The 122,641-nt window shown below is 51.7% G+C and overlaps 1 protein-coding gene across 1 annotated transcript; it reads left to right on the top strand.

Annotated features, from left to right (window-relative positions):
* The first annotated feature begins 10,619 nt into the window (after positions 1–10,619).
* On the top strand, positions 10,620–114,081 carry IGF2R (insulin like growth factor 2 receptor). Its single transcript, XM_047102862.1, has 48 exons — positions 10,620–10,771; positions 31,477–31,616; positions 41,527–41,648; positions 43,574–43,672; positions 47,922–48,054; positions 51,223–51,352; positions 53,037–53,142; positions 55,715–55,877; positions 56,053–56,227; positions 57,058–57,161; positions 62,634–62,798; positions 65,464–65,604; positions 66,831–66,971; positions 68,327–68,464; positions 69,592–69,739; positions 70,252–70,429; positions 71,076–71,191; positions 71,678–71,846; positions 73,073–73,252; positions 75,972–76,073; positions 77,364–77,465; positions 79,543–79,738; positions 81,093–81,263; positions 81,803–81,946; positions 82,030–82,205; positions 82,489–82,576; positions 83,055–83,270; positions 84,120–84,250; positions 84,502–84,599; positions 87,042–87,178; positions 88,000–88,190; positions 89,679–89,805; positions 90,822–90,941; positions 91,264–91,520; positions 91,864–92,082; positions 94,085–94,234; positions 96,601–96,762; positions 97,985–98,192; positions 98,533–98,679; positions 99,688–99,922; positions 100,670–100,806; positions 103,852–103,966; positions 104,925–105,071; positions 105,720–105,907; positions 107,553–107,739; positions 110,190–110,342; positions 111,482–111,551; positions 112,228–114,081. The coding sequence occupies exons 1-48, from the start codon at positions 10,620–10,622 to the stop codon at positions 112,642–112,644; spliced, it is 7,491 nt and encodes a 2,496-aa protein (XP_046958818.1). The 3' UTR covers positions 112,645–114,081.
* Positions 114,082–122,641: the final 8,560 nt, after the last annotated feature.

The raw sequence follows: 122,641 nt of genomic DNA, 5'->3' as shown, positions 1-122,641 counted from the left end.
GCGGAGCTTGTATTCTGGGAGGATTTCCTCTTTTTCAACAGATGGCACCACCAAATACCCCGTCATCCTACAGAACCTGGGGAGTTGTCCTAACCCTCTCTTCCAACCTCCACAAGGAGCCCCCAAATCTGATGAGTACTTCCTGCTGCCCTCTGTCCCCACAGTGGCTGCCTCACCCGAATGGTCATTATTGTCTCCTGGTGGGTCAGTTTCCTAGGCCTCCACAGCAGACTACCACAAGGACTTGGGTGGCTTAGAGCAAATGAAGTTTTTTGTCTCCCAGTTCTGGGGGTTAGAAGTCCCAGATCAAGGTAGTGGCAGGGGTGTGCTCCCTCTGAAGGCTCTAGGCCTCTCTTCCATCCTCTGGCGGTCCCTTGGCCCATGACAGCATAACTCCAATCTTTCACATGGCATTCTCCCTGTGTGCAGGTCTGCCTCCCTTTGATTCTTCCAGGTTGAGTTGGACTTAGAGGAAACTCTGTCTCCTTTTGTTTCCTGCAGGTAAGTACCTACCTACTTATTCCCCTGAGTAGGAAAATTGTTCACTTGTTCTGTTTCTTAAACCTGTGAGTCCCTTGATGCAGGAACTGTGCCTCCTTTGGTCCTCTAGTGCTGAGTATCGTATCAATTATAAGTAGTCAATACAAAAATAAGTATTCAATACAAAAATACTTGAAACACAAGTATTAAGTATGTGTTTGTTGAATTCGCTTTACTGTCTTGTCTTACGATTATGCCTCTTGTAGAGAGTGAGAAGACAATGATGGTAGTCCAAAGGGTCCCCCATTCCTGCTTCTAGTTTTGTGAGAGAATGCACTCATATGGAGTCTTGCTAATATGGATCTAATGGCTTGTATATATTCATAAGCTCCTAACTCTCCTTGTAGGGGAACATTACAAACTAAAGGAATGAGAGCCAGATAATGGTTTGTTTAAAAGGGCGCTGTCTATTTTCCCATCTTTTCACTTCCATGAGGCTGTCTTGCTTCCTAGCAGGGAACCTAAGGAATAGATATCTCTAATCTAAGGGCTTGACTCTTGAGCCACCAATCTAAAAGTGTCATCTTTGCGGGAGTTTCCCAGAACACAGCCACCACCATTCATTTTCATCTGAGCTTCTTGTAACTGAACTCCACACCGCTCTCAACTGGAATTTCACAGGAAATTTTCTTCCCTCTTGGTTCCTGTGAATCCCCTCTGTTCTCTTTCTACACCTCTGTTCCTTTTCTGGCATGTTCTCTCTTCCCCATAAATATGGTGCTCCCCAAGGATGGCAAGTAGCTCTTTCCAAAGATGCCCACTGCTTGATATTTATCTCATTCCATTTTCCCTTCTTGTGGTGTGATTGATGCTCTCCCACTGAGAACTGGGGTCTAGGATCCCTCCCCTTGAAACTGCACAGGGGCTGTTGACTGCCCTGATCAATGGCGCATGCCCAAACCACTTTTAAATGACTCCCAAGTGGAGTCCACCTCTCTCCCTCTTCTCTCCCTTTCTTTCTCTCTGCTTGACTTGGAGCCAAGCCACCATATTTGAAAGCGCTCAGGCTACATGTGGAGGCCACACACAGGCATTCCAGCTAAAGTCTCCGTTGACAGCCAGCACCCCCCCTCAGACATGGGGATGAATGAGTGTTCAGATGACTTCAGCCTGAACCCTTGAAGCTTCCAGTTGAGGGCCAGAAGTCCTGGACCAGAAAGGAGCCATCCCTACTGGGCTTGGTCTGAATTCCTGACCCACAGAAAGTTGTGAGAATTAATAATGATTGTTATTTTAAGTCACTACATTGGAGGGTAATTTATCACATTTCAATAGATCTCTAATATGCCAAGAATCTCTTTTCTTTTTTGTTCTTTCCATGGGTGATTTCATTCACTTGGCTGATGTCCAGTTATCTCTCCTACCACCAATTCTCATGTCTTTGTAAGTGTCTCCCCCCCATGATTTCTTCCAGTTCCAGCTTCTTCTCCATGTTCAGTGTTGTACTTTCAGCTGCCTGCTGGGCACCTTTCTCTCTCTGGGTATTCCTCAGACTCGCTCTTGCACAGAAAGACACTTCGCATCTTTCTTCTCAAGTTCATGTCTCTTCTGTTCCCTCTTTCTGTTCTTGGAAGCACCAGCCTTCCCATCTAGAAACTTTAATCATCAGTGATGTCTTCTTCCTTGTCTGTCCTACCCAACCAGTTGCTAAGTGTTGCATTGGGTCTGTTGGTATGTTTTGGCTACAAGTAATACAAAAGCCAACTGAACATGGTATAGCAATCTGGGCCCAACCAGAAGACAGAAACAGGGATGTTTAATATAGAAAATTATTAGCTATGACAAGAGAGCAACTACAAGGTATGAAGAAAGTCTATAGAGTACACTAGGGCTGAGGGAGAGGACCCAAGGAAGGGCAGCCTTGAGAGGGGTTCAGATCTCATCAGAGAGGGGAGGATTCAGGTCATTGAAGAGTAGAGAAGTTCTCTGGGTTGGCCAGGCTGGTGCTGATCTGCAGCTGCAATAGGTCTCCCTTTGAAATGTGGTGGGGAGGGTAGCACATGATCAGCAACCAGTGGCATGGATGTTCTGGAAAGGATGGGAGAAGCTTGTCCCCTCGCCCAGTGCCGCTCCAGAGTTCATTCTACTCAGAAACCTTAACATTGTGCTTGCTTGCTTTCTTTCTTTCTTTCTTTCTTTCTTTCTTTCTTTCTTTCTCTTTCTCCTTTTTTAATTTCCTTTTTTAATTTTTAAAATTTACATCCAAATTAGTTAGCATCTAGTGCAACAATGATTTCAGGAGTAGATTCCTTAGTGCCCCTACCCATTTAGCCCATCCCCCTCCCACAACCCCTCCAGCAACCCTCAGTTTGTTCTCCATATTTATGAGTCTCTTCTGTTTTGTCCCCCTCCCTGTTTTTATATTATTTTTGTTTCCCTTCCCTCATGTTCACCTGTTTTGTCTCTTAAAGTCCTCATATGAATGAAGTCATATGATTTTTGTCTTTCTCTAATTTCACTTAGCATAATACCCTCCAGTTCCATCCACGTAGTTACAAATGGCAAGATTTCATTCTTTTTGATTGCTGAGTAATACTCCATTGTATATATATACCACACCTTCTTTATCCATTCGTCCATCAGTGGACCTTTGGGCTCTTTCCATACTTTGGCTGTTGTCCATAGAGCTGCTATAAACATGGGGGTGCATGTGCCCCTTAGAAACAGCACACCTGTATCCCTTGGATAAATGCCTAGTAGTGCAATTGCTGGGTCGTAGGGTAGTTCTATTTTTAGTTTTTTGAGGAACCTCTGGACTGTTTTCCAGAGTGGCTGCACCAGCTTGCATTTCCACATGCTCACTTTAAAAGGAACTTCTTTAAAAAAATTCTTTTATCACAGAACATATATTAGAGAGTGCATTTGGAGCTGAGAGGCAATAAATTATTAACTAACACACATGGCTTGAGCAAATTTATTTATTGTGTCACAAAGTAAATGATGAGATACTGGCCAGTTCCAGGGTTTCCTTGAAGTGGTCAATAATGTCATCAAAGCCCCTGATGTTTTCCATCTTTCTCCCGCTGTGTTGGCCATATATTCCCTCCAGGTAAAGCTACAGGTGCCTTATACAGAAAGTACTCCATCCACCAAAAAAAGGGGGTGGTGAATTTCCTCCTTTGCTTCATTTTTTATTGGGGAGGAAAACATCTTGCAGAAGGTTCTAGGAGACTTCTCACCAATCTCCATTGTCAGGATTGGATCTTAGGCTCTCCCTCTGGTGGTAAGAATGGCTGGGATGCATGGTATTTAGCTTCAGTGGAAGGTGGGCTTTGCCAGCAGGGAAGGGAATGCCTACAGGAAGACAGCAACTTTACCTGCCTCACACCTCCTTCCCCACTCTCCCTTCCCCTGGATAGTCTTAAGGAACCTAGGTGCCCTGATTAGTGACAAGTCCTGAGTTCTACTTTTGGCCAGGTGTTAACCAGTTCTTGCCAAAGGACAAAAGGGTTCCTGCTGTCCCTTTCGTCACCTTAATTTTGATGCTTTTATTGAAGTCAGTAAAACCAGATGGATTTCTTGAAGAGTTAAATGTGAACCTCTCTCTCTCAGGCTCCAAATATCTCACTGAGGAGGCAGTTTCTGAGTTAAAATCGTGGACTTTTGTACCAGATCATACAACTCACATTGAAGTTCTGTCTCTTACTAATTGCATGACCTTGGGCAAGGTATTTAATTTTTTATGCCTGAATTCCTCATATTTTTTTTTTAGTTTTTTTTTTGATGTTTATTTTTGAGGCAGAGAGAGAGAGAGAGAGAGAGAATTTGAAGCAGGCTCCAGGCTCCGAGCTGTCAGCACAGAGCCCGACACGGGGCTCGAACTCACCAACCACGAGATCATGACCTGAGCCGAAGTCGGACGCTCAACTGACTGAGGCACCCAGGCACCCCATTGGGAAGGATCATATATTTTTTTTAATTAAAAAAAATTTTTTTTTTCAACGTTTATTTATTTTTGGGACAGAGAGACAGAGCATGAACGGGGGAGGGGCAGAGAGAGAGGGAGACACAGAATCGGAAACAGGCTCCAGGCCCTGAGCCATCAGCCCAGAGCCCGACGCGGGGCTCGAACTCACGGACCGCGAGATCGTGACCTGGCTGAAGTCGGACGCTTAACCAACTGCGCCACCCAGGCGCCCCATAACGTTTATTTATTTTTGAGACAGAGAGAGACAGAGCATGAAGGGGGGAGGGGCAGAGAGAGAAGGAGACACAGAATTGGAAGCAGGCTCCAGGCTCTGAGCCATCAGCCCAGAGCCTGACGCGGGGCTCGAACTCACGGACCGCAAGATCGTGACCTGAGCTGAAGTCGGATGCTTAACCGACTGTGCCACCCAGGCGCCCCAGAATTATATTTTATAAGGCCAGGGTCTAGCACAATCCTTGGCCAAAGTAGTTTCTCTCTATTCCCATGTGGTTTTCGCTCAAGCAAAAGGTCTTGCTCATTATACAGCTTCTGTCTTTTTCCACCTGTGCCTTGTTCTTGCTCTCCTCTGTCTGCAATGCCCTTTCTCTATGTCCACTCTCCGGGCCGCCCCTACCACCCGCCGCCACCAACTTCCTTCCAGGCTCACCTCAGAAGCAATCGCTTCCCTGATGGGACCTCTTTCCCAACTTATGCTTGAAAAATGTCAAGCTTCCAGAAAAACTGAAAAAATAGTACAGAGCACTGATACCCCCTTCATCTACGTGCAGCAACTGTTAATATGTTGGACATCTCGTCTCTATCTATATACATAGATCTTTTCCTTTTGGAGCCATGTGAAAGTTGCTGACATCATGAGACTCTAGCACGTAGTTTAGCATGCATGTGTTCAGCATGTGTCACGTAAGAACAAGGACATTCTTCTACAAAATGACAATATCATTATCTCACCCCCCAAAATTTAGCATTGATTCCTTAATACTATTTACCATACAATTTTTTTTCTGGGAAAACAGATTACTTTGTTTATTGTTGTAGGGATCAGGAAACACCCAATAGAAATGACAACGTAAATTGAGGATCTCGTAGTACAATTTTGCCCTTTCCTGGGTATTCAGAAAAGTTTCTGGAATTTTGTTGCATGCTTCTGCCTGAGTTTCAGAGAGACCTCTGAGCACCATCAGTTTGATAACCTGTGGTTTATGTTCCAAAGGGGCCCCCACTGGCTTTACCTGCAGCTACTACTCTTTGAGACACCAAGCAGGGAAACCCACAGCAGTAGCATGTTTTCCCATGGTCTGTCAGCTGAACTTGTGTTTCCAAAGCCAGGCCAAGTGTCAGGTGCAAGAAGATTGAGGCTTCATGATGGTGTCGTGTTTGGAACACCTGGATTCCAAGCCTGAATCTGTCCTGTTAGTTGCAAGGTGTATGTGTGTTCTAAGACTGCTGTGACAAACAAAACCTCAACGGAGTATATTTTTAAAGATGTCATTGGCTTTAGTCAATGATTCAGGAATTGCGTAGCATCTCTTCTAGCAGACAGAAAGGAGTTCTGAGTACAAGATGGAAGACTTTTATAGACAGAAGGGAGGAGGGGGAGTTATACTAGCAAAGAGGGAGTTACCTAGAGGGAAGTCATACTGGCAACAAGTAGGTTGGTGGTGTCAGTCAAGGTCACTTTCCTTCGGGAGACGGGAGACGGCAGGGGTCTCTCAAGCAGAGTACCTCACTCGGCAGGGGTCTCTCAAGCAGAGTACCTCACTCGTGTTGACCTGGTGATTCCTGACTGACTGGTTTAAGATTCCATTTCTGGGAGAGGCTCAGATTGTAATTAAGTCTCAGTTTGGTGGCATGGAGCTCAGCCCAAGTGATTCCATTGTTTTTAACACAAAGTACCGCAAAATGAAACAACAGAAATGCGTTGTCTTATAGTTCTGCAGGCTAGAAGCCCAAAATCAAGGCGTCAGCAGGGCCGTGCTCTCTCTGAAGGTTCTAGGGGAGAATGTGTTCCTTGTCTTTCTCCCAGCTTCTGGTGGTGCCACCAATTCCTGGTGTCGTTTGTTGTAGATGCTTCACTCCTCCATTTTTATGTGACCTTCTTCCCCTCTGCGTGTCTCCATGTCTCTACTCTGCTTCTGTTTCTTTCTTTCTTTTTCTTTTCTTTCTTTCTTTCCTTCCTTCCTTCCTTCCTTCCTTCCTTCCTTCCTTCCTTCCTTCCTTCCTTCTTTCGCTCTCCCTTTTCTTTCTTTCTTTCTTTCTTTCTTTCTTTCTTTCTTTCTTTCTTTTTCTTAGATTTTTGGGAGAATGCAAGCAGGGGAGGAGCAGAGAGAGGGGGACAGAGGTAGCGAACCAGGCTCTGCTGACAGGCTGGCAGCAGCGAGCCCGATGCGGGGCTTGAACTCAGGAACTGCGGTATCATGACCTGAGCTGAAGTTGGACCCTCAACTGACTGAGTCACCCTGGTGCCCCTCTACTCCACTTCTTATAAGGCTGCCAGTCTTAATGGATTGAGCCCACCCTACTCCGTTCTGATCTAAGGTCAACTAACTACATCTGCAAGGACTCTATTTTTAAATAAGGTCACATTCTGGAGTAATGGGGCTTAGGACTTCAACATATTTTTTCAGGGGACATAATTCAACTCATAACATGGGGTCTTGAGCTAACACCTTGGAGTTTCCATTTTCTCAAAGGTTTGCTGCTTAAACGAAATACAGGAGAATTATGCTCTATCCATTTGACTTTAGAGTTTCTAATATAAAATTTACGTTCAAGCTTTGCCAATTATCCTCAAGTGTCCCTTATGCTTTCCTTTTTTGGGGTCCAGTCTCCAATTAAGGGTCATGTATTGCATTTTGTTGTCTTGCCTCTTATTCTCCTTTAATTCAGCACAGTGGTTCTCAAACCTTCATGTGTATGAGAATCTCCTGGAGAGCAATTATCTGGGGGCCCATCAGCAAAGATTTTGAGTCAGTAGGTCAGAGTGGGGCCCATGAATTGGCATTTCTAACAAGCGGGAAGGTGATGTCCAAACTGCTGGTCCAAGGACCACACTTTTGTGAACCATTGATGTAGAATGGATATTGGAAAACTTTTCCATAGGGGGCCAGTTGGTAGAATAGGCTTTGTGGGCTCTGTTGCAACTGCTCGATGCTATTGTAGGCAAGAACAGCCATAAACAGTATATAAACAAATGGGTATGGCTATATTCCAATAAAACTTTGTTTACGGAAGAGATCTCTGGACAGATTTGGCCCTCGGCTGTCATTCATAATCCTGATCTGGAATAGTAGTATGACTTTTTTGGAGGGGGTTGTCTTTCAGAGCTTTGACATTTTTTAATTGTCTAGTTCAATTTTCTTACAGAATGTTCCACAATCTGGAGTCAATTGTTGTATTTTGATTAGATTTAAATTAAACATCTTAAGGGGCGCCTGGGTGGCTCAGTCGGTTAGGGGTCCAATTCTTGGTTTCGGCTCAGGTCATGATCTTGCGGTTTTGTGAGTTTGAGCCCTGTGTCAGGCTCTGTGCTGGCAGCACGGAGCCTGCTTGGGATTCTCTCTCTCTGCCCCTCCCCTACTCGCACTGTCTCTCTCTGTCTCAAAATAAATAAATAAACTTAAAACAAATTAAACACCTTGATAAGAATATCAAATAAGTGATATTGTTTACTATCAGGGCAAATTATGGAAGAGCTTGAAATGGACCAAAAATAATATTGAGCAACTTCAATGGAAGGCTAGGCATCATCTAAAGCACCCTGCTGGACTTATCTGATTCTATAAGGGGTTTTGTGCCTTTCATTGTCATTGAGCTATTTCACAACTTGGAAGATTGTAGAATACCGATGGTAATATCTATGATTCTTGTCTTTTTTTTTTTTAATTTTTTTTCAACGTTTTTATTTTATTTTTGGGACAGAGAGAGACAGAGCATGAATGGGGGAGGGGCAGAGAGAGAGGGAGACACAGAATCGGAAACAGGCTCCAGGCTCTGAGCCATCAGCCCAGAGCCCGACGCGGGGCTCGAACTCCCGGACCGCGAGATCGTGACCTGGCTGAAGTCGGGCGCTTAACCGACTGCGCCACCCAGGCGCCCCTGATTCTTGTCTTTAGAAATGCACATTGTGTCCATTGAATGTGCAACTGGTTTTTGCCTTATGGACATTGAACAATCCTCCACCCATTGGGCAAATTAACTTCAGCATTTCTGACAGCCTATCTATGCGTTGGACTCTCTTTGGATTCTCCTTTGAGCCACGCTATTAGTAACACGCTATTAGTTCTCATGTTAATTAATGATTTAAATAATATCTCTGACACATGTTCATTTTATATCTGCATCTGAGTGATAATTATACTGTCTTTTAAATACCACCCTTTAGCAGTATTTTTCATCGCATCACTTTAGGACACAGAAAATGTTAGTTTCTCCAAATGTTGGTGACACTCATTTCAATCACTCGATTAAGGTGGTTCTATCAGATCTTTCCACTGTAAAGATAAGCTTTCCTTTTATTAGGGAAATACACTTTGAGGGTGATATTTTGAGACAAAGTGAATATTCCAGTTGTAATAATTTTTCACCTGATGGTTTTAGTATCCCCTGAAGATCTTTGCCTGTATTGATTATAACACTGGACTTGCAAAATATGAGCCCTTTCTAGATGCCCACAGTTGGATATCTGAGCTCTCCCAGATATCCACTGGAGCGTTGAGCCACTGCAACACTTTCCTTTCTTGGGTTATATCACTCTTCCAATAGTATGGTGACTAAATCACAGATTCTGGCACTCTCTGACCTGGCTCAAACCCAGGCCTTTTCTTACTAGCTGCATGACTGGCAGTTATTTAATCTCTCTCTGCCTCAGTCTCCTCATCTGTAAAATGGGTGCAATAAAAGTACCTTAAAAATAGGATTTCGTTGGGATTAATGAGCTAAGTCAAAACACCAAAATGCTACTTCACACATAGTTACCCGCTTAATAAATGTTAGCTGTTATTGGGTCATGATTATTTGTATGTGTTTGAATCCCAGCGTTGCCACTTACCCAAAAGTGTTTTTGGATAAGTTACTTAACATCTTTATGCGTCTATTCCTCATGTACAACAAGGTGCCAATGTCACAATTTCCAGATTCATGCTTAAGTACTAGCTAGCAGTGTTTGGCATGGAGTAAGCATTAAAGGAAAGACGAACGTCACCACTGTGGTTAGTCTGTAGCTTTTATTTTAAAGCTCTAAGAGAAGGTCAGTTTTTTTAAGTTCAAATCTTCAGATTTCTTATTTTCACTGTGCACAGCTCAGAGCCATTCACAGTATGGGTTCAACAGATTACTTGAATAGAGGAATTAATAAAGTCTTGTTAAGTGGCACTCGCTTCAGTTACACTTTTGCGTCCTTCATATTCTTCGGGCCCATATTTGTGCTGCCTTCCTTAATGTAGGAAGCCCATGCTGGGGCAAAACATTGCCGGGGAAGGTCGTGTAACTCGCTCTGCCGGACAAACGCTGGAACCCCACGCAGGGCTCCGCGATCTGGCTCCGCAGAGCGGAAAAGTGCGTTTCCACTCAAGGATCCGAAGCAACGCTGCCGAGCGATGGCATTTACGGCTGGGCACGAAAAGTCTGAGCCCTCTTACTTTCCCCTCCCCGGCCGTCGGTGGAGGTTGGGGTGCGGTAACTCCAAGTTGGGGAGCCCGCACAACGCGACCCAGAGTGTGCGCAGGGAGTTAAGCGAGGCCCGGGTCACCGGTCCCCGCCGCCACCGGGACGCAGGCCCAAGCCACGCACCTGCGCCCCGCGCCCCGCCGCGCCGCTTCCTGCCCCGCGCGTGCCGCGCTCACGTGACCGGGCCTGGGCGGAGCCGGGGCGGGCGGGGATCACCTGAACAAGGGAGTCATGTGAGCGGGGCGGGGGAGGGGGCGGTGCCGGGCGCGGTCACGTGACGCGGTTCCGGGGCCGCCGCCGCCGCCGCCGAGCCCAGCCGAGCCGAGCCGTGCGCCCCTCGGGCTCCCGCTCCGCTCCCGCTCGTCTCGCGCCTCTCTCCGTCTCCACCTCAGTCTCCGCCCTGGCGGCGCGACCATGTCCCGGGCGCGGCCCCCGGCAGCCGCGCGCCGCTAGCCCCGCGCTCGCCGCGCAGCCAGGGCCGGGCGCGATGGGGGCCGCCGCCGGCCGGAGCGCCCACCTGGGGCCCGCGCCCGCCGGCTGCCCGCTGCTCTCCCTGCTCCTGCTGCAGCTGCTGCTGCTGCTCGTCTTGGCCCCGGGAGCCGCGCGGGCCCAGGGCGCCGAGTTCCCCGAGCTGTGCAGGTGGGTGGCCCGCCCGGGCGCAGGCTTCGCTCGAGGTGCCCGGGGCGCGCAGCGGGGCTGGTGTGTGTGTGGGGGGGGGAGGGCTGGGGCGCTCTGCGGACGGGCTGGGCTCCCCGAGTCTCCTTTAGCCCGGGTTTGGGTTCCCTCGTCCCCGAGGGAAAGTTGCCCGCATAGTGGCGAAGGATGAGAGACCGAGGGGTCGCGCGGGCGGGGGGCGCAGGGTACTCGCCGTCCTGGCACTGGCCCAGGGTGGGGGGGGGGGGCCGCTGTCTCGCCACTTGTGGCTGTCACTAAGTCCGGGCGGCTTTGTGTGCGAGCAGCCGGCCGCCCCGACTCAACCGGGTGACACGCTGCGGGCGCCCTCCGCCCAGCGCCTGCCCTCTCACAGCGGTGCGCCTGCGAAAGTTGGAGGACGCAGGAACTACAGCTTTGCTTTGTTCCCGCTGCACGTTTTTCTCAAAGTTCCACCAGCGGGACTTTGGAGAGGCCCCTTAGTGTGGAAGGACACCCACACGAATGGCCTTACTGGGATGGGAGGGGTTGGTTTCATTTGCTGATTGATTTCCTGCTTGTAGGTTTTCCATGTTCTCTTTAAAGTAGCTTTTCTGCAGAAGGTGGCTTTTTTTTTTTTTTTTTTTGATCGAGGGAATGGAGGGTGGTCATCCTGTATTGGCTTTCAAGACTTTACCCTTCACTTCTCCGAGCCTAACTTCCTGTCTAGTTGCTCACATGATGTCATTGTCTCTAGGGTGGATTATTCTAGTGGAGTCTTTTGCTCTGGGAATCATGATTGTATAATCACTAGACCCGTCGAGGGCTGTTAGTGCCCTGTGCTGGTTAGGACAGGAGTCCTGGGGGTGGGGAGCTGCCCCTTAGGAGGATTTTCTGACCAACCTTTTCTGAGCTGTTTAGGATGACAGAAAATCCAGCTTTTATTGATTTTTTAAACTTTGGTAAAAAGGATGAAGAGCTCAGAAAGACCAGCAAACAGTGGAAGAGCTCCCAGTGGCACTAGGAGTTTCCTTCTCAGAATGAGTTGAACCTGCTTTGAACTGAACTTTGAGTTTGTGGTGTGGTTTATGGGATTCTGGTTTTTCCCCTATGTCAGAGATGGTCTCATTCGTACCTCTGAGGTTAGAGCTTGTTCTAAGGAGAGTGAGGCTGAGCTCACAACAGGAATTCTGTGCAAGGGCCATGTTCTTTATTTCTCTTCCCTTTTTTTTTTTTTGTGGGAGGGGGGTACAGTCGGATGGAGGGTTCAGTGCACATTCATTTTTAGGCAGGCTGCCTCCTCACATACATATTACACCGTAATGAGCATGGTGCATGGTACACACAAAAGGGGGGCAGCTTCTGCAAGGTCAGGCTACAGCTTGCGTTTAAAGAAGGTTTTGGAATAATGGCTGCTGTGAGCAGCCCTCTCCATAGGAAATTAACTCAGCTGGGCTAGTGGTATTGAAGTCTTGGACTTGTTAGCAAATTGGGATTTATCTTATTAAGAGCTAAGGTTAAAGTTGGCTTCAAGTGCAGACCCATACATAGTGGCTGAGGCAAGGGGCCCTTAGTTTCGCATTACGTTAGTCCTCACAGCCTCATCTGCGAGTGGAACATGGCCTCTGGGTCCAGTAGGCAATGGCCTTTGTATCTTTAACTTAGCAAATGCTAGAGAGTGCTCTTGGGTGATGTGCGCTGTTAGTGTGATAAATGTGTCCTCTGCAGTCTCAGAATGCCTTTAAAGTTGGCGTGTTTACTTTTTCTGCCAGAGTTCTGTAGGACAGCAAATCTCCCAGTTAATTCAGGGGTGTGCTTGCACACATTTCTTTTCCCTGTTACTGCTCTGTGGTTTTGCGTTGAGACTTCTCCAGAGCCCTGCATAATCTCAGCTTTAAACTCCATATTCTGCCAAATGAAAACGTTCCTATTTGTTCCTGTTTTAAATGAATATCTTGGCTTAAATGCTTGTTACAACTTTTGGGGGTGTGTGTGTGTGTGTGTGTAAAAAATCTGTGTATTTTTATGAGGTAACACTGGCTAAAAGTTCCTTGACTCTAGCATATATATGAAGAGTACGAATGGGAGCTGATAATTTGTTTTTAATGTCTTTATTTTTGAGAGGGAGAGTGCTAGCAGGGGAGGGGCAGAGAGAGGACAGAGGATCTGAAGCGGGCTCTGTGCTGGCAGCAGAGAGCCCAACGCGGGGCTCCAATCCACAGGCTTTGAGATCATGACCTGAGCTGAAGTCGGACGCTTAACCGACTGAGCCACCCGGGTGCCCCAGAGCTGATGATTTTTTTAATCCAGTATGAAAAGTTCTGCTAAGTATCGCCAAAGCAGAGTGTGTTCAGCTGCCTTTTTATTCCATCTCTGGGTGTCCATTGGCTGAAATGTGAATAACCCACCCAGATCTCCAGTAGGGAGTATGAAAACTAGACCGCTCCAAGTATTACTCTTTGCGTAGCTTGGTCAAGTGATAGCAGACCCTAGGTAGACGTCCCCAGTAGACTCAAGGATTACATTCCAAGTATTTGTAAATTGCTTGTTCGCAACACAGAACACAGTTTTCCATTGGAAATTGTCTTGTTCGCGGTGGCTTGGTGCCTAGGGCAGTCCCCAGACACCCGCCATCCATGCCACAGGTGGGGAGTGCCCAGACACTGTACAGCTTTAACTAGAGCCCTGCAGTAAATTCTCATCATCTCGAAATAATAGAGTTGGATCCTGGGAAGCAACTTCTGTGAAGCCCAGCTCTCTAGAACCAGAGAAGGCACTTTTCATCTGCAGTCCCTTAGAACCAACACGAGGGAGGTCGAGTCTGCTTCAGGGCTGCCTGCAGGTCACCTGGTGAGGCCCCCGGGGTGAGGGCAGAGCTTGGGGCCAGCCGCGGCCCTGCTCTCTCCTGGGGTAAGGCGGTGGCAGGGGTCCCGTCCCTGGTGCAGTTAGTTACCGGGAGGGATGCCGGCAACACAGAGAGCTATTTCAGCAGGATCTTTAACTGCATCTGTGCACCTGGGGGACAGAACTGGTCTCTGTGAGTTGTGCACTGGAAAGCAGGGACAAAAAAGGCGATGTTCCCGAAGTGTGTCTGGCTCTACGCAGTGCTCAATGTGCTTCTCGTTAGAGCAAGTCAGTCGTGTGTTTTCTAAGACTCGAGAGCATTGCCGTGCCGGGTGAGTCCTGTGCTGTGGAAGAAGTTGGTGATTTTTAGTCACTCAGCTGTTTTTTTGGGAGGCAGTGTGCTAGCAGAAAGAAGGCATTTCCCGAGGCCGGTGTGAGTGGCTGTGGGTCTGGCCATGTACAAAGGTCCTGAGGAAGGAGGAGTGTTAATGCCGGTGAGGAATGTTTGGAGGTCAGTAGGGCTGGAACAGTGAGAACAAGGGGGGGTAGGGCAGAAGCCAGGCCTTGCAGAGTCGCCAGAAGTCACCCATAGTGACCAAAATGCTCTCTGCTCGTCAGTAGCTTTACTCATCGCTGTGGGATTTACACTTTGTAAAATGCCGTCTTGCATCGTAGGTAGTAGGTGAGTTTCCTGTTTGTTTAGGTGTTAACATCCTTAGTAAGTGAGGTCTTAATAGTTTGTACTAGTTATAAAATAATGCATTGGGTTGCATGATTTAAGTAAAATACTTTATAATTTATTCAGAACAAGCTTCCTCCCAGTTGTTTGGGTACAAATGCTGGAAAGTTTTTATTATATCAAGAACAAGAGAATAACGAGGCCAGCCGGGAGTTGGGGTTGGTTTAGTTGCTGTCTCTAAGGAGATTTTTTTTTTCCTGCGATTTTTCTGAAGGAACAATGCTTATATGCTTAATTTGGGCCACATGTTAAACCTGGACCACATGCATTTGTGTGTGTACATTTCTTGCAACAATAAGTGTGGGGAGAAGCCCAAGATGGTTAAATTATGGGTACATTAGACCTCATGCATTGATTCTTAGAGCAGCGTCCTGACAGATCCCCAGGAAATGAATTCCTGATTGGATTTCCCACCTTTTATCAGTGTTTCATAGAAAAGTTTTAAAAGGTGGGGCTGAGAAAAATGATTCAGATGTTCTCATCTGTATTTTGATCTTGGCGTGTAAAACTGTATTGAGCTGGGCAGATGATTCAGTAGGGTATCAGAACTGGGACTTTGCGGCAGAAAGTACCTCATTACTTTGCTGGTTACTTCTTTTTTTGTTTTCTTCCTTTTTGCTGTCCGAGCCACAGAGGTCTATCTCTTGGTAATGCCCCCACTGGCCAGTGATGGTGTATGCGAAGGTGGAATACCTGTGGCCCCTTTGTGCCTTCCTCATAGCTGACTCATGACCAGTGAGGGACAGAGGCCTGGACTTATGCTGATTGTGTCTCCTCATGTTTGATCCTTGCAAGGTGACGCAGGATTCAGTTATCTTCCAGTAATTTCTTAAGCAGAGGGAAAATTAGGAGGAGCCAGAGCCGGAATGGAGGCACCACAAATGGCGCGGCGCATTGGAATCCTAGAAGTTTGTGCTGGCCGCGACTGCTCTCCCTAGGGAGGCAGCAACCATGCACACCCTTCTCTCCTTATTCTTGTTAATTTTAAATAGTGTAATCTTAGTTTTGATTTTTCTCTTTGGTTTAGGAAAAAATCTAGGTGTTAACCAGTTTTTGGCTAGTATGAATACAGCTGTTGAGTATTTGCAAACGAGTCCGTGTGGACTTGTGCATTCATTTTTCTCTTGAGTAGATACACAGGCGTGGAATTGTTCAACGTATGGTGTTTCACTCTGAGAGCTGTCAAGCTGTATTCAGAAGTGAGTGTCCATTTTGCATTCCCACAAGCCACGTGTGAGAGTTCCAGTTCAGTGTCCTGGTCAACACTTGATCTTACCAGTTTTAGTTTTAGTCATTCTAGTGGGTTTGCAGTGTATCTCAGTGTGGTTTTAATTTCCGTGTCCCCGATTCATGGTGTCGGATATCTTTCCTCGTATTTATTGGAATGTCTAATGATGTTGAACATCTTCCATGTGTTTATTGACCATTTGGACGGTCTTCAGCAATGTCTCTTTATTAAAACCAGTCTTTTGTCACCACCCTCCCCCCTGACAAAGTTTTGTGTGTGTGGGTGGGTGGGGGGGCAGTGGTCATCTTAATGAGTTTTAAGAGCTCTTTATGTATTCTGAGTACAAGTCCTTAGGTATGTGTACTGTGTACTATGAATATTTTTTCCAGTCTTTGGCTTACCTTTTCATTTTCTTAATGTATACTTTGTCAACAGATATTTTTTCATTTTGATGAACTTCAATTTATCTTTTTTGTTTGCTAATTTATTTTTATTTATTTTTTAATTCTATTTTTTATTTTTTTAAATTTACATCCAAATTAGTTAGCATATAGTGCAACAATGATTTCAGGAGTAGATTCCTTAGTGCCCCTTACCCATTTAGCCCATCCCCCCTTTTCACAACGCCTCCCGTAACCCTCAGTTTGTTCTCCATATTTATGAGTCTCTTCTGTTTTGTTCCCCTCCCTGTTTTTATATTATTTTTGTTTCCCTTCCCTTATGTTCATCTGTTTTGTCTCTTAAAGTCCTCATGAGTGAAGTCATATGATATTTGTCTTTCTCTGACTGACTAATTTCACTTAGCATAATACCCTCCAGTTCCATCCATGTAGTTGCAAATGGCAAGATTTCATTCTTTTTGATTGCTGAGTAATACTCCATTGTGTGTGTGGTGTGTGTGTGTGTGTGTGTGTGTGTGGTGTGTGTGTGTGTGTGTGTGTGTGTGTGTGTGTGTGTGTGTATCCATTCATCCATCGATGGACCTTTGGGCTCTTTCCATACTTTGGCTATTGTTGATAGTGCTGCTATAAGCATGGGGGTGCATGTGCCCCTTCGAAACAGCACACCTGTATCCCTTGGATAAATGCCTAGTAGTGCAGTTGCTGGGTTGTAGGGTAGTTCTATTTTTAGTTTTTCGAGGCACCTCCAGACTCGTTTCCAGAGCGGCTGCACCAGCTTGCATTCCCATTTTCTTTTTTTTTTTTTTTTAATGGTTTGTGTTTTTTGTTTTTTGTTTTTTTTTGCAGCTTAAGAAATCTTTACTTGCCCTAAAGTTTCGCAACCTTAACTGTATTGATGTTTAGGCTGGGTAATTCTCTGTCATGGGGGCTCTTGTACATTATAGGATGTTACATAGCATCCCTGACCTCTACTCGCTAGATGCCAGGAGGGACCCCTCTCCCTCCCCCGCCCTCCCAGTTATGACAGACAACATGTCTTCAGACATTTTAAATGGCTGCTGGTGGCCAAATTACTTCCAGTTGAGAACCATTGGTCTACCCAAAGGTCAAACAGATTTTCTCTTATGGTTGTCTGGAAGTTTTATAGTTTTAACTTCTATGTTTAGCCCTAGGATCAGTTTTTTTTTGGGGGGGGGTTAATTTTTATGTATGATGTGAGGAGAAGGTGAACGTTTATTTCTTCCATGAATACATCTAGTTCTGTTTGCTAGTATTTTATATAGGATGCTTATAGCTGTGTTTTAGTGAGATTGGACTGTAATTTTCTTTGCCATGCTGTTCTTGGCTGAGTTTAGCATCGAGAGCATGTTTGCTTTGTGGAAAGAGCTAGCAAGCTTTTAGTATTTTATATGTTGTGGAGCAGTTTTGTGTAAGATGGGCATGTTCTCTTAAATTTTGGTAGAACTCACCAGTAAAGCTCTCTGGGTCTGGTGTCTTTGAGGAGGTAGAGTACAGTGGGGCAGGAGTTTTGATTATGGTTTCAGTTTTATCCTCTTTATTTAGCTAGTTAGATTTGCAACTTTTTCTTGAGCCAGTTGAACGAAACTCCATATTTTCTAGGAAGTTGTCATGTTAATTTCACATTCGTATATAAAAACGTAGCATGCTACCTCCTAGTTTTGACAATAACCCTTTGTATCTCTAGGTAAGTTAAAAAATATTCTGATTTTAATTGTGCACTTTTTTCTTCATACTTACTAAAGATTTGTTTACCCTTTTCAGTCTTTAAAAGAACTACCGTTTTACATTCACCGTCTCTCTCACCATTTATTTTCAATTTTATTAATTTCTGCTCTCTATTGGTAATTTCATTGAAAAGCTTAGATCTTTTATTTTAAATCATTTTATGTAACATGAGATGAATTTAAAGCTATATGTTTCTTTGTTCTGAGGACTGTACCACTCAGAGGTTTGTTACATAGTTTTTTTTATCCTTAAATTTTAAATATTTTCTTTCAGGACGCAAAAGTTTAACTATTTCAACTTCCTGGACCCACTAATTTTTTAGAATCTTTTTTCCCCTAGGTAAATGGCTCCTTCCCCCTTCCCGCCCTGCCTCCCCCTTCCCCTCCCTGTCCCCCCCCTCCCTTCCCCTCCCTGTCCCCCCCTCCCTTCCCGTCCCCCCCTCCCTTCCCCACTGTGGCTAGTAAAGGTGGTGGAATTTAGTGACATTTCCCCTGTGGCCTAGCACCTAGTCAAGTTGGGAGTGTTTTATGTGTTTGGAACAACTCTTCTCCCTTTGGGTCAAAGTTTCTTTTATTGTGCTGTTCAGCTTTTCTTTCTTGTAACTTACTCTTTGTCTTGTTCCACTGGTCTTTTATACTTTGTATCTGGCTACTGCTATGAACAGAGTTCCAGAAGAATGTCTTGCTTCCTGTCTCCCAGTTTAGCCAATCTGTTGCTCATAGGTTCTTAAACTTTTTAATTTTTTTTTTTTCAACGTTTATTTATTTTTGGGACAGAGAGAGACAGAGCATGAACGGGGGAGGGTCACAGAGAGAGGGAGACACAGAATCGGAAACAGGCTCCAGGCTCTGAGCCATCAGCCCAGAGCCTGACGCGGGGCTCGAACTCCCGGACCGCGAGATCGTGACCTGGCTGAAGTCGGACGCTTAACCGACTGCGCCACCCAGGCGCCCCTTAAACTTTTTAATTTTTTAATTCTTCATTTTAACAAGGTCTCCAGTTGATATGTATCCAGAGCTGCCTGTGACCCCACCTGTCTTCACGGCCGCGCAGCTTTCATCATTTCTGGGAAGATGGGTTGGAAAGTTCTGTTCTCCTTGCTCTGTCACTTCTCCTTCCTTGGGCCCTGGGTCTTCTGCTGGAGTCTGCCCTCTCGTTTTCATGGCGGTGCCCTTCTGATGACTGGTGATTCTTGACTGTGGTCTTTGCAGTACGTCTCCTTTGGGACATTTGTTGCTTGTCCTAGTGCAGCTGTGCAGGGCAGGGCTGGCAGCAGTTGTTGGATCTTGGCTCTGAGTGGTTTGGGGGAGCTTGGGGGATGGGCAGGGCGGGCCTCTGGCTGCTGTATCTTCCTGTCTGCTCTTCAAATCTCGGGAATTTCTGCCTTCCCAGGTATCCCCCCCCCCCCCCCCAGCCTGAGCCTGCCAGGAGATAGCTGATAAACCCTGTGTTCACTGCAGTTGGCCAAGCGCAGTGTGTTCTCCTAGGAGCTGGATTACCGAGTTGGCTGTGGCAGATCTCTTTTCTCTGGTTCTCAGTTTCCTTTGCAAGAGAGGGCCTTTCGTTCTGGAAGTGGCCATCCTGGTTTGGAAATTGGACTCCTCTCTTTACTAGTTATAAGGTCTCAGGCCAGTCACTGATCCTTACAGACCTTGATTTCCTTTTGTGCCAAATCAGGGTGCTGGACAAGTTTTCGGGGCTGGTTTGAGAATTAGAGAATTTCAGCGCCTGCCCCCTCCTCAGTGTTCAGAAACGGTGGCGGCGGTGATTACGTTTTGTCTGTTTAACGTTGCATTGTCTCCATGATGTTTTTAGCCTCTTACTCTGCACCCCCCCCTCACCCCCCCCCCCCCCCACCCGCCCCGGGTTCTCCGTTAGTGCCGTGGGGTTTCTGCCTCAACCAGAGAGCATCTCTTCTGTAGCCGATTTCTACAGTGGCGCTCCACTGAAGAGTCCTTTTGAGAAAGAAATGTTTCCATCCTTTGAAGAAGTTGAAAAATCATCAGACTGTGTGATTCTCGGGGTCCATTTTGCATCCAGAATTCTGTGGTTGTGAAGTATGCATCCTTCGGGATTCCTTCAGTTGTGAGTTGGGGAAAAGCCCAACTCACATTCCCTCGGACAAGGAGAAGCTTGATGATAGGAGGTGTGGGCTTTGGGCCGATGCAGATGCCATATGGCCTGCGGGCCCGGGTCCTCCCCTGCCGTTTCCTTGGCTGGTCTGCCTTCCCCGGGGGCGGCTGCAGCCGTGCAGAACCGGCCTCCCTGGCCATCTCCTGGAGGGGTGAGAGGCCCAGCTGACTCCCGCCCGCCCGGGGGGGGGGGGTGTCAGTGGTCAGGAGCGGCTGGTCCTCACCCCTTCCCCGGCTCCCCCTGCAGGGGGAGTGGGCCCTGGGTCCCAGGCTGTGTGCTGTAGGTGGGGGCGGGGAGCCGGACGGCGGGCCGGGGTGGGGGAGGTGAGAGCACTTCCTGAAGTCCACTGTGCTGTACAGCTGGAAAAACGGCCGCTGCTGGTGGCTGGGTCCTTGAGGTGCCCCGAGCCGTGTGTCATCTGCCTATTTTCGTCCTTGTGTTAGTGGGTGCGGGGGGCCACGGTGGCGGAAATGCCAGTCGCTCTCCTTCCTGCGAGCACAGAACCTGCCCTTCAGATCAGCCAGAGATCTTTGGTGGGATTTTCCTGTTCACTTTTGTGTGCTTTTAGATCCCCTGGGGCAGCTGTGCCCTCGAGTAGACAGAGGGAGGGAGGGCGGCCTGCTTGGGCGGAGGGAGCAGATTCTTCTGAGTATTTCGGCTCACGGCGAGCGAGGGGACCTGTGGAAATTAGAGAGGCTGTGACCGTATCAACCTTAGTTTTGGTGCAGGGTATGGACGGAGAGATTACGAAATGTGGGAGCGGTGACAAGTGGCCTTTGAGATGTGGTTGCCGGTGAGCGGCCTGGGAGGAAGGTTGAGGAGGTGTCTTTTCAATCGGAGCCTTCGTGCTTGGGTGCCGTAAATACTCTCCACACACACGTGCGTGTGTGGTACTAACCTGTTCGTGTGGAGAGCCCACTGAGGCGTAGACGGGCCCGGCGGATTTGGACCGGGTGTAAATTTCATTTGTTGGCGTCAGACGTCAGCTTCGCTCTGAAACCAGCTCTGCCTTGTACACTGATGCCTTGTCCTGGAAACAGTCTGCCCCCCAAGACTTCCTGCTCTTCGCCCCCTGTCTGAAAACAGAAAACCAAACCACCAGAATGGAAGTCCTGAAGAAGTGAGTTCCTACGAGTGACAAGGGTGCGTCTCCACTGAGTCACCCTCGCGGTTCCTCTGACCCTCCTCCACCTGCCGCCTGCCCTGCCGCAGATGTTTACTCACCGCAGGCACAGTGGGAAGCCAGCGTGGCTTCTCTTTTCTGTCTTCTAGAGTTGGCCCTTTGGTTGTCACTTTGGTTGACACTGGGGGAGGGACGAGCCGCGGGTGGGGCCGTTTCCAAGAGGCTGTGCAAGCGGAGAGCACGGAGGAAGTGCCTTTAGCGGGGGACCCTGTGTCGGGTGCTCTGGAGGGGAGCACGGCTGACGTGGCTAGGGCGTGGTAGAGGGGCCATTGGGGCCGGAGCAGCATGAGTGCCGGAGGGAGCAGGAGAGGACTGGAAGGAAGAAGTAGCTGGGGACCGGGTCCCATAGGCCCTTGTAGTGAGGGATGGGGGGCGGGGGTGGGGGCCCTGGGAGGATTTTGAGCCCGGGAGTGATGTAGGGGATGGCCAAAAGGGGGAAGCCGGGATTTTTGATAGACCAGGTTAGAAGTTATAGCAGGTCGGATGGGGGTTGTAGCAAAGGGTGTAGTGAGAAGTGGTGGGAGTTGGATATTTTGAAGGTTGGGCTGATGATGGCTTCGGGATGCGAGGAGAGAGAGAGAGAGGTTCGGTCTGTGCAGTTGGAAGTTGTGTTGCGGGGAAGACGGGGTGTTCGGCTTGGCCGTGTCGCTGTGGGGATGCCCCCTGGCATCCAGGGTGGAGCTCAAGTGGACCCCCGAGCTGTGCCTTCGGGGTGAGGGCAGCCCCTCGGGCTGGGGCTGTCTGTTTGGGGGCCGCTGCGTATCAGGAGCACTGCATCGGGAGCACTGGAGTGAGTACTTAGGCAGTGGTGGAGACAGAGTCTGAGATGCAGATGCTGGGGGACCTGCTGGGGAGGCTGACGAAGAGATGCCAGGGGCCTGGGACGGGAACCAAGAGAGCGCGGTGTCCCCGAAGGCCAGGGAAGACCGGGCTGGAGGGAGGAAGTGGTCAGGCGTGTCAGGTGGGAGCACCGACTGCCACAAAGGCGGAAATGTGACCGTTGGCTTTGGCAGCACAGAGAGAGGTCTTTGGTGGTGACGATGGAGGTGTTGGTGAAAGCCCGGTTGGCCTTGAGGGAATGTGAGAGCACAGGACACGGGGACAGTAGGTCTGGAGTTTGCTGTAAAGGGATCAGAGCGGTGGCTGGTGGCTGCTCTGGCTTGTGGGATCAAGGGAGAGTGTCGTAAAAAGTGGGGTGTAGTGGTGCCTGGGTGGCTCAGTCGGTCAAGTGTCTGACTTCTGCTCAGGTCATGATGTCACGGTGTGTGGGTTTGAGCCCCGCATCGGGCTCCCTGCTGTCAGCTCAGAGCCTGGAGCCTGCTTCGGATTCCGTGTCTCTCTTTCTCTCTCTCTGCCCCTCCCTGACTCATGCTCTGTCTCTCTCTGTCTCTCAAAAATAAATAAACATAAAAATTTTTTTTAAAAAAGTGGGGTGTAGCACAGTAGGTTTGTACGCTGAAGGGAGTGGTCCAGCACGGAGAGGAAGGTTGGTGACCCAGGGTGAAGGGAGAGAAGGAAGGAGAAGTCAGAGGAAGCAAAACTCGGGGTGCTGTCCCCAAGTAGGGGACGAGTCTGGTGGCCGGGGTGCCGTGAAGCATGGGCCTTAGTGAGGTGAGGGAAGGCACAATGTGTGAGGACCGTGCAGGTAAGCCATCAAGGTAGACTTGATGGAAACATGGGAGTTTCTATCTTAACTTCCACAGCGAACTAAGAAGCACGATCTCTGCTGAGGGTAGCAGTTAAGCAAACAGCGGCCTTTTCTCTTCAGGTCACATTTACGTTGGTGACGCTTTTACTGTGGCCCTGTGGCGGAGGTGGCCTGTGCTCCGAGGCCGGACAGGCCTCTTTGGAGGCTGGCTCAGCCACTTCCTGAGCTGGTGACAGGAGGCAAGGTCATGGACCTCAAAGGGCCATCATGCTCTGTCTGCAGGGGGCACAGCACGGACAGGGGGCCTGGACGGATTGGGTGAAGTTGAGTGATGGTGTTTGCAGACCGGTCAGCAGAAGTGTGGGCCACAGACTTGCCCTTGTTCTTCTAAGAGCTCGTAAGGCCGAGATGAGCTAGCGTTGACCTACTTAAGTGATCTCACGGAGGCGATGCCCACCCCGGCACTGACTGAGCGCCCTGTGTGTGTGTGGTTCCTTTTCCCGGTCGGGTGTTAGGTCCTGCTGAGCTGTGTGTGCCAGTCTGACGTTGGAGCCCGGCATCTTCAAAGCAGAGCCTTTTCTCCCGTGTGAACCTCGCCGGCCTAGTGAAGAATGAGCGCCCGACAGTGGCCTCACTGCCGTCCCGCAGCTGAGTTGACTGCCCGGCACCCAGGAGGGCAGACCGTCCCTGTGGTTGGGGCTCGGAAGGAATGGCACGGGGTCTGGGAGGGTTTTCTGGGACACCGGTGACAGCTTCCCAGGGGGCGGAACATTCGGGTTTGAATTCTATGCCATGCACTCGCTGGTGGGTTGACTTTAAAAGCAGTCAAATTCAGATATCTGTATGATGAGGGAGGTTTAGCCCATAATCCAAGCCTCCTTTATGCATGGGAGCAACAAAGTATTCGAGCATCCAGGTGATTACTCTGATTTTTAAAGAAGTCCTCACAGAGCAGGGTTGAGGGTTGAAATACAGGCCCGCGTCCTGCTACCATATGGAGTGGACCTGAGCAAAAAGGCCACAGGCGCAGCAGAGGAAAGACCGGCCGTCCTTTCTGGTAGCTTCGTGTTGCGAAGGGGCCCCTGCCGGTTTATTGAGAATCCCACACCTTGCACTGCCCGGGAACCTCGTTAGGAAGACTGTGTCCCGTCCTGTCCTTTGCCCCTGCTGCTCTGCCAGAGTTTCAGATGCATCAGGCTTCTGTTCTGGTGGCAGCTGGTGGCTCCGTGGCCTTAGCGTGAGTAGGCCCAAAGTGGCTGTCCTGTCCTGAGAGATCCTGGGAGGCAGCAGAGGGGTGTGTGTGTGTGTGTGTGTGTGTGTGCGCACGCGCGCCCGCGCCTTAAGGCCCCCACCCCCACCCCCCAGTCTCTGTCTTCAGCTCTGCCAGCTCTGTGGAGATGGCCCAAGACCAGGGCCTGCCCCTCTCACTTCCTGGCCAGTGTTACGTGACATTCCTTTAGGAGGGCTCCAAGCCAAAGTACCTTTTTTTGTAAACTCCATTTTTAAAGCTGCCCGAAGCCTTCTATTGACCAGATGAAAGCCTTAAATCTTAGTCTCTCAAAAGTTGTACGTTCCTAGTCATGATTTTCCTCACGGTGACTTTGTGTGGCAGCTGAGTTTTGCAGATGAGGAAGTTGGGGCTTCAGAGATCAAGCATGTCCCACACAGCTGGGCAGGGTGGGGCGGGAGTCGGAGCCAGGTCTGTGGGCTCTCTCCACTCGCCCTGGCACCTTTCCGAGTGCAGCTCACCTCCCTCCCTATTTCACATGACCTCTGTTAGTCACTCGTGGCGCTGTTTTAAAGCTCTGCCCCCCCCCCCGCCCCCCCCCCCCCCGGCCCATCCCGTGGCGCCTTAGGCTCTGGTGCCGTCTCGGAGCCTTGCTTCCAGCCGGGTGCCTCTCTAGCCAGCTGGCTTCTCGCTCCCAGACCCTGCGGAACTACCTGGGAAAACCAAAAGCTGACGTCTGGCACTTTCTTGCCTTTTTTTTTTTTTTTTGGTGCAGGCCTCATATCTTTATCCACAGCTTTGTGGGTTTGTTAGAATAGGAAGTGAAGTACTTCCTATATAAGCTTTTGCCATGCTGTGTCAAACTCATGTGTCCCCTGGCCTTCAGACCGGGGTGCAGATTTATCGTGCCAAATCAGATTCTTCTCCCTTGGTGTCAGCCGCGGAGAGCTGTCGACAACAGTGGTTACAGCAAGCTCTTGTCCTTCTCCTGCAAATGTCCATTTTGGAAACCCTGCCTCTTTCCGCGCCCTCCTTTTCCCCTGCATCCTCCCCTCCCCCTTCTTAAATTTAGGAGACCGTTCCAGATTTTTGAAGGTTAGCGAGCTGGATATACGAGCTGAGAAACTATCTGGTAATGATAAGGGGCAGAAGTGAGCCAAACGATTTCCGGAATATTCTGCAAGAGGACTTGGATGCAGGCCAAAAGTAGGAAAATCTTTTTTTGATGTTCAGGTTGGAAAGACTTTCCCCCTCGTCCCCCAAATTTTAGATCTGCTGCTCACTCTAGATTCAGAGAAACATTCCTCAAGCCAGTTATTGTGTGCTGTGAATTTAGAACGTATATTACTGAGCTTTGTTGTTCTTTTTTAAAAAAGAAACCAAATTGTAGATTTGCACATGCTTATTAATTTTATTACTGATTCCATCATACCTGTATACTGCTTTTTATACCAATAATTAATTGTAGGCCAGTAGTAAAAAGTTTAATGGCTACATGACCATTACCATAACCCTGACTCATAGAGCGTGAGGGAACGAAGGTATATTTCAGGAGTGTGGCTGTGTGGCACCACGTGTGAAGAGTTGGTGAGGGTTCATGGACCTTTTTGTGTTGGAGGGAAGGAACTCAGTTTCCTGAGATTTTTTTGTTTTCTTTAAGACGTTGGGCATAGCCTACATTTTATTTATTTATTAAAAAATTTTTTTAATGTTTGTTTATTTTTGAAAGAGAGGGAGACAGAGTGTGAACAGGGGAGGGGCAGAGAGAGAGAGGAAAACACGGAATCCGAAACAGGCTCCAGGCTCCGAGCTGTCAGCACAGAGCCCGACGCGGGGCTCGAACTCACGGACCGTGAGAGATTATGACCCGAGCCAAATTCGGACAGTTTACCGATTGAGCCACCCAGGCGCCACATATCCTACATTTCGTAACTGAATTTTATGTACTTGATTTTAAAATGTTAGTTGTTTTAACGTAAGGACCCCAAATTCCGTTTTGCAAGATACCACGGTTTTGCAGGTATTCAGAGATGACAGATGTGAAAACTTACTTGTCCCAGTAAGATGCCAAGTTCAAATAGTTTAAGCCTACTGTCCAGGTGTACCTCTGTGGCTTTTCCTTTTGAATTTTCTTTCTTCTGGACAGACCTCAGTCAGTGGAGATGCTTCTGCGTTTCTTCATGAAGCTTTCTGAGCTCCAGGCGATTGTGTTTGGCCAGCTGGATTTGCTTCTTCGTCGCTGCCCCTAGATTGGTTTATTCTTGACCAGGACGGGCCCTGCGTGTGGCATCTGCTGGAGCGTTATTGGGAAAGTGGAAATGCCTTCCTGCTTCTGGCTTGGTTGACAGTATGCTACTTGTGTGCCTCCTTCTCACTGGTAATCTGCCAACACCTTTCAGGATATTATGAAATTCAAACCAAATGAGATTAAAATGGAGCCTCTGTCCACCGAACAGACACATGGCCTGACTGTGGTCGCCCAGGACACTTTCAGCAGGGGCGGTGGGATTGCAGTCAGGGGCAGCAGTTTTGAGCTTTCTTTAAGGGAAGGGCTTGGCCTGTGTGCTCGGTTTTTATGGTGAAATTGTCCATGTTCGCGGCACATTTCAGGAGCAGGATCCACTTTTTTTTTTTTTATTTTTTTTTAAAAAAAATTTTTTTTCAACGTTTATTTTTTTATTTTTGGGACAGAGAGAGACAGAGCATGAACGGGGGAGGGGCAGAGAGAGAGGGAGACACAGAATCGGAAACAGGCTCCAGGCTCTGAGCCATCAGCCCAGAGCCCGACGCGGGGCTCGAACTCACGGACCGCGAGATCGTGACCTGGCTGAAGTCGGACGCTTAACCGACTGCGCCACCCAGGCGCCCCCAGGATCCACTTTAAAATCAGAGCTGTCCGAAGCCATTTGCCTTGTGTGTGACTTCTGCCCCCTCCGCCATTCCCTGCTGGATACGAAGGAGCGATTGTAGGATATTTCCGAGTTCCTGGTGACACCGTGAGACTCTTGGTTGGGGTTTCAAAGGGCAGCTCTCCGCTGAGCCAAGTACATGTTTTAAAGGAGAGTGAGTGTGACATGCGTCTCCTTCTCAGTGGCGTCCTCACCCAGCTTGGATACGCAGGGGGGCGAGGGCAGCTGTGGGTAGGGGGCTCAGGGATCGATGCTCTTTCTTCAGGAACCACCGGGTGAGTGAGGAAAGAGGTTGCAGAAGGCACCTTTGGGGTTCGCCAGTTCAGACTGTGCAGAAGAGCAGCGGAAGCGGGCGGGGGTCGAGAGCAGAAGTGCAAACCCTGGGGGGAGCTCGAGTTCGGCAAGTGCACGGTCTGTGGGCCACTGCGGCTGGGGCAGCCTGGGTCTTCCACGGGCTCACTGTGGCTTCGCTCAGTCTGGGAGCCCACGCAGTACGGACGGAATGTGTCGTTTTGGAGGCATTTATTGCGACAGGACTTCAACTAAAGTTTTGTGGACTATTTGGTCAGTTTCAGTGTTGTAATTGAAACTATTTTCTGCAAAGTTAAAAACGCTTTTGAAAACTGAAACGAAATGAAGCAGTTCGCTGGAGTGGTTAAGCACTTGCCCTCGGAGCTCAGGTAGACCAGGCACATTTCATGGCTCTGTGGCTTTGGGCAGGGGACTTGGTCTTGCGAGCCTTGGGATCTTTGGCTCCCAGGCCAGGGTGCTCGGGACCGTGGGAGGACGGTGGCTTTGCTGGGAGAGGCGTGCAGAGCCACCGCCCTGGTCCCCCACGGCTTTGTTCCCGGCGGCCCTGGGCCTGCTCGTCATCGTTCTGGGAGGGGAGGCCGTGACCACCCTGAGGAGCCATGCGGCTGGGGACACCTACGAAGAGCCAGCGTTGCATGGTGGGCACTGCCAGTCGTGCTGGCGTCACAGCTGTGGATCGAGAGGACTTGCTGTGCCTACGTGCGTATCTAGAGTCGTTAGGTTTGCATGGAAATGAATTCGGATTTTTGGAGAGTGGGAGGGGGACGTCGGCTGACTACGTTTCACGCTCTGGGAAGTGAGGTAGAACGGCAAGGGTCTTGCTTTTGCTAACTTTTCAAAGCCAAGGTTCTCGCGCAGAAGACGTGTCCAGAAGAGCAGTTCTCACTGGGAATCGGCTGCGTCCTCTCCTCTGAGGATGTTGGCCGAATGTCGCAAGGCTGGGACAGCGGGCAGGGCTGCTGGTGCTGTTTCCCATTGACCAACTGCTTCCTTGGGCCTTTGTGGTTCTCCCTTGTTACACCTCCTTGTGTCCCGTCCTTTCCCTCGGGGTGGGGGGTGGGAGTGGTGTATAGGGTAGAAGCCACAGTGACCTGGAAGATTTGATGCAGATTGGGGTGTTAGAGATTCAAGGAGACGCCCACAGGCTTTCAGACCTGTCTCGTTGCGGGAGATGTTTGTATAGCAGACGTATTCAAGATGTGCGTGCAAGTGTATGTGTGTGTGTAGACTGCATTTCCGCTCAGCTTGCAAATATTTTCTTCCAGACGCTTGGTAGTGTAGATTAGAAACATGCCGTGGCCATTCCGTCATTTTTAAGTGGCGTGGCCAAGGAGTCTTCGAACCTGGGTGTTTCAGGTTGGGTTTGTGAGTGTCATTGAAGGTGCCAGCCTGGAGGGGCTGCCCTGTGGTAGGTGGCTCTGGCAACCCCCAGAAAGAAGCCAGCGCCCAAGAACTTTCATAAGGTCCTCATTGCCCCTCACTCCCATAGCCACTTACCATTTTGATAAATCTTGACAGAGCAAATAGGAAATGCAAATGGAGAAAAGAAATAAAATTGGACAGAGCAACAATTTTCTTGCTAGGGACACTGATTTCCAGATAATCAAGACAATCTTCCCCATTTTGCCTTTTTCCCCCCATCTCTTTTCTGCTCCCTAAACACACTTTTTACAACTACCTTATTTAAATATCACCTCTGCGAAACCAGCAGCGGAATTCTGTTTTTAAGAAAAGCGTAGCATTTTAGGCGCTGTGTGGATTGCTTTAGAGTTGATTCCTACTAGTTGATTCATTCTAAAATGATACCTTTATGTACCTCGCTCGTATACTCAGGATTGTGAAACACTTTCATGATACCACTATTAAGGTTTTAGATTTGATGTGTTAGTATCCCAGAAAAACATGGCCGTTGCTCTTGAATAAGAGATTAGCATTTTTAAAAAATTAACTGTAATTAATAGAAAAGTTTTGCTAACACTCTGCAAAATAAAAACACTAGCTTAAAATTTTAAGGAAAGATCCATAGTGTCTTTGAGTGGCCTTCCTTTGTTTCAAGTACTAGATCAAAACGACATTGTTTACTCTGCAAAGCAAAGCCCCGGTGTAGCCAGCCTCCCCATGTCCTTGACCTTACCTGCTGCTTGCTCTGCTTACCCGTCTCCCTCCAGCCTCATTGCCCTCTTTCCTTTTCTGTCGCGGTGCTAAATTCATTCCCTCCTCGGGGCCTAGCAGTGGTCCATCTGCCGGAATATTCTTCCCACCATATCTTCCCCTGAGTTGCTCCTTTTTGTTGTTCGGGTCCCAGGGAAAACACCATCTCAAGACTTTCCAGGCTCAAGTACGCCCTTGGTCATTTCCTATCCCACGCTGGTTTGTTTTGTCATTGCACTTGGCATACCAGTGTGTGAAATGGCTTACCTGTTCATTTTATTTTTGTTTACTGTGTATTTGTTTACCCGTTTATGTTCTGTCCTCCCCTGGAGGGCAGGGGGCTTTTGGTCTCTGATCATCGCTGCACCCCTCAGTGCCTCTGCAGTGAGTACTTAAGAAATATTTGTGAAGCAAATGAATAAAGAAAGGCTAGTGAAGGTCAAAGGAAACAGGCCTTTATTGATGACGTTCTCATGCCTGGTCATACTTGGGTTATTTTCTCTTGTCTTTAGCCCTCATGACTTTAGGAGATAACTCTAAGGGGTTAGTGATAAAGACGCTGAGTTCAAAATTGGTGGATGCCAGAGGGAAGGGGGTGCCTGGGGGCGTAGATAACTTGGGTGGAGGAGAGAGGGAGGAAAAGGTTTCCAGTTACGGAATGAACAAGGCACGGGGATAAAAGGCACAGCACAGGGAATAAAGTCCACGGTATTGTAACAGGTTGTATGGTGGCCGATGGTAACTTCACTTGTGAGCACAGCCTGAGGAAGAGAGAGAATGAATTACCATGTTGCACTCTTGAAACTAATTAACATTGTGTGTCAACTAAGCTTGAAAACATAAAAATACAAAATAAAAACAAGAAGCTTAGTTCAATGGTAACTGCTTCTGAGCCTGGCCTTACCTCCCGCCCGCCCGGCCTGTTTTTCAGGTTTCCAGTAGCTGGCTGTCAGAACCTCTAGGGGAGCACTCTGGGGTGTTCCTGTCCCTTTGCTTCTTGGCACGGAAATTTTGGTCAGTCCCCACACCTAGGTTCGGGAGAATGCTTGGTTCCTTGCCTGCCACCACCCCGCTCTTGGGGCTCGTCTGTTACTGGACAGGGCTGCTGGAGGTGGGGGGAGGGGGGAGAGGGGGCCCACATCCCTGCAGGGGAGGGCCATGTTGCCTGCTGGGTTGTGGAGTCTTTGTCCTGAGGCCCGGCGAAGGGGGCTCTGGGAAGTGCATCGCCACTTCTGTGAGCGAGTGCCTTCTGTCATCAAGGTGCTGCTTTGGGGAGATCAGCTCTGGCTACATCTCAGTGGTCTCAGGGTTCAGCGACCTCCAGGTGTCCCCCACCCCCACCCCCACCCCAACAACTCCTAAGCCTTCTCTCCAGCGACTGTTGAATTAATACAGTATCTTTGCATTTTGTAAGGAACTTTTTCGTTGCTTTCCTCATTTCCTGTCTTTAGCCTTGCTGAGGAAATGACCCCTGTTTTACAAAAACGACAAAACATTCTCCCCAGGAAGAGTAGAGAATGGAGAATAATTGCTTTGACAGAACGGACAAGCCATCATTTTGTCCCACGTATGCAGATTGACTCCTTAACAAGTACTCGGTGTTTACTTGGCAGAGGTTTGAACGGAGAGTGTTTTAATGCCTGTGAAATGCTTGATGTAGTGGGTCCAGCTTAAGTAAAGTTTGTCTGATTTTGAAGCCAATAGTTGATTCATTGCACCACTTTGTCTTGTCCCTTTGGATGTGAACTGTAGCCGTAAAAGGTAAAACCCGAGACTGTCTTTCATGCCATCGCTAGTGTTTATATAGAATAACCAAAGTTTAAACCAATTCTTTGGCTCTTCAGCATTCCAGTGCTGATTGGAAAGGTTGCGATCTTATATTCAACACGATTCTGGGGCAGTTACTTATGTGAGTTGATACTGTTTAATGGTAGAGTTTTAAGTATTTTGACGATGGTCAGTCTTGTGGCAGCTTCAGGGCGGACTGAACCAGCGCGAGGTGGTATTTAGTGGTTTCTGCCCTGGCTTCTGTTCAACTTAACATAGTTTGACTTTAGTATTTTTTGGCTAACGAACGTGTGTCTTTTAGGTTGTGGCAGTCTTAAGTCAATGTGGCTTGCATGTGAAGCCAGGGAGAAGCTTAATTATTGGCAGATCAGTGACAGTGACAAATTGTTTTTCTTCCTTTCTAGTTATACGTGGGAAGCTGTTGATACCAAAAATAACATGCTTTATAAGATCAGCATCTGTGGAAATCTGGATATTGCCCAGTGTGGGCAAGCAAGTGCTGTTTGTATGTTCGACTCCAAGACAAGCAGCTATCACTCTGTGGGTAAGTAGAAAGTTCTCCTTACTTTACTGGTTGTGTGGGATCCCAGTTTTGCAAAAATGGCTGTGTACATAGAGCTGTCTACACGTATGCTTATATGTGCTTATAGACATTTTTTATCTTTTATAATAAAGTGGTAACAATTTTAGATGTCCAGTGTGAGATCAGATTAGCTTACTTCCATCTAGTGGATACTGTTGGCCAATCATGAAGAATTGTGCACATTTGTATCTATTGATACAGAAGGATGTTTCTTATATGGCTCTGCCTTCTTATGTTTTTCTTAAACCCCATCTTTACTTTCTCCCTGCTTCACACTTACTTCTTCCAGCTGGTGCCCAGCCCCTGACCCGCTTCTACCCTTCAGGTTGTCCGTATTCACATGGGACAAGAGGTGGTCACCAATTTTCAGCTTATATTAAAAATTAAATAGTCCTGAGAACCACCAATCCAAGAGAAAGGAGTGCAGACTTTTCTTTCCCAGGACTCATTTCATTTCCCCAAATGCCCTCCTTTGGGGTTAGGATCCCTTTCTTACTGGTGAGGATGAGGGGCCCAAGGTGGCCAACAGCAGCCGCCCTACCAAGTTACATGGAACAGCAAAGGGTGGGGGGGAGGGGTGGGGGGGGGGTGGGGAGGCTTAAAGGAAGAGACGCAGGGCAGAGCTAAACATGGCAGCCCTTTCTCTTGGTTGGTCCACGGATGTCCGTAGTGACCTCCGACCAACACAGTTTGAACAGTGCAATGTGACCGTGAAGGACCATCATGAAACGAAGGCCTGCATGTGACTGGGGACAGGGTGGTAGCTGGGAGAGGGCACTCAGGTGTTTGCGGTTGGGAGGGTCAGCTTGCCGTGGTAGCTCTGTCTGTCATTTTTAATGAAAACGCCTAAACACAGTTAAAAGGGCTTTTTAGAAAGTAATGTTTAGAGTGATAAGAGTAAGGTCTGTGAGGTCTGCTGGTAGAGGCAGCTTCTCTTAGTTTCCTTCTCTTCCGACGGGGACACTGTCTAGATTGAAAACACTGGTAAGAGGGGATTGAGGCTCAGGACAGAGGTCTGAGAAAGCGCCATGTTATTCTGAAGTCGTGGGTTGGACAAATTGTATTTTCTCATAGATTTAAAAACTTGCAAACGATATGGCCAACTTCCTGCTGTTCCGTTTTGATGCTTCATGAAGGGGGGCACTAGTGGGCCTGTTGGTCAGTGTTACTCAGGTTTCCAGAAAAAGGAAAGGTAGTTTTCCTCTTGACTTCACTATAATATTTGACTACAGTGTTTCCGACTGATGAAATACAGTGCAGTGGATGGATATTGGATACAGACAAGTAAATCGCTAGAGGTATGATTTGTGAAGTTAGGTTGGCTGGACAGAATTTGACAGTGACCAAGTTGAGTTGGCTTTGAAAACCAGGCGGGAGAGTCGATCTTTTCTGAGATGTTGGTAGTGGATCCATCATAGATTCTGTGTGACAGTAATGGGGGAGGTGATCTGATAAAATGCATTTTTAGGAAGCTGGGCCCAATGGAATAGGAGAGGTTGGTTAAAGGGGAGAAGCCAGACGTAACTAGATGAATTGAAAGCCAAGTTACAGGTTGATTAAGATACAAACTAGTAGTTTCTGGTCTCATTCTACTCCCAGACACACACGACAGATACTTTCCCCTGAACTTCACACTCCCAGAGGGAGAGGACATATACTGGATAATGGAGACTTTCAGCATCACCCTGTCCTTCACCTCAAGAAAGCAAACTAGTAAAAGCGGGTGCAAATGACTTTCACACTAGCACAGAAATAATCTTGAGTCAGATCTAGTTCTGCTAATTTGTATTATATAATAGAAATAACCGACTGTGTTATTATAAATTTGGTTTTGGGGCACCTGGGTGGCTCAGTCAGTTGAGTGTCCGACTTCTCAAGTCATGATCTCATGGTTCATGGGTTCAAGCCCCACGTTGCGCTCTTTGCTGACAGCTCAGAGCCTGGAGCCTGCTTCCGATTCTCTGTCTCCTTTTTTCTCTCTGGCCCTCCCCCACTCACACTCTGTCTCTCTCAAAAATAAATATGAAAAAAATTTTTAAAAAATTTGGTTTCATAACTAAATAATAACTAAATTTGTTATGCGCTTATGTGGCAGGCATTATGTTTTTAAGTAAAATATCTTCTTTAGCTTATTCAGCAACTTTTTGAAGTAGGCGACTCCATTTCCCTGATTTTATAAATGAAGAAACTGAAGCACAAAATAGATACAAGAGCTTGTCAGAGGTTGCATGATTATGGACGTGAATGCTGACAGGCAAGCTCCAGAGCCCGTGTCCTTATTTGAGGCCGTGTTGCTTTGTGAGTTATAGGGTCACATCGGACAGTTCGAGAGGTAATATGCGGAACCACGGTGGGAAGTCTGAACTCCCGGCTCTGAGAGGGCAGCTGAGAAACTAACTCCCAATGAACTTGTTAGAAAGGGAAAAAAAACGTGACTTCTGAAAACAGCTACAAAAACTGGAGCTCCCAATAGGTAGGAGAACAGAAAAGCTAGGAAAGCAATAGATCAAAATATATATGAGAAGTTAATGTATAACCAAAAGTTTGGGTGTAATTTAGCAATTTATCTGTTAGGAAACAGCTTTAGACCTCTCCTTCGTACCCTATAACAGAAATTACAGATCAGTTAAAATTAAAATAAAATGATTAGAACATCGGGAAGAAATGTAGCAAAATAGATATATAATCTAGGGGTGGTAGAAGCTTCTCTTAATAAATGATTAGAAAAACACACAGCCTGGGGGCACCTGGGTGGCTCAGTCACCGAGGTGACTCTTGGTGTCCTGTCCGACTCTTGGTATTGGCTCAGGTCATGATTTCACAGTTTGTGAGATCAAGCCCCATGTCAGGCTCTGCGCTGACAGTGCAGAGCCTGCTTGGGATTCTCTCTCTCCCTTTCTCTGCCCCTCCCTGCCTCAAAATAAGTAAATAAACTTAAAAAAAGGTCGGGGCGGGGGCGGGGTGCAGGCGAACGACCAAGAACCCAAGGAAAAATGGCAGTCTGAAGACTGGCGGTTTACAATAGAAGAAATCCAAGATGCTCAGTACAACTTCATTCATAAGCCAGGTATAAATGCAAATCAAAGCAATAATGAAATCTCATTTTTCTTCTACCAAATGTGCAGAAGTTTAAACGGGAAGATGGTGGTTCTGTAACCCTTTGGGAAGGTAATCATCGATGTGCGTTAGTGCCCACAAAGGCCGTTTCTGTTCTTAGAAACGGATAGTAAGACCTCAACTTTGGTTTAAACAACACTACATCAGTTTTGATTTAAAAAATCTTGAATTAGTTCTTTCTTAGGCAAACGGTACTGCTACGTATATAAATCTAGCAGAGTTCAGCAGCCATTTTTAGGGGACCCGTGAACAACATTTGGTTCTGTTTACGACCTAGTTGAACCACCTTCACCACAATTTAAAACGACGTATACGTTTCACCTATTTGATTTCCTTTTAAAGTACTTCAGATGTCTGATCTGAAAGTTAGAACTTAGACAGTAACAATAATTATAAATTTAATAGTTGAAACTTCTCATAAGCCTGAAATTCTCTTAGAATTTCTAAGTTCTAGTACTGTGTCACCCGTCTCAATCAGTTGCAACTCAGTTGTAACCTGTGGGTTGGAGTCATAACATTGAACATTGCAAGTAGGTAGAAATACTATGCTCACATTCCTCCTGACATCCCAAATGTTAATTCTTTGGCCTTAATTGAGTTAATCTTTCTGAGGGCTAAAAAACTATGTATATCTACTTCAGGAAACCTGTTAGCACATGTAGCTGAAGTAACATACCCACCAGGGAAGGGTGGTAATTGCGGTTACTTACCGTCAAAGCCTCGGATTCTGACCGGCTTCTTGCTGGTGACCTGGGTAGGACACAGTGAATCCGGTTGTAGTTGCCGCATCAAGTGACTTCCTTTACTCTCAGGAGGCTGGCCCCTGACTTCAGATGCTAGTTGGATGGTTTGATTCTTGTGCGCACTGGGGGAAATCTATGACAGTCATTCAGGTTGATCGCTGCACTGAATTTTGCATCTCTGACTCCTAAGATGTGAAAATCTCTTTTCCTCTTAAGCCCTGTATTCTTTCCTTTTTTAAAAAAACATATAATTCTACTGGATATTTAAGATGATATCTGGGAGAGTTTTAGATAGAACTCCTGTTTCTGTCTTACGGCCTCTCCTGAGAGTCTGGCAATAATATCTGTTAGACTTCAAAACCCAGATTCCCATAACCTACTTTTGTAAATCTTAACCAGTAGAGGAATTAGTACTGTATACAGATTTTTTGTACAAGTTTTTTTTTTTTTTTTTTTTTTTGTAGCATTGTTAACTGTGGCAAATGTGCTGGCCCACCCTAACTATATGGGGATAGTTGAACAAGTTGTATATTTTATTCTGATTTACTTGGTTAAGTCACATCTGAAAAGATATATGTATAAATTATATTTTGAAACAGCCAACACTTAATATTCATTTATTTATTTGTAACAAATACTTGAATGACTCAGTCACTAAAACAGACAAAAATCCCTTTTTTTGTGGAGCTTACATACTAGTAGTTGAGTGGGAGACAAACACAAACACTGGCTAGGTAGCGTATTAGAGTATGATGGATGTAAAAAAGAAAAGGAGGGACGGTCAGGAGTGCTGGAGGTCTCGGGAGTGTGTGTGTTCAAGAATATTAAACGGGGTAAGTGTCGCTGGGAAGGTGACATTTAAGCAAAGACTTGGAGCTGAGGGAGTCAGGTGGCTCTGGGGGAGCAGCCAGTGCAAGGGACGGAGGGGGGAGTATTAGAGAGGGGAGGGTAATTGGTGGTAGCAAGAATAGAAATCTCTTTTGAAGAGTGTTAATACAAAGAGGGGCAGAAAAACGAGGCAGCAGCTGGAGGGAAAAATCGGGCAGCTAGGAGGATTCTTCGTTTGGTGAAAGGACACGTGAATAGTACACGTTGAAGGACACGACACGATAAAGAAGGGAAAGTGGGTAACGGGGGAAGCCTTGCTGGAGCACATTGGTGACTAGCACGGGGAGGGCTGTCTGCCTGTCTGACAGGCCCTGATCGAGGTGTTGGGGAGGCCCGGTGGCCGTGCGGTGGGCCCCGAGGCTGCCTGCGAAGTTGGGACCGCTGGGGCTTGCGGCCTCAGCGAGGCCGAGTAGCGAGCTCGGCTGGGCTCGGCCGGGGGCGCCGAGGGTTGCAGGCGAGGCCTGGTAGGCCTGGAGCGCGGCCTGGTCTGGCGGGCTCTGGTGAGCGCGGCCTGGCGCGCAGGGTCTGCAGGACCCGGCGCGGCCTGGCCTGTAGAGCGTGGCCTGGTCTGGCGGGTACGGGCGAGCGTGGCCTGGCGGGCCTGGCGCGCAGGGTCTGCAGGACCCGGCGCGGCCTGGCCTGTAGAGCGTGGCCTGGTCTGGCGGGTACGGGCGAGCGTGGCCTGGCGGGCCCCCTGGTGCGCAGGGTCGGGAGGACCGGACGCGGCCTGGCCGGTAGAGCGTGGCCTGGTCTGGCGGGTCCGGGTGAGTGCGGCCTGGTCTGGCGGGCCCGGGCGAGCGCGGCCTGGAGGGCCCGGCCTGGAGAGCGCTGTCTGGCGGACCCAGCGCGTGGTCTGGCGGACCCGGCGCGGTCTGGGGGACCTGGCCTGGAGACCGAGGTCTGGCAGACTCGCCACGGCCTGGCGGGCCCGGCAAGCACGGTTTGGTCTGGCGGGCCCAGGCGAGCGCGGCCTGGTCTGGCGGGCCCGGCCTGGGGACCGCGGTCTGGCGGGCCTGGCGCGCGCAGCCTGGTCTGGAGGACCCGGCCTGGAGAGCGCGGCCTGGAGGACCCGGCGCGGTCTAGTCTGGTGGGGCCTCGCCAGCGCGGTCTGGTCTGGTGGGCCCGGGCGAGCTCGGCCTGGTCTGGCGGACCTGGCCTGGAGAGCGCGGTCTGGAGGACCCGGCGCGGTCTGGCGGGCCCTGGTGAGCGTGGCCTGGCGGGCCTGGTACGCAGGGTCTGTAGGACCCGGCGCGGCCTGGCCTGGAGAGCGCGGCCTGGTCTGGCGGACCCGGCTTGGAGAGCGCCGTCTGGTGGGCCTGGCGCGCGTGGCCTGGTTTGGAGGACCCGGCCTGGAGACCGTGGTCTGGAGGACCTGGCGCGCGCGGCCCGGCGCGGTCCGGAGGACCCGGCGCGATCTGGCGGGCCCGGCGAGCGCGGCCTGGTCTGGCGGGCCCAGCGAGCGCGGCCTGGTCTGGCGGACCCGGCTTGGAGAGCGCGGTCTGGAGGACCTGGCGCGCGCGGTCTGGCGGGCCTGGCGCGGTCCGGCGGGCCCAGCGCGCGGTCTGGAGGACCCAGCGCGCGGTCTGGCGGGCCCAGCGCGCGGTCTGGCGGACCCAGCGCGGTCTGGCGGACCCGGCCTGGAGAGCGCGGTCTGGAGGACCCGGCGCGGCCTGGCGGGCCCGGGCGAGCGCGGCCTGGTCTGGCGGGCCCGGCCTGGAGACCGCGGTCTGGCGGGCCTGGCGCGCGCAGCCTGGTCTGGAGGACCCGGCCTGGAGAGCGCGGCCTGGAGGACCCGGCGCGGTCTGGTCTGGTGGGGCCCCGCCAGTGCGGTCTGGTCTGGCGGACCCGGCCTGGAGAGCGTGGTCTGGCGGGCCCGGCGCGCGGTCTGGAGGACCCGGCGCGGTCTGGCGGGCCCGGCGAGCGCGGCCCAGCCCATTTGGCGCCGTCCTCGGGAGCTGGCCGTGGGCCTGGCGTGCTGGCCGCGGCCCCGCAGTCCTCACCCGGCTCTCGTCCGGGGAGGACGGCCAGGCTGGCCGGTTGCCGCGGTTGTCTGCCGCGGTTCGCTGCGGCCTCTCCCCGAGTGCCCCGGTTGGCAGCCGGTCCCGGCCACCGGGTGGAGTGGGCAGAGGAAGAAGGCGAGGTGGACAGGCGGGTGCGATGCTGATGGGGGCCTGGCGCTTAGGGATGCTGGTGCCCAGTGCCGCGGCGGCAGAGGTTGGCTGGATCCCTCCCAGCCCGAGGCCAGGGCCCTCCGCGTTTCCTTTTCAGGGCGGACCCAGCTGTTATGAGGAGCCCCCGGGAGCTCTGGGCACAGGGCCGGAAGGGGCCGCTGTGTGGGGGGACAGGAGGCGCGGGGGAGGGTCTTCAAGGTGGGGGGGCTGCGGCCTGTGAGCGCCCCCTTCTGGCCACAGCGCTTGCCGCTTCCTGTGGTCCTTGCCCGCCCTCCGTGTCTCCTGGAGCGCAGCGCTGCAGGGGCGCGTCGAAGCCCCGCCCCGTCTCCCGGCCCTAGGCCCGCCTGCCGTAGGCGGGGCTTACGGGCGCTGTCCACGGGGCGCTGTCCTCGGTCCCGGAGACTCCTCTGGGCTTGTGTGCTCTTTTGGTCGAGGAAAAAGATTTTCGGACGGATCCCGGGAATTTTAGGGGAGAGAGCGATTCAGGTGGACCTTTGCACAAAGACAGGCGGGCAGGCAGTCAGGAGAAAGAACCAATGTACTGTGAGCCAGGTGCTCTGGGGGCAGCTCTGAAATCCATTATCCTCTCTCCACTGGCATCTTAATTTTGACCCCTCCCCCTCTTCTTCCTCCTTTATTTCTTTTCACAAAAAGATATCAGGTATTTGTATCGAAATGGACCAGTTATAATCCTGAGTTTATGATACGCAGTCATAACTAATCCGTGGGCTAACCTTTTTCTGTTTTTTAATTAATTAATTAATTAATTAATTTCAGTTTTGGATAATGTAATGAACCCCATCTCTAACAGAATCTAGGAACCTGAGAATAACCACTGTCTCTGTGTTTTCCTCACCACCCCTCCCCCCCGCCACCGTTTCCCTTCCCTGGGAGTAATAATTAGCCTATATTTAAATTTTTCTTCCTTTTCTTTGTCTCTGTGTCTCTGCTTCTCAAAAGTGTGTGTGTGTGTGTGTGTGTGTGTGTGTGTGTGTACGTGCCCAATATTTTTAACTCTATACAAAGCAGAGATCATGCTATATGTAATTTTGGGGGCCTTAAAGTGGTAACAACAATATTATGTTTCTAAAGATGGAGCGTATTGTTATCTTTCACCATGGTTTGTTCCTACTAACACTTTTGTGATATTATGTGGCTCTCCCAAAGGTAAGTTATCCATGGTTCTATTGATGGGCATTTGGGTTGTTTCCACGGTTTTGCTAGTGTGAGGAACATGAGATGTTCTTTCATTTGTTTCTTGTTATACGTATATGTGTATGGTTTTCTTCTGTGTATATACATAAGAGTTGAATATGTAGGTCACAGGATACACGGATATTAGGACATAATGCCATGCGGAGGCAACAAAGGCATGCTAGGCCATCTCTTTTCCAACACTTGGTATTCAACTTTTGTCAATGGGATGGTTGTAATCAGTATGCCATGTGTTCTCAATATGTAATTCCTTGATCAGTAGGGGTGTTGTACATCTCTTCGTGTATTTACTGACATGGTTTTCTTCCCTTTGGTCATATCTGGTTCATTTTATATTGGGTTATTTATTGCATGTGACCTATTCTACCTTTCTAGAAGCTTTAGAATTTTTACGTTTGATATTAAAATTTACCACGACATGACTAGGTGTGGGTCTTTCCTCATTGTCTTCTTTTTGTATGTTCTTTCAGTTAGAGGTTATTTTGTTTCATTTTCTAGGATTATAAAATTTTTTTCCTTTCCTTTTTTTTTTTTTTGGGTGTGTGAATGTATATATTTTTGCCAATTCTTTGCCAGTTTGCCAGTTCTGTGTATCTCCCAGTTTAAAACTTGTTTCTGTTTTTCCTTAAGCTATTTTTTTTGGTGAATGTAAACTTTTAAATTTACTAAGTCAAATATATTGACATTTTAGAGTTAATGCTTTTGAGTCTTAAATATTTTTCCTACATTAAGATCTAAAAGGTAATTATGTTTTCTACCAAGAGTTCTATCTAAAGTTTGGTGTTTGATGTTATTTAATTCCTTTAGAGTTGATTTTCATGTACAGTGGTAGGTAGGGATCCAGTTTTTATCTTTTTTCCATTTTGTTTTCAGTTCCATTTATTGAAAGTCTCTTCTTTGCCCACTGATCTATTACTGTGTCACATATCAAGGTTTGATTCACACATATCTGTCTGTGTTCTTTGTCCTAATCTACTTATACCAATTATCAGTATTTGGTATGGAATAGACATTTTATTCTGGATTATTACAGTAATATACCAGGAAAACTGAAATGTAATCATTCCACTTGTTGGCCATTCTAAAGAATTTTGATTTTTGAGGTTGGCACTTGTGTTGAGCACTGGGTGTTCCGTGTAAGTAATGAACCACTAAATTCTACTCCTGAACCCAATGTTACACTATACATTAACTAGCTAGAATTTAAATAAAAATTTGAAAGAAAAAAATTTTGTTTTGATAGTATATATGATGGGAATTTATTGAAGAACTTGAGCAGTTGAGTTATACGTATATTCTGACTTATGTTTTTGGAGATTGTATCTGTCGAGGTGGATGGGGAGGGAGGATGGTGAGGGTCAGGAGTGGAGCAAGGGGACCAATTCTATGCTGCTGCCAGAGTGTAGGTGAGGGATGGTAGTGATTTTAGTAGCAGCAGTAGTAGAGGTGGAGAGTAGCGGATGGATTTGAGATGGAGGGAAAACCATTAGAGTTTTCCAACTTACTCAATGTGATAGATGAGAGAAAGTTGGGACTCATGTAATGTGTTTGGGTCTTGAACAGCTGGGTGGATGGAGATGCCATTCCTCAGCTGGAGAATTCTGGGGAAGGGACAGCCTGTAAGTTTATGAATTTTCAGATGAATTATGGTACCACTTTTAATTTGCTTATGCTCGGAAATGGCTTTATGGTCATGAATGTTTTATAGCTTGTTCATGCTCTTTCCTTTCCAAATAGGTGATTCTTCTTTGAAAACTGCAACCAGATCTCTTCTGGAATTCAACACAACAGAGACCTGTAAGCAAAACACAAATCACAAAATCCAGACTAGCATCACCTTCTTATGTGGGAAAACTTTGGTGAGTCCGCACAGTCACTTTATAATGTTCTTTCCTTTTGTTAAAAACGTTTGTCTGTTGGACATTCTTACTACAGTGTCATTCCGGGAAGAATAAGTGAGCAAAATTAAAAACACAAACTGAAAACCCCAACCAAAACGCCATCGCCATTAAGAACCAATACATTGGGGCGCCTGGGTGGTGCAGTCGGTTAAGTGTCCGACTTCAGCCAGGTCACGATCTCGCGGTCCGTGAGTTCGAGCCCCGCGTCGGGCTCTGGGCTGATGGCTCGGAGCCTGGAGCCTGTTTCCGATTCTGTGTCTCCCTCTCTCTCTGCCCCTCCCCCGTTCATGCTCTGTCTCTCTCTGTCCCAAAAATAAATAAACGTTGAAAAAAAAAAAAATTAAAAAAAAAAAAAAAAAAAAAAGAACCAATACATAAACAAACCCTAGCCTGTAGTTACAACTTTTAAGTGAAACTTGACCTACATCCTGTATAAAACTACAATTCAAGGTGATTAGCATGTTTAAACTCGAAACACTGCTGAACATTTACATTGCAGGCATAATTTTTTTTCTAAAACTTATTTTCATAACATTTTATTATGGTAGTTTTTAGGGCAATGCACTTATTTTTTTAAAAAAGGTTTTTGTTTTCTCATTTACATTAAATTGGAGAGGCCAACATCTATCTAGGAGAAGCCTTGGCCAGCAGACAATGGCCACTAATATCACTTTTTCAAGTATTGCCAGTATCAAAAGGGGACATAAATAATTATTTAAAGCATGATGTTTATTCTTGTCCTCTGTATATTGCATGCGAGTTTTTGCTGTTAATCTCTAGTGTTCAGAAAAGGACTGTCAGTGAATAATTGCTAGCTTTTAGGAGAAGCCATTTATTTTTTATTTTTATTATTTATTTATTTTTTTAAATGAAATTTATTGTCAAATTGGTTTCTATACAACACCCAGTACTCATCCTAGGAGAAGCAATTTATATACAAGTCTTAAGAATGTTCTCTAATCAGAGTAAGAATGCAAGTATTTAGAAAAATAAGGTTGAGTGAAACTCAATGTGGGTATCAGTTTGCTTTAAAGTATCATTTTAGAATTTGGTGCTGTGACTTCCTGCATCTTCAGACCTATAATGTCTCCTCTGAAGCACTTTAAAAATAGAACTCACATTGTTAATTTTGGACCAGCCTGTCAGTTGCACTGTTGTCTATGTTGAAACCTTGGAAAAAGATCTGTTTGCAGTGATATGAAATATGGAGGTCTGTGCTACAGAATAAGCTAGCTGCTGCTTTAATTTTAACTAACTTCCCTCAAGAATTCTGCGTTCACCGTACAAGAACCGGAATTGCGAAGAACTCCCTAGATTTGCATGTGGGCGTATGGAGGTAAATTCAGTATCGCGTATCACCCAGCAGCGCTGTGGTTGACCATTTTGGAGTCCACCTTGGTTGCAGTCTGTTAGGAGGGGCTGCCCTTGAGTGTGGGGTGTCTGAAGCGAGGCTGGTGTGTGAACTCAGTCGGGTCCAGATGGGCGTCCGTCCTCAGCTTACAGGAAGTATGAGGTCACATTTTCTGGCTTTGATTTTGTTGGCATTTGGTTAAGAGAACATTTGGAGTTTGAGAGTGGAAGGGCTCTGAGGATTGCATCCCATGAGTTTACTGTGCTTTGCATAGTTGGGGCAGTAGAACAGTTTTGGACCGATTATACCAAAATTCCAGCATGATTTCATGAAGCTTTTGTCTCATAATTTTTGCGTTTGGGAACTTCTTGATGACCTTGATTAACTAAAACAGTTGTGTCCTCCCTCCTCCCCCTCTTCTTTCTGCTTTCAAATTTTCATCAGCCTTTACTGTTTCTAACTTTAAGGGAGAAAAAAAAAAACCCTTACATCATGCAGTATCGTAACTTATTTTTAATTTTTTTAAAAATAGGGAACTCCTGAATTTGTAACTGCGACAGACTGTGTGCATTACTTCGAGTGGAGGACCACTGCAGCCTGCAAGAAAGACATATTTAAAGCTAATAAAGAGGTAACGAGGGGGCTCAAGGTCACGTGCTTGACATTCTGGGACCTTTAAGAGTTGAAATATTGGCGCAAACCTTTTGGGGTCAAAATCTTTTTTAGTTTTCAGATTCCATTTGAGCAAAGATAACCGTATGATTTAATTGTTAAAATGAGGCTGGGTGGTTCTTATTTTTAGAACAGGGCATTTAAAACATCACAGGATATGATTAGAAATGGACTGGCTCAGCATCTACTCGGTTAGTTAGTTCTTGGTTTCTGGTGCTGCGCAACTTGGTGACTAACGTGGTTGAGCTTGTATTCAGCGGATTCCCTCTTCCTACCGGCCCCATCTCTCCCCCACCGTGGGGCGGCTTCTGGACGCTTTCCGAGTCCAGGCCAGGCGTTCCTAGCCCCTCAGTTCTCTGCCAGTTCACCTCAGAGACTTAGATGGCTCCTGTCGCTCCCTCCACTCTTTTCCCGGTGTTTGCTCAAGTCATTTTTGGTGATTAATGAAGCATCCTCTCCCTGAGCCCAGAGACTCTGAAGCTGGCTCCGCTGAGAGCAGACAGCACTCCCCTGCTGCTCCTCCCCCCTCACGTCCCGCGTCTGAAAGGTGGTGTCCTGTGCTCACCTAGACGACAGCCTTCGTGGCTTGTTACTCTCACGTGTCTCCGTTAGTTGTGTGTTCCAAAGGATTCGGTTCACAGACTCTCTCAGGTTCTAGGAACTGACAGATGGGGGGGCCATCTGTTATTTTCCGTGATGGCCTAAGATAGTGCCGTTGAAGGAGGGTGAAAAGAGAGATGTTTGTTTTTTGACAATAAAGCCAAATAAGTTAAAGAGAATAAGTTATCAGTGGTCTTTCAAATATGGCAGTCTTTAAAAGAAAAGACAGTCCGATAGGAAAGCGGCAGAGGGAAAATGTTGCCTCCCGGAGAGGAGCGTAAGGAATACTCAACGAGAAAGCGGTTTCCATTGTGGAAAGAATGAATGCCTAAGAAAATGACACTGACATTGAGGAGACCGGCTCACATTTAAACCTCGAATTTTAACACTTAGGTTAAGCTCTTTGCCAAAATATATCGGTGAATGGCGGGAAAAACATCTCAGGGACGCAGAGACTCATGCCTCCTGCTCTCTTTGGGGCCTCAGACCTCTCTGGGCCCCACACATGTCCTCAGGGGCTCTGGTTTTCCAGCCTGAAAGTGCTGCCCATTTTTCCAGTGTTACCTGTGCGTCCTGTTACCTCGCCTTGCTGAGCTGACAGTTGTGTCTCCCACCACCTGGGGAAAAATCGCTTCTCAAAATAAATACATAAATAGCAACCTATATTCTGTTTTCTTCATGGTGCAGGTCAGAAGTCACAGGCTGCAGACCCTGGACCAACTCCTGCCCCCTGGCCTGTGTTTGTGCAGCCCCAGAACTAAGAACAGGTTTTACATTTTTATAGGATTAAAAAAAAAAAAAAAAAGCAAAGAACAACAACAGAGACCTATGTGACTTACGGAGCTTAAAATAACGTGCTCTGTCGCCCTTTATGGGAAATTGAGTGGGCCCCTGTTCTAAATTAGATTTTGGTATGTTAAGGGAGAGGTATAGCCCTCGTTTTTTCTCAAAACGGTGACATTTCATTTCTCTTGGAAGCTGACGTAAAGATCATGAGCACCATACAGTTTGTCCTCAGTGATACTCTCTTTAGGTCTGGTTGGTAGCTGGGGCTTTATTCATTCAGTTTTCATTTATCGACGCCCTGTCGTGGGCCAAGAAGTAGGAATTTCATTAAATTTTGAAAGGGTTCTTGCTTTCAGAGAACCCATAGACCTATGGTGCGGAGGGCGTGTCTTCATTCACGACCCGGGTTCATCCTGCCTCAGGTACAGGTAAACTGAGGCAGGAAGCATGGAAGAGGACGGTGGCCGCCAAAAAGCAGTGCCGTTGCTGTTAGTAAATCATAATCAAGTAGATTTCCTCTTCTCTGTTTTTGGTAAGATTTGATTACACCTTACGGGCTGTGGTATCACTTCAAAAACTAGTAGATGTTTCATGTAAACAAACCAACCAGATTTGGTTTTCACATTTCATTTCTGCTGTCAGCTTTGCTTTGTCAGATTTAGAAGAATTTGGTGGGCAAATATCATGGAGTTCCAGACACTGGCTCTACAGGCTGGCGGAATAATGCTTGTCTAGTGGATCCTGGTTGTTTTTTTTTTTTTTTTTTAAGATAATTTCTTTAAAATATCGCGGACGGACGTCCCCTTACCGTGGCACTCTTGGGAACACAGGAAATTCAGAACTGGCATGCCAGTGTTCTTACCAGAGTTACATAAATACAGCTAATATACGTATGGTGCTAACAAGGTTGATTCACTGTGTGGTGTTTGAAGCTGGCAAGCGACCTCCTTCCCGGCGGCTACATTCCTGCTCTTATGAATGTCTCCATTGCTCTGCTCAGTGGAGCAGGAAGTGGGGAGGACTTTCCCCAGGAGCCTTCACTGTTTTTCCGACGCACGCTCCAATTCTGTGGGGCGCTGTGTTAGGCGTGTCTTCTGTTCCTTCCTGGACTAGCGAGCCGGCCAGAAGTTGCTAAAACTGCCTTGAGCTGGGTGTCTGTGGACCTCGCTTCCTGGAATCTCTCGAGTCTGTCGGTGAAACCGAGCTAGTTTGGAACTACGAGTTCTTTCACACATGGCCCCGGCTTTCCTTCCCGCCGTGTTCCAGGCTGCTCCCTTCGTTCCCAGGCCTTCCTTTGGTCACTAGAGAGGTGCTCCCTGTCTCCCGTTCCCACCCACTCACCAGCCGGCTCACTCCCTGCTCGAGTTCTGTTTCTGTATTAACCTGCCGGAGGATGACGGGCTGTCGGTTTGTAGGATTCTGGACACCGTGGTCGCTCTCGCGGGAACCTAGTCACTGTCTGCAGCAGTACCTTTCTTTTTGGCCGCTTTTGTGCAGGATGCAGCGTTAGGCTTGGCATCTGGCGTGCCGACCCTGCTGCTGGCTTGGTGTGCCTGTGTCCCCGGAGCGGAGGCGCCGGCCCCCTCAGTCATCACAGAGACCCCCGATCAATGCTGTGGGCGTTGGGGGAGTTCGCTTTCGGGGTCTGGCTGAAGGGAATTCTTGTGTCCCCTGAGGTTGTTTGATTTGATCCATTAGATCTCCCTGAATCTCTGAGAACAGGACTGGGGAAAAGGGTTAGTAGGTCAGAGTATTCCTGCGGGTTTGATAGCATCTTTCTAAGAATAATTTTTTAGCTAAATAGTAAGCAGTTAGTTTTTGTTATATAGATCTGCCTGTGAATAGCTTCAGTCTTTTTTTCAGTCAATTTTAGGAAAACCATCCTTTGAGAGTGATGTAGCAGATGACTTTGAAATGATCACCGAGGGGCACCTAGGTGGCTCAGTTGGTTGAGCATCCAACTTTGGCTTAGGTCATAATCTTGTGGTTCGTTGAGTTCTAGGCCTGCACTGGGCTCACTGCTTTCAGCTTGGAGCCTGCTTCAGGTTCTGTGTCTCCCTCTCCCTCTGCCCCTCTCCCTCCCCGCCCCCTCCCAGAAATAAACGTTAGAAAAATGATTGCCAAGAATGTGAATTTTTGGGCATTCTTTGGCAGGGCGATTAAAGGGGTATTTCCGTAAAGACGACGTGGCGGTACATGATGTCAGTTAGATGACCAGGGCCTGTTTTATTCTTGGGCGCATCTGTGGGCTTGAATGCTCTGCCTTCAGAAATAGGTAGACCTTGTAAAGCGCAGGGTCTTCTAGTGGGTTCCTTGAAATTTTAAAAATAAGAGGACATTAGTTCCTAGAGATGAGCGAGAGGGCCTAGGTTAGAATCCAGGAAGCGTTGGATTAGATGCGCAGAGGAGGAACGTGTCTTCATACGTTCCTGAACAGGTGTTTCGGGAGGCCCCGTTAGGTTCCAGGCGTCATCCTAAGCCTCCCGCTTAGGACCACAGCAGTGACAGAGTCCCTGTCTTCAGGGAGCTTCCTCTCTCATGGGAGAAAGCTGGCGAGTCAGCAGATGGCAGTGCCCGGAAATACACGTTAGCGTTAGGAAGAAAAAGGAAGCGGGAGGCTCTGGCAGCGTGCTGCTGGGATTGGGCAGTAGTGAGGGAAAGTTGGTGGTGCTAAATGTACAGCCGCTGAAGCTCTTGTCGACCTTTGCTCTGTTCCTCTTGTCACCGGGGACCCCGACAGTGGAGACGTTGGCCACAGGCCCCATCCAGCCGGTAGCGGAAGAAGCTGTGTGTCCAAGACCGCTTCTCTTCCTCTCTTCTAGGTGCCGTGCTACGTTTTTGATGGAGAGTTCAAGAAGCACGATTTAAATCCACTGATCAAGATTAGCGGAGGTTACTTGGTGGATGACTCTGACCCGGACACTTCTCTGTTCATCAACGTTTGTAGAGACATAGGTAGGTTTGGGGGGGGTGGTGGCGAAGGATTTCTCAGAAGGCTTCGGTATCTTTGCGCTTCTGCCGTTCTTCCTAGTTGGAATATCCGTGTCACTGAGTAGGCCCCCTGAGGAACCTACCGGAAAGGTGTTGTGCATAACCTCTCCCCCGGGCTCCCAGTCGGTTCTGAGTCCGTTGCAGATCTTGTCCAGACTGTTGGTCCATCCCAGTGTGTTCTCTCTGCCAGACGTGTTGGTTCCAGGATTCTCCCATAGCTGACTTCCAGGGAGGTGGTGGGGAGGGCGGATAGGGTGGGTGTGCCGGGCGCCCTGAGACCTGCTGGAGCAGGATGAGTCAGCCCTCCTGGGAGGGCTGTGGGGAGGAGGGTCTCTAGCCAGCTGTGTGTACCCCAGTCTGTCGGCTTTGTGTTGCAGGCTGGGCAAAAGGGACAGACGGACAGCCAAGTGACCCGGGGAACTTGCTCGTGACGCGTATCTTAGCCCAAGCCAGCTTCTTGCCCGGCTTTCTCTACAGGTGCCAGAAGCAGTGTGAGAAGTGTGGGTGTCTTTGCTCAGTTAACTGAAGGCTGTAAATGGCCTTTATCTAAATGGGGCCCTGAGAACTGTTACTAATAAACCTTTGTTCTGTCAGCAATTTCTAAACTCCAGCTCTGTGCGTTCTTCGGGGGCGAGGAGGTGTTAGTCCCGAAGGCCGAGGCTTGTCTTCCTGCTGTGCCAGCAGCAGTTGTGCCCCCGTAAATCTTGCTGGTAATTAGCTAATCAAATTAAGATCGTTTTTAGTGTTTTAAGTTCCTGTTTCTCACATAGCACGTGGGACTTTGGCCTTAGGAAAGCTCGGGACAAAATTTTTCGTTGTTTTGAATTTGCGAAAAATGTTTTAAGTTTGAGAGAGAGAGAGAGAGAGAGAGAGAGAGCACGTGCGTGTATGGTGGAGGGGCAGAGAGAGGAGGAGAGAGAGAACCCCAGGCAGGCTCCGCACTGTCAGCACGGAGCCCGGTGTGGGACCCGATCCCACAAACTGAGATCCTGACTTGAGTTGAAACCGAGAGTCTTCCGCTTAACTTGACTCAGGTGCCCCTACATTCGGAAAAAAATTTAAAAATAAACTCCGAACGTGAGGGTGTGGCTGGGTGGTCGGTACGTGAGTTTACAGTTATTCTTTGAATTGTACAAATACGTTATATACCATTTTGATTTTTTGTTAAGTTTATTTTGAAAGAGAGAGAGGGAGGGGGAGGAGGAGCAGAGAGAGAGGGAGAGAGAGAGAATTCAGCACTGTCAGCACAGAGCCGATGTGAGGGATCGAACTCACAAACCACGAGATCGTGACCGGAGCCGAAATTAAAGAGTTGGACGCTTAACCGGCTGATCCTCCCAGGTGCCCCCCATCTTGATTATTTTCAAACAGTTTTAAAAAGTGAGTATACCACATACGTGGTTCACTAGAAGTGACTAGTGATAATTTTAGATTTTTTTATGTCAGGCTCTTTACATCATTCTTTTGTTCTCTGAAGACAGCTTTTAATGTTCTTTTGGAAAAAGCCAGATAGACAGAGTCTTTGTCTTAAATGGATCTGTAACTCAAATTTGATTATAAAGCTGACGAGCCTTGCAGATTATTGAATTCTGAAATAATATGCCATCTTAGTTTAGAAAACATTTAGATTCCTGGTCTTTTTATCATTTTGAGGATTCTCTGAATTCGGTAGAGATATTCTTATGAAAGGGTTTTTTTTTTTTTTTTTTTTTTTTAAAGTTGGCTCTCCACTGGCCGTGGAGCCCAGCGTGGGTCTTGAACTCATGACCCTGAGATCAAGATCTCAGCTGAGATCAAGAGTCGGACACTTACTGACTGAGCCACCCAGGTGCCCCAAAAGTTTGTTTTTCTTTTTTGATTACTGGCAGTTTGAATTGGCCTTCAGTGACTTTGACTCACAGTAGTTTTTTGAATTTAAAATTTAAAAATGAAAAAAAAAATTGATTTGCCAGTTATTGTCCAGACGCCCTCCATCCCCAGAAAGTTGCCCTGGGCCCCAAGCCTTGTTTGACAGTGACCCTGAAAAGCTCATGAGCAGCCGTAGCTTTGCTGCTGTGTGCCTGCCTGTGCACACTCAGGGTACCTGCGTCCCGTCTTGCCTTCAGTAGACCAGCGGGTCTGCTGATGCGGGGTGGGCAGGGAGCCCGCCACACCACGGGGACTTGACGTGGACTAAAACCGTCCCCTCGCGAGGTTTCACGGTACAGCCTGACGACGCGCTTACCTTTTCCTCAGCCGCCGCCACCTCCCGTCACGCTGGAGAAGAAGGGGCAAGGGCCCCCCTCTGGTTGATCAGGCTTTAGTTAAAGACCAGGCTGGGCCTTATTTACTCCTTCACGGGGGAAATTTGAACCCCTGTCCTGTGCTGGGCACTGAGTCCCAGCCTTGGATGGAGCTTATAGTCAGGGGCACGTGTGAGGTAAGCGTGTAAACCCGATGCCGTGTGAGATGCCCGTGGCGGTGAAGGAAAAGCTGTAGGATGGGAAAGGGTGGTGGCAGTAGCCGCTGAAGTCTGGGCGGTGTTCTAGGTACATCGGGGCGTTTTTTAATCCTCCCCAGACCTGTGGGAGATGCCCCAGCAGTTGGATAGTTGTGTGATGAGAGCAAAGTTAGAGACAGCAAGTGGTGGATCTAAGAGTTGAACCAGAACTGTCTGTAGGTTCTTTCCACCAGTGTCCTCATCTTCCCACTGATCCTTGGGGTGTCTGCATTTTCTGCATTGTTTGTAGCTTGGAGGAGGGGATGACGCTGCAGTCGGTGTGTCTTTAGGAAAGGGTGGGGGTGGGGGGGTGTTCCTTAAGTACAGATTGCACAATAGTCCCCGTTCCTCGGGCACCTCTTCCCTGCCAGGTGCAGCGTGAGCGCCTTCCCTGCACGTCCTGGCAGCCATGCCGGGCAGGCGATGCTGTTCTCACTCCACGTGTCCAGAGTGGTCAGTGGCACGCCCACGGTCTCCGGACGGGGTTCGGTCCTAGCTCTTTTTTGTTTCCCGACCTCTACTACTTTATGTTACTTTGGGGATTTTCAAAAATTTGGTAATTTTTTTTTTAAAGGGACCCTGTGCCTAAGGTTAAGCGTGATCATCAGTCCTGACGCACAGCCTGATTCAGCGTCACGTGTGATGTTTTACAGACTCCCTACGGGACTCGAGTCCACAGTTGCGTGGCTGTCCCCGTGGCACTGCTGCCTGCCTGGTGAGGGGGGACCGGGCGTTTGATGTCGGCCAGCCCAAGGAGGGCCTGAAGCTCGTGAGCAAGGACAGGTGAGTGTGCTCTCGGTGCTCGTAACCCCCGCGGGTCCCTGCGAGATTGCTACTTCGTGTGTGCTCGTAGAGCCGTTGGTCATGGCTGTGCATCACGCAGGCTGGTCTGCTTGCCGATTTTCTGGTCATTTGTCTCTGTGGTCGTTCAAAACGTGTATCACGATGCGGCACACATCCATACGTGTATTCAGTTCACGAAATAACCCCTACCGTAACGCGTGTTCTGATGTTCCGGTATTCTCCATGTCACATCACTCGTGACGTTGCTTTTGTGCCCACAGTCCTCTGTTCCCCAGAGGGGAGGTTTGCTGGTGTCCTTGTAGGGTGCGGAGCTTGCTTCCTGACCGGGGCGCGGCGAGCACCCTAGTTCCCGTGGGGGGTGGTTTGTTTCTCGTAAGAAGCCGTGCTTTCTGCACGTGGGCTTCTACTGCCCTCGTAGCCTTGAATTAGCAGAGAGAGGCTTTTCTCCAGTGTGTCCCACATGACCACGGCTTAGATCACGTCTTGGCTTCCAGGGGCCTTTGGTAGATGGCTCATCGTGGCTGTTCTAGCATGGAACTGATGGTGCGTCAGGGCGGGCGCTTCTGTCCACAGAAAATGTCGGAGCATCACCTAAGTTTAAGAACATTTGGGAGGTTTCTGTACATGTGTCTGTGTTAGTTTGCCAGGGCTGTCATGACAGCGTGCCGTAGGCTGGCTTCAACCACAGAAACCGGTTTCCTTTCAGTTCTGGAGGCTGGGAGGTCCAAGGTGCAGGGAGGCCGGGTTTCTTCTGAGACCTTTCTCCTTGACTCGTAGACGGCCGCCTTCTCCCTGTGTCCTCACCTGGTCGTTTCCTCTTTGTGTCCGTGTTCCGGTCTCTCCTTCTGATACTGACACCAGTCGTGTCTGATTAGCTCCTCACATCCCCCCTGTGGCCTCGTTGTCACTTACTCACCCTGTCTTCAAATACAGTCACATGCCAAGGCACTGGGGGATTAGGGCTTCAGCATATGACTTTTAGAGGGACACAGTTCAGCCCGTCCCGTTGTCCTAAGTGACAGGTGGGTGACTTCTCATGCAGGAGAGGGGACTTTGTAAAATGTGGGCATTGAATGAAAGCTGGAGCTTTTCAGAGAAGGGGAAGGTCATCTGTTTTCGGGTGTTCTGTGACCGTCAGCCCTGGAGCCGCGGGCACATCCCGCGGGGAGGCCAGCACACAGACCAGTGGCCCAGGCTCGCCTGGCCACGGGAGGGCAGGATGGCTGTGGCACTTGGCCGTCTTCAGGTTAGAGGAGAAGAGACCTTGGCCTGCACTGACAGGCCGCTGTGTAGAGAAGTGGTCGTGCAGCCTCGTGGACAGAGATGCACTCGGCCGCTCGGCTGTGTTTGTTTTGTTTTCTCAGATCGTTTATAGTCTCGTCTTGTTTGTCTTACTCAAGCAGCTTTTCTTAGTATTTAAATTTACACGTCAGTCGTTTTATTTATTTTTAAAAAGAGAACAGTATTCACTGAAGTTTACTTAAGTAAAACAGTTTTTTAGAATGGAGATTGGAGTTATTTTGCGCTGCGGTTTCCTTTATATTTCAGTGTTTCTTCTGTTCCCCCCTCCCCCAAAGGAGCGTGCCGAATACTCAGGGAAGCAGATTAATGTGAATCTAATTCATACTTTCACAACCCTCTTTTCCAAACGTGTGTCGTCCAGGCTTGTCCTGAGTTACATGAAAGAAGAGGCCGGGGAGCTAGACTTCTGTGATGGTCACAGCCCGGCGGTGACGATCACGTTTGTCTGCCCGTCGGAGCGCAGAGAGGTGAGTGGCTTGCCTCGGAGGGCTTCCTGGCAGCGCGCGTCAGTGGGGACCGGCCGAGCGAGCACATCTCGGGGCGGGCCGGGGCGGCGGGTCCGGGGGCAGGAGACGGCCGGCCGGGAAAAGATGCATCAGTGGAATATCCGGGAAGACGCGCCTGTGGGGACAGGCTCTCGTCTGCACGCGCGAGGGTCTCAGGGGGACGACGGCTTGGTGTTCGCTTTTTCTCGACAGCCTGGAGGGGCCTGTGCCTATGTCGACGTAGGATGGCGTGTTGATGTAGGGAGGCGTCTTGTTCTAGTTTGTGTGAGTTGATTTTAAGCGGTTCGTGGAGAGATTTCTTAAGTTTATACAGCAGCGCTGATTGGAACGAGTATTTGAAAGGCCATATGTATAGTCTCAAACCTGTGACTCCCTGGCTATTATTTGTTAGGCTGAGACAAGGTGAAAGTAGCTAATTGGTTTGTAGAAACAGTCAAGGCATGAGAACAGATGCTCTGCAGACGTGGCGGAGGCCGTGCAGGCCAGAGGCTGGAGTTGCGGGGCTAAGGAGGTAGGAGACTCGTGGCCAGAAGGAAGGTTCTTATTCCTAGGGCCTCGCAGCGAAGCCTTCCGTCCCCTCCTCCCCCACTCTCGCGCGGCCGATGACCCCGTCATCCGGTCCTCGATTCTGGCACACTCGTAAACTCCTTGAGGGTAGGGCCCGCGTCTGCTTGTCCTTGGGCCCGTGCCCGGTGGCGTTGCACGCGTCCGTTGCCGTTCAAGTGTCCTAGCAGGTGCGGGGTGCTGATGGAGGGAGATAGCCCCCGGGGAGGAAGGGTAGGGCTTTCCTCTCATTTATTTCTGTCTCCTCATAATAGAATGAAGGGGGAGGAGCTGAATTCTTTCGCGAGGGAACCGTGCTCCCCCCTCCCCACAAACAAACGTGGAATTTGGTCTGGTTTCGGGCTGGCAGCCGGCCCGTTTTGTGTGTGTGGGATTTGGAGACAAAAGTGGAGTCCAGGCCAGCTTTCCATTTTGTGTCCCCAGACTTCCAGGGCCACGTGGTGTCAGCTTGGGAGAGCCCTGCCTGGCCGGCAGCGGACCTTGGTGCTGGAGGCGAACGCTGGGGAATAGTGTGTGCGCTTTCCACTGGCGCCTGCGGGTGTGAAGTGGAGTCTAAGCGGGCAGGGGTCTTCGTGTTTCCCCTTCCTGCTGGGGCTTTCAGTGAGAAACGGTTCCCTCCACCATAGCGAAGGGAAGCGGGAGTGTCCCTCCTTTCTTCTCCGTGGATACGGATACGTGCCTCCATGGATACGAGGCACTCCGTGGCCTTCGGAAAGGAGGCCAATTTGTTATTAGTGGAGGGAGAGTCCGTTCCCAGCTGCACCGCTCACCGCACAGAACCGGGTGACATTTGACACCTTTGCTCTTGAAGGTCTCTTTAAGTGTTTACGCAGGCTCACGGAATGTACCTAGGAGCTGGACTTTCAGTAAATGTTCACCCTGTCATATGGATCTTTAAAAAAAAAAGGCTTTACTGAGTTTGCTTAGCATAAAATTAACCTGTTTCAAGGACAGCGTGACGGCTATTAGCACATTAACAGAATTGTGCAGTCTCTGGCACAGTGGGACGTGAGGACATCTCCGTCATCCCAGAAGAAAGCCTGGGCCTGGCGGGTGTTCAGTCCCCATTCCTCCCCCAGCCCTGGCAGCTGCTAGTCGACTTTCTGCCTCCGTGATTGGCCCTTTCTGCGCCTGTCTGATGCGCGAATCTTGCACGCTGGGGCCTTTTGCGTCCGTCTTCGTTCACTTAGCCCTCGGCACCCCGTCACGAGTGTCCGGCTTCCCCAGGCCAGGTGGTGGGAGCCTCGGTTTTGAGTCGGACGGACAGAGCTGGACTCACAGCTCTCCGCGTCTGATGGAGTTGCGACCCGCGTGTGTAGCCCCAGCCCTTCGCGCGGTGCCTGGCACGTGACAGGCGCTTGGGAAACGTTCGTGGGGTGGTGCTGCCTGGAAGGAGCGTGGCAGCCTTCCGCATCACTCCAAAGAGAGCGGCTGAGGTTACGCTTGTGAAAGCAGCTCTTGGGCTGCAAAGTGGCAGACTTCAGGCTTGTGGGGGTGATGCCCCGGCTTCCCCCCAGGGACGGGAGCCGACTCGTGTGCAGGTGAGGTGTGCCCAAGACCACTTTGACAACCTGAGGGCAGGGGTCACGGATCGTCTGCCCAGACACGCGCATACGCGGCGGTTTCCGCTCAGCTCGGGGGTTCCTCTGGCCTGCTCCTTTCAGCTCCGATCGAGAGGAGCGAACAGACCGCGTGCCTTCGCAAGTCATGGCCGCCTGTGGAGGTTGTGGCTGTCAGGAGACCTTGAGTTCGGGGCGGTCGCAGTGGCCGAACCTTGAGCGTAGCTCTGAGAGGGACAAGAATGGTCGCAGGTAGACGGTTATTACTCGCCAAGTGATCGAAATGTTCGGAAACACTAACAGAAGAATGTAGAAACCCAACACCATAACATACCTTTGGGTTTTTGAGAAGCGTAGAAAGTCAACATGTAAAAACGTTAATTTTGCTCTTTTCAAACCGTTCCTGATAGGGCACCATTCCCAAGCTCACAGCAAAATCCAATTGCCGCTACGAAGTCGAGTGGGTCACTGAGTACGCATGCCACAGAGATTATCTGGAAAGCAGAACGTGTTCTCTGAGCAGCGAGCAGCACGAGGTCACCGTCGACCTCCAGCCACTCAGACAGGACAGAGGTGAGGGTGCTCTGAAGAGAAGCCGGAGGGGGACCGTGAGCCGAGCGGCCGGGGTGGCCTCCGCCGCTGGGGTGGGTGTGAGAGGAAGGGATGAGGCCTGCCTCGGGTAGCGCCCCCGCTTTCTGGCACCTGCTCACGTAACGGCGTCTCTCCTCCTCTCGTCCCCTTTCCTTAGCTTCATCCTCCTCTTACTACACTTCCGACGGAAAGGAATATATGTTTTACTTGAACGTCTGTGGAGAAGTTGAATTGTCTTTCTGTAGTAAGAAAGAAGCTGCCGTTTGCCAAGTGAAGAAGTCCGAATCCAGTCAAGTCAAAGTAGCAGGAAAATACCAGAATCAGACCCTCCGGTGTGTAAACAGCCTTCACGTCATTTTCGAGTGCATTGTGTCTATTCTTGTGAGACTGAGCTGACTCGCCTTATCTTCTTCCTCCTTCCACTTTCCGTAAAGTACACACAGGCCCGTTAAGCCAGCGTTCCTTCCCGTTTGACTTAGGAGAGCTGCCATTTGTCAGGGATCCTGGCTTTCCAATAAGGCCGTTTCTGTTAACGCTGTTCGATTTGTCGTCTGTTGTTTGTAAGGGACCACCCTGTCGGAGAGGCATTGAATTCGGTTACCGTTGCTCTGGCCTTTGCATTTTACAACACGTGTCTCTGAGGAGCTCTGATTTTTCTCTGGCAGCTCGAGGATCTGTAATGCTGTTAGCATTAGTAAAAGTTTGAAACCACTAAGAAAATGCACTCAGTACGATTCCGTGGCCCTTAACTTGGTAGTTACCTTCACAAAAGCATTACGAAAGCGTAGCTCTCTGCAAAGACGTATGGTCAAGGATCCCTCAGGTAAGACTGTGCCGTGGCAGTCGCTAGACAAACCGCGTGCTCCTCGGGCCTTACTTGTTTTGTACAAAGTCCGAAACAAGAGTGGAAGGGTTTTCGTGCTCACAGCGAAACCTTCAGTGCTTTCTTCCAGCCAGCTCTTACTGTGAAGTGAGAGGACAGGCCCATACATTTGGAACTCATTTCCTTTAGATGTTTTTTTCCCAGCTGCCCGGAGAGCTGGCTGTTCTGTCAGGACTGATTTGTTGATGGTATGCAGAAGGCTTAACGTGGAAACGTGTAACAATTCGGGTCTCTTTCTTGGTTCCACCAAACCTGTGTGTGTTTCTCGCAAACATCTAGATACTCCGATGGAGACCTCACCTTGATATATTTTGGAGGTGACGAATGCAGCTCAGGCTTCCAGCGGATGACTGTCATAAACTTTGAGTGCAATAAAACTGCAGGTGAGTGCCGGGAGCGGGGGCGGGGGCGGGGGGTCGTCCTTGCTCGTCGTAGTGCCTGGGGCGTATGTGTTCTTGGGAGCCGAATGCCGAACGGACCAGCCAGGCGTTCTCCTTCGGACGTGGCCACCGCCGGTCCCCAGACTGGGGTTTTCTGTTGTAGCGGGCAGGAGTACCCCTTCCATCCCATGCCGCCAGTGACACACACATCCTGTTTCCATTTTCCTCTGCTCTCTGTTTGTTTTGGGAATGGGCCCAGCACGGCGCTTGCTGGGAAGGCGTTTCTGTCCTGACTTCTGGCTCGCACCGAAGCGTGTGCAGGTCTGGCAGGGGTGGGTCTGCTCACCACCCTCGGGGGGTTGTCACAAAGAGCTCTTCTCTTGGGAAGTAAGATTCAAGACGACCCTTTCTGCAAATAGTGGCTCTGCGGTAGAGGCTGGATGTGGGGGTGGCGAAAGGTCCCAGAGCGAGTTTAAACAGAATGTCTGGTTTTCCTGAGAGGTTAGGATGAGCTTTCTTGAAGTCACAATGGCACTGGCATTTCAAAAAGTTGTGCTCCTATCGGTTTTTTTTTTTTAATTAAAAAAAATGTTATTTTCCATTTTTTAAAAATGTTTATTTTGGAGAGAGCGAGTGAGAGCAAGAGAGCGCGCCCACGCAAGTGGGTGAGGGACAGACAGGGGACAGAGGATCCGAAACGGACTCCGTGCTGACAGCGGCAAGCCCGATGTGGGGCTCGAACTCATGAACTGCGAGATCATGACTTGAGCTGAAGTCAGATGCTCAACCGACCGAACCACCCAGGCGCCCCCCAAAATGTGCCTATTTTTGAGAGCGAGGGTGCGCACAAGGGAGGGGCAGAGAGAGAAGGGAACAGGGGATCCAAAATGGGCTCTGCACTGACAGCAGAGAGCCTGATGTGGGGCTCGAACTCACAAACTGTGAGATCATGACACGAGCTGACGTCAGATGCTTAACTGACTGAGCCACTGAGGCGCCCCTCTGCTGTCTATATCTTGGAGATCTTGGACATGGTTTGCATCTGTAGGGAGTTGATGGGATGCCATCACCATCGAAGAGCCATCCTATCCATTGACCTCCGGGCTGTGACCCAGGTGCACGCAGGCAGACTGAGCCCCCGCACAGAGCTCTCATTCTGGACCTGGCCTGGTTCCAGTCGGCTTACAGCCGCAGAAGCTCTCGAGGCCGTTCCACCCCCAAGGGTCTTTCTGGCTCTTTGTTCTGTTTGTTTTGTGTGTTTCTATGGCAGAGTTGTGACCGTTGGTCACGAGGCAGGCTCCTGTGTGATTCAGCAAGGGCTCTGGGAGAGGCAGCTGTGCCCGACATAAATTGTGCTCCAGAAGCTTGTGTCCGCAATGGTGATGGAGGTCGGCTGGGAGACTGTGATCGGCACCAGGCTCTCGCAGGCCGCCGCGGGCGCAGCGGAGAGGGAGCCCGGGGTAGAGCAGATGGGAAGGCTTCAAAATCAAAGTGCCACCCTGTCCCCTCGCTGCGAACTCTCTTGTCTTCCCGTGCCCCTCGGTCTCGCCCAGGAATCTCTTTGCTGTCCCTTTTGAGAACTTCCATATTCAAGTGGATTTGTTCAACACACGTTTCGTCCTTATCATATGTCTAGACCCCGCGAGGCCTGCGGTGCCGTGATGGCCACACATTTGCCTGGCGTTGAGGCTGGAAATGCAGCGGGAGCGAGCACGGTGCCCATGGTACAGGTCGTGTAGGCTGGACCTGGGCCGCATGCACGCACTGTGCCCGAGACCTCGTCAGAGCGGCCTGGGGTGCGGGCAGCTGTGAGGATCAGGGCGGCTAGGGAAAGAGGAGGCACTGCTTGGTGAGCCCCACAGGGTGCGCAGGAGGAGTCAGCCGGGCGCAGCAGTAGGGTGGCCGTGGGGACCAGAGAGAGAGGGAGCAGCTCTGCTGAGGGCTGGATGTGGGCAGGTGTAAGCAGGTCAGAGCTGCTGCCTCAGAACACTGCTACAGATGACCCCAGAGAGGAGAGTGAGAAGCTCATATGTCCTGCAGAGGAGTTGGGTTTTCTCCGGAAGTCAGCATGGAGTCCCAAGGACCGGAGGTGCGGGGTGGACGAGCCTCGTTTGGGCGTGGCCTGTGGGTACGTCTCCCGTGTGGTTTGAATGCCCCTCTGCTCTCGCCGGATTCCCGACTTCCTTCCATCGTCCTCACCTCTCCCCAGATTCTGGTCTTTCTTCCATCGTCTTTACCTCTTCCAAGCTCTTAGGACCTGTCTCTGAAGTCCAGCCCTCCTTACTCTGTGTCCCAGGGCCTGGAAACACATCCTGTTTCTTCCTCCGTGTCCCCAGGCCCGCAGGCCTCCAGGGCGCCCGCCCTCCCCTGCTGGCCGTCTCCAGTAGTCCCAGCCTCCCTCCGACCTTGTTCTGTTCTGGGCTTTTTATAAACGACTTGGCTGAGATCTTTATGCGCGCACTGATGTCACTTGGGTGTGCTGGGAGGAGAGTCGTGATCTGAAAAGATCCCAGCAGGTGAGGAGGATATTGAGAAGGGCACGTAGTCTGGAGCTGCTGGGGAGGGACTCGCGCCCGAGCGCCAGTGCCCCAATGAGTCGGCTCGAAAAGAATACTAGTGGCCATTTTCTCCTCTTCTGTCTTCTTCTTCAATTTTCTTCACTTCCAAATGTGAAAGTAGAAAGAATATTGCAGTGAGAACTCATACAGTCGCCACTTTTTATTGAACAGTTGCTAACATTTTGCCAAATTTGCTTTGTGCGTTGCTGATGGATCCTATCATGCCACCCACTGCCCTCCCTTCGCGTGACCTCACAGCCTTTATCAGAGCCGACAGGGTCGACGGAGATGCCCTGATGCCCAAAACCCAGTGTCTTACGAGCCTGTGTTGGTTAGGCTGGTGGTGGAAAGACCAGAGGGGGAGATGCCAGATGTTTTGTGAGGGGTTTTGAGTCTGTTCTCGTGCTGGAGTTGGATTATAAAGTATTTCCGATTCCTTTCAGCTCTGTGATTCGGTGCTTCAAACTTCAGAGCAAACTGTGGACTGTATGGTTACTTCGTTATTGCTTCATTCAAATTTAAATGTAGAGTTTTCAGAGAAAAATTCCTTTGTGGATTTTATTTGGATAAATGTCACATCATTTTTGCATGCGAATGGGTGTTAATGGGTTACGTCTTACAATGTGGTTTATGGTTTAACTGGGATCTCCAAGAATCGTTTATGCTCATGACACATGGGTGCATAAATTTATTCTTTTACCCTCTGTGTGTGTACGCTCATACACAGGCATACGCACAACCATTTGTTTTAGTAACTTACATCTCGTTTGCTGCAGTGTGCTCCTTATTATCAGTGATCTTGTCAGGTAAGAACATTAAATCTTTTCTTTCGAAGGGCAATATCTTGGAATAGCTACTCACGAATTTAACTGACTCATTACAGTAAAGGTGTATTTTCTTCCGTTCAGAGCAGGTCATCGGAGGGGCTGGATGTGGGACTCTGCTCCACACGGTCGTCTTGTGTCTCCCATCCGGTTGTTGCTGTCTGTACACTTGGCCTTGAAGGACTCTGCAGAATGGGAGCAGCGTTTGTTATGGGCCAGAACTAAGTGGCATGGCCCGACCTCAGAAGCAAGGGGGGGCTGGGAAATGTAGCTCAGTTGTGCACCTGGGAGGAAAACTAAGCCAGTTTGGTGAGCAGGTAGCTTTGTCTTTGCGATAGTGTGATGTGAAATGGTGCTGCAGGCAGAGCACAACTCGGCACCGCTGGAGAAATCCACTTTCCCTTGAGCTGGGGAGTCGCAGCTTACTGTTCTTCTGAAATTCACTGAGTAATTAATAAGAATACAGGTACGATGCAGGCCGGTGGTCGTGTAAAACTGGCTCTCCCTCGTTATTAGTAAGTTTCAGAGGCAGAACCAGCTCCAGAGTAGGGATGGATACCGGAACCATTCCTAGTATTGTTTAACGACTTGTAAACTTACCTGGTAAAAGAGAAATGTGGGAAACACGGATCTTTTCCAGACAGTGAAATACAAATCCCGTAGGAGTAAGCTGTGCGGCAGTCTTGTGGGTGGGGTGAAGAGACAAAGGAGTTTCACTGCTGGGTGGGCCGCACGATGGAGGGAGGGAGGGCACCGTGGTGCCGACTAGAGGGGGTGGGCTCCTTGTCGAAAGGGAAGCTGGGAGCGCTGCTGCTTAAAAAGAACGGCTTAAAGTGTGTACGTTTCAAAGAGAAGGAAAAAAAAAACCCACAGGAGTGTGGGGAAGTATTGCCTTGTGGTTATGGTTATGAGCCTGGCTCTGGGGCCAGACTGTCTGGGTTTGAATCCTGGCTCCTCTGCTCTCTAGCTATGAAACCATAGGCAAATTATTTAGCCCCCCTTAACCTGTAGAAACGGGGCTACAACCGTACCTGTGCCACAGGGTTTCAGGATTAAACATGCCGATGTATATAAAGTACTTAACCCGGAACTTGTTTTCTGCAGCCATCCCCCCGTAGCACTTAAATGCTCAGTGCCTGGCTCAGATTGTGCTCAGTACAGGTTAGCTGCTCCTGCTGGTATTATAATTATAATGTTTATAATAGTGAAGATTTAAAAGAAATTGCAATCAAAACATCATTTGCCCTTGGTACAAAATATTATTTCCCTTTCCTTTAGAACATTGTGCACTTCAGGGCACCCCAAACCTCAAGAAAGGCACATCATGTAGGAGGTCCAGAGGAAGATTATTAAACCATCAAGGGGTGGAAAACAGAGCTCTGTGCCAGCGGTTGACCAGCCTGGAAAGGCGAGGGGATAGTATTTCTAGTAAGGGAAAAATCACCAAAGTTCACCGAATCCCAGGCTACGTGGATCAGAGAAGTGGCCCACGGAGAGCTGGCTTTCAGACCGGAGCTGACCTGTCGGAGCTCCCTGGAGCTGTGGGGACCAGAGCACCGGTTAGGGTAGGGTGTTGGAGGCATACACATGTGATGGGGGCCTGGGGGCCGAGGATACTGGGGCGTCTGGACGTGTGCCTCTGAGCCGTGAGGCTGCGTGGGCCTCGCACGCTTCCGTGGGGCGGCTGTCCGTTGTGACTCTTTCCTTTCGGTCTAGGGCTGGGTCGCAGGGAACTCCCCCTGCCCGAAACCACATCCGAAAGCCAGTGGTGCTCGTAGAGCCCGCCGGATGTTCATGAGCCCGTTGGGGGCTGACCACAGCCCGTGCGCAGCAAGCCCTGCCTGGTGGCTTACGTGGTCCTCATCAGCACCCCTTTCGTGTCCTTGGTGAATGTGCTGTCAACAGCCTACTGGCCCGTTGAGGCGTTGATGATGGAAACTCCAGAGAAGCCTCTCGAATCTCCGGCGCCTCTGATGTCTGGGCTTGGGGACTGGAGTTTAACTGCCCAGCTGGTGCTGGTGTCCTTGTCGGCTGACATCCCTAGGTTTTGGTCACGTAATGGGGTGGCTTTTCTTCCTTCTCCAATGGCACAGATCATGACGGGAAAGGAGCGCCCATCTTCACCGGGGAGGTAGACTGCACCTACTTCTTCACGTGGGACACCAAGTACGCCTGCATCAAGGAGAAGGAGGACCTCCTCTGCAGTGTGACCGAGGACAAGAAGCGCTATGACCTGTCTGCACTGGCTCGGCACTCAGGTAGGGCTCCCGTGCGCCCTGGAGGCCAGTCCGCGTGCTGGCGGGGGCGTTCTCTCGTCTCTTAACCGTGAACGCATTCTGAGAGGCTCCTACTGTTTTCTTCAACGGTCAACTAATCGTATCCTGGCCTTTCTCCCCTTCTCGCGCAGCGGCACGAATTGTTAGACGTGACGCTGAACAAATGAGGAGGCAGACGATCTCAGCTCGAGGTTGGCATTGCTCCTCCAGTTGGGAGAGTTGAGGCAGAACCGCCAAGGGCCAGGCCTTGTGCTTTGTGATTAGAACGTCTTTTATTTTAGAGTTCTATCCTTGTTGCTAAGGAAGTAGATGTTGAAAGTTGCCATCACACGTGCACGCATCTGTGCGTGTGGTGCTGGACGTTAATGCAACGCAGTGATGCTCTCATAGCAGATGCACACTGTGTTCACGCAGAACAAGTACAAGGTTGTGTGTCGATTATGTCTCTGGAAAAAAAATAAAAGCAGAATTTAGAGTCTTAAGGCAGCCTTCAAGTAGGTGGTGTTTCCGCCTCGCACCTGGACTGTCGGGCTTGCGGGCTTGAACACCGCGTGTGAGGGCCGGTGGGGCCGGGGTCAGCTGTACTTTGACCATGCTTTCCTGTCTCTAAAGTGGGGTCAGCAATCCCCATCCACCCTCAGATGCTCTTGTAAGGCTGAAGGGAGAAAGGGTGTGGGAGCCTGTGGATGCCATGTCTCTTGCTCCATCAGTGTGATGAGCTTTGTCACCGAGGCCTGGCTTCACCGTAAACACCGGCCAAGATGGGTGTTACGAGTCTGCACAGCAGGTGTTGTTGAGCGTTGGTTACGTGGCAGGTGCCAGACAGGGTCCTGGGGTCACAGGAGCAAACCTGGTGAGCGTGCCCCAGGCCTGCCCCAGGCCTTCTAACTTCCCATAACTTCCCAGAGGGCCGGGAGATTGAGGACTAAGAATGGGGGTTCCCATCAGGGAGACGGAATCCAGTGGGGACATTTTTAGTTTTACCCTTTTAGCAGCCCTGGAATTCAGTATCTGTAGAAGCGAACAGCATAGAGAGAATACCTAACGGAGAGAGAACGGCTTGCCTCAAGTCCCAGAATCGCCCATGCAGTAGGAGCGATGACTCATGTGTTCTGAGTCCCCATCTGGTTTGGGCAGTATAATATTAGAAAAAGGGATTCCTCTCTTGTGGAGTGCTGGAGAGCTTCTTTTTGAACACGAGATGTCTATAAATGTTCAGTGTCGGCGCGTTTGCCTCGGAAGCAAATGTCCTTTGTGCATTAGTAGCTCGGCACCCGTTAAGCTGGGAAGGGTGCCATGGGGAAGTTCTGGTGCGTGTGTGTTGGGGAAGAGACAGGCTTTGTGCGGTGGAAGGAGACATCCAGCTGTGTGTACGTGAGCGGTTTGCCTGCCTCCTCGGGCCTCACTTGTGTTGCGGTAAACTGAGCGGTGCTGTTAGATCCCTCTGTTCAGCCTTGTTGTTGTGTGCGGGATGCACATGGGGCCAGGGGCCTGTGCGGGACGCAGAGATACGTGCACTCTGTCCCCCAGCGTGGGCCGCCACGCGGGCTCTCCTGGGACACGGGTATTTCTGGGGGGGGAGGTTCGTGCAGACCGCTAAGGATTGCCTTGAGCAAGAGCCGAGCTCCTTCCTTACCGGCTTCAAACTGTCCTCCCGTCTTCTGGCTTGTCAGCCCACTTCGCTCCCTGTGTCCATGTCCTCATTTGTGTTTGTGCAAGCATCTGTGGGTTCTTCTGGCTTGTCGACAGCGGCACATAGAGCTTCAGAGTAACTGTGTTACTTCCGACGGGCGGCGGGCTTCCCCCTCTGAACCCCAGTGTCTGTACGCCCTTCACACGCAGCTCTCCTTCACCCCTTCGGCGGCTGTTCTGGGAACACCGTCGGTTTGTGGTCTTGCTCTCAGCACTCACGTGTGCTCCCTCGACCTTCCGTGGAGTCCTGATCCTGCTCATAAAGGAGCGCATCACGAGCTGTTTGAGCTCAGGGACTTCGGTGTCCTGTGATCTCCCAGAAGGCAAGCATGCCCCACGCTCGGTCCGCTGGTGTGGGAGACGTGGCAGCTTTCTTGAGCCTTCCTGGGGGTCGGAGGAGGGCATGTTACCAGTGGCATGGCGTTCTGCCTTCCAAGGCACGGTCTGCCGTCCTGATTTGCTTTTTTTTGTGTGTGTGTGTGTGTGTGTTTGTTTATTTTTGAGAGAGAGAGAGAGGGAGACAGACCAGAATGTGAGTTGGGGAGGGACAGAGCGAGAGGGAGACACAGAATCCGAAACAGGCTCCAGGCTCTGAGCTATCACCACAGAGCTTGATGCGGGGCTTGAACCCACAAACCCTGAGATCACGACCTGAGCCAAAGTCGGACGCCCAACCGACTGAGCCACCCAGGCGCCCCTGCTCTTCCGTTTCTGATTTCACACTCTCTGCCTACTTCTGTTGAACCTGCTCTTCCGAGGAGGTTTGTTTCCGTCACATTAAGTGAGAAGCCTGAGAATCTCGGTGAGTCTCTGTGTCTCCATCTGCCCGCGTCCAGAAACGTGAGTTTCATGTCCGGTGAGCTTTGGGCCTTTTCCTTTGGCTTAATCACCATTTACGGTGTGACTTTTAGCCTTTGGCTAAAAGCAGATTCTTTTTTTTCTTTTTAAATTACAGAACTGGAACGGAATTGGGAAGCCGTGGATGGCAGCCAGAGAGAAACAGACAAGAAGCATTTCTTCATCAACATCTGCCACAAAGTGCTGCAGGAAGGCCAGGCCAGAGGCTGTCCCGAGGACGCGGCCGTGTGCTCTGTGGGTGAGTGTGCCCAGAGCAGGGGTCGCGGTGGCGGTTTCCCTGCAGGCGTGTGGAGCTCGGCGGCATCCAGTTCAGAGCCAGTTAGGAAATCTTCCTGTGGGTTTATGCAGATCTCCTCTGTCTCAGTTCAGCGTCCACAGGGTGATAAAAAGAGGTGATGATTCAAATGTAGGTAACTGCTCGTTGTGCTCAGGCAGCTACAGCACTTCTGTGTCCTGACGTCGGCCAGGGCCTCCTGATGTCGGCTAACACCATAGCCGGGAACAGAAGGAACCACGCTGGGAGTTACTGGATTATCTCTTCACTTTTCAGCTTGAAGAGTAACCTTGCCAGTACTTGTATAAAACTGATTTTGAGGCTTTTTTTTTTTATTTAACAGCTTGACTGCCTGTAATTGTTAATAAGTTAGGCCTTAAGGCAAGTGAGCTCTCATTGTTCTCTTCATATGAGTACTTGTATCCCCGAGGGTTCTTTTTGCAGTAGTTTTGTTGGTCCTCCGGCTTTCCCGAGGAGACTTCTCAGTGTGATACAGATCTGTTCGTTGTCCCTTAAGACTCGCCCCGAAGATGAGAGGCAGGGAGAGGGATCAAAATCTGTTAATAACCTTAGACAAGGAATTGTGAACTCAGGTCGGGTGTTCGGGATTGCCCCAGTTTCCAGAATTGGTGATGTGTCCTTGGGAGCAGGTGCAGGTGTGCCCCTGTTTAAGAAGGACGGGGGACAATTTCAATGCTTCCTAGTCAAAGTCAACGGAACCAGGAATGAAATAGTCCCCTGCCTGGCTTGCTGAACGGGTTCAGTTAGTTTCCGCTTTGGTCATGGGACAGACTCTAGTCTCTTGGCTGTGCTTCCAAAAGGCCTTGTGTCTCGGGGGGAGCCGAGGCCCTGAAAATAGGGGAACGGTGTTGCTTCATTGGATGGTGTGACACGAGAGCTTGCTGTCCTCCTTGCCTGCCCCTGGAGGACATTGTTTATCGTTGCTGCACTTTTCCTACTCAGCCCGGAGGTGGCCTTGGCATCCCCCGTGTGACTGCCATTGCCTGGCCAAACCTGTCACTCAGGAAAAACCCACCGACCATGGGGCCAGGTTATGCGGTTGGGGAATGGACCATGGCACACCTGCTGGTGGTTCCTGGCTGATTTTTATATACCTCTTCATCAGCATCATTATCATTTTTAATCACATGTCCTGTTTTTTTTTTTTTTTTCCCATTTCTCTTTTCCAGATAAGAGTGGATTTAAAAATCTAGGCAAATTTATTTCTTCTCCCACAAAAGAGAAAGGAAACATTCAACTCTCGTATTCAGACGGTGATGATTGTGGCCATAAGAAAATAACAACCAACATAACACTTGTGTGCAAGCCAGGTAAAACATTTTAAAAAATGGGAAAAGGCGGGATGTTTTAGTGGCTTTTGCCACAGGTGTGCCTGTGTTCTTTGTTTCTCTTGGGCCGCTGCCAAGAGGGGAGGTAGAAAGGGGTTGTGCTGAGCGTTTCAGGTTCTAGAACCTCTAGTGGTGGTCTCTTGGATTTGATCCCCCACCCCCACCCCAAACCAGTCCAGAAATGGAGAAACCATATGGTGCCGAGAGAGTTGTGTTGCAGCGTTCCGAATGAGTTATGGGTCTCGGCTCAGCTTCCTCTTCCTGAGGACTGATACCGAGAGTCGCCATGCTGGCTGTTGACCTTCTTCCACAGGCAGGGGACCGTACGCGGTTTAAAAGTGTTGTCCAGGATCTCACATCTAAATACAATGCTCTCCTTCGCCCGCATGTATTTATAGGTTTACATTGTTTTTACGGGGTCAAATCTATACGTAGTCATGCGTTTTTGGAAAATGTTCCTCAAAACATGTATTTTGTGAATGCTCTTCTGTGTCTCACAGTTTATGTTACTAATTTTTAGGGACTCCCTCGTTGATAATGGTTTGGTCTTACTATTTATAAGCATTTCCCCTATTGTTGGGTTAATTGCATGTTTCCAGTGTGGGTGATGGTGCTGTTGCGTATCCCTGTCTACCTCCTGCTGCAATATTTTCTTTGGATAAATGCCCAGCTGTGGGATAAGGTCAAGGGCTAGGACTATTTTTTGGTTTTGAGTGTTTTTTAAATTGTGGTAGAATATACATAATGTGAAATTTAGCATTTTTAAGAAACTATAGTAAAATACATGATGTGAAATTCAACTTTTTTAAAGTTTAAAAAAATTTTCTTAACGTTTATTTATTTTTTGAGAGAGAGAGAGAGAGTGCGTGAGCACGTGTGAGTGGGGGAGGGGCAGAGAGAGAGAGAGAGAGAGAGAGACACAGAATCTGAAGCAGGCTCCAGGCTCTAAGCTGTCAGCACAGAGCCTGATGGGGGCTCGAACTCATGAGCTGTGAGAGCATGACCTGAGCTGAAGTCGGACGCTGAACCAATGGAGCCGCCCAGGCACCCGTTAACATTTATTAAAGTGTATATAGTCCAGCGGCATGGAGGACATTCAGTGTTGTGCAGCCATCACCATTGTCCGTCTCTAGAACGTTCTCATCTTCTTGAGTGAACTCTGCCCCCGCTGGACACTAATGCCCCCCCTCCTGCCCCAGCCCTTGGTAACCCCCCTTCTTTCTGCCTCTGTAGGTTTGATCGCTCTCAGGACCTCAAGGAAGCAGAATCACGGTGTTTGTGGGACTGTTTGTAGACTAGGAATGATTAGCGATATCATTCTTCTTCCTCGTTGACAGGTGATCTAGAAAGCGCTCCGGTGTTGACAACCTCTGGGGATGGCGGCTGCTTCTATGAGTTTGAGTGGCACACAGCTGCTGCCTGTGTACTGTCCAAGACAGAGGGCGAGAACTGCACAGTCTTTGATTCCCAGGCAGGTGCGTGTGCCCACGTAATACCTTTGGTGGTTTGGTGCTACCTGGAACCGCTTAGGTTTTGTTTGTTTTTTAACTTAAATATTTTCTTTTCTTTTTTTTAAAGTTTATTTTTGAGAGAGAGAGAGAGACAGACAGAGTGTGAGTGGAGGAGGGGCAGAGAGAGAGGAAGACGCAGAATCTGAAGCAGGCTCCGGGCTCTGAGCTGTCAGCACAGAGCCCGACGCGGGGCTCGAACTCACAGACCGTGAGATCATGACCTGAGCCAAAGTCAGACGCTCAACCGACTGAGCCACCCAGGCGCCCCTTACTTAAATATTTCCTAGGAAAGTTTTAGAGGTAACCTGCTTCAGGATTACATTAATGCTGAAAATTTTGAAAATTGGACATTTGAGGTTGAGATCGTGAAAAACCTACCTCTTAAATCATGGTGCAGGTAGGTTTGCTGAATGCAAAACTTGAAGATCCCAAGAAAAGAACCGTGTTTGTGAAGGCTTTTTGCAGAAGTTTAGTGACCCAGAAACCTACCTTAGACTTTTCAAGAAGGTCACACTGTGTTGTGGTCATACAGCTTTGAACACACTGGTGGTTTATTCAGCCAGCATTTGAAGCCAGCCAGGGGCTTCAAATTGGGTTTTTAGGTTAATGCAGTAAAAGGGGCTTGGTGGTGGTGAATCCATGTGCAGGGGAAATGTCCGTAGGTGCAGCTCTGGTGGCCTGGAGGGGAAAGCATCTTTTCTGCCATTTTGCATCTCCTTGCCCTCATCAGATGGTTCCTGGGGAGACTTTCTTTGAAGCTGCGGGCTTGGGGCCCAACTTGGGGCCCCTGTGGTCCAACTGACCTTCTTTTTTTTTTTAATTTTTTTTTTTTTTAATGTTTATTTATTTTTGAGACAGAGGGAGAGTGCGAGCAGGGGAGGGGCAGAGAGAGAGGGAGACACAGAATCTGAAACAGGCTCCAGGCTCTGAGCTGTCAGCACAGAGGGGCTCAAACCCACGAACCGTGAGATCATGACCTGAGCTGAAGTCGGACGCTTAACTGACTGAGCCACCCAGGCGCCCCCCAGCTGACCTTCTTGACTGTGGTCCAACTGACCTTACATATTGGCATTGTTTTTACTCTTCCTTAGGGTTTTCTTTTGATTTATCACCTCTCACGAAGAAAAATGGTGCCTATAAAGTTGAGACCGAGAAGTACGACTTTTACATAAATGTTTGTGGTGCGGTGTCTGTGAGTTTCTGCCAACCGGACTCCGGAGCCTGTCAAGTTTCAAAAAGGCAAGTGTAACTATTTTTAGTTATGGGTTTTCCTTAGGTATCTTGCGCTAACAAATATTCAGGGACAGGTGTGTTCTCTACTGACATCATTGCTTTGCAAGAAACAGTAAACACTGAGAAGCCCTGGCCTAAAAACCTAAACACCAGAGGATGCTAGGAGGTTGAGATCCTGGATAAGGAGGAGCAGGCCACACCCTTGGAATTTACATAATTCCTTCTGAGTCGCTTGCATTTCTGGGTTGTGAGATAGTTAGCACACGGTTCTCCGTTGGGCGTGGTATCGGTTCAGGTGAGGCGTCGTACGTTAAACCAAGCGTGCTGAGCGTGGCCTTGGGTCCTGGCGTGGGGGTGGGGCTGCCCTCTGCCCCACCGCAGACCCTGGTGATCTGCAGCCCTGGAGCATGGACATTGCCCCCACCACACTGCTCGGTGGCCATTTCGCCCGTGTTCCAGCACTGCAGTGCTTCTGGCCTTGGTGTCCTTTCTGAGAGACGTTTGTTTGCTTGTTTTAGTGATAACAAGGCTTGGAACTTGGGACTGAGTAATGCTAAACTTTCCTATTACAACGGGATGATCCAGTTGAACTACAGAGACGGCACACCCTATAACAACGAAAAGCATACACCAAGAGCCACGTTGATCACCTTCCTTTGTGACCGGGACGCGGGAGTCGGTCTCCCTGAGTATCAGGTAGGAACTGTGCGGTGTGTGGGCGTCCATTGCTGAGGAGAGCCGAGAGGGAGAGAGAGGCAGTCCCGTCGAGGTGGGGGAAAGGAAGACGGTGGGTGGGACAGGGCTGCTGACTTTCCTGGAGTGGGATGAGGCTCTAACCACAGGTGAGGTGTGAGCTCTGGGCTTTCCTGGGGATAAACCATCACGTTGTCTGGCTCCCTGATGCCTACACAGGAGCCTATCGTGGACCCTTTATTTAGACGCAGAGCTATTATTAGTCTGGTGTCCTGGCCAAATCATCATCTCCTGTGATTTTAATTAATCCTTTTAGATTTGCCAGGGTACGTAGGCAGTATTCATTTTCTGAGCTGTTTATTCGTTCAGTGGGCTGTGTACCTCAGTGGTAACCCACCACCCGGTTGGCTTTGGGGACAAAACTCGTATCAAAAATCAGCCCTCAGTGCCACTTAGCAGAGGGTAGATTTCCATCTTAATTTATTCCTGGGAGATCTTCATGTCAGTAAGACAGACGTCGATGGACAAAGTAGACCGTCTTTCCTGTAGTTCTTACCGACGGAAAATGCCCATCATTTTGTAAATGCTGGCTTTAATAACATTCCCTTTTTTCTTTGCCATCCCATGTCTCTCCCTGTCATGTGACCAGGAGGAAGACAACTCTACCTACAACTTCCGGTGGTACACCAGTTACGCCTGCCCGGAGGAGCCCCTGGAGTGTGTGGTGACCGACCCCTCTACGCTGGAGCAGTATGATCTCTCCAGGTGAGGCCAGGGTCAGCCTGGCCTTGGCCTTGGCCTTGGCCCTGGCCCGGGTCCAGCATAGTGCTAAGCTGGCTTAGGCTTTGCTGGTGAGCACGTAGCTGAGTTGGTAACGGGGAGTCAAGTAGGTTGTGGGGGTGCAGGACCAAGATGGAGAGTTTTAAACAGAAAGAATTCTAACAGTGGTGTGGTAGGCTCTGTGACATCCACTGCTCCTTGCCACAGCAGAGCCTCAGTCTTCAGCTGCATGGTTTGAAACAGGGATTGTCAGTACAGAGGTGCGGGGGAGGGGGGCAGTGCACGGTCTGCTGAATACTGACTTCAGTGAAAGTCGAGATACTCGTGGGTGTTATGAGTCACGGTGAGCTAAATTCCATAGTTTGAATGGCAGGGCATGTTTCATTCTGTGTGTCCTCAACCACTTAGAAATGAATTGTCAGGCTGAAATCCGTTAGCATTAAAAGCGTGCATTTTGCTTTGAAATTTTAGCCTGGCAAAATCCGAAGGTGGTCGTGGAGGAAACTGGTACGCCATGGACAATGCGGGTGAGCGCAGCACGTGGCGGAAATACTACATCAATGTGTGTCGACCCCTGAACCCGGTGCCGGGCTGTGATCGATATGCGTCGGCTTGCCAGATGAAATACAAGAACGATCAGGTGAGCCTGCCCTCCCCAGTAGTCTCGTTTTCCCCGCCGCCCCTAGCACATGACTCAGTGGGTGGAGGTGGTTATTTTGGGACTTCCAGATCAAAGTAGGCCTGGCTGCTGAAGTGAAGCCCTGTGAGCAGGAGTGGGGCCCCAGCGTAAACTCATCCGCACCCCCACCGATGTGGTCGTGCTTGAGTCATTGTTCAGATTTAGAACTGCACGAAATGCCCAGTGCTGGTGACCTCTGATCTCCATACAGGGCAGAGGACGCTCCTAATGGTATGTCCAGCCTGAGTTCAAAAGTGTCTTTGAGGCCAGTAGATGTCTGTAAAGAATAGTTTTGCTTCCAAAAGCTCACGAGGGGGAAGCCGGCTTGGGAGAGCTGCCGTGGCCGAACAGACCCACGCGTGAGCTCTCGCTTGGGGCGCCAGGCTGTGCGGCATCATCGATTGAATGCAGTTACTGCCAGAGTTTCAGTACGTTTCCCTGTGCTCCTTGGACATGGCGAATCTTGAAATAAAGATGTACGTGTGCTTCCTTAAAAATAGCACGTCGGGAATGGGCTTTTCCTGGCACATGTTACATGGCCGCTTGGAGGGGTTTTCCAGGAAGCTGGTGAGCGCACTCTGGTGGTCGAGAGTGAAGTTCCCTGCTGTGTTCACACGTGTGCATATGTGTGTGCGCGCTTTGTTGGAGCAGTGACTTCAGGGGATAGTCGGTCCTCCTTGTTCGCGGGTTCTGTATTTGAGATTCACTCACTTGCCTGCACGGATTTGTGGCCCACACTCAAATCTGGCCGTGCTTCTGGTCATCCATGGACGTGTCCACCGTCTCCTGTTGGCTCTCCTGCTGAGACAACAGTGGAGCGGAGACACGAGGGGCGGGGGCTGGTGGGAAGGGCAGCGCCAGAAGCTCCTGGTTCTGGGCCAGGTGGACAAGGGTTGAGTTCTGCCTTGGATGCCTGTTAGCCGGGCAGCCTCAGACAAGTCACTTAGCACGTCTGAACCTCCTTTCCCTTTTTGTAAAATGAGGAAAATAGAACCTGCCAGCATGAGTTGTTTTCAGGATTTGAGATCATCATCTCTCTGGGATATGTGTACGTAAAGGTACGTGATCCCTTTGGAATGATGGTTCCGCGTCTGTGGTGACTTTACAGACACGAGAATCACATGTACCAGTAGTGAAGTCCTGTGTTCTCTTTGGAGGGAAAACCCAATAGACACGTTTGTTTGCAGGGTTCCTTTTCTGAGACTGTCTCCATCAGCAACTTGGGGGTCGCAAAGACGGGTCCCATGGTGGAGGACAGCGGCAGCCTCCTTTTAGAGTACGTGAACGGCTCAGCGTGCACCACCAGCGACGGGAGGCTCACCACCTACACCACCAGGATCCATCTCGTCTGTTCCAGGGGCAGCCTGGTAAGGCGCTGTGTGTTGCCCACGACCTTGGTTCCTTTGGGTCTTTTGTGACTGAGAACCAGCTGACGTGTCTCTTGTGGAGATGAGCGAGTCTCGAGTGGAGTTTTCTCTCTGGCTTGTGTGGACTCCATTCTGTCTCTTACTTCTTGTCAGCTGGTGATCTGAGAATCCTGGCGGCAGAAAGGGTCTTTGAGACAATTTCACCCAAACCCCAGCATTCATAGATGAGGAAGCTGGGGCACGATGCCACTCTGATTCACAGATAAATGATGAAGATTATATGTGTGAAACGTGGGCAATCAAGGATAAAAAATTAAGGCTAGGAAGAAGAGAAAGTGATAGAGATTGCTTTTGGCCCTGAGTTCCTTAGCCAGGGTAGAATAGAAGAGAAACCCCAAATAAAGATGCTTATGTACCGTCCCAATTGCTTTTCTAAAAAAAAAAAGTTGGTAAGAAATGTATAACATAATTGGGGCGCCTGGGTGGCTCAGTCGGTGGAGCGTCCGACTTCGGCTCAGGTTCAAGAGTTCAAGCCCTGCATCAGGCTCCGTGCTCACAGCTTGGAGCCTGCAGCCTGCTTTGGATTCTGTGTCTCCCTCTCTCTCTGCCTCTCCCCACTCATGCTCTCTCTCTGTCTCAAAAATAAAGATAAACATTAAAAAAAAAATTTAAAGCGTATAACATAAAAGGTACCATTTAAACCACCTTTAGGTATACAGTTCAGTGGCATTAGATACACGCACGATGTTATGCACCATTCCTGGCACTCATTTCCAGAACGTGGCTATCCCAAATCCAATTGCTTTTTTACCTGGAGTTTTACATTTATATCTGGGTCACGTGTTTTTTGAGTAATTATTCGAAGTCTTAGGTGAATGCACAGTGGAGGTAATAGAATTCACGTTTGTTATCAAATAACTTAAAGGGTCAGGTACACATTTTAAGGGTCTGTTCCAGCTTCCTGTAGTTTCTTTGGAACGAACGGCAAAATGTGTTCAGTCCTCAGCAGTCTGTTGGACTTTGTCACATACATTCCAGTTGCCTCGCAGACCCCAAGTTCTCAGCGTCATTTGCCAACACGTGATTTTTTTCCGAGAGACGATTTCTTCAGAGGTCAAGGAGGGGTCTCTGATAAGGGGATGAAATCCCTAGCTGGACGAGCATGGGCCCACGTCGTGCAAGGTGTTCCATGACTGAACTGTAAGCGTGCTCCTTGAGTAGCCCGGGGATGGGTTGGCTGTTTCCTTCCTCAGTCTCAGGAAGAACTCCTGGCTGCCCAGCCCAGCCCTCGCCACCTCCTGGGCATGTCTGTGTCCCCTCCTTGGAGCCTTGCCCACCTCCCCTTCTCACTGCGGTTTCTTGTTCCCACGGAGATACTGGACTGTTCCAGAAGGTTCTCTGGGATCCTTAGTTTTTCAGCTTCCCTGTGACACCTCATGCGGGCAGCGTTCTGCAGTCTTCAGAGCAGCTTCGCGTCGTCACTGTATGTCTGAGTACTTGTGTGGGGCTTGGTACACACGGTGGGCCCCAGACACCATGAACAGAGGTCGTGTCGCAGAGTTCTGCAAGCCACAGAACTTTCAGAACTTTCACCGTTAAAGCAGCACCTTTTCACAACCACAGTGTAGGGCAGAAGGCACAGATTTTTTTTTTTTTTTTAAGGATTTTTAAAACTTCATTTATTTTGAGAGAGGGGGTGGGGCAGGGAGAGAATCCCAAGCAAGCTCCACACTGTCCGCACAGAGCCTGAGGCGGGGCTCGAACCCACCAACTGTGAGATCGAGAGTCAGACGCTTAACGCCTGAGCCACCCAGGCGCCCCAGGACAGATGTGTTTTTATCTTACTGTTAGAGATGCTGAGGCTGAGGGGGGCGGGGAGGGGCGGCACTTCCAGGCCAGAGGGTGCTTGGTGGGTAAGGTGTGGGCTCGCCATCAGGTGCCCAATGTGTCCTCCTGTGAGCCTGGGCAGGTGTCCTGACTTTCTGTGCCTCTGTTTGCTCACCTGTGTCTAGATGGTAGGTGATTACAGAACCTGGTTCCCAGGTCATTATGAGGCTCGGTTGAGAAATGCTAATAAAACAGCACAGTGGTAAATGCTGTCTCAGCACAAGCTGCTGTTCCCTGTAACGAGGCAGAGCTCCCAGAGGAGGCGGTGCGGTGCATGTTTGGGCAACATTTCACTGAAACACACCCGGGACTGTGCACACATTGTAAGTTACCGGCAGCCGGTGAACCCTCACACGTTGAGCAGGACTTTGCAGCCAGACCCCACACGGTGGCAGTGCTCACAGCGCCCGCGAGGCTCCCTGTGACCCTTCCAGGCTCCTCTGTACCCTCGGTCCCCACTTCTGAGCTTCTGTCAGTAAAATCTCCCACGCCGGGGTCTTTTGTGTCTTTCTTACGTTCCATACTCTTGGTGTGGAGTGTTTTTCAACAGCGTGGACTTAAACCCAGATCTGGACCCCAATTCTGCCATTCACTGCCATGTGACCTTGGGTAAACTTCTTGACATCTGAGCACGAGAGGTAGTATGTCCTTAGTGGGAATAATAGGACATGAAATTGTAATTAGGGAGTGCGCACTGAGCACCTAGTCTGTCGCTGACGCATAATTAAGTTCAGTAGACTTTAGCGCTTTGTATGTGCTAGGCTAGTAGTCCCTTGGTGAGATCGAGTTCCATCTCCTTATACTGACTGTTACTCTGCATTTAACCTTTCAGAATACCCACCCCATATTTTCTCTCAGTTGGGAGTGTGTGGTTAGTTTCCTGTGGAACACAGAGGCTGCCTGTCCCATCCAAATCATGACAGACACAAAACAGGTATGCGTGCTGTCCCGGGTTGTCTCGCTGCCCTGCTCCTGGATATGCCCGCCCCGGTGCCCCCGCTCTGCGCCCACCCCTTCCCTCGTGCTTCCAAACTTGTTCCTGGCTTCTCCATTTCCCGCGCCTTGGCATCAGGCATCTGGGCGTCCCCCCGCATTGCTCTCCCGGAGACCCCGGCTTGCAGATGCTGGGCTGAGAACCAGACCCTGGGCTTTACTCCCCTATTACTATAGATTCCTTCCTTTTTCTCCATTGCCCTGTCCCTTCTGTGTTGTGGTGGCACCCTAGCGGGCTCTGGGGGTTCTCCATCACCGTAGAGTTGTGGGGGGTTGTCACTGCAGCACCTAAAACGTTCCAGTGCCCTGTCATCTGCGGGATCTGGCCTGTTTCAATGTGATGCTCACGGTTTTCAAGCTCCGATCCTGGCCCTGTTACTGCCGTTGCTTCTACGTGCCTTTTGCCGTCCTGGCTTATCCTGCTCTTTGGCCTTGGCCTGTGTTCTTGCCCTTGGGTGCCCCCCCCCCCCCCTGCAGAGCCGTGAGCTGGTGACCTGTTGTTTTCACGGCGCTGGCTGTGTTCCTTGTGCTCAGTCTTCCTCCTTTCCCTCTCCTTCTAGAAGCTCTGCTTTCACAGTAGAGCCCAGGCCCACCTAAACGAAGGTTCCCACAGGGTCCTGGGCCTGTGGTGCCGGGGACGGGTAGGGATGGCGGGATGCCGCCCTGCGTCCTCGGTCATGCTCTCTGGGGTTGGGACCCCTGATGCTTCCCCTGAACTGCCGGACTGTGCAGAAGAAAGATGTGGGGGGAGAGTAAGGTTTATGACGTCTCCTAGAGGAGAAGGGATGGTGAGGTACCTCATCATGCCTCCCGTTATCATGGTCTTTAAGTGAATGCCTGAAATAGAAAAAGGAACACTTAAACCAACTTTCTAAAGTTTTTCTTTTTCTTTTTTTAAATTATTTATGGGTTATGTATGGTTTCTAACTAACTTCTCCCTTGAGGGTCAGCGGTGGTCTCCTTATTTAGGTAAATATCGTAGCCTTGAGAGCTTTCAGGTAAGTTTAATATTTGTCAGCCTGGTATCACACCTGGGCAGACCGCAGGGGCCGTATCTGAAGGAGCTGGTGCGGACGGATGCATGGGGCCGCTTTTCTGACAGGGGTTTCAGGTCAGTGGAGAAGCACATGTTTTGTGAGGTCCATACACGCAGGTTTGCGAGGGCGCTCCATATTGGCCGTGTTATTGTGGGATTGGTTTGAATGTATCTCTTCCCCTGTTGTTTCTGCAGGCCTGTTCTATAAGGGACCCGAACAGTGGGTTTGTGTTTGATCTTAACCCATTGAACGATACCCAAGGATACGTGCTCTTAGGCATTGGAAAGACTTTTGTGGTAAGAGTTACATGATGAATTTCTAGTTTGCTTTGAAACAAGGAGAACGTGCGTGTAAGTCATCTGCCGCTGGCGCATGCTGGTGGCAGGTGTCTTTAGGAATGGTCCAGGGCAGTGTGATGGCAGCCGTTACCCAGGAAGAGGTGAAAGAATCCAGATTTGAGGGGAGAGGGAGATAAAACTTCCACTCACTGCTGTCGTACAGACATGAGGGTGACATTTTTCAGAAAAGAAATTCTTACTCTGTTGCTGTGTGTCTAGAGCAGTGGTCCTGGGCCAGCAGCATTGGCGTCACCCGGAATTTGTTAGAAATATAAATTCTTGTGGGGTGGGTTCATCAGTTTCTTTTGACCAGCTGCCAGGTGATTCTGATGCCCACTGGAGTCTGAGAACCACCAGTCAGGAGGAAATGGTACTTACGTTACCCTATAAAAGGGAAACAACCTGGGGTGGCTGTGTTCTGGATTCTTCTGAGAGCACTTCCTTCAGTGATAGCCCTGATATTCTGTCCGGAGCGGCAAGGTGGAAAACCCCCATGTAATGCTGTTCTGTTATGAACTAAGCATTGCTGGAAAGAAAGAACACACGCGTATGTGTATGTATATACACGCATATATGTATGTGTATGTGTGCATATACATGTATATATATGTTAGCTTGTGTATATGTATATATGTACATAGATATATTTGTTTAAATTTTTGCAGCACAGCCACATGGGAAGGAGAGAATACCCTTTGAGAAGAGGAGGTTGGGATAAGAATGTCTTACGGGAATTTGACACAGGGGAATTTGTCGGTGTAGAAGAGCATACAGCTTGTCCCACAGGCTGGGGGGGATACCCAAACAGGGTTTGTCCCTCAGCAGCACTTTGGCTGGTCATCTACCCACCCCCAGTCCCCAAACTGCTGCTACAGGGTTCGGTTAATAACAGGTTTATAATAGGTGCGAGTATATGTGGCCACCTGTAAGTGTGAGAAGCAGACAAGAACGTTGTCGACCCACATACAGCACATGCTGGAAAATAGTAACCCTTATAAAGAACACACTAGAAGCAGCCCAGAGAGCCTCTGCCTTGTGTGCGCTAGCAGGGGCATTGGGTGGTGCCAGCTGTGTCTGGGCTCCTGGGTGCCACCAGGAGAACCATCTGCTTAGGCCAGCGCCACCCACCAGCCGCCTACCCGGCTTTGTCCGCTTGCCACCCGGTCCCCCCCGGGCTCGGTGGCCTCCGGATATGCCCAGTGGCCTCCCCACGCTGCTGAAGCTGCCGACATCTCCGAGGGTGCCTGAACACCCCCGATCGGAGGGGCCTACCGATGCAGGCCCGCAGGACAGCCGGTGCCCACAGCCTGGCAGAGCAAGCCCAAGCTTCTCTCAGCTCTGTGGTTCGCTTGCAGGCAAGTCCACGGAAAGGAAAGGGAACCTACGTCCAAATTTCGTTAACCACGGCCTCCCGCGCACGGCCCGCACGGCTGCTGAGCACCTGCGTTGGCTGTAGTCCCGATGGGCCGTTTCCCGAGTAGGAAGCTTTGGTCTTTTAAGAAAAGCTGACCTTGATTTTGTGCATGTTGTCTGTGAACACTTAACAGATGTAGAGAAGTCGTTCCTTTCTGCGTCTTCGTACCAGAGAACATATTTAGCTTCATTTGCATGATAGAATGATACCGGTGTCTTTAGAAAGTACAGGGGATGTTTGCTCCTGGTTCCTTGTAACTGACATTTCAACTCTACACAGTTTCTCTAATATTGAAAATGGTGTCATAGTCTGCTCTACGTATATGTTCCCTCTTGTAGATGGGGCATTGTTCTATGTAATGCATCTTTGGCATTTAGAGATACGGGGCTGTGTAAATAAATATGTGTTTATTATTCCCTAGAAGCAGTTTATGCGTGTTGCCATTTGGATTTTGAATTTTGCATTGCGTACTAACTTCTGGATTTAAGTGCCCAAACGTGTAAATTGGTAACTTGAATACTAACTAGTTAGCCTCTCAGGGTTTGAGTTGCTAGGGCTCTTGTTTGTGCTGAGTTACATGGCCTGTATTAACGCGTGTGGCTCTTGCTGTCCGGCCTGCAGTTCAACGTGTGTGGCACAATGCCAGCCTGTGGCACCTTCGATGGAAAACCAGCCTCTGGCTGTGAGGCGGAAACCGAGACAAAAGACCTGAAGAATCTGAAGCCAGAAAGGCAGGTTGGACTCGAGAAAACCCTCCAGCTGTCCACCGAGGGCTTTATAACTCTGACCTACAAGGGGCCTCTTTACCCTTCCACAGGTGAGCTCAGAACCAGGTTATTTTGCCACTAACGCGTGTCCTGGTGGCTCTGTGTGTGTCTGTGAACCTCCTGAGCGTGTAGGGTACGCGACCATGCAGCACTCCCCTGCCCTCCAGCCTCTGGGCCATGGCATCGCGCACACGAGTCCTCTGTGCTCTGCCAGGCCCCTCGCGTGTGATCCTGTTAAGTGTCGGGACCACACTGTTGATGGTCCCTGTGCCTGTCCTTCCCCCAGGCTCCTAACGTTAGGCCCCTTGGCGGTTCTGGGATGTAAAGCCGCGTGACCTCAGGCTTATCGTGTAGCCTCTTTGCTTCGGTCTCCTCCTGTCTCAGATGGGGATGATGACATTACCTGCCACCTCTGTGGATGGCTGCAGGAGATGACGTGCTGGTGGCTGTGGGGCCTTCACCCATTGCGGCCGCTGAGCCTGCACGCTTCCTTGGTCCCCCTCGCTGCAGGAGCCCTTTGGTGGTCGTCCTGTTTTTTCCCTTGCCCGCCCTCCACCCCCGAGCGCTCTGTGTTCAACAGAGTGATGGTTCAAGTGTTTAGATCGTGCCATTCCCAGCCACCTGCGCCCGTACTAGAGGCCAGTGCTGTCACAGAGGCTGCGGGACGGGATTCCCCCTTCTCGCTCAGTCCTGCCGACCTCCTGCTTCTGAAACCATTGAGATTCCCTCTCACCCACCCTCCCCTCCTGAGCTTCTGTCTCGGCTCTTGCCCCTGCCCAAGGTGCTCCCCCCTTAAGATGGCCCTGGGGGTCCCTTTCTTCACCTTCTTCGGGTATCAGCTCAGGTGTCCCTTTCCCAGTGAGGCCAGCCCCCTCCTTAAAACCCCCACCACCTGGGGGTCTCTCATGTCTGGGCCTGCTGCATTTTCCTTCCATCAACTTCCCGCCGTCTGGCGAGCCCTAGACTGCATTCCACGTGCTTCGTGTTGGGGCCGCCGGGCTGGAGTGTAAGCTCCTAGGAGGGCAGGGATCGCTTCTGGTTCTTTCACTCCTGCGTGTGGAAGGAACTTAGCGAGTGGTGTTGAATAAGCCGGTGATGTTAGCTAGCGTTGGGGTTGAGGAAAGGATGTTGCATGTGCATATTTTCTAGAATATGAGACCGCAGGACTGTCAGGCTCACCCTGTAAACCCATTGTCGTGTGGGTCACCGTGGCAGTGAACACGGCCACTCTGTAGTTGACATCAGCCCCCTTGAGACAGACCCAGTGCTGTGATGTCATCATTTTAGAGGGTGGCTGTGAGGTTTGTTCCCAGTGGGGGCATTGTCCTGTTGCTCTGTTTCTTTTTTTTTTTTTTTTTTTTCTGTTGCTCTGTTTCTTAAAACCCGGCCTCCCTTGTTCCCCAGGGACTGCTGATGCTTTTATCATCCGCTTTGTTTGCAACGATGATGCCTACCCAGGAACCCCCAAGTTCCTGCATCAGGACATTGACTCTGGCCGGGGAATCCGAGATACTTTCTTTGAGTTTGAGACCGCACTGGCCTGTGTCCCTTCTCCAGTGGATTGCCAGGTCACGGGTAAGGCCGAGAGGACCAGGATCAGGGGTGTGTGTATGTGTGCGTAAGTGTAATCACATGTGCGTGTGTGGTGTGTTTTATAGGCAGCATGTTTGTGTTCTGTGCTTCTTTGATACCCACACTTGCGGTGTTTCTCTGAAAGAGAATCTGGGTATATAATTAAGAGTTTTAAGCTACGTTTTGTAATCAGAAGCTGCTCAAGAACAGAAGAAAACGCAGGGGAAGAAAGTAAAATACATTCAGAGCTTCTTACTTGAGGACCTAAAAGGCATTAAAGCTCTGTGAGCTGAGCAGTGTCCCCAGGACGCCTCGTGCTTTGTGGGGTCCCTGCACCTCCACGTCAGTGGTACTTTGTTGTGAAGGGCAGTTCCGAGGGCCAGAGCCAGTGTATGTGTCTGTAGGAAAAGCCTTGTAGCTTCCTGGGCCCTTCTGATTCCTTAGTAACGACGTCAAGTTCGTGCATCATTGGTCTTCAGTGTGCCGGTGTGCTAACGCTGGCAAGAGAGCAGGGGTAGCTCGTGTGTTTCCGTGTATTTCAGACCTCGCTGGAAACGAGTACGATCTGAGCGGCTTAAGCCAAGTAAGGAAGCCCTGGGCGGCTGTAGACACCTCCGCGGATGGGAGAAAGAGAACTTTCTATTTGAGCGTTTGCACTCCCCTCCCTTATATTCCTGAATGTCACGGTGAGTAGTGAGCATTTGACTCGAGTCGCATCTGCCTTCCTGCTGTCCCCCGCCCCAGACGGACGAACTCCCGGCTCTTTCAGGCAGCGCAGTGGGGTCTTGCCTGGTGTCAGAAGACAAAAGCCAGAACCTGGGCGTGGTACAGATCAGCCCTCAGGCCGCAGCCAACGGGTCTCTGAGTATCGTCTACGTCAATGGCGACAGGTGTGGGAACCAGCGCTTCTCGACCAGGATAATGTTCGAGTGTGCTCAGACTTCGGTGCGTGAGCTCGTCAGTGAGGACTGGGCCTGCTTGTCAGTGGCTCCATTTCCTGTTTCCCTTCACCCTCTGAACCTTCTCTCTGATTTCACCCTTGGCTGTGTTTTCATGGGTTGTAGGCCTTCAGTAGCATTTGACTAGAACGTACTGTTTTTCTCTGGGTCTTAACACGTTTAACAAGGCTCATGTATTTTTCTCACGGAGATTGAAGGTTGGATATTAATTGTGGCTATCTTTGGCTTAAAAAAAAGATAAAAACAGAAGTTGTTGGTTTCTGTTATAGGGATCACCAACATTTGAGCTTCTGGATGATTGTGAGTACGTGTTCGTCTGGAGAACGGTGGAAGCCTGTCCTGTCGTCAGAGTGGAAGGTAAGACCTGGGGCCCGGCTCACTGATGCTGCAAAGGGATGAAGGGGCAGACATTCCGACCAGCATCTGGGTACAAAACTCTGTAGTGATGGCCACACGCACGGTCGTGAGATGCTTGTTAGTAGATGGATAATTTCTTATCCTAGAGTTTTTTACTCCACTGCCTTGCCACCTTTACCAGGGACATCTTCCCTCACCTACTCGGAGAGACGGCTTATTGGCTTCTCACCTGTGAGAACCGTAACTTGAGGTTTTGTGTGGTTAAGTGGACCTTCACCCTGTGACCCAGGCTTTTCTAGAACGCTGTTTGACAGGCAGTTTGTGTAATGTTACAAGCATGATGGGATGATGTGGAAATGGCATTTAATGCTTATTTTAAGACCGTATTCACGTGATTAAAAATTGTAAGACTTTTTGCCCGAGAGAGTGAGTGCGTGTGGAACTGCAATGGTCCTTCGCTTCCCGTGTGTTCTTGAAGGAGACAACTGTCAGGTGAAGGACCCGAGACATGGCAACTTGTACGACCTGAAGCCTCTGGCCGTCAATGACACGGTCGTGAGTGCTGGGGAGTACACCTATTATTTCCGGGTCTGTGGAAAGCTGTCCTCAGACGTCTGCTCCACGGATGACAAGTCCAAGGTGATCTCATCGTGTCAGGAAAAGCGGGGAGCCCTGGGATTTCACAAAGTGGCAGGTACCGTGGGTTTTTCTTATGCTTTTGTGCAAGAATGGAATCGCATATTAAGGTTCATGCTGAAGGTTTCTTCTTTCCAGAGTAGGAAGAAAGCTGCCTTTGGGTGAAATATTCACGTTTCTGATTTCACTTGATTTTCTTAAGCAGAATGCATCGTGACAGATGTCGCTAGAGCTTATTTTGTTCTTACTTAGCAATTCCAGCTATCGATTCTTTATTGCAACCCAGGGGCACGCTGAAGTAGCCAGTACTTTCTAGAATCAAGTTAGCGGAGATGCGTTTAGTATAGGGTATGGCTATAACTTACAGGGTAGGCCGTTGGTCATGATGCCATCTCAGCAGCTGGGCAAGTAATACTAGTTTGAGAACTTTTAAATAGGAGTAGCTGGGGCGCCTGGGTGGCTCAGTCGGTTGAATGTCCGACTTCAGATCATGGTGTCACTTGTGAGTTCAAGCCCCACATAGGGCTCTGTTCTGTCAGCCTCTTCATATCCTCTGCCACCCCCTCTCTGCCTCTCCTCTGCTTACGCGCTCGCTCTCTCTCAAATCATAAAAAAAAGAAGAAGAAGAAGTATGCGACGTGGTGGTGAGTGCGTGGGCAGCCCCTAGGGCCATCCTCTTAGTGATGAGAGCCTGTGCTGCTTGTGCCCACCATGAGACCAGAACACTGTAACCGTGGACAAGAGGAGGCCGGGTTTTATTCCTCCTGCGGGGCAGTGGGGCAGGGAGTAGGCTCCGGTGCTGGGAGGCCAGACACACGTGCTCTTATGACGATTTATTTGGGGGACGTGACGTGGCTGGGAGACTTTGGGCCCCGAACCTTGTTTTAATCTGGCCATTTCCGAACAGGCCTCCTCACTCAGAAGTTGACTTATGAGAACGGCTTGTTGAAAATGAACTACACCGGGGGGGACACTTGCCACAAGGTGTACCAGCGCTCCACAACCATCTTCTTCTACTGCGACCGTAGCACGCAGAGGGTGAGTGTGGTCACGGCCCACGGGCGTGGCTGCCCCGCTCTTCGAGAGATGCCTCCGCTCCGGCGTTTCAGAGGCCCCTGGTCAGCTGACCGCAAATGCAGTAGTTACGGAAGATGGGTCGAAACCTTGATCAGCGTGTATGGATTTTAACGGACATCACCTCCCTTACTATTTCCATTCTGAAGATTCAAAGTGTGATAAACTACGTGAAGTGTCCCACATGACATATATGTCACTCTTTCCTTTTCCAGCCGGTATTTCTCAGGGAGACCTCGGATTGCTCCTACGTGTTCGAGTGGCGAACGCAATATGCCTGCGCACCTTTTGACGTGACCGAGTGTTCATTCAAGTAAGTCCGTGCGTCTCTTGACTCCTTTGGACAGGCTGGTGAACTGCGCGCAGTTTTAACAGTTCATGGTCAGGGGACAGGGTGTTGGCTTAGGTGGTTTCTCCAAACCTTCATTTCTTCGTATTCAAACAAGTACTTGGATCAGGTTAACTCCTGAACCCTTCACAGCTTTGGGTTTCAGTGATCATTTTGTGCTGAGATGCGTACAGGGAAGTGATTGCGATTGGAACAGAAGAAAAACCTTGCATGATTCACGGTGTGAGTGGAGTAGAGTGAGCGGGACGTCACCTGGCCTGTGCTCCACCCTGGCACGCTGCTTGTGTGGCGGGGAGAAGGCGTGGAGAGGACAAGGGCGGAGGTGCAGAGGCCGGGGCGTCGGAGACAGTCGGGGGTGCCCAGACAGCAGGTTCTCAGGGGCTGTCAGTGGCTCTTCTGATCTCTGTCGCCTGTGGCTCCTGGGACTGGGTGACTGGCAGCTCCTGAGGTGAAGTAGAGGCCTCTACTGTGTGTGCATTTCAGCGGTTGCCCTTGGAACTATTGCAAAATAGGCATCTTGTGTCCTGTCCCTGGAGGTTTCATCTGTGGTTCTCAACGGTTGGGGGACGTGCTGTCACTTCTGCTCTGTGATGATCCACCTGAAAAGGGTCACAGACTTACAGCATCCAGCCCTAGGGGAAAGTGTAGTCATTTCCATGTTTTCCTTCCCTGTTTTGTTGTGTTCTCTCCTTTTATCTGGGTAAAGTGACAACTTTTTAAGTTTTAGTAATGTGGGAAAGCATACATTCAGTAATATGTGTTTAGCAACTTTGAATCAGAATTTGTTTTGTAATGTTACCTTTTCCAGCTAATGTTTCTTAAGCATTTTCACATGAAACAAACGCATTTCTCATCTTTTTTTTTTTTAATTTTTTTTTTTTAACGTTTATTTATTTTTGAGACAGAGAGAGACAGAGCATGAACGGGGGAGGGGCAGAGAGAGAGGGAGACACAGAATCGGAAGCAGGCTCCAGGCTCCGAGCCATCAGCCCAGAGCCCGACGCGGGTCTTGAACTCAGGACCGCGAGAGCGTGACCTGAGCTGAAGTCGGACGCTCAATCGACTGAGCCACCCAGGCGCCCCTGCATTTCTCATTTCTAATGGGCGTGAACTATCCTTCTGATAGGCCTAATTCATTCAGCTATTCTCTTTGTGCCACTGGAGACTGTTTTCTGCTTTCTGAGATTTGTGTACAAAGAGTCTTATTTTTGTGCGTGAAACCTTTCCCACCAAATATATTTATGCTCAGCTTTTATTTTTATTATTTTTTTGTTTATTTCGGAAGAGTGAGAGTGCATGAGCGTGGGAGGGGCAGAGAGAGAGAATCCCAGGCAGGCTCTGTGTTGTTAGTGCAGAGCCCGACGCGGGGCTTGGTCCCACGCACCGTGGGATCGTGGCCTGAGCTGAAACCACAAGCCAGACGCTCAACCAGCTGAGCCACCCAGCTGCCCCAATGCACAGTTTTTAAGAGAATTAATGAAATCAAAGGGAAATGGAATCGCCGGTTAAAATGGAAGTTTATACGTGCATATTGTAATGAATTTATAGGAGCGCAAACGTGTGTAAAAGGAGGTCACCTTGTCAATAAGGTTTTCTCTGACCGTGCCATCTAAAACCTCAGTCTTTCTCTGCCACCGGCCCCAAACCTCACATCGCCCTTCCCTGCCTCGTTTTTCTCTTTGGCTTTAATTGCCATCTGATATATTGTGTACTTAAAAAAAATTTTTTTTTGAATTCTATTTATCGTGTTTTCCTTCTACTGGTAATTTCTGTGTCATAAGACAGGTGGTTTTCATCCATTTTGCTCAGTACAGTACCCTCAGTTTTAGCACCTGTCTTGTGAACGAATGAATGAATGCTTCCGTTCTCTTATCTCCTGAGTCCTCGTCAAGTGCCATCTGTGACCGCGTCTCTGTCTTCACCCAGACCTGGTGTGTCCCAGGGACAGAGCGTGTGTCTTGCTCACCATTAACACCTCACCGGTGTGGGGCTGGCCCTCAGTAACGGTTCTATTTGGGATTTTGTAGTAAGTAAACATTCAGCCCGAGAAGCGTCGACACCAGTTCATTTTTATTTCAGTGGCCGTTGGTCTCCTCGGGGTCCAACAGCAGGTAGCTGGCCCCGAGGGAGCTCTGAGTGGTCTGCTCTTTGCTCTTGTCCTCTCACTGGCTTGAGCGTGGGGAGCACTTCTCAGGCTTGGTCTCTGCTCTTTTCTGGGTGAATACAGACTTTTGCTGAACGAGGTGGTGGGAGAGGTCCAGGGTGAAGTTCTGTCCCGGGGTGAGATCGGAGTCCTGGGACGTCAGCCATAGACTGCACCTTGGATCCTTGGTCCTTTCCAGACCGAGTGCTCAGTGCGCACCCTGAATACACGTGAGCCTAATGGCAGTGCTCTCTTCCCTCCAGAGACGGGGCTGGCAACACCTTCGACCTCTCGTCGCTGGCAAGGTACAGTGACAACTGGGAAGCCGTCACGAGGACAGGGGCCACTGAGCACTACCTCATCAACGTTTGCAAGTCTCTGTCTCCCCAGGCTGGCTCGGGTGAGAGAGGACTCTTGGTGGGCTGTTGGCCTGTGGTCAGTCTGGGGGAAGATCAAGTGGGAGCAGGATTCTTTGAAAGTGCATCCCCCTTGACATCACGCGAGTGCTTTGGCCATGGGGTGGCAGGAGGAGTTATTTAAGGGCTAATGACTGATCCCTGGGGTGGTCCAGGATAAATCAGCATTGGAGACTCTGCTGGGAACACTGTAATTTTGTTTGATCGTGAAGGGTTAGAGGTAGGTGGAGATGGTCATGGTGGCGGATATTTCCTAGCGGGGTAGGAGACACAGGGTGTGAAACAGAGATCGGGTGTGTGCTTTCTGGGTTTCTGGAGAGGAATGTGGGTGGGTGGTCCTTACATCTAAGGCCATGGGTCCCCTTCTCACTTTGTGTGGCTCCCAGTCCAGAGTGTGGGACTAGTTCTTTACCTGGGCAGATGGCACAGACATTTTGGGGACCGGGAAGTTGGCAGAGTTCTTGGTAACTCTTAAAGATGGTATATGAGTGCCGGCTGTCAGAAATGTTCTGTTGGCTTCATGTAGGTAGTTTAGCTGCATCGTATTTGGGGTTCAGAAATAATTTAGGCTGTTGAACCTTGGAATCTCCCTGCACCCCACGCCTCCCCCATTCCATCTATGGTAAAACAGCATTTAACTGAGAAGTCCTGTGGTATCACTGTCGTGTCACTTACGTGAAAGAGAAAGAGCTATTCTGGAGTCACCGTTAGCATCAAATACGTGGCGTGTCTGACATTACCTGCCTGATAAATTCTAGACGGGAGAATCACGGGAGGTAACTCTTACCTGTGTCTTGTCTCACAGAGCCATGCCCTCCGGAAGCGGCCGTGTGTCTCCTGGGTAGCTCCAAGCCCGTGAACCTCGGCCGGGTGAGGGACGGGCCACAGTGGAAAGACGGCAGCACCATCCTGAAGTACGTTGATGGGGACTCGTGTCCAGACCAGATTCGGAAAAAGTCGACCACCATCCGATTCACCTGCAGTGAGAGCCAAGTCGTAAGTGACACGACTTTCTCAGTCCCTGGTGCTCTGCGGGCAGCGTGAATCCAAGGGCCACTGAGACTGTCTTGTTGCCCTTGGGATGTGAGCAGAGGGCCCAGGCTGCCCCCGCACAACAGCCCTGCCCCAGCCCTGCGGCTCGTGGGGCACCTCTCTTCTCTGGCTTCTGGCATGCCTGACCTGGCATTTCTAGTTTCAGAGTTGGTTGGTTCTGTTTAAAGTGTGGTTCCCCAAAGGTCCCCCAAAGGCTGTGGAGAAAACTAGTATTCGAGAGCCCGCCCTGTGTCTTCACGGACGTGGCTCGGGAGAAGCAGAAGGTTGGACAAACTCTGTTCAGGGCAGCTCGCCCGCTTCCTGCCTGTGCAACTTGCTTGATTACTTAACCATCCTAAGCTGTTTACCCATTAATAATGTGAGCTGTTCCCATCTTGCCAAACCGAAGTGAGCTGGAGGAGGTAAGAGGGTGCCACGCGTCGTTGCCGGGGTGCGGTAGGGACGCGGCAGAGGGGGGCCGGCCTCGTTTCTGCCGACCGTGCCCGTCTCCGATGGGCTGCTGTGTGTAGGTAAGCAGGTGTGGGCTGAATGAACGGTTTCTTGGGACCGTTTGTCGCCACGGGAATGTCTCCACTCGTGAGCTCAAGACGAAGCCCCGTGTGCTGTTGTGTGAGACTAGGGTCGTAGACAGTTTAGGAATAAGGACAGGCGGGACCAGCACACTCCGTGTTAGGACAGGTCGCCCGCTCTCTCAGCTGTTTGGCCGGCAGCGATAGGAGGAGCCCAGGGCGCCCCAGGAGCCAGAGGTCGGCCCTCTTAAGGGAGCACCAGCCGAGGCTTCCTCCTCAGGAAACTAGGCACGTGAGCCACCGGGGCTGGACCCCCGGGCCCCGATAGATACTCTCAGCTCCTCAACCGGGCAGAGGCCCAGGGCAGAGAAGAGAGCCGATGGACGCGGGGTGGGGACGCGGGGGTGGCCCGCGAGGGGCTGTGCACGCGGTGGCCCAGGCCGTGCCCTGTGCTGCACGTGGGCTGTGGCCAGGCGGCAGAAGCGTTGGGATGCCGGAGGGTCGGTAGAATAAATGGCTCTTTCTTTGGCGGGCTTTTTTGCCTCCAGTAGCAGATTTTGAGGTCCTTTGTTTTTCACAATGTTATCAGCTATTTACTCTTTCCTGACGCACCGGAGCCCTGCAGGCCTCCTCGCCCGCCGAGGCCTCCGCCCCTCCTTCCCAGCCCGAGCTGTGGGGAAGTGTCCATGGGCGCCCTAGCAGATTTCCAGCCCTGGGTCCGTCTCACCTGCTCTGCACGTGTTAAGCCCCCGGTGAAACACCAGGAACGGGTCTCCACCCTTGGCTTTCCAAAATGTGCCCTCACCCCACGCAGACGCTGCCGCGCGTCCTGCGTGGTGCTGCGGAGAAGCTGCTGCTTGGCGTAGGGTGACGTCCTGTAGAAAACCTGCCCTGTTGGCAACGCTCTGTCCTTTGCTCGCAGAACTCCAGGCCCATGTTCATCAGCGCGGTGGAGGACTGTGAGTACACCTTCTCCTGGCCCACAGCCGCCGCCTGTCCTGTGAGGAGCAATGTGCACGACAACTGCCAGGTCACCAACCCTGCCACAGGTGAGGGACGCCGCCCGTCGGCCACCCGCCCCCACAGGGAGGGACGCCGCCCGTCGGCCACCCGCCCCCACAGGGAGGGACGCCACCTGTCAGTCACCTACCCCCACAGGGAGGGATGCCGCTTGTCACCTACCCCCATCGGGAGGGACACCACCCGTCAGTCACCTACCCCCACAGGGAGGGATGCCGCTTGTCACCTACCCCCCTCGGGAGGGACACCACCCGTCAGTCACCTACCCCCACAGGGAGGGACACCACCCGTCAGTCACCTACCCCACAGGGAGGGATGCTGACAGTCACCCACCCCCACAATGAGGGACACTGCCAGTCACCAGTGCCCCATAGTGGGGGACCCAACCTGAAGCCGGGGAGCCAGACAGCCTTGGGCAGCCGCATTCTGTCGTGTGCGTACCCGTTGGCGTCTGGGCCCCCCCCCCCCCCCCCCCGGGTCTACTCAGAGCTCTCCTTCGGTGAGGAGATCAGCCCCTCTCCCTGAGAGCCATGGTGCGGTCTGTGACTCCTGTTGCCCAGGGTGCCAGTCACACCAGCTGCAGGCTTGTGGATTTGTCAGAGTCAGTCTCCTTGTTAACCTTCCAGTGGTAACGTGGGGACAGCTGGGAGACCTCGACTGAGTGTCCGTGCCTGGGCCCCAGAGAGGTGTGGGTTCATTGGCAGCGGGAGGGGTGCCATCAGGTCCCCCCGCATCCCACCACAACCCTACTGGCTGCTGTGGCCCAGCCTGGGGGGGGGGGAGGGGGAGGCTGTGGAGCCGCTGTCTTCCGGGTCAAGAGGAGCCATCCCATAAACTTGGGGACTGCAGCCTCATGATCTAGCCTAGCTGGCCAGGGGCACTTTTAGGGCCACGTCTGTGATTGAGGAGGGGGGCGGAGGGGACTCCTGGAGAGACGTCAGAAGCCCCAATGGCCACCGTGATGTGTGTGTGAGGATGCTGGCAGCGGGCCTCCTGAGTCCACGCGACCTGGCGTCACTGTGTCCGTCCCCTCTCCCCCTCGTAGGACATCTGTTTGACCTGAGCTCTTTAAGTGGCAAATCCGGGTACACGGCCGCATACAGCGAGAAGGGGCTCGTGTACATCAGCGTGTGCGGGGAGAACGAGAACTGCTCTCCTGGCGTGGGTAAGTGCCGCGGCCTCCCGCTGTGGCCCGGCTGTCCCTGCCCGGAGGTTGTCCCGACCTCCGCGCTCCTGTGCCGGAAGAGAGGAGTAGATCCGAAGGTCGATCACCTTCTCTGCCGTAACAGTCCGCTCACGTGGGGGAAACGCGTGGCCACGTGACAACATGTTAGAGACGTGACGCCTGTCGAAACCACATTGGACGCTCAGAATTCTGAGCGTTAGCTCCGACTTAAGCATCTGCATTTGCAGAAAGCGGTCCTCGGAAGGCCGGTCATCTGAATCCCTAATGGTGTGTTTTTCCTCCCCCTCTGCGTCCGGTGCAGGGGCCTGCTTTGGGCAGACCAGGATCAGCGTGGGCAAGGCGAACAAGAGGCTGACGTACGTGGACCAGGTCTTACAGCTGGTGTACGAGGACGGGTCGCCCTGTCCGTCCAAATCCGGCCTCACCTACAAGAGCGTCATCAGCTTCGTGTGCCGGCCTGAGGCCGGGCCCACCAACCGGCCCATGCTTATCTCTCTCGACAAGCAGACGTGCACGCTCTTCTTTTCCTGGCACACGCCTCTGGCCTGCGAGCAGGTGGTGAGTCTGGGGCTGGGCCCGTGTGGCCTCTGAGAAGTGCCTGCCTGACGCCTGGGGCTGCCCGCAGCCCGGGGGACCCCGGTTCTGTCACGAGTTCCACTGCAGCTCACCGACCCCCGGCACCCCCCCCCCCCCACCCGTGGGTACCCAGCATCTTTTATCCAGCCGTGGTCGTCGTGACAGTGAACGGTTGAAGGTGCCCAGTGTTCTATAACCGAGAATTTGGGGACATCGATCCATCTTTCATGCTTTTTCTGTTCAGTTTTTAAATTCCCGTGGGTAACTGAGTGGAGATTAGGAGAATGCCACTGTAGACTCCAGCGAGGTCTTCCCTGTGTGACAGACGGAATGCTCCGTGAGGAATGGAAGCTCCATTATTGACCTGTCCCCACTCATCCACCGTACGGGGGGCTACGAGGCGTATGACGAGAGCGAGGACGACACTTCTGACACTGGCCCCGATTTCTACATCAACATCTGCCAGCCTCTGAACCCCATGCACGGGGTGCCTTGTCCTGCCGGGGCAGCTGTGTGCAAGGTTCCCGTTGACGGTGCCCCCATAGTGAGTATGGGAAACTCAAGGTGGAGACAAGCTTTGCGAGAGTTTTAACCGTAACTGCCGCGTCGTGTTTCTTGCGTTCAGTGGAGGGTTACGCACAAAGAATCGAGAGATGAGCTGGGGCTGTGTGTGTTCTGGGACCAGCAGGGGAAGAGTGATGTCAGGATTTGGGCACTGAGCTGGCGGCTGCTGACCGCGGCCAGAGAGTCTTTGAGCTGTGGAAGAGAGCGTGAACACGGGGATACACGGGCTGCTCGTATCGTGTTGGGAGTCTCCGGGTTGACCCTGGTCCAGAAACTTTTATGTAAAGTGGCAAGAAAGAACATGGAGAAGGCGTGGCTTCTTTCTTTGAAGTGCACGTCTTGTGTGAAGAACATGCTTATGACCTGTGAGTGCTTTTTTTGGAAAATGAATTATTTAGGGCAAGAGCAGATTTGCTAATTGCTGGATACCACCCTGCCTTGAAAGTTTTGGTCTCAAACTAGCCCTTTTTAGTATTGCTTTGGGTTTTTAAAAATTATTTGCATGAATTATCTTCAGGTTTTATCAAATCCTTGCTACTTTTTTTGGTGCTTGTTTATTTTTGAGAGAGAGCAAGTGGGAGATGGGCAGAGAGACAGGGAGACAGAGAATCCCAAGCAGGCTCCGTGCTGTCAGCACAGAGCCCGACACGGGGCTCAAACTCACCAGCTGTGAGATCATGACCTGAGCCAAAATCAAGAGTCGAACACTCAACTGACTGAGCCACGCAGGAGCCCTTATTGCTACATTTTTTTTTTTATTTGAGATGCATCTCAAAAGGGTCCATTTCTATACTTTTATCTCTATGCTTTACATAGTCCTGTTGTAAGATACATAAATGTCCTTTTAAAAATGGATGGTATCTGCAGCATTTGGGAAGAAATGTCGGGAGCGGGTGGGGGAAATTGGCCGTGATACGAATTTAACACAAAGTCCGTAGCTCTGTGAGAAACGTTGGGCCTGGGGGAACCAAATCTTAGATCGGTACAGATCGGTACCCTTGTGTGAATCCCTTTCTGAGAGGTCGGATCTGTTGTGTTTTCCTGCTTGGCTACCCTTTTTCAGATATTAAAAATTGTAGTAAGTTCTCTACGTGGAGCAGCAATTGTGGCCTGAATGTGCTCCATGGTGGTGAACGAGAGCATCGCGGCTCGCTCACACACACACTCATCACGCACACACACACCGTTCCTGGCTGTTCAGCTTTCCTTCGTTCATGTGTTTATTTGCTCAGAACTATTTATTGAGCAGCCAGTGTGTGTCAGATGCTGTGCTAAGCAGTATCGTGTCATGAGGCACACTCCTGTGCCCTCCCCGAGGATGTACCGAGGGGCACTGCCGAGGAAACGGGCAATCCCAGTGCAGTGGTGGGCATGAGATGAACCAGCTGGGGGTAGAGATGTCGGTTTCTGCCTTACACCATCAGGTGATAGAAGACAGTGCAGCATTCTTGATTTGACTGGAGAGAGAAATTCTTGTTGCCTGGAGTCTTTGAAAATTGACCGTGATTAGAAGTAGAATTGTTATGGGGCACCTGGGTGGCTCCGTTGCTTGGGTGTCTGACTTCAGCTCAGGTCATGTCGTGATTCGTGGGTTCGAGCCTCACATCGGGCTGTGTGCGGACAGCTCGGAACTTGGAGCCTGCTTCGAAGTCTGTGTCTCCCTCTCTCTCTGTCCCTCCCCTGCTGGCACTGTCTTTCTCTTTCTCTCTCAAAAATAAAACATTAAAAAAAAAAAAAAGAAGAAATACAATCATGTTATAAACTATAGGATGGAAACTGATAACCGCTGGCCAACTGAAGTTTCTGCCAAGCAGCTTATTATCAAGACTTGTCAAGTGAGTTGCCGTTAACCGAGTTTCTTTAGATGCTACTCGGTTTCAAAACAGATGAGCTTGTATATTTGCAGTTCTGTATTAGCTCTTATTCCACTAACACGGGGAACAATTTCCTGAAATGTTGTTTGCTTTTTTTTCTTTGCTTAGGATATTGGTCGAGTCACAGGACCTCCGATACTCAACCCCATAGCTAATGAAGTTTACTTGAATTTTGAAAGTAGTACTCCCTGCCTAGCAGACAAGCATTTCAACTACACCTCCCTGATCGCATTTCACTGTAAGAGAGGCGTGAGCATGGTAAGTGTGCACCTGTTCACAATTTGGGGGCTGAAGCTTGGACCAGTGAACCAGAGCTGCGAGTCCCAAAAGCGTGCTGCAGAGCTAAGGACGTCCCTGCTGAAAATGGGTGCTGTCATAGGTTAGTCAGTGGTGCCTTGAATAATTTAAAACTGTTAATTTAACAGTGAGTAAGCCCGTCCTGAATGAACGGGGCAGACTGCCCAGCGAGCTCACTGTGATGTAAAAACATGAAGTGCGTGTGAGCCGAGGTGTGGCATTCAACTTGGCCCACCAGCGTGTAAAAGTGTCAGCTGCTTTTTCCTTCTTAAAAACTATAACATTAGTGATTTTGTTCTCATTGGGAGGTCAGACAGACTTTTAGTGGCTGTAATCATTCGGGACGCGACCCCAAATTTAGAAGTTAGCAAACATAAGATCTCCGGAATCACAACAGCTGTAACAGAGTTGTAGGTGTTACTTCTAAGGAGGTTATTGATTTGTTTTACATGCATTTAAAAATGAGACTGGCTTCCACCCCGAGTACCATTTTGTTGCACGGGGTTTTTGCATACATTTACCCTTGACTTCTACCTGCGAATAGGAGATAAATGGATGGATCATGGCTCCATCATAGTGACTCAGAGCCGCCTGACTCCCGCAGCCCTGCAGTGGCTGCTGGGACCCCCGCCTTCTGCTCAGGTGGAGAGCTCTTTGCTGTAGGCAGCCCGGCCTCACAGCCCCTTATCTGTGCTTCTGAAGTCTGTAGAGCTCAGAAAGCTCCCAATCCTCTCACGTGAAGGGGGGAGGCTACTTGTGGTATTTGTCCACATAAGGAAAATATTCATACATTTTGCTGCAGAAATATTCATGTGCTTGATTCTAGTACTCTGTGTGTATGTGTGGGGGGTGGGTAATAGAAACAAAGGTCTCAAATCACTTTTTAACATCTTGAAGCCGATGAATTATAAAGCTCATCTTCCCCGAGGAGCTCAGGTAATGGATTATGGTTCTGGAATGCGTCTCGTAAATTCAGTAGGATAACCTTTCTGATTTCTCAGCCTGTCGCAGGTTTGTAAGGGAAAGAGAGCTCTGGCTGCCACATAGGTATTTTGACAGCGGTAGGAAGTGACGTGGCCAGGGCCTGATGCCTGATGAGGAGGGACAGTGTGGTAACTGAGAGGGAAGAAGCAAACCTTGCCGCCTGGGCCGTCTCCATGTGGTGCCGCAAAGCACCGCGGGGCCGTGGGACACGTCACTGTTCACAGATTGTCCCGCGACTGTCAGGGTAATCCTGAGTTCTCAAGGCAGGGCGGAGCTCTGATCAACAAAGTCTTATCTCTTCATACCGTGTGCGTTTACAGGGCGTGTGGGTGTGTCTCAACAGGCACCTGCCGTGAAGCAGTGTGGCTTACTCTGTAGAAAGGCTTCCAGTTTTGGTATTTCATTCTTCAGAGGGGATTGGTCTTTTGAAGATCCACCTCTCCTGAGGAGCCCTGGTTATCTCACACGCCAGGTAGAGAATGTGTGACGCCTAAGTGCTGAAGCTGAATGCACGTGGTCCAGCGCACACACAGGGTCCAGCGCACACACGGGGGTCTCTCCGATTCTCAGAGCAGCAGCGGGTTGAAAGTGAGCAGTGTTTACTGGGTTTTAGAAACAAGGCATCTCACATGAAATGTGCATTTGATTTTGGAAAGATCTTTAAGAGATTTTCTTCCCCCGTGGTTTTTATCTTTCACGGGAATATTTTCTCCACTTATGTTCATAGAAAAACAGATGCTCGGCAGCAACTAAAACCGAGATTCCTGACCAGCTGCCCCATCTGTGTTTTTGTGGCTGTTGCTGAGCGCGGGAGGGCATAGACACGTCAGTTCAGGACACTTGGCCTGTGGAAAGTCGGGCCGAGTTGCGTGTGGCCCTCATGATGAAAACTGTCAGTTGCTACACACGGAGCAGAGACCCTGCTCGCGAGCGAACTGGAGCGCCTCCCGGCCTCCTCTGCGCAGGCAGGGTCTGTTTCACACCCTCCTCTGCCGTGACATCGGAAGAACTGCTAGTGGGGACACGGAGACCGTCTCCAAGTGCGGGGCGACTGGAGGTCGCGAGGGGGCCTGGGTGTGTGGGCACGGCTGCCCGGTGGTGCTGTGAGGGCAGAGTTGTGGTCCCTTGCAGCTGGTGGTGGCGACTGTCCCTCCCCCCGGAGCGAAGCCCCTGTGGGTCACCGAGAGCACCCAGTGGCCTCACAGCCGCGTCTGCGGCTGGGGTGGGGGGTAGGGGTGGCGCCTGCAGCCCCCGGAAGCAGGAGTCTCTCTCCGGCGCTGGCTGGGGCACAGAGCCGTGTGGGGGATGCTGTACTTAACTCTCGTGGCTTTCCTTTTGAACAGGGAGTTCCCATGCTGCTGAGGACCAGTGACTGTGACTTTGTGTTCGGGTGGGAGACCCCACTGGTCTGTCCCGACGAAGTGCGGGTGGACGGCTGCTCCCTGACGGACGAGCAGCTGCATTACAGCTTCAACCTGTCCAGCCTTTCCAAGGTCCCCTTCAAGGTGAGGCGGCTCAGCCAGAGCCCGGCGGCCCTGGGGACACGGCGGCCGGGGTTCTTTCTGACAGCCACTTGTGTTTTAAGTAACAGGACACCTGTGACCACTGAGGCACAGTGTGTTGGGGGGCGGGGGTGGGTAGTGGGCTCAGCGCCGCTCGTGGATGCACAGGATTAGCCTGTCGGGGGTTCCGGATCGTGTAGCGAACCAGTCACGGCTAACGCTTGAGTTGTGCTCCATGGTTCAGAGTTTCATTCCTTACGGCTTTGTCAAGATGAAAGGACACGACGGAGATCAGGAGGCTGCTTGGGGATGGGCGTGTGACCACGTGCCCCATAAGGGCCAGGGCCGGGGCCAGGTGTAGCGTACCTGGCAGAGGCCACGTGGAATTTCCCTCGTGTCTCCCTGCAACCTGGCTTCAAGATAAAGAGGCAGCTATTTCACTGATTGCAGAGGTAATGGACGGAGGGAGCTAGGATGTCCCCCTGATTTAGATGCATTTGCGTGGGTGGGGGAGGGGGTGGCTTATCTTACTCTTGGTCTGTGTGTCGTGGGCCTGATGTTGACGAGGCCACGGGCATCTTGGATCACTGGTGTTTGGAGGACCGTGCATCTCTAGGCCTGTGATCTAGATGTTACCGAGTCATACACTGACGACCATGCCGACCAAATCCCAGCACCTCCCAGGCGGTGGATGGTCGCTGGTGAGCAGTGAGCCCAGGGCCCTGGCTCCTGTGATGGAGACCTTGCGCAGGTGTGACAGGTGTGCAGGTGGGGGCCAGGCGGGGAAGGCAAGATACATACTTAATTACGCCGTGTCCACTTAGTGACCATCAACTCAGTCCTCACCATTCCCGCGTTGCGGGCAGGGAGCTGGGGCTTCTGGAAGGGGATGAGCAGCCCCGCGGTCTTCTGGATGGCTCCCTGCCAGAGGCCCGGCTGCGGAGCACAGCCAGCCGTGGGCGGGAGGAGGAGGAAGGCTGGGCCTGGGAGTGGAGGGAGATGTGGGTCCTTCCAGTGGCTGGAGGGAAACGTCCAGACAGCGGGTAAGGCATTGCCCTGTGCGGGGAGGTCAGGATTGGAGAGAAGGAAGGTTAGCACTGAGGCACCCGTGCAGAGCCCACAGGCAGCCCCTGCTTTCCTGCACGAGTGCACCTACCTCCCCGCAGCGATGGCTCCTCTCTGTCTTGAGAGCCACTGACAGCCACACGTGGTGTTGTCTGTCCAGGTGACTCGGGACTCACGCACCTACAGCGTGGGGGTATGCGCCGCGGCGGCGGGCCCGGAGCAAGGAGGCTGTAAGGACGGAGGCGTCTGCCTGCTCTCTGGGACCAAGGGGGCATCTTTTGGACGGCTGGCGTCGATGAGACTGGATTATAGGCACCAGGACGAAGCTGTCATTTTAAGTTACGCCAATGGAGATAATTGTCCTCCAGGTAAATCTTCGTAGCGGGATGCATTTGACGGTCCTGGGAGATGTGGTGTTAGACCTGGCAGCAGGAGGAAACTGAGGCACGAAGCTCCAGATGCTGTGAATGCTGACCCCTGGCCCGGACCACGCAGTGTTCCACCCGGGCAGCCCCGGGTGTGAGCGCTTGGGCTCTGAACACACTCTGGCCTGCGAGCCGCTTGTCACCTTGTGGTCCTCGTGTTGGTTTAGGGTGACTGCTCCCGTCAGAGATCCTTTTGAGCATCCCCAGGTGATCGTGCCCAGCGAGGAGAGCAGAGCCGAGGTCGTGCCGGTCATCAGGGTCTCACAGGTGTTCTTTGTTCCAGAAACTGAGGAAGGTGACCCCTGTGTGTTCCCCTTCATATTCAACGGGAAGAGCTACGACGAGTGCGTTCTGGAGGGCAGGGCGAGGCTCTGGTGCTCCACCACCGCGGACTACGACAGAGACCACGAGTGGGGCTTCTGCAGACATTGTACGTAGCGGAGCACGCGTCCGGGCCCAGGCTGCCCCGTAGCCAGTGTCCTTCCCAGGCTCGCGTCGTGCCTGCGCCTTTGTGGGTGTCCAAGTTAATGCAGAAATTTTGTTGCGTGTAGATTTTCCACGTCAGGCCTATTTCCCATAGAGAAAGGACATGTCTCATTGCTCCAGGGGCGTGTTATGTGACCGTGCATGTGGACCTCAGTAGAGCACAGTTGACGTGCAGGTGTCAGGGGGCCAGCGGGGCCCGCTCGCTCCAGGGATCTGTGTCCGTGGACCGGGTCTCAGCACTGATGATGCACATTCGTGCTTATTAGAATCCCACTTGTCACAGGTCTGCAGGGTGGCAGTAATCAGAAATGGCGGGGGGGGCGGGGGTCCTCCACTGGCTGTCTGCTGGGGGTGGGGGCAGGCTCAGGACAGGGGCGGGGGGTTCAGCATGAGCCGGACATCGCGGTCTTGCTCTGGCGATGCTTGGAGACAAGGGATGCGGGAACCCTCCTCACGTGTGTGGCACAGATGTGAGCTCTCAAAGGAAGTGATGAGAAAATGCATAAAAAATCAGTTGTCGTGAGTGATCAGGGACAAGATGCTACAAAGAGAGCGTTAAGTGTTAAATTCACCAGGGGACTGATAACAGTTTTGTTCGGAGGCTTGTTGCGACAGGATCTTTCTCCTGGTCTGTTGGATGACACGTTTTTAGGTGATTAGAGGTATCTTGTTGCTGTTTTAATTTGTTGTTCTCACCCACGTGTGATCGAATGTGGAACATCCGTCCACAGGGAATTGAGCTCGGGCCGCGGGGTCACGAAGCCCAGGAAGGGACCCTGTGCCCTGAGGGGTCTTGGTCTGTTTCAGGTTAGGATCTGGGTGAACGGAACAGGACGGGCTCTGCCCCTGGCGTGTGGGCAGCGGCCGGCCAACGCAGCTGAGGGGGAGGGAGGGGAGGAGCCCGCGCGGGACCAGGCCACGGTCTGACTTTTCCCGCATGCTGCGCCCCCAGCAAACAGCCACCGGACGTCCGCGATCATCTTCAAGTGTGACGAGGACGCTGATATCGGGAGGCCACAAGTCTTCAGTGAAGTTCGTGGCTGTGAGGTGACATTTGAATGGAAGACGAAAGTTGTGTGCCCCCCAAAGAAGATGGAGTGCAAGTTCATCCAGAAGCACAAAACCTATGACTTAAGGCTGCTGTCCTCACTCACCGGCTCCTGGTTCTTTGTCCACGAAGGAGTCTCGTGAGTACCCGCCACCTCTTGTCAGCCGTGACCTTCTCTCGGGCCTGATGGCGATGGGCACATGGCAGTCCACCTTTGTGTCCCCCCAGAGCTGGGGCTGTCGTGGAAATCCGGTGCTTGTGGTGGCTTGAATGCCCCTGGGCTCTAGGGAGCAGCCCGCTGGTGTCTGGCCTAGTGGGCGTGGCCGCTTTGGAAGGCAGAGGAGGACAGAAAGGGAGCCTTTGGAACCAGAAGCTGGCGATCAGCAGTTGGCCGGACACAGGGTCTCGATTGGCATCATGTTTGGAAGGGGCTTCTGTCTGCTGCTGGGTGTGCGTGTGTTGGGGGGGGGGGGGCGGGGATGCATTGATTTTCTCAACTCTTTGGCACGAACCCCTTGGGCTGTGTGGTTCGGGGTTCGTGCGCCGTGGTGGCTGCTCTGTGCACGGCCCCCACTCTGCCCGGCACCCCCAGATCAGGAAGTCCTCAGCCTGGGGCGGGGGCGTGGACTTGGGCCGCAGCTGGTCCCGACCCGAAAGCCCTTCTAAACCGCACCGTCTCAGGGTCCACCCCCACTGGCCTGGTTGACGCGCTCCCGTTTTCAGTAACCGGATAGTCTCTGTCTCAGTGCCGTCTTCAGAGGTGCTCTGGCATACCTGGTTGTCACAACGATTACCGTTTCTGAAAGTGACGGACGGAGCTGCACCCCAGTGTGCCAGGGCAGACTAACCTTGCACCCCTCCCCCATCCCTTTGTGTTGTTCTACAGGTACTATATAAATCTGTGCCAGAAAATATATAAAGGGCCCCTCGACTGCTCGGACCGAGCCAGCATCTGCAAAAAGAGCGCATCTGGTGTCGTCCAGGTCTTGGGGCTCGTTCACACGCAGAAGCTGGACGTCATAGGTAAGGCCCTGGGTCCTTGTGCATGGTTACAGGTGTCTCATCAGAATTGGGAAGGAAAAGGCATCCTCATAGGCCAGGAGGCTCAGCACGGACTTCAGTTGAAACTGCCAGATAGAATTCCCAATGGTTGTCCAGCGTTCCAGTAACTCCTGGAACATAAGAGTAAGCACCGCTTGGCATTCTCTGAGGTGGCACGTCCTGGCGGGTGTGTTCAAGAGGGTTCGGCTCTCTTGCGAACGTCCTTCCCCACCCAAGAGGGTCACAGTGGTTAAGGTTCTGCTGAATCCCTGCTCCAGCTCTGGGCTGAGCACAGAGTCTGCATAAACACGTGCAAGCATTTATTCGGGAGAGCTGAATGGTTGCACAAGAACTTGGCAAAGATAATTCAGGGGTACGTTTTTGTAACATCTTAACAGTTTAGAAAAATAGTAACAAATAATAATGAAGCTTTTTTTAATAGCGTTTTTAGAAAATTCATCTTGCAACTGGTTGTTTAGTGAAAGATTCTATCTTTCGTTATTTAAAAGAGGAAGGTAGCTGGGGTGCCTGGGTGACTCAGTGGGTTAAGTGTCCGACTTCGGCTCAGGTCACCGACTTCGGCTCAGGTCATGATCTTGCGGTTTGTGAATTCGAGCCCTGCTTTGGGCTCTGTGCTGACAGCTCAGAGCCTGGAGACTGCTTCGGATTCTGTGTCTCCCTCTCCCTCTGTCCCTCCCCTGCTCACGCTCTGACTCTCTCATTGACTTTCAATAATAAATAAACATTAAAAAAAAAAATTTAAAAGAGGAAGGTAGGGCCATCTGGGTGGCTCAGTTGGTCAAGCATCCGACTCTTGATTTCAGCTCAGGTATGACCTCACAGTTGTGGGCTTGTGGGGATTGGGCCCCACGTGGGGGGCCCTGTGCTGAAAATGCAGAGTCTCCTTGGGACTCTCTCTCTCTCTGCCCCTCCCCTACGGGTGCACGTGTGTGTTCTCTAAATAAATCAACATTTAAATAAAAATAAAAGGAGAAGGTAGATTTTTCTTAGGTAGATACAGTTGGGGTCAGTTGGGGTGTATTAGGGGGACCAGTAAAGAAAAATACCTTTATCTTGTTGGACTAGAGAGGGGTCCCCGGGTTGTCCTGATTAAATCACAGGGTGACTCGAGTTTGTGTGAGCTGTTGAAAAAGGGGCAGGGAATTCTGCCGGAGCCACTGTGAGTCTTAGAAGCAAACCAGATTCTGCAGGTTGGTGGAGTCCCCCGGAGTGGCCAGCCGTCCCATGACTCACTGCTGTTTCCCCACGGCTCCCTAAGGGGGCCGAGAGTGGCTCATTGCTCTGCGGTCTCGCGGTTGTACGCGGATGTCGGAGCAGCCTTCGCCTGAGTTTCCCGCAGCTGGCTGACAGGTTTGAATAGTTAAGCCCTCACTGAAGGTTCAGCTAGTAGACATGTCCTGGTCCCCAGCCCGCCAGGTAAGACCTTCCCTTTTGGTCCCAACAGGATAGCTGTCCAAGGGCAGACACAGTGATTGCCACCCTCATTTAGGGGCTGCACCCATCTGGGGCGGGGAGATGGGCCGTCTGTCCCAGGAGCTAACAGTTACCTACAACTGTGCTGTCTGCAGGTGTAGTTCTCAGCAGCTTTGTGGGGTTGGGGTTAGAGTTCGTGTCACCAGTTGGGCAATGAGGTGTGGGAGGTCTAGTGTACCGCCCAGTAGTGTGGGGTGTCTACAGTAAGATGTGCATTTGTTTGGCCTCATGCTCGGCAGTTTAAGAATGTCTCTTCAAGGGGCGCCTGGGCAGCTCAGTCGGCTAAGCATCTGACTCTTGATTTCAGCTCAGGTCAAGATCCCAGGGTTGTAGGATCGAGCCCTGTGTTGGGCTCTGTGCTGAGCGTGGAACCTGCTTAGGGCTCGCTCGCTCGCTCTCTCCACCGCACCCCCCCCCCCCGCCCCGCTTGCGTGCGTGTGCACTCTCGCGTTATTTTTTTTCCTCTCTCTCTCAAATAAAAAAATTAAGAAAGAAAAAAAGAATTTCTCTTCAAAGCAGTACTCTTTCTTCCAAAATTTTACACAGGAGCCCACTATTTAGCACAGAAGCTCAGTGTTTAATACAAGTCCATCCAGTAACAGCTCTGAGTCGGGGCAGGGCTGAGGGCCCTGGGCTTTCGGCCGAGCGATTGGGCCCCTGCGTGTGGAAGAGCGGAGGGGAAGCTGGTGCCGAGGCCCACGTTTCCTCCATGTCCCCTGCCTCGCGTGGGTGAGGGTCCGGGGCTACAGCGTGTGTGGTGCCCCTGTGAGGGCCCCGCCCTGTGCCCCTGAGCCACAGTCTGCCTGCCGAGCCAGGCTGGGCTCGGGAGCCACCTGGGCAGCCACTGGGCAGCCACACGTGGTAGCTGGCAGCACTGGGCAGCCACACGTGGTAGCTGGCAGCAGCATGGGACTTGAACTGGCGGCCACGCTGCCTTCCGTGCGACTGGCAGCTGAATGCAAGCGCTCGCTTTCCTCTTAGACCCTGCTCGTCAAGGTCTCGTCACTTTCTTTATCCGCGATCCTTTTAGCAGTCAAGAGATTGGACACAGAGCCGGAAGACCCGAGAAGAACAGAGTTATTCTGGGTCTGGTTTTCCTCGTTGTGCTTGTCGGTCTGGCACCTGCCCCGTTACCACTGGGGTGCTGAGACGGGGGGATGTGTCGGGAGGGCACCTAGAACAACCCTGCAGTGGTACAGAACTGGAGCAGTGGCGAACGCTGCCCCTGGGGTCCTGCTCTGTGAGCACGTGGCGCCGGGCGCTCGGCTGCTCGTTGGAAGGTGTTCCCGTGGTGCAGGTGAGGAGACAGGCTCAGAGGCTCAGCAGCCCGGAGTCAGGCAGCCAGCGAGCAGGAAGGCTAGGTTTGGACCCAGGTCTCCTCTAGCCACACAAGGTGTGCTGTGAGCCGGGAGGCGGTCACCGAGCTTGGCAGAGCTGGGAACCCGGGGTGGAGGACTCAGGAGTCTTCAGAGAGCCGGACGTTCGTTCTTTATAACCAGGAACGACGTCACTTCCGTTATTTGTGTGTTTCAGGTGACAAAGTCATCGTAACTTATTCAAAAGGTTATCAGTGTGGGGAGAATAAGACCGCCTCTGCCGTCATCGAGTTGACCTGTGCAAAGACAGTGGGCAGACCTTCGTTCAAGAGGTGAGAGAGAGGGTCGGGGCCTCATGGGGGAGCTGTGCAGAGAGTGCACTGGGGGCCCATCAGCATCTTTCCCCATGGTTTTCACTTGCAGGCGTGCAAACGTGCGTGCAGGGAGAGGGTGTTCGGGTGGCCACGGTGGGGAGGGGGCTGTTCGATGTCCTGTAGCGTGCAGGGCTGTTCTGCACCAGGAGGGATTTCCTGGAAAGGGGGCTGGGGCACACGGTCACTTGACTAAAGCCACAAGGTAAGGTGGCATCCGGCCTCCACCCTGAGCATCGTCATAGGACCAGAGGGGCAGCGATTGGCGTCACCTTAAGTCCAGCTGTCCGGGTGGCCTGTCTGAGATCCCCAGGCAGGTGGGGCTGGCACAGGGGATGCTCTTGGATGACACTAGAATTTTCCAGGCAACTCTGCAACTAGCATTAGGAGGAGTTGGCCAACAGAGGGAGCGTATGAGCTGCTGTTTGTGAACAAATGATTCTTCCGGAAGCTGGGCTTGAAAAAGGCAGGACCTCGGAATCGTACGAGGATTGAATCAACGTATGAGCTGAAAAAGCTTGCAAAGTAAAGTTCAGAAATTTACGAGCAAATTTTTCCAGTTTTTGGATGTTGCACAGTTTCTGAATTTAACAACACCAAAAAAACGTGCTGAACGGTGCCCAACATTATCACGTTGCCAAAGGGCCACACAACATCTTCCTCACTGGGCTGGTGTTCCCGGATCTTTCCTGTGAGGCTGCTGAGAAAAGTCCTGCAAGCCTCGCTAGCCCAGAGCTGCCTGCACCCATCGTGGGGGCGGCGAGGGCTCGGTGGCGGGGTGCTTCTGCAGGGACCCAGGGCTCAGGACTGACCGGAGCCCTGAAAGCCAGTGAGCCTCTTCCCGGCACGAGAGGCCTGGTGTCGCAGCCTCCCCCGCGTGTGGCTGGGCGTGACCGCAGCCCGTGCTCCCTCCTTCCAGGTTCGACTTGGACAGTTGCACTTACTACTTCAGCTGGGACTCTCGGGCTGCCTGTGCCGTGAAGCCCCAGGAGGTGCGGATGGTGAACGGGACCATCACCAACCCTAGAAATGGCAAGAGCTTCAGCCTCGGAGATATTTATTTTAAGTAAGTGAAACATTTTCCTTTTGAGCACTGAACTGTATTCAAAATTAAACCAATTTAGATCTTTCCCGGTGCGGGGGGTGGGGGGGGGAGTGGAGGAGGGGAGCCGCAAGATAAATAGGCCTGTGTGTGTTAGTTACTGTTTCTAGGTAGATGTCCTATTTTGCTTAAAACTGGGGGACAGCATTACTCAACTATGAAGTTTTAACACCAAAGATGGTGAATTCTGTTGAGTGTAAAAATAAAGTCACCCCTTCTCCTTCACTTCATGATAAGCCCAGGGGCAAAGCTGAAACCTGAAAGAGTTTTTGATCAGGAATCCCTGGGCTTACTGGTTTGTGAAAATAGAGTGTCCCAGCAGTGTCCCCGGAGCCGTTCCTGAGGTCAGGTGGGCGTATGTGCTGGCTGCACCCGCGGCAAGCGAAGCAGGTGTGCTGTGGGAACAGCGCATTTTGAGGAGGGCGCGCCGGTGCTCAGAGCACAGGGCAGGAGGCAAGTTGGTGCCCTCGGGGGTCTTCGTGGGCTCCCAGGCTGGCCAAGGTGGAGAAGGGTAGTGTCCTGCGGCCCTGTGCTTGTTCACAGGTGTCTGGGTCTCTAGTAAATGGGTTTCCTGAAGGACTGGAGCCATTGCTGTCTTTTCCATTTCTTCAGGCTGTTCAGTGCCTCTGGGGACATGAGGACAAATGGGGACAAGTACCTGTATGAAATCCAGCTTTCCTCCATCACGAGCTCCAAAAACCCGGCGTGCTCTGGGGCCAACATCTGCCAGGTTAAACCAAATGACCAACACTTCAGCAGGAAAGTTGGAACTTCTGATAAAACCAAATACTATGTTCAAGGTAATTGCTTTCCATTAACGTTCCGTGTCCTGCTTCCTTGGAAGGGCCTTACACTTTCCCTGAACTAACACCCTTCCGTTGAAATGCCACATTTTAAAGCAGAAGCCCTGGTCTGATTCTGTGTCTTGATACGTGTTCATCAAGACGGATCGAACAGGTGTAAGATGAACGTTTCACTGCAGGTAAAATTCACCTTAGACTTGGTCTGCGCCAGGGGGTGTGAGGTGGGGGTGTAGAAGGTGAAGTGTGCGCATCCAGAACTGCCTTTGATGTGGTTTTAGTCGTGTTCTTTACTTCACAATTTCAGATGCTATTACACAAGGATGAGAAATTTTACATTTGTCAGAAGGATGAAAAGAAAGGATAAACACTCTTTAAAAGGTCAAGTGCATGTTTCCGCGCTCAGACGCTGAGCGCACGCATCACCGCACTTGGCCGTGCCCGACGGGCAAGGCAGAGGTACCCGTCACGTCAGCCTGATTTGCTTTCGTGATTCCACACCAAGGAGCAGTAACCCCCGCAGTTCTCTTTTCTAGCAATTCTGGGTTGGATTTACTCGTACCTGTGCGCGTCGTGCGCGTTTACTTATTCAGGGTTAATTAAACCCCTTTTAGACCTTGTCGCTTTCTGCATTCACCAGCACTAGAAAGTAAGTTTAGTTTTAAGACCACTTGTTGCGTTGCATGAAGAAGTGCAGGTTGAATCTCTTCCTGAGTCTTCATTCATTTGAGACGGCAAGAGTAGGAAGCTGCCATGGGCTCCCCCATCAGCTCGTGGACATGGGCCCACGTGCTGGCCTCATGGGACGGTCCGTTCAGGCCTTGCCTCAGCCAGTTATGCGTGAGAACATGTGGGGCCTCCCGAGCCCAGCCCGCACGGGCCAGGGCTCAGGGCTCCCTGTGTGTGGACGTGACCGCCTCGCACACGGAGCTCAGTGGCTCTCCAGCGGTGGCTCGCTGTGAAGTTTGAGCCACCTGCAAAGCTTGGGGAGGGCAGCATCCGCACAAGGCTCCCTCACCTCTGACACCAAGTGGGAGCTTTGGGGGGCTTCCCCTGCCACCCTCAGGTCTGGTCCTTCGCTGGGACTCAGAACTCACTGAGAGCTGTTACTGCCACCGTTAAGGATGACAATTGGTGGAGGGGAGAAGCATGCAGGGTGACATCCAGGAGGGAGCCAGATGCTTCCGTCGTCCTCTCCCTGTGGAATCGGGCTGTGACCGTACGCACAGAGTGTCGCCAACCGGGGAAGCTCGCGTCTCTGTGTCCAGGGGTTTTATTGCGGTTCCGTCACAGAGGCTTGTTTGGTTGGCCCGCCGGTTGCTTGGTTCCCCGTCTGGTCCATTTCGGTCTCCGGATGAGCAGGTACCACGTGGCCAGTCCCCATTCTGAATCCGACTGTGAACTAAGGACAAAGGCCTGACCTCTCCTGGGGTCAAGGTTCAAGTCTTTCCTGCTCCCGGACTTTAGGCGGGGGGGCCCTGTAAGGAGTGTGAGGTGGCCTGTGAGAACGCGCACATGTGAGACCTTTGAAGAAGGCCCTTTACGTGAGATCTTAAGTCTGTGTGGGCGTTTTACAGACCACGAGGACATTATTGAAACGTCGATGGTAACGTTGTGTGGTTGTGTCATACTTCCTTTTTGACAGACGGGGATCTAGATGTGGTGTTTGCCTCGTCCTCTAAGTGCGGAAAAGACAAGACGAAGTCTGTGTCTTCCACCATCTTCTTCCACTGCGACCCTCTGGTGAAGGACGGGATCCCCGAGTTCAGCCATGAGACCGCCGACTGCCAGTATCTCTTCTCTTGGTACACCTCTGCCGTGTGTCCCCTAGGGTGAGTGCGCGGGCCGGGCCACTTTCCCCTTTCTGCGCACGCTCACCAGCCGCACGCCGACCCGCTCTCCCCTGACTCAGCTCGAGCACGTATTTGTGTGTGTTCTGCCCCACCTGGTGTGGGGATATTCAAGCGTGCACAAACACCGGAGAGGCAAGCCCCACGCGGCCAGCACGCGGCCTCACTGGCTGTCCAAGCGTCGCCCCTCGTCTGCTCCCCTACCGCCACCGCCCACCATTCCCAGGGCACCCCCATCTGCCGGCAGGCACGCACGAGGCCTGAGTGCGCCCGCTTTCTTTCCGGCCTCCCCCATGCTGCCTCACGGCAGGCCGATGCTGAGCCTCGTCTTTGTGTTCCTAGCGCATTTTTCCTTGGGTTCCCGTGCAGATTATTATATGGTAAAGGTCGCTTTACCTTGAACGAGGTAGTGTTTATGTTTGGACGAAGGAAAACTTGTTCTACAGAGTTTGAAGATCAGGCATAGGCCAGGTTTTGCGTGTGCATATGGGAACGTGCATTGCTGTGCCAAAGGAAGGGTGATCTTGGCCTCTGTGTGGCCTCAGGGAACTCTCTCTTCTTGTGCCCCAGGGCCTTTGCTCCTCTGCCCAGTTCACTGTCACGTTTAGAGACCTTCATCTGGAACAAAGTGCTACAGCTTGCTTTCCTCTTGGATTTGTTTTCTTCCCATTTCATCCAGGTCCTTCTCTTACAGAAGCGTTTTTAGTCTCTGTCTGAGATTACAATCAAGAGAAAAAGGAGTTCTTGCCATGCACTGGTTTCCTTTGTGTCCTGAAGGAATGTTTCTCTGCAGTCCCTAGAAACCGTGGTAGGAACAGTGGGAGGAGTCCCAGATCACATCTGTTAGATCTTAAATGAGTTTTCATTTTTAAAAAGAGTCAGCTTTGTCTGAAGTGTTCCAGGAACGTGAACGCAAGGCAAGTCTTAAATTTCTAGATGTTGGTGCCGTATAAACAACACACACAAAGTTGTGTTGTTAAGCATCTGACTTCGGCTCAGGTCGTGATCTTGAGATTCTTGAGTTCAAGCCCTGCATCTGACTCTGTGCTGACAGCTCAGAGCCTAGAGCCTGCTTCGGATTCTGTGCCTCCCTCTCTGTCTCTGCCCCTCCCCCAGTCATGCTCGCGCGCGCTCTCTCTCTCTCTCTCTCTCTCTCTCTCAGAAATAAACATTAAAAAATTAAAACGCAAAACACACAGTGAAGTTAAGAACCAGTAATGAGAAATTAACTGAAAAATAGAAATACATTTGCAAACTAAAACACATTTGAAAATGATTCCTGGCTCCCAGGAGAACCCAAAAGTAGCAGTGAGGACAGGCCTAGAAGTGAGTGACGATGCGCCTCTCCCATTGGGACGCGGAGGTGCGTCCCAGGTGCTCCTGAACGAACTCCTGTCCCTTGGGGTCCACAGAGCACGTGTGGGGGCGTCCCCGCTCGAGCACACAGCGACCAGTGCCTCCACGCTGGAATAGAGCACTGAGGTCGTCGTCCAGTTTGGAACCGGATTATTTGGCTCAGGCTGAATGCTGACGGGCACAGTTATCCTCACGCAGTTGAGCCGTCGGTTGCCCTCCGACCCAGTCTGAATCAAGAAGTTTTCTGAACCAGTATCTGCACCTGTAGCCTCCAGTTCATCACGGCTGTGGCCCATCAGTTGCCCTCTCTCCTCCCGAGCAGCCCATACAGTCCCTGTAGCCTGCCTCTCTGCCTTCCCAGGGCGGGAAGAACTTTGTTAGCGGATTCTGTTACTGTAGGTGCCCTGAGTGCAGGCACGAAGGGTCGGAAGTGTCCAGTCACTACACGGACATCTGGTTCTCTGAGCAGAAGGTCCGTCGTGGTTTTTCTAGCTTTGTGTTCGTTAATTTGTACTACTTTCCTTGAGCGTTTAAGGTCATAGAAATACGCTGCTCTTTCCCACATGTGGGCGGGACTCCTGCCGTCCTAGCTGCTCGAGGGGCGGTCGTGTTGGTCCGGGGACGTGCCTCCCGGACGCGGCAGCCCGGATGGAGCGTCTGTGCCGTGTCCAGCCGTGTTCCGTGCGTGTTCCCTCAGCCCTCATGAGGCACCGACGGTGTGTCCTGAGACGAGGTGGAGGGGACAGAAGCCTGCCCCCGGCGGTGACTGCTTGTCCCCAGGGAGGGGAGCTGTGGTCCTGGGAGGATGAATGTTGCCGGCTTATCCCTGCTGTGGCTTCCCAGGTGCCTCTGTGCCCTGCAGCCATCGGGGGGGGGGGGGGCTGGCCGCCACGGAGTAGGCCACGCTCCTCCGTAAGAGCTGCCCGCGCGGCTCCGGGCGGTGCCTTCCACCTGTTCTCCGGTCCCACTGCCGTGTCGTTGAGGACCCCGTCCTGCTGTTCTCCACACCCCGGGCTGGGAACTGCTCCAGCTGTGGCTGCCGTGGCACGCCACCAAAGGACGTGGCTTCCTTTCAGGGTGGGCCTTGATGGTGACGGTGCGGGCGAGGACACGCAGGAGCACAAGGGGCTGTCGGAGAGAAGCCAGGCGGTCGGGGCTGTGCTGAGCCTGCTGCTCGTGGCGCTCACTGGCTGTCTGCTGACCCTGCTGCTCTACAAGAAGGAAAGGAGGTAAGGAGAGGGGAGCAGGTGTGCCCCGAGGCCAGTGCTTCAAGGTCGAGTCCTGGGATCTGTGTGTGTGTGTTGCAACCACGGAAACGGTCTCCGAAGTCGCGTAAACGTCCGCGTTTCTGGGACGAGGTGACCGTCTGACTCCCAGGCGTGCGAGTCAGGCCCTGGTGGTCGTGTCGTGTAGGAGATGCCGCGCAGGCACTAAGCCTGGCCTGTTTCTAGGATGTTGGTCTCTGAATGTGTCCAAAGAGACAGCAGATGAGCACCTTTTATGAGCAGGCTTCCTTCTGATCAGCTGACCCCTCTACACGGTCCTCCTCTCGCCCCTTCCTCCCGTTTACTAGATGCCTACCATGTGCCAGGCATGACGCCGTCGTCTTGGCTCACGGTTTCTGGGTAAAAGGGCTTGTCACCACATTTCCGTGTGGTGTGTGAATGAGGCACAGGGCCCGTGAGCCCTGTGCGTGGTCCTCCCTGGCAGGTGGGAGAGGGCATCCAGAAGTCCTGAGTGCGGCCGTCCCGGCCCAGAGAGGCAGGTACTGGGACGAAGAATCCGGGCCGAGGGCCTGGGCATGAGTTTTGGCGCACGTCTCCGTGCAGTCCTGGGGTGGGAGGAATATGTGCTCTTGTCGTAGTCACACGGGACAAAGCAGAAGCCCACGGTGGGTAACTTGCACTTGCCTTTGCTAGACCACTGAGGGAGGAAGCAGGTTTCGAATCCACTTCCATCTGGTCCCAAAGTGTTCTTTTCACTGAACTCGTGTATAACCCAGCTGCTGTGGGTTTAGCGTGCCCGTGCCATGGAGGGATGTGCCTGTGGGGGCTGCAGGCTTCTCTGTGAGCAGATGCGCAAGGTGCCAGGACTGTGGAGGGGCGGGTGGGCGAGGGGCTGGGGCCGGGAGGACTGGCACGCGAGATGCCGGGGCTGTGGAGGGGCGGGTGGGCGAGGGGCTGGGGCCGGGAGGACTGGCACGCGAGATGCCGGGGCTGTGGAGGGGCGGGTGGGCGAGGGGCCGGGGCCAGGGAGGGCCGGGAGGACCGGCACACTAGATGCCGGGGCTGCGGAGGGGGCGGGGAAGGCCGGCCGGGCGGTTCTCCTGCCCGGCTGGTCCCGCCCGCAGTGACCGCTCGCCCCGCAGGGAGACGGTGGTTAGCAGGCTGAGCAGCTGCTGCAGGAGGAGTGCCAGCGTGTCCTACAAATACTCGAAGGTAACGTCCCATCACCCCTGTCGCCCCCCGCCCCACTGTTGAGCTGTCTGTGCCCTGATGGTGTCAGCCTGTGACGAGGAAGACGCCACCACAGGCCTTTTGAAGGAGAGAAGGGAAAGGTCAGCCGTCGCTCTGAACCCGAGCGCACTCCGTGTCCTTTCTGCCTTCAGGTTTTATCATCGCGGCTGCGGCTGGTTTTCTCAGAATGTTTAATATTTCAGTTGCTTCTGCTTTGGGGGCTATTCTAAAAACTAAACAAATAACGAACGTGTCTGTGCATCTGGCACCTGGATGAGTCCCTTCAGATAAACTTCCCCCGGACAGGCGTTGTTCGGGTAATGGGCACACGCGTGCTCGTGGCTCTCGGTCCTCCAGCCAGATTGCGTCCTCGAAGGTTTCGCTCAGACACAGTCACGTCCAGCCCCTGCGGCTTCTCGTACCGCACGGCCCCTCCCGTCCCCCGGGTGCCGCTGACTTGCCAGCCTGACACCAGCTGCCTCGTGGGGTCCAAGCGGGAGCCGAGGGTCGCCAGCCTTCCCTTCCTCTCCGGGTGGGGGACCTGGGAAGCAGGGAAGGGGTTCCCCAACTCAGGCAGGTCACGGAAGGGAGGGTCACAGAGGAGCGGCGTGGTCTGGGGCCTCAGAGGGGCTCCAGGGTCTGGCCTCGTCCCTGACAGGTGAACAAGGAGGAGGAGGCGGATGAGAACGAAACCGAGTGGTTGATGGAAGAGATCCAGGTGCCGACCCCAAGGCCCGGGAAGGAAGGGCAGGAAAACGGCCACATTACCACGAAGTCCGTGAAGGCCGAAGCCCTCACCTCCCTGCACGGGGACGACCAGGACAGCGAGGACGAGGTCCTGACCATCCCAGAGGTGAAAGTGCAGGCGGGCAGGGGGACCGGGGCAGCGAGCGTGCAGCACGGGAGGAACGCGCAGAGGAAGGGGCTTCGGGAGAGCGCGGATGGCGCGGGGGTGCTGGTGAGAGGAGACAGGGCCCGCAGAGGGAGGCCCAGGCCCGCACAGCAGAAGCCCGCACAGCCCGGCAGCCTGGCGTCCTTCCACGACGACAGCGACGAGGACCTCTTACACATCTAGTCTCCTGGCGCCTACAGGGGACGCGGGTCCGTGGCGTCGCCGAGCACCTCCAACCAAATAAGACTTCAGTTCGATGATGCTTCTATCATTTTTGCCTTTAACAAGAACTGTCTCAAAAGGGAAGAGTTTTTGTGATGGGGGAGAGGGTGAGGAGGTCAGGTTTACGGTCCTCGGAACGTGGCTCTGCCCCTGTCGTGGGGGCGGTGCAGGGCCCCGGGTTTTGTCCCCAGTCCTCAGAAGCATGGCTGCCGTGCGCTTCGTAACGTGCGCCCGGGCCAGACGCATCTTGGAACAGAGGGCTGTGTATTTGAGAAAAACCCTTGCTGCTTTAGGCCCTGTGGGGTATTTGACCATTATATTTTAGCATTTAATTCTCTCCTCCTATTTATTGACTTTGACAATTACTCAGGTTTGCAAAAAAGGAAAAACGAAAAAAAAACACAAAAAACAAAAAACAAAACAAAAAAAAACAAACAACCCAACAGTTTCTTCGTGACAGCGGGGGTGACCGTGGTTCATCCCCGGTCGGGAGGGGAAGCTGTCGGTGTGCTAGGAAAGTCCATATGAGATTTTGAACTGGTCAATAATGTAGCCTGTAAGTTAGAATGCTCCAATCTGTCCCTTCCTTTTTGCTTCCTGTTTCTTAAGGGAACACGCACGTGCGCGCACACACACACGTGCACGCGCACACGCATGTGCAGGGTCCCCGAGTGCCTAGGCTTTGGAGGGTTCGCCTGCTCTCTGCCCTTAGTCAGTAACGGCTGCAGCGTTTTGCATGACATCTTCAATCCTAGGTGCACAGAGCACACTTATCAGTATTTCTTTCGCCGGCTGGTGAATTCAAACAACCCACCCAAAGATTATTTTTGTGTGTGTGTGAGGATGGAGTTGAGATGTCAGAGAAAATAACTTTCCTCCAGATTTGGGGGATAGGTCTCACCTCTTCAGGTTCTCATGATACCACCTTTACTGTGCTTATTTTTTTAAGAAAAAAAAAAAAGTGTTTATCAACCATCCGACCTATAAGAAGCCTTAATTTGCACAGTGCGTGACTTACGGAAATTGCATGAAAGCCGATGGGCCAGCATCTCGCCGTAGCGTTGCACTTGGGGATCCCGCTCTGGGGGTGCTGGGTCGGCCTCTCGGTGCTGCGGGACTGGAGGGCGGGGCCGCTGTCCTTCCCTCGCTGTTGGCACCTTTCTCGAAGTGTTTAATGAATGACTTTTCTCGAATTCTAGAATTGTACATAGACTCAGTGGTATTCATGTACTGAGAAAACCACCCTATGGTGGTTCCTTGGTTTGTACTCCGTTTGGCTGGCTAATTTGATTTCAACATGAGTGTATTTTTTAAAATTGATTTCTTTCCTCATTTTTTTTCAATCAAATTTACTGTAATATAAAGTATTCAACAATTTCAATAAAAGATAAATTATTAGTCGGGTGTTACTGCTTTCTCCTTACAAGTTGCCCAGCGTGTTGCCGAGCCTGGCCGCCCGTCTGTTCTTCTGTGCTGTTGAGGAAGATGCCCACGTTTGGGCTCCTGCCGCGGGGCCCCTCTGGCCCTTCGTGTGCAGTACCACTGCACACGCTCGCTGGCGTCCTTCCGGGGGGCAGGTCTCATTTCCTCCTTCCTTGCGAGAAAGCGCACCTCCGGCTAGTCCCAGGTTCCCGGAGCGAGCACGTGGGAGTGCAGGTTCCGGCACTGCAGGCAGGCACGGGGGGGCGGGGGGCGCCCTGTGTGTCGTGGGGGGGGGTGGTGGCTTCTCTTTGGTCAGTCGTCACCCCGACTAGTGACGAGAGCTTCCTAGACGCTAGTGGGAAAGCGGACAAAGCAGAAAGTTGCAGCGGCAAGCAGACGTCTCGGAGTCAACGTCTGTCCCTCCCTCCCTTCCCCTCATTTGTTCATCGACGTCGTTTCTTCTGCCACCGACACTTGGGTCTTACAAAAGTGTGCGTTACCACCCAGGAGTCACGGGTGCTCGGGCACTGTGTCCGGAGGGCTGTTCTCCCAGCACCCCCTCCCTCTAAGACACAGGAAGCCCACTTCGGGCAGGGGGCAGGAGGTCAGGAAGGCCACTTGCAGTCATGCGCTGGCCCTGTTGGTGAACTTGACCGCAGGGGTCTTCGTACCCCTGGCTGCCTGCCGAGCACACGGCTTGTGGCCGGCAGGTGGAGGGTGACAGGTGGCCCCGTGTGTGTGAGGGCATTCGCTCTGACCCTTAGGGACCTGGACTAGAGCTAGCCCTGGGCTCGGAAGACAGTCCCCGTCCTTGCCGTGGCACGTAGTTGCGGGAAAACGCGCCCTGATGGCAGATAGGAACTGTGATGTCTTCAGAAGTGACTTTATTGATAAGAGTACAGCGCTGATACTCAGTGTCCTTTCAGCCAACTTTTCTGTGCCCTTTGGAGACTGTCCAAGGATGGCAGAGAAGTGGAGTAAGTGGGGGATGAGCACGATGTAGGCAAACCTTGTGTCAAGGAAAATCCATGGTCTAGAAATCTGTTCTTACTCGGAACGTTTAAAAACAGTTGAAACCGGCTCTCCTCCGCCAACCACTGAGATCATACAGCACACACGACGACCCTGCAGGAAGGCTGACTCCACCTGGGCGTTTAAAACAGTACTCTGGTGGGGGGCGGGCAGGGGGGCACCTGGGTGACTCGTTCAGTTGAGTGTCAGACTCTAAATTTCGGCTCAGGTCGAGATCTCACAGTTCGTGAGTTCAAGCCCCGTGTCGGGCTCAGTGCCGACAGCTCGGGGTCTGCTTGGGATTCTCCCTCTGTCCGTCTGTCTGTCTGTCTGTCTCTCTCTCTCAAAATAAATAAACTTAAAAAAAATGTTTCAAATTCCTAATTGGCACATAAGAATTGTTTTTTTTAACATTTATTTTTGAGATATAGAGCACGAGCAGGGGAGGGGTAGAGAGAGAGGGAGACCTGGAATCTGAAGCAGGCTCCAGGCTCCGAGCTGTCAGCGCAGAGCCTGATGTGGGGCTCGGACCCACGAACCGAGAGATCATGACCTGAGCCGTAGTCGGACGCTTAACTGACTGAGCTGCCCAGGTCCCCGGCACACAAGATTTTTAATATAAATGCAAAATTCCACCTAAAGGTAAGACTGTTTTTGCTGTTGGTAAAAATACTGAAATAAAATGAAGTGAAACAGAATAAGAAAATAACAAAACCGTACTTTGGGGAACCTGATCCTTTGTGGGAGTCACAGAACCGATGGTCGTGCAGGTCCTACAGTCACAAGGGCGGAGGGAGCGTGTCGGGGGCGCGTGTTATGGATGAGGTTCGATTTAAATAAATCCCCTTCCCCCACGACTCAGGTGCCTTCACACACCTTATTTCTCCAAGTGCGCGTCACTGAGTTGGGGTGAGCCTCGCCGTCGGGCTAGCCTTGCCGTACGGCCTGGGAGAGCGGGCTGAGCGCACGATCCCCTCCCCACCGGAAGCGTCGGGGGGCCGCTGTGGGTGCCGGGCTGGCCGCCGTGTCCGGGTCACGCAGGCCGAGGGACGGCGACCGGGCGGATGGCAGAGGCGAGGCTGAAGCAGGCCTGTGACTCAAGGTGTCAAGTGGGCGACACAGGAAGGAGCCGTGTGCTGTGGAAGGGCCCGCGTCGGTGGGAGGAAGGAAGAAGACGCGCTGAGGCTCAGGAGGCGGGTGTGCAGACCCTGGAAGGCCTCAGGCTGCCAGCCCGGAAGGAGGGGGACCCGGGGGAAACACCCTGTGTTCTTAAAGAGAGGGGGACGGGCCAAAGTTAGGCTTGTGAACGGCCACTCCCATTTCTTCACCTCTTGTTCCGCTTTGTGTTTTGACCAGGTTGCAAATCAAATTCGGTAAAAGATTACCTCTAATGTTATCTTGATACAGCGTCAGAGGAAAACGAGATTGCACAAATGGCCCGTCCGTCACTCCCCCTGGACGGGGCGAGACCACGGAGCCCACGGATGGGCTCGCGGCCGAGTTGGGGAGACCTGACGGCCGCTCTCGGCACTGTCCTGGAAGACAGAGTGGGGAGCTGGAGACCCACACGACGGGGTGCAGCGCCCCAGAAGACACCCTGGAAGGAGCAGAGGGCCAGGTCCCACACCAACCTTGTGACCTTCGGCTTCAGGCTTCTGTTTCTTTTTTTTTTTTTAATTCTGAGATAATCAGAACATACGGAGATTTTGAACCAACAGGACGAGGAACTTTCTTGAACCGCTTGAGAGTGAGCTGCCTCCCTGACGCCTCACCTTCTCTGGACACTTCAGGTTGTCATCCCGCGGGAGCACGGTGCATCCACCGAGAACACGGTGGTGGGCCCATTCCTACCAGCTAAGCCTCAGATCCTGCTCGGGTGTCCCTGCTGGTCACGGCAATGCCCTTTGTAGGCAAAGGACCCCATTCTGAATCCTGTGTTGTACCTCACTGTCTTTCAGTTTCGCTTCAGCCCAGAAAGTTCCTCAATCTTTGCGGTTTCGTGGCCTTGACACGTGAGGTTGCCCTCCTCGCCTCGGGGTCTGACGCCCTGAGGCCCCTCGGCCACCCCCCACCCACTGGAGGATCCCTGTTCTGCTCTGCCCCGTGTCGCGGTTTTAGGACTCCTTTTCGGGAAAGCATGGGGGACGGACCTCAGGTTGAACAGAATCATACTTAAACTAGAAAGTCTTGCCGTAGAGTGGCGTTTCCCAAAGGATGCCCCGTGGAACCCTTGTCCCGTCTGATTTGGTTGGTGTGCTACGGAAACTGGAAAGGGTCTGTGCCCAAGTAGGTCAGGAGGATGCCGAGAAGACAGGCTTCCTTGCCGTGAGACCTCTCTGAGATCCGGCTCAGATCACAATAAAAAAATGTGGCTGGTGGGTCTCCCAAGAAGGTACAGTATGAAGTGCTTTCCACATGTTGGCCTGTGTCCCCTTGGGGAGCCTGGTGGCCGATGGCCCGTCCCGTGGGAAATGCTGTCACCGTGGCGCACGGTTGTCCTGAGGGTCGCACGGAACGGGTGTGGTGTTCTCTGTACAAGAATGGTGAGGGCCCAAGAGACGGGTGCACACTACTTCAGAACCTGCCCTCCCCAGGGAAGCCCCCCGCGCCCTCCCCATGGCACCGCCCCAGCCCCCAACACTGCTCCCCACATCGGGTCCAATTCCCCAGGAAGCTGACAGTGACCAGGTTCTGCGGCCATTGGCGTGGCGCTTCTGACCCGTTGCCTGTTACTCTCCACGCGTGAGCGCTGGTGTGTTGAGATGATCAGGGGTCGAATTGTGTCCCCCAAAACCCCTGTGTTGGAGCGCTCACCCCTAGCACTCCAGAATGTGACCTTACTCAGAGACTGGATCTTTATAGACGTGATCAAGTTCAAGCGAGGTCAGGGGGCAGGCCCTAGTCCACTGTGACTGGTGTCCTTATGAACGGGAAATTCATGATGTGAAGACACAGGGAGGAGACGGACGTCTGCAAGCTGAGGAGAGAGGCCTTCCCTCCCTGCCCACCCCTTGGTTTTGGAGTTCCAGCTTCCAGAACCACGAGGCAATAAATGTCTGCGACTTCAGCCTCCCAGACCGTCCGTGCTACTTTGTTCCGGCAGCCCTGAGACACGAGTCCGGGGAGCAGAGGCCCAGTCGCTCTCCTAGAGGGGCCGGGCGGTCATCAGGCACAGCGAGAGTGACCCATGGCTGTGTGCGGAGGCTGAGGAGCCTCGTCTAGGCTGCCCCACTGTGACCTGTCGTTGCCTCCACGCCCCTCGAGGGATGACTGAGTGGCCGATGGTTTTGAATGAACCACAGGTGGTTTCGTGGGTTCCTTTGTGGGGACGGGGTGGGTGGGTCATTGGGAGCTGAGCCGGCTTGGACGATGATACCTCGAGGACGTGGGAGCAGGCTGCCTGAGACTTGGCTCTGGCGTCCAGAACTGAGAATAGGGGCCAGGTGATGCCCTCGGCTCCTGGCCACTGTCCCGTGTGCCCGACCAGCCCCTGCTCCCGGGGACCTCTAGCCCCGGTGGTGACGTCTGTGCGCGCTCGGCCTTCTGAGCTCTGGAGGCCGGGAGGGTAGGGAGGAATTTAACGCGTAGCTTCCGTGTCATGTGTCTGCTGGAACGGATGGGGACAAGAAGATTGCCCTGGGCAAGCTGGGCAGACAAGGTCACTGGGTCCGGTTGGTCCCAGTGCCGGGGGGGTTGGAGACAGAAGGCCCCTGTCTTGTCCTCTGGCCGGGCTCTGGGGGAAGAGGCCTGCCCGGCGGCCTTCCTTGTCAGGGGCTTTGGTGTAGGGCAAACGGAGTCATCAGAGAGGCCCCGACATCGGGGAGGAGACTGTGGTGTGGAGAACAGCCTGGGTCCTCAAGGAAGGCAGCACCTTTGATGACCGAGTGGAGCCTCGCTGTGGCTCCCACGCTGGGTCCTCATTTCTGGTAGTTCCCACGCTCCTCAGCGCAATTTAAAACTGCTCCTTAAGGACCTTAAAAGAAGGTGCCGTTTTGGAGGCGGTGCTGGGGGTTGAGGTCTGTGAGGAGAGGTCTGCCTCCACCACGGTGGTCTCCTGACGGCACACAGAGGGAGACAGCAACCCCAGGGCTGGTGAGGAGGCCTGAGTGCAGCTGGAGGAGGGGCGCCCATGGTGGCGGGGATGGGCGGGGGGCAGTTGGCCACAGTACTCTGTCGCTTCTCCCCTTTGCAGTTCTGATGACCCGAGGTGTCCGGTCCTTGCACTGAAGCAGGGATTGGGCAATGGGAACAGAGTGGCCTATCTGAGCAAAAGAAAGAGTGAGCGCCAGCCCGCTGGGGAGTGGGGAGGGAAGCCTTTGCCCAGAGCCAGGGAGATTGCTTTCTCCAGCAAGAAAAGAGCAGGGGGCGTGAGGCCTGGCTGGCTGCCTTCCCACCCCCAGCCCCTGCACCGCCCTGGGGGACTTGGGGGCAGAGAGGGGCCTTGCTTTCTCCCCAGGATGTGTCGAAAGCAGGACCTTTGCTCCCTGGCTGCTTCCCAGGTAGAGGTAGAGGGCACCCAGGACGTTTGGGGCCAGCACGCTTGTGTTAGAAAAACACTTGTTTTCCTCCCGTGTGGTGGGGAAAACCCAGCTCTCCCTTCTGTGTATCTCCCTTGCTGCTCACCCAGAACATTTCACTTCTGGTCACCAGATGTGGGGGCTTTGCCCCACGCCAAGCAATTCGTTGGAGCACCGGTCGGGGAGTCCTATAATTGAACTCAATTCTGACGTGGTCCACCTGTAGGTAGCATCAGAACCCCCCTCCCCCCAACCCCAGCTAGGGGCTCAGTCCCGTAAGACTGCCCCCCACTTCAGATGCCAACGGCAAGTAGTAGGTCCCCAGGCTACCCATAGTTCTGTCCGACTTGGCTACAAAGTCGGGGGACTTCCATGACCTCTTCCCCTGTGGATCCAATTGATTTGCTCGAGCAGCTCACGGCACTCCGGGACACACTCCTATTTTTACCAGTTTACTGAAGGACACAGACAAGCAGCCAGATGAAGATGTACATGGGGCGAGGTCTGGGAGGGTCCCAGGCATAGGGAGCTCCTGTCCCCCTGGAGCTGGGGTGTGTGATCCCCCCTGAGGTGGGTGTGTTCACCAGCCAGGAAGCTCTCCCAACCCCATTCTTTAGGGATCCTCACAGGGGCTTCCTCGTGTAGGCTCGATGGATCATGAACTCCATTTTCAGCCCTTCTCCCTTCTCGAGAGAATGCGGGTTGGGCCGAAGGTGCCAAGCTTCTGATCATGGCTTGGCCTTTCCCGTGACCGGGAGCCCTCCAGAGTCCCCTCATCAGAACAAAGGCTGCTCCTACCACCCAGGAAATTGCAAGGGTTTCAGGAGCTCCGTGCCAGGAACCGGGGGCAGAGCCCCGGACACATGTCCTACGATCTCACGCCGCCAGAAAGGACTGCTTTCAGCTTGGAGTGTGTGACTGTCCTGCCTTTGGGGGACGTTTGCCTCTGGCCTTCTTCCTTCCTGCCCTTCCAGTGAGCACTCAGCCCTCTGGCAGCAGCCCGGGGCGGGGCGGGGGGCCGGGGGTTCAAGAGCTACAACCCCCGGGAGGGGGACTGTATTTTACCAAACCAGCCAGCGCCCAGTGCCCGTGGAGCAGAGAGAGGAGTCCCAGAAACAAAAGGGCCTCTCTCGTGTGCAAATGCAAGGACCCGCCCTGGATGTCTGTGCCCTCCCAAGGCTGACATGGGGGGGGGTGGGGGAGGCGTTTCCTGTCTGGTAGCATTTCGCTGTCCTCCGTCAGCAGTTCTGGCCGGGACTCCCGGGGTCCCGCCCTGCGTCCAGACAGCCCCCTTGACCCCGTTCCCCGCGTGTCAGGTTGTTTTACAACCGAGCAGCTGGGAGCCCACCCTGGGCAGGTGATGGTGCCGGGTGGAGTCCCATGGGGTGCTGGGAAACTGCCTGTGTTGGGGTGGGGAGATGGGGAAGTGGGTTTGGGGAGCGTGGCTCTCCCACCACCCTGGTCGGTCCGTGTGCCCCAGGCTTTTAAAGGTCTGGTTGGCCTGTTCCCCGAGGAGGGCGAGGGGGCCAGGACGAGGGCCGGGGGGGGCCCGGCCACCACAGGCCGCCCCCCTCCCCGCCCCTGCCCCCAGAGCAGCCCTGGGGCTGGCACGCAGGCCAGGCGGACGGGCTGAGGGAGCTGCTGCTTGAGCCTGGCCTCAGAGGTCCGCCTGGCACGCAGGGCCCCAGAGGGGCGAGTGTGGAGCGCGGTTAGCCAGCCCCAGGCCGTGTGAGCAGCACTGCACGTGGGCTCGCAGGCCTTTCGAGGCCCTGCTGCTCCCAGGAACATTCCCTCCTTGTCTCCCAGGAGCCATTTCTCCTTGTCCGTTCCTGTGGAGCCACACGACCACAACCCTAGCTGGATAAGGCCGCACACCCGTCTCCCGGCTTCTGGGGGGACCCTCTGCGGGTCTGGGCAAGATGGGCCTCAGCCCACGTGGTTCCTGCAGCTGCGGGCCTGAGGGCCCCCGTCAGCCGGTGGCGTCTCCTCTCCTTGCCTTGTGGACTCCCCCGCAGGGCCACCTGCTTCATCAAAGCCAGCAGTGGGATGAGGGACGCCGGGCCAGGCGGCTGTGAAACCGCGCTCGATGGAGTCCTGGGAGTGGCATCGCCACGTTTGCTGTGTTCCGTGGGGACAGGCCAGTCTCAGGTCCCGTGCCTACTCCAGGGTGCGCGTGCCAGGAGGCAGGGTCTTCGGGGGTCACCTTCCCATCCCTGCCTGCCACACCCTTTCTGCCTTTCATCACTTCCTGCTCCCCCCCCCCCCACCATCGTATCAACCTACTGGCCATAAGGTTCACGGCTGGCCGAGAAGCCAGTTTGGGGGCTCCCCTAGTGCCCTCTGCTTGAGCTGACCCTTTGTGAGTCTATCCCCCCGAACGGTATGCTGTTTGGAGTTAGAAGCTGCCCCATCTCTGTGTCCCAGAGCCTGGCACCGACTGAGACGTCTAAGGCCTTGGTGAATATTTCTTGAATGCAAAAAGCAAACTGACAGGTGTTGGTGAACTAAGGGCAGGCTAATAAATTCGGGGTGTTGCTCTGGAGTGGAACAAGACTCAAGTTCAAGGACAGTGGGAACTCGGGAGGTTGCCGTTGGCTCCCCAAACCTCTGTTTTCCTAGCTGTGCCGTGAGAAGAGTCGTAGCGTTGACCTTGAAGGCTGTCACGACCTGGTAACAATTCAGAGCCCCGAATTGAAGGCTGGTGCTTTTGTCATTGCTGAGTCTGAAGCTCGTTCATGGCTCCCTTTTCCACGAGATGCCGGCCCGCAGGGCCCTTGGGGACAAATAGGACGCAGTGCTCAGCCGAGCCACGCTTGAGGCCAGGCCAGCTAGGTGAAAGAAGTGTGAGTGCTGGATCACACAGCACCTGAAGCTGTGATACCTTTGATTTATCTGAATTATAAAAAGAAGTTTTAAAGTAATCTCTCTGGAAGAGCCCTAAAGAGACCACTCCGGGGTGGGGAGGGGGGTTACCTGGCAGGCTCTAGTTTTTTCCTCTAATGCCAAGA

This window comes from Lynx rufus, unplaced genomic scaffold (assembly GCF_022079265.1).
Source record: "Lynx rufus isolate CCGP_SWC_20201006 ecotype Redwood Valley unplaced genomic scaffold, mLynRuf1.p SCAF_6, whole genome shotgun sequence".
Taxonomy (NCBI): domain Eukaryota; kingdom Metazoa; phylum Chordata; class Mammalia; order Carnivora; family Felidae; genus Lynx; species Lynx rufus.
The sequence above is the reverse complement of the archived record's forward strand: the minus strand, read 5'-3'. Positions and strand labels throughout refer to the sequence as shown.

What these genes read in the sequence shown, in the direction of transcription:
- IGF2R (XM_047102862.1), top strand. Translation starts at nt 10,620, where the DNA reads ATGGGGGCCGCCGCCGGCCGGAGCGCCCACCTGGGGCCCGCGCCCGCC. An exon ending in GCCCGTCGGAGCGCAGAGAG is followed by an intron (nt 53,143 to 55,714) that starts GTGAGTGGCTTG and finishes CGTTCCTGATAG; the next exon opens with GGCACCATTCCCAAGCTCAC. An exon ending in TACCAGAATCAGACCCTCCG is followed by an intron (nt 56,228 to 57,057) that starts GTGTGTAAACAG and finishes GCAAACATCTAG; the next exon opens with ATACTCCGATGGAGACCTCA.